General features: G+C 41.8%; 2 protein-coding genes across 2 annotated transcripts; both read right to left on the reverse strand.

Moving 5' to 3' along the window:
- Nucleotides 1-44063: 44063 nt before the first annotated feature.
- ANXA5 (annexin A5) lies at nt 44064-99669 on the reverse strand. The gene is made up of 13 exons (XM_027853748.1): nt 99571-99669; nt 98874-98913; nt 72698-72782; nt 71705-71799; nt 70380-70493; nt 64281-64371; nt 61330-61409; nt 59052-59108; nt 51174-51267; nt 49934-50029; nt 47597-47655; nt 45057-45179; nt 44064-44497 (listed from the first exon to the last, which is right to left on the reverse strand). The coding sequence occupies exons 2-13, from the start codon at nt 98874-98876 to the stop codon at nt 44435-44437; spliced, it is 960 nt and encodes a 319-aa protein (XP_027709549.1). The 5' UTR covers nt 98877-98913; nt 99571-99669; the 3' UTR covers nt 44064-44434.
- A 591-nt stretch (nt 99670-100260) lies between these two features.
- On the reverse strand, nt 100261-103717 carry LOC114036971 (choline kinase alpha-like). The gene is given in 6 exon segments (XM_027853769.1): nt 100261-100407; nt 101539-101572; nt 102453-102687; nt 102690-103082; nt 103085-103567; nt 103612-103717. Coding segments are annotated over 6 exon segments (1398 nt in total).
- Nucleotides 103718-122541: the final 18824 nt, after the last annotated feature.

Genomic DNA, 122541 nt, shown 5'->3' on the forward strand with positions numbered 1-122541 from the left:
AAGAATTTTATAGCAAATGTCTCTGATAAAGGTCATATTTCTCAAATATGTAGAGAATTGAGTCAGATTTATAAGAACATAGACTTCCCCAAATGACAAATGGCCAAAGGATATGGACAGGCAGTTTTCAGAAGAATAAATCAAAGCTATCTATAGTCACATGAAAAAAATGCTCTAAATCACTATTAATTAGAGAAATTCAAATTAAAACAACTCTGAGGTACTATCTCACACCTATCAAACTGGTTAACATGACAGAAAAGGAGAATGACAAATGTTGGAAAAGATGTGGAAAAAATGGGACAAAATGCACTGTTGGTAGGATTGTGAACTGATCCAACCATTCTGGTGAACAATTTAAAACTATGTCCAAAGGGCTATAAAACTGTGCATACCCTTTGACCCAGCAATACCACTTCCAGGTCTGTATCCCAAAGAGATCATACAAATGGGAAAAGGAGCCACATGTACAAAACTATTTATAGTAGCTCCTTTTGTGGTGGCAGAGAATTGGAAATTGAGGGAATGCCCATCAGTTGGGGAATGGCTGAACAAGTTGTTGTATATGATTATGATGAAATACTACTATGTTATAAGAAATAATGAGCTGAATTGTTTCAGAAAAACCTGGGAAGACTTACATGAACTGATGCAAAGTGAAATGAGCAGAACTGGGAGAACATTGTACATAGTAACAGCAATATTGTATAATGGTCAACTGTTAATGACTGCTATTCTCAGCAACACAATGATTCAAAACAATTCCAAAGGATTCATTACTTTAAAAAGTGTTATCCAACTCCAGAGAAAGAACTAATAGAAGTATACTTTATTTACTTTATTATTTTTCTGTTCTTTGGTCTGTTTTCTTTTGTAACATAACTAATATGGAAATATTTTGCATGACTAAACATGTATAATCTACATCAAATTGCTTGCCTTCTCAAGAAGGGGGAAGGAAAGGAGGGAGAGAACTTTGAAGTCAACATTTGAAAAAATGAATGCTAAAAATTTGTGTTTACCTGTAAGTAGAAAAAAATAAAAGAACAATTAAATAAAAAAAGAAAGGACCTTTGGGGTTATCTAATTTCATATTAAGGAATTAGATTTCCAGTTTCCTCTTCAAATTCTATAGTTATTATCTATACTAACCCTTAGTCTGAATCCTCCACCAAATTCTTACAAGGAGGCTACAGTAAGAACTCACCATGAATCAAATTGCCCTTCTTTTGATCCAGAGACCTGGCCTCAACATGTCACCCTACATGCAGGATTTGTGACCATAGCAGTAATATAGCCCATGTCTATTACCTTTCAAAACTAGCAAAGCATTGCACATGGGAGGTTAGGGATACATGAGTTATTGCCAGCATTTTGCTGAGGAGGAAGCTTGCATCATTACAAAGTGGTGCTATAGTTTAATCTCTGCATATGACTTGATGGATCTTCCAAAAGTCATAGAATGTCATCCCCTCCTATCTGAGCAGGCATGCAAAAGGCATTGTGGTGTGGTGGAAATAGCAATAGGTTGGGAGACAGAGGAGAGCAAGGTCTGCCACTTATTACCTGTGTGATCATGGGCAAGTCCCTTCTCTAAAGCTCAATTCTCTATGTAAAATAATGGGGTTGGGCTATATCGTCTCTAAGTACCCTTCAAGATCTAAATCCCATAATTTGATAGTAAATTCCATTTGGTAAACATTTGTTGAAGAGCCTCTGTGTAAATGAAACTGTGCTTGGTCCTGGGGATGCAAAAAAAAAAAATTAATGGCACAATGATTTCCCTGAGACAGCTGACTTCTTATGTAATGGATGCCTCCATTCATCTGAACTTATACGCTCTGGTCACCTCACCATTCACTCTGCTACTAAATCCAGATGTGAGAGCATATTGTGGAGGACTTAACATTTCAGCTCTGGAACTTCTCTGCAGTCCTGATTGGTGAGTAACTCACATGGCTATATATATAATCTGGTCCTATAATACCTGACATTACATTTAAAATGGAAGAATTACATGCTCCAAGAGAAAAGAGCACTGGATTTGGAACTAGGGGTCGTGATTTTGAATCTCAATCCTACCACTTACTTCTTGTGCAAACTAAGGCAACACTTTTGGACTAGATGATTATAATACAGATTGTGAGGCATCATGAATGTTAAAGGTCACCTAGATCAATTCCTTCTTTTTCCTGTTGAGCAAATTAAAACCTAAAGGAGTTAAATGATTAACTGAACATTACCCAAGTAGTGCATGGAATAGCCAAGATTCCATCCCATGTCTTCTGACTCCAAATCCAACTCTGTCTCTATGCTGCTAGGCTGTCAACACAATCTCCTCAGTCCCTTTACCTCTAAATCTTTGGATCCTATAAAAGATAATTCACAACTGAAGCTGTAACAAATAAAATAAAATTTGTTTTAAGATTCTACCAAAAAAATGAAGACTAGAAGTAATCTTGGGTTTGAGGTAATTGTTCATCATGGGTAAAAAAAAAAAACAACCAAAAAAAACCCTTTATGATCCATTTTAAAACAATTTCTCAACACATTTCCCAAAATTACTTGGATTTGAAATGGCTAGATAATGACTAGAAATCAGCTCCTGTGAAAAACTTATCTTCTCATCCCCAACAATCAATGCCTCTGTTACTGAAGGGAGGAAGACAGACACACAGAATGAAGAGGAAATGGATAGAAAAGTGAGGGAAATCTTCACTTATAACTAAGAATGTATTTTTACTTCAATAAACCCATGGTATGGCTACTCCCAGAAGAGACCTTGGACCATCCACATCTTCTTATTAAAGGTCTTCAAATGAAGGTAGGATATTAGATGTCATAGTCAGATATTGTTGTGGTGTGGATTGTTTGGAGGTGTATAAGTTGAACAATTAATCAATCAACATTTATTAACTACCTACTATCCCTGACAACTCTAAAATTTGTTGATTCTGTGATTTTCTAGGATTTATGTCCTTATTGTTTCATGAATCCTTCATGGAAAATCTATCCAACCAATGGGAAGCTTTCCTTTGCTTCTTTTCATATTTCTGGACTGACACTCAGAACAATGTCTAGTTTGCTCTCATGTTTGCTACACAGGCACCCCACTCTCTTTTCTGGTAGTAGGAGTCCTTCTTATCATGTTTGATACCACCTCCTGCATGTACTTTATACCCAAAAACATGCTGCTCTGACATCCATATCTTACTATTACCTTGGACCCAAAAAGAACCTTCCACTTCAATTCTTCTGAAGTCATAAGTTTCTATGATTCACACCCATCCAACAAAAAAGAGGAGGAGTAAGTGAAGGAGAAGGAAGAAGAGGAGGAGAAAAAGGAAAAAAGAATAGCAGCTTGCATTTATATAGCACTTCAAAGTTTGTAAAACACTTTACATATGACCAAACAAAAGACAGAGAACATTATGAAATGCAAAATGGATAATTTTGATTACATTAAATTGAAAAGGTTTTGCACAAACAAAGCCAATGTGACCAAGATTAGGAGGGAAGCAGAAAACTGGGAAAGAATTTTTACAATCAGTGTCTCTGATAAAGGCCTCATTTCTAAAATATATAAAGAACTGAGTCAAATTTCTAAGAATACAAGTCATTCCCAAGTTGATAAATGGTCAAAGGATATGAACAGGCAATTTTCAAATGAAGAAATTAAAGCTACCTATAGTCATATAAAAAATGTTCTAGATCACTATTAATGAGAGAAATGTAAATCAAAACAGCTCTGAGGTACCACATCACACATATCAGATTGGCTACCATGACAAAACAAGAAAATTAGAAATGCTGGAGAAGATGAGGGAAAATTGGAACACTAATGCATTGTTGGTGGAGTTGTGAACTGATCCAACAATTCTGGAGAGCAATTTGCAACTATGCCCAAAGAGCTATAAAACTGTGCATACTTTTTGACCCAGCAATACCACTTCCAGGTCTGTATCCCAAAGAGATCATACAAATGGGGAAAGGACCCACATGTACAAAAATATTTATAGTAGCTCTTTTTGTGGTGGCAAAGAATTGGAAACTGAGGTGATGTTCATCAGTTGAGGAATGGCTAAACAAGTTGTGGTAATGGAATACTATTGTTCTGTAAGAAATAATGAGCAGGAGGATTTCAAAAAAAAAAACCTGGAAAGACTTAAGTGAACCAATGCAGAGTGAAATTAGTAGAACCAGGAGAATACTGTACATGTAACAGCCACATTGTGCAATGACTAACTTTGATAGACTTATATCTTCTTAGTAGATTAATTACATAAGGCAACTCCAAAAGATTTATGATGGAAAATGCTATCCAGAGAAAGAACTGTGGAGTCTGAATGAAGATGTAAGCATCCAGAGAAAGAACTGTGAAATCTGAATGAAGATGGAAGCATACTATTTGCTCTCCTTTTCCTTTGTTATTTTGTTTTATTGCTTCATTCTCATGGTTCCTCCCATTAGTTCTAATTGTTCTTTACATCATGACTAATGGAAAAATATGCTTAATATGAATACGTAAGTAGAGCCTATATCAGATTGTACACCATGTGGGAGGGAGAAGGGAGGGGAAGAAAATTTAAAGCTCAAAATCTTATGGAAGAGAATGTTGAAAACTAAAAATAAATGAATTAATTATTTTTAAAAGAACTACAAAAAAAAAAGAAAGGAAGAAATGATGAGCAGGCAGACTTTAGAAAAACCTGAAAAGACTTATATGAACTGATGCTGAGTGAAGTGAGCAGAATCGGGAGAACATTGTACATAGTTACAGCCACATTGTGAGATGACTTACTTTGATAGACTTATATCTTCTTAGCAATGCAATTATGTAAGACAACTCCAGAAGACTCATGATGGAAACTGCTGTCCACATCCACAAAAGAACTGTAGAGTCTGAATGCAGATTGAAGCATATTGTTTGCTTGATCTCTCATTTTTTTTTGTTTCTTCTTTCTTATGGTTTCTTCCATTGGTTCTAATTCTCTACAACATGACTAACGTGAAAATAGGTTTAATATGAATGTATATGTTGAGACTATATCAATTTATATGCTATCTTGAGGTGGAGGAGGGCAGAGATAGGGAGAAAATTTGTAACTCAAAATCTTATGGAAGTGGGGCAGCTAGGTGATGCAGTGAATAGAGCACTGGCCCTGGAGTCAGGAAGATCTGAGTTCAAACTCAGCCTCAGACACTTGACACTAGCTATGTGACCCTGAACAAGTCACTTAACCCCATTGCCTAGCCCAAAAAAAATCTTATGGAAGTGAATGTTGAAAACTAAAAATAAATAAATTTTTTTTTAAAAAAACACCTTATAAATATCTCCTTTTATCCTCACAACACACCTGGGAGGTAGGCACTATTGTTATCCCCATTTAATAGTTTAGAAAATTGTGGCCACAAAAGGTTAAGCAACTTGTCCAGAATCACACAGCTATTAAGGGTATGAGACAGGATTTGAACTCAAGTTTTAATGAACTTCTAGTACCTCTATGAATCTATGATCTCATTGTTGTGGACATTGCCTACATCAAATCAGATCACTACCCATCCATGTCTTCTTGTCCTGCATGATTCTTCTCAATGCTCTCCAATATATTATCCAAAGAACATATAATGGAGACTTTCTCTAGCCTACTCTAGGTCCAGGAATCAGACTGCCCATCTGTCATTCATCCCTCCCACTACATGACTGGCCCCTTTCTTTTCTAATCATGTATTTTCTTGATGATAGGCTTTACACTACTAATCATCTCTGGAAATATTTTGCAGCCTACATGTAACCACCAGACTTTTCTATGTTGCCCCTAGCACACAGTGTACAGGAAGGAGCATTGGTTTTCAGATGAGAGGGTCTGAGTTGAAATTCCACCTTTGCCACTTCCTGTGTGTGACCTTGGGCAAATGAATCTCTTAACTTCTCTGGGCTTCAGCTCTCACTTTTGTACAATGAAGGTGTTGGACTAGATCTCTGAGGCCTTTTCTAACTCCAAATAGGCAGGAGAAACTAGAGCTAGAAGGGACCCAGAGGCCTTTGAATCCTTCATTTTACAGATGAGTCAACTGAGCTCCAAAGGAATTAAGTGACTTTCCCAAGGTTACATGGGGAATAAGTGGCAGGGCGAGATTTGAACCCAGAATCTCTGACACCAAAGCCAGTGTTCTTTCATTGCATAGCTATGACCTAACCCCCAATAGCATTTGTTCATTTATCTTCAATGCTAACGCGATCAGCTGTTAGTATATGTGTCTTCCTTGAAATGTGGAAATCTCACTTGTTGGGAGATCCTGACTCTTCTCCCCTACTGCCCCACTTCACTGAACTACACAGTGGCCCTATATCCTCTCCTCTTGGGCTCTTTGCTCCACTTAGTATCTAGTCAAATCCAATACCCTTTTTAAGGTTCTACTCATTCAAAAAAGTAGGATCATCATCCATTTGGGGACCATTTGTCTTCTCTGAGGTACGTTTCTGGACTGTCTCAAGAGAAATATACATACACCCAGTAAATGCATGTTATCTTGTATTATCTTTGTTCAATATACTCTACTGATAATTTTTCTTTCTCCATTCTCTCCCATAGACCTTAAAATTTTAAATTTTAACTACATCATAATACTAGAGTCTCCAATATGCCAAAGAGGTATATATGCTATTGTAACTGCACAAAATTTAGATGTAACCCATGGCCCAATATGCCCACACATTTTGGGTTTACATAGACTAAGTTCAGTCTTAGGGGCTAAGCAAAAATTTCACCTTTTTCTTTGGTTCATTATATCCCACTCAGAGTATACTCTGAATATAGCTTCTGTATGACTCTATACAGATATGGGTAAAAAGCTCCTCATCTCCTGTGCTCAAGATAACAAATTCATTTCTCATGTAGAGAGCAACATTTGTTTCACCCAACAGGAAATGTAAGGAAAAAGGACTCACCAGAAACCACAAAGAATACTAAAAAAAACACTTATACAACTCAGAACAGCCCATAAACAAGACATAATTCTTCTCTCATCTCTCTCCCCTCTCCACTCTCCTTCTGTCTCCTCTCTCCTCTCTCCTCTCTCTCCTCTTGTCTCTGTCTCTCTCTCTGTCTCTCTGTCTCTCTCTCTCTGTCTCTCTCTGTCTCTCTGTCTCTCTCTCTCTCTCTCTCTCTCTCTCTCCCCTTATTTTGCCAAAGGGTGTTTATAATAGATAGAGATAGAGATATCCCTATAGATGAGGTACCATCCCATGGTTTGGGCTCCCCTCAAAAGAGAACTGAGCTTGGGGCTGCTAGAGAAGCAATATCTAACATTTGGATGAATCCTACTTCAATCTTACAGAGAATTGTTTGGGATTTGGCATATACTGTAAGGGTTTAGACTCTTTCCAGGAAGGAAATCCACCTGGGACTGCTAGATAAATCCCTTCTCACCAAACCTACCATGTATAAGTAACTCATTATAATAGCAGACTGCAAAGTCCAGGTCCTTTGCTTCTCCATTTCATGTGTTTAGTTCCTTACTATTGCTCCTCTAAGTATGGGGGAAATATGTGCATGGTCCTCTTCTCTCTCTACTAGAGGCAAGAGAGACTCCCATTCTCTGGATAGAAGGCTGAAATCCTGATAAAATCCTGATTTACAAAAATCTCATGAGGCAATTGCTGAGCCTGATGCTGCCCAAAAAATTTCTCTTCTCTGGCTAGTAGACTATAATCCCGGAATTCCTAGGAAATCTCCCATTTCTGAATAGTTTTCTTATAGGGCATTATTCAGGAACTCTCCACTCAGGCCACGTATGCAATTGTATGTTGACCTCTCCATGTGTTTATGACAAAAATATTCAGTCATTAAAGACTCTTAGCTGGGAAGAAATCCCTCCTCCCCACCTCACCCCAAATACATACATATTGATCCCATGTTCTCAGGATGTCTCTAGAAGAAAAGTGGAAAAATGAATGGGAAAAGGATGAAAATGGTCTTTGAGCTCCTTTTTTGACCAGCTTAGGGGATGACTTCTCTCACCAAAGCCAATAAGTTCATCTTGGAGGCAGCCACCACCAGTCATTCTTTAGCAGAATCCAATGGGTGTTCAAGTCTGAGAAACCACCTTGGTCAACCCCCTCTATAAAGGTCTCTCTGGTAGTCTCTGTTCCCTCAAGACCAGCTCCAAGGATTCAGGTCACCCTCACATGCCTAAGCCTCTCCCAGAACCTCTGCTTCCAGCTCCAGAGACAATCCCAGTTCCCTCTGTCATCAAAATCCTTATGGGGCTTGGCAATGGTCATTGGCTTACCCAGCTTCTGCAGTAGACAATAAATAGGAGACATATGTAACGAGATGGTTTTTTTCCCATTAGTCCTAGCTCTCCTAACTTGACACATTCTAAATTACCTCATCTTTCTCCTTGCAGAGTAAGATAATGCATCATAAAATTAAAAGCCACAAGGGACCTTAGATACCTTCTAGCCCAAGACCTAATTTTCTAGAGAAGGGAGCTGAAATTGAGAAAATTAAGTGACTTGCCCAAGGTCACTGGTTAATAAGTAGCAGAGCCAGGATTTGTCTCCAGATTTTCCCACTCCAGTTCACATTCTCCCCCAATATTTGTGCTCTAAGTATATTAAGTCTTCTGTGGCCAGAGCTTTAAACATGGTGTGACATCTGTTTTCTGACCTCCTTTTTTATGTATAATTTATCCATGGAAACTGACAACTCTGTTCTCAGTTTTTATAATATTATCTGTAGCCCAAAAAAGTTTTTAAGATTTTATCTTCAGCGAAAATGTGGATACATGCAGACAACAGAACAGCAAGCCACAGATGGGAATAAAACAAAGAAAATATCCCTAATCACCTGCACCCTCCTTTCCTCACTACTGAAAATGTTTTCAAGGTTTGAATAAAGCATATTCCAATCCCTTCAAATGATAGTTTTCCAGCCATGATCACTGAATACTCTGATAAGGATAAGTAAGCATCCTTACTCAATGAGTACTTACTCATCCTTACTTCAGTGATTCACCATTTGTATTCTGAAAACAGGCTTACAACAGCCAACTTCTCTTCTAGATTCCTGCAGGACTAAAATTACATGGAAAGAAGGAATAGTTTTCAGATGCACATATTTCCTGAGTCCCTTCACAATAGAAGAAACCCAAATTTGAAAGCACTATTTCAAAAGATATATTATCCCTACTGAGTGTATTGTTTCTGCACTAAACAATCTAGGTAAGTACAGAAATCCTAAGTCAAAGTAAATATGGACTGATTAGATGGAGTGCCCCAATCCAGACTGGCTTCTATGCAAAACACAGCAATTTATGGTAAATAAGATGGCAGGTATAAGTCCCCAGGAGGACAGGAATTGGAAATGTTTTCTTTTAAAAGTGGTAGCTAACTGGTAACCATTAGGCTCTCCTTAGAGAGCTCCTTCTCTCTCCTGTTCCCTTGTCCCCTAGAATGAAGCTTCCCTGAGTGGGCTTAAAGGAGAAAACCCCAGTAATTTACTTGGGAAGTCAATAACAATTTGCTTCACATAGATGGAAGTATCTTTGTTACCTCAGCAAGTCTGTGGTCTCATTGACATCGGAGTTCCTTCTGATGATAGAGATACTTGCCTGTAATGTATGACTTCTCTCCTTGTCCTCCCCATAGATCTGCCAAAGAGGCTCACCCAGTGTGGCAGGGGTGGGAAGGTGCTTACTCTAATTCTCTTTACATCACTTAGATAACAGTTAAATACTAGGGTTGTTCCTTGGATTTCTATCACCTGGGCAAATCACTTAATCTCTCTCAGCCTCATTTTCCTCAAATGTAAAAAAGGGATAATAATAGCATCTACTCTCTCCCTCAAATTGCTGTGAGGATAAAGTGATATAATATCTGCAAAAATGCTTTGTAAACTTTAAGGTGTTATATAAACATTAGCTATATAATCGATCCATCTTTTTTACCTGATATCTATTTCTCTGATCACGTTCTTTACACAAATTTACCTGCACAATTTCTCATTTGTGGAAGAAAATTATGAATGAAAAATCTATCAGGATGAAGTGGTCAATTGTCTTTGTTAACCATTTGTAAATAGAGCAGATCTCTCACAAACAAATATCCAGCAACAAGAATAATGCCCAGCTTTGGGTAGTAGAAAGGGGACTGAGTTTAGAATCAGAAAGGCCTGGCCACAAACCTCAATTCTGCCACTAACTAGCTTTGGAACCTTTTATTTTCCTTTTCTGGGCCTCCATTTCATAGAATCTGAAAGCCGGAAAGTTCTTCATCTAGTTCAAACTACACATAAAAGAAATCCCCACCCCCGCAAACCCAAGAAGTGGCCATCCAGTCTAAGCTTGAAGAGCTCCAAAGAAGGGAAGCCCACTGCTTCTTGAGGCTGCCCTTCCACTTTTGTACAACTCTCATTGTTAGAAAGTTGTCCCTGACTTCAAGGTTAAAATTGCCTCTGTTATAATTCTCTGTGTTGTTTCTTGTTCTGCCTTCTGGAGGCTGAATGAAACAAAGCTGATCATTTCTCTACTTGACCATCCTTTATATTCTTGAAGATGTCCCCATCGTGGAAGGATGAGCTTGGACTAGAAAATCTCTAGGATTCTTTCCAACTCTTTTGGCCAACAATAGGTCCTGGCCCAAACCCCATTTACTCATTGTTTGGGTTTTGATTGCTCAGAGTGAGTGTAAATAGCAATTGTTTTCTGTTCTGGTCAGAAATTCTGAGGGTCTGCCCCTCCCAGATTGATTTTTTTGTGAAGACAAACTAGGACATCTTTTGCCTCAATTCTTACCTAGTCTTTAATCACTGAATGGGTGTTGCCTCAGACAAACTGAGACCTGGGAAAAGACCTTAGCTTAAAAAGGCCAAGGTCTTCCACTGCATCAGTGGCCATCAACAGCCATCCTGACCTGTGTCTTGCCATAGGACTCTGATGACGATGGCGGAGAGAGTGAGGCTGATAACTTGCACAGCCCTGCCACACTTAGATCTAATTCACTCAAGTCAAGACATTACCCTCCTAATACTATCGGTCCTCTCTGAGAACAAAGGACAAGCAACAGCAACAAGCAACAGATCTATGAACGTAATAGAAGGATGCTAGGAAAATTGGAGAACACCAGGAATGTAACCCACCCTACATGTGAATGAGAATCTCATTACACCATCCCTCGGTAGCCAATCAGTGTGAAGACCATGAATGAAGGGAATCCCATCAACTTCTGGAAGCAGCCTTGGGTGTCACTATGTGAGAATAGTGACTAGAAAGAATAGTGTCTAGGAAATTAGTATCCAAATCCTACCAATAATGCTTACTACCATGACCTTGGGCAAGTCTCAATCCTTCTGGGCTTCACTTTCCTCTTCTGTAAAACAAGGAAGTTGGACTAATTGGTTTCCAAAGTCCTTCTACCTCTAGATCGATGTTTCTACAGACCACAGGACTTGACCCGCTCTTGGCATGGGTATGCCTGGCTTTCTGAATCTTTCATCCCCTCTAAAGTCCAATCCACTCATGGACATAGATGATTGTTTAAAAAGTTTTTTCTTACATCAAGTCCAAGTCTTTCTACAGCTTCCACACTCATTATCCCTGGTTCTTTCCTCTAGGCTTTATAGAACAAATAAAATTCCTCCTCCACATGACACTCCTTCAAGAATTTGAACACAGTTAACGTGAGTCTTCTCTTCTCCAGGCTAAATACCACCAGCTCCTTCAACTAGTGAGTTGTTTTCCTTGAGAAACATTCCAGTTTGCCAGTGCCTCTTCTAAGATGGGGCCCCCACAAAAATATCAAATACCATGGATAGAGCACTGGCCCTGGAGTCAGGAGGACCTGAGTTCAAATCCAGCCTCAGACAACATAACACTCACTAGCTGTGTGACTCTGGGCAAGTCACTTAACCCCAATTGCCTCACCAAAAAAAAATATCAAATACCTAAATTAATAGAAGATGAAATAAAGTTTTTAAACAGCCCAATATCAGAAAATGAAATTGAACAAGGCAGAAATGGACTACCAAAAGAGGAAAAAATATAGTCTAGATGGATTTATAGGGAAGTTATAAAACAGTTAAAAACCAATTACTTCTTATGCTACAAAAGAATTATTCTCAAAAATTGAAAAAGAAAACACTGTCCCAAATTTCTTTTTTGAGGTAAGTATGCTCCTAATGCTAAAATCAGAGAGGGCTGAAGAAAATAAAAAGAATAAGAAACCAATACTATAAATGAATATGGATGGAAATTTCTAAATAAAATCCTAGCAATAAAAGATTATAGAAACACATCCAGAAATTATTCACTATGACCACTTTGGATTTGTACCAGATACGCAAAGATGGCTCAGCGTTAGAAAAACTATTAATATAATTAACCATGTTAAATAAAAACAACCAAAACCAGTTATGCTAGCAATAGCAGTAAGACAAGAGAACAAATTAAATGCATAAACACTGACAAAATGATGCTATTTGCATTTGGCATAGTAGCTTACTCTTAAAACCCCAGAGAAACTTAAGGAGACAATAGCTTTAAAAAAAATAAACAAAACGGTTGTTTAGTCGTTTCAGTCATGCCCGACTCTTCATGATCCCATTAGGGGATTTCTTGACAAAAATACTGGAGTGGTTTACTACTTTCTTCTCCAGCTCACTTCACAGATGAGGAAACTGAGACAAACAAGGTTAGTGATTTGCCCAGGGTCACACAGCTAATAAGTGTTTGAGACCAGATTTGAACTCAGGTCTTCCTAACTCCAGGCCCAGCACTCTATCCACTGTGCTATCTAGCTGTTCATATAAAATAAATGTAAACAAATCATCAGAATTTATATATAGCAATTGCAAAATCCAGGACAAATCATAGAAATGATAGGATTTCTACATATGTCCCAAAAGTTTTAGTGCAGCTTTAAGCTATATAAATCAAAGCACTTGTGACATCTTGGGTAGAAATGACAAAATTTGAGAGGAAATAATGCAGAGGAAAATCCCATTCAAAATAAAAATAAATGCATAAAGTTTCTAGTAATCAATCTACCAAGATACACTCAAAACATATGAATGAATGAATAAGTAAGTGAGTGAGTGAGTGAATGAATGAATGAAAAAGTATTTAAACATTTACAATGTGCCAGGCAGTGTGCTTTGGTGTAGGGATACAACTACAATAAAAAAAAAAAAACAGTTCTTGCCCTCAGAGATCTTATAGTCAAATGGTAGAAGAAAATATATAGAGAAGCTGAAAAGTAGGAAGGGTTAGAGAGAAGGATACTGGGGAGGAGAAAGAGATGACGTCCAGATGTTCAAGTCATGTGTAAAGTGGAACATGCCTGGGGCTCTTCCTGAAGTGATGGTGTGGGAAGGCAGTCACCAGACACTACTCAGAGCAGAAGGTTCTGCAGGTTAGTGATGTGATTGGAGAGGAGGATGAGGAAAGAAGGCACCTGGAAAGTTAAGTTGTGACTGAAGGGAAGCAGGGTCCCTCCCAAAACAGAGGCACGGTCATTTAGCCAATGAGGAGAGCAGGACTTCAAAGTGGTGGTTTCTCCAGGATGTCAAGAATGACAATTAATGGGGCAGCTAGGTGGGACAGTGGATAGAGCTCTAGCCTTGGAGTCAGGAAGACCTGAGTTCAAATCTAGCCTCAGATACTTGACACTTACTAGCTGGGTGACCCTGGGCAAGTCACTTAACCCTGATTGCCTCATCAAAAAGAAAAAAAAAGACAATTAATTCAAGAAATATTCATTGCTTATGGTTGTGCTTCATAAATAAAATAAAAATGATACTACTAACTAAATTAATTTATAGATTTAGTGCTAAGCCAGTGAAGCTAACAAGGGGATACTTTATAGAGCTAGACCCAATCATAATTCATTTGAAGGAATAAAAGACCTATAATCCCAAGAAGATAATGGGGAAAAAAAAGTAATCATGAAAGGGAAAAAATACTGCCAGGCTTCAAATTATACTATAAATCAATAATTAGAAAAACTATTGGAATAGGTTAAAGAAAAGAAATAAAATTAAAAGAAAAGGAATTCTTGGAACAGACTAGATAAGCAAGAATCAGAAAAAATCAAAATTAATAACCCAGTGTATAATAAACCTCAGCATACATACTATTTGAATATCTCCCTACTTGATAATGACTCAGAAAAAATGGAAAGGCAATTTAGAGGAAGAAAAAGTCTTAGAGTAGTATTTCACCATATACCATATAGGTCCCTTATAAATGATTAATATATAATGGTCACATCATTTTTTAAAAGTAGAGAAAAATGAATATATATCTTTCACAGCCATAGATATAAGGGGGGAATTTTTTTAAAAAATAGTATTTTATATTTTCCAATTATATATAAAGACAATTTTTACATTCATTTTTATAAAATTTTGGGTTCCAAATTTTTCTCCCTCTCTCTTCTCCTCTCTTCCTAAGACAGTAAGCAATTTGATATGTTATATATGTGCAATCGTGTGAAACTTATTTCCATATTAGTCATGTTGTGAAAGAAGAAAGACCAAAAGGAAAGAAATGCACAAAAAATAAAGTGAAAATAGTATGTTTTGATCTGCATTCAGAGTCCATCAGTTCTTTCTCTTGATGTGGATAGCATTTTCCATCATGAGTTCTTTGTAATTGTCTTGGATCATTATATTGCTGAACATCAATTCTTAAAAGTCCAGGTTTTTCTGAAACCTGCCTGCTCATCGTTTCTAATTTCACAATAGTATTCCATTACATTCCTATATCACAGTCTGTTCAGCCATTCCCCAATTGATGGACATCAATAAGGGGGGAAATTCTTAACTAAATGGGGGTGGGAGGAAGAACAAATCCAAAAAAATTGTGATTTTGATGAAATTCTGAATACAAGAAACTGAAAAAATTACAGAACAAAATTAGCTAGGATAAGAAAGGAAATGGTTAATGGGGGGATGAATCTTTGCATCAAATATCTCTGAAAAGTGTCCTACAGTTAAGATATATAAGAAATTAACACAAGAATGTATGAATAAGAGCCATCCCCCAATGAATGTGAATAGTCAATTCAATTCAATTTAATTCAAGTCAATTACATAAGCATTTATTATCAATGGTTTTCAAAATAATTGGAACCAATTAACAAATGTATGAAAGACAGTTTCAAATCACTAATAGTAAGAGAAATACTCATCTAAACAACTCTAAGAATTCACTATCCTTCAGGTTAATTGGAGAAGATGAGCAAAGATGGGAATAGCTCATGTTGAGCAGGTGGTGGAAAGAGAAGCACATTAGTATATTGTTAGTGGATCAACTTGACCCAACTAGTCTAGAAAGCAATTTGAAATCATATGAATAAAGTAATTAAAGTGGAACCAGAGGTGCCACAACTAGGCATATCTCCCCAAGGAGGTCAAAGACAAAAATAAAAGGTCCCATGTATACCAAAATGGTGGTAGCAGCACTTTTTGTGGTAGGAATGAACTGGAAAAAAGTAATGGGGGACTATCTAAACAAAATGTAGTATGTTAATGTAATTTTGAATATTACTGCATTATATGAAACAATGAATTCAGAGGTATGAAGGATGATTTGTATGAACCGATGCAAAGTGAAATAATCAGAATCAAAAAAGTATGTAAATACAAAGACCTATAAAAACAAAACTGAATGCTCTGAAATTATAACTAGCATTGGTCCTAGAAAAGAATGCAGAAAATATATCTCTTCTTCATTGTAGAGATGGGGAATAATGTGTGTGAAATCTCATATGTACTGTCAAGCATATGTGTTAGTTTTGTTGAGCTGTTTTTTTTTCTTTCTCCTTTTAAATCTTTGTTTAAAGGGAAAGCACACTAAGTTGGAGAGAAGAGTATGCTTTGAAATTAATATGCCCATATGTGTGTACGTGTATGTATATATACATACATACACATAGATATACATCTTTGCTTCAATCACATTCACCTTTCATGGAAGACTCAAAAGTGAAATTTTCATAAAATTGTCCTCCTAGACACTGAACTATAGCCATGATCCTTGTCCATCTTCCCTATCACCTTCTCTAGACAATCTAAGGATGAGTCAGAAAAAAAAATTAGTGCTCAAAGTGAAAGAAGGGGGAAATGACATCATTTCTTCTTACTTCATTTAGAAATTCAAGAAAGCAAGATGATTTATTCACAATTTGTACTCATCTACTAAGAAGAAATCAGGTATTTTCATGTCTTTATAAAAAGGTTGTTATTGTTATTGTTACTTTGTTCTCAAAGAGGACCATGACATCAATGAGATGACACCATGACATGTAAGTGAATTAGATTTAAGTGAGTGAGGGCTGTGCAAGGTCACCAACCTCTCTTTCTCCTCCTGAGTAATCTGGGTCCAATGGCCAGATATAACTCAGGATGACCAGAGATGGCCCCTCTCATAAAAATAAATGAGATAACTACCTACTTTATCATAGCTTCCTTGTAGCAATCTGAGCCATGAGAATCTATCTGTGATTCACCAGTCACGGGGTCAAACTTCCAAGCTGAAGGCCCAGACGTGGTCCCCCACTGCTTCAAACTCTCCCAGACTGAAGCCCCAAGCTACTTTATAGGAGAGCCCCGGAATATGAGTAAAGGTGTCTTCTCTGTGTTCATCCTTCTTGACTTCTCTTTGAGTGGATCACCCTCTTCTTCTAGTTACTCTGGCCTTGCTGGGTTCCTGTGACACTATTTGACTTGGTCCTCCTCCTTGTCTGGTTGCTTCTCAGGCTCCTTTGCTGGATCATAATCCATCTCACACCCCCTAACTCTAGGTGTGCCCCAAGCCCGTCTTCTTTATATACACTCTGTCACATATATGACCTCATCAGCTTCCATGGACCCATCTCCACATAGATGATTTCCAGATCTATCAGCCCTAGCCTCTCTCCAACCACCTATTGGACATTTAGAACTGAAAGTCCAATAGGCATCTTAAACTCAAAATGCATTATTTTCCCCAAAAAACCTCCCCCCCCTTCTGAACTTTATTATCTTTGTTGAGGGCACCACCATCCTTCCAATCACACCAGTTCACAACCCCAGTATTATCCTTACCTCCTCACTTTCCCTCACCCCATATATTCAGTCAGTTGCCAAATCATGTTGCTTCTATCTTGATATTTTTCACATTCATCCTTTTCTCTCTATTCACAGAACCAACGTAATGGTTTAGGCCCTTGTCTCCTCTCACCTGGACTATTTCAACAGGCTCCTAATTGTTCTCTTTGCCTCAAATGTCTCCTCTCTGGAGTCCATTCTCCTTTGAGCTGCCATAGTAATAGTTCTAAAATATAGATCTGACCATTTCACCCCCCCAGCTCAATAAATTCAAGTGAGTCCCTATTACCCCTAAGATCCTGTAGAAACTTTCATTTGGCATATAAAGCTCATCACAACCTGGCCCCAACCTGAATTTTCAGGCTTGCTATATTTCATGTCCCTGCACCCATTCTATGGTCTGGGAAAATTGACTCTCTTGCTTACAAAGTACCCTTCATCTTCTCTCTCCAAGTTTTGCATAGACCATTCCCCATACCTAGAATAAAATCCCTACTCACTCTACCAGGTAGAATCCCTAGTTTCTTTCATATCTTATCTATATTACCACCTTCTGTATGAGGCTTTCCCTGATCATCCTTCTCAGAAAGGTAGGGTCCCCCACACCCAAATTACTTGTATTCTTTTCATGTACATATATATGTATATTTATATACACATATCCTCATGTGTGGGCATGTTGTACATGTAGTCTTCCCTTTAAGTTCCTCAGGGGTAGGAATTGTTTCATTTTTGTCTTTGTAACCCCAAAGCCTGGCACACAGAAGGCATAGAATCAAGGTTTGTTGAAATGCAATAGGGCAGCTTAGTGTCACCAAAAGAGAACAGCATCTAGAGGCAAGAAATTGTATTCATATCCTGGTTCTAACACTTACTGGTTCACGAGCTAGTCGCTCAATCTCTTTCTTCAGTCTCCTTATGTGATAAGGAAATAATGAGAATAATGTTTGTATTTCCTACCTTACAGGATTGTTTTAAGTTTATTATTATTGAGTCACAAAATTCTGGAACATATTTATTTAGCAATCCTACTATCACCATTTGGCAGCTAGGTGGTACAGTGGATAGAGCACTGGGCCTGGAGTCAGGAAGACCTGGGTTCAAATCTGGCCTCAGACACTCACTGGCTATGTGATCCTGGACAAGTCATTTAACCCTGTTTGCTTCAGTTTCCTCATATGTAAAATGAGCTGGAGAAAGAAATGGCAGACCACTCTAGTATCTTTGTCAAGAAAACCCCAAACAAGGTCACGAAGTGTTGGACACAACTGAACTACAACCATCACCATTCACTCTTTTATGATCTCAAAAAAAACTCCAAGATTTCTCAAATTTACCAATTTCCAGAAAAACTTTTTCCATAAATAAAATTCTGGCAATAAAATGACAAATGATCACAGTAAAAAAAAAAAAAAAAAAAAAAACAGGAAAAGTAGCCACAGAAATAAATGCAATTGCAAGAATGTAAATGACAAAATCCGCTATGAGGAAGCTGTATCCTAAGGAAGAAAAAAAATAACAAAAACAAAAGGAAATCCTCTGATAAAGGTCTGATATCCAAGATCTATAAGGAACTGATGCCAATATATAAAAACAAGAGGTAGTTCCAAATAAATCAAAATCAGTTCCCACCTGGTCAAAGGCTATGAACAGGCAGTTCTCAAATGAAGAAAATTGACTATCAACAACCAGATGAAAAATTCTCCGTATCACCAATAGTAAAAGCAATACAAATTAAAACAACTCTGAGGTCAACAAGCACTCATTGAACAGTGACTATGTTCTATGCACTCTGCTAGAAAATATGATTTGTTACATGGGATGGCTGTCTGAGAGGAGGGGAGGGAAGAATACTTGGCATAACTATGATGATGTAAGAAGACATCAATACAAACATTTTTAAAGAGAAAAAAGGTAGGAAGGAGTCAGGTTGTGGAAGACTTTAAATTCTAAGCAGAAAACTTTATATTTTATCCTGGAAGTAATAAGGACATGGGGGAGAGGTTGACCAAGCTAGATCTGTGCTTTAGGAAAACCAGTTTGGTAGCTGAGTGGAGGATGGATGGGAGTGGGAAAATACTTGAGGCAAGGAACACAATTAGAAGGCTACTGGAAAACAATCCAGAACTCCACTGAAAAATTCACTAAACTGTGCATCACTTTAACCCAACAGAACTAATACTACTAGGCTTACATCCTAAAGAGGCAAAATATAGAGGGAAAGGACTCATATGTATAAGAATATTTATAAAAACACCTTTTTTTATTTGTAGCAAAAAACTAGAAACCAATGGGATAGTCAACCCTAGGAGAATGGCTGAACAAAAATAGTATGTGAATACAATGGAATATTATTGTACTGTATGTAAGAAATTATTGGGCTGTAAGAAAGGAATGGGGACAAAGAAAACTAGGGAGAATTGGATGAATTAATGCAAAGTGAAGTGAGCAGAGCCCAGAGAACAATTTATATAACAACTATAGCATTGTAGTAGAAAACCACTGTGAACGACAAGAACAATAATCAACGTGATGACTAATCAAAACTCCAGGAGAACTGATGATGAACCAAGCTTCCCACCTCTTGATGGAAACGTGATGGACCAGAAGTTCAGAATAAGATACGCATTTTCAGCCCAGCCAATAGTTGGATTTGTTTTCCTTGATTATACTTACTTGTTACAAGGAAAGTCCTTTTTGTTTTCTTTCTCTGGGGGAGAAAAGGTAATGAGTAGGGAAAATGGAGATCTAGTTGCAGTGACATTACATAAAAATTGTGAGAAGAAAAGATAACCGATGAATCATTAAAATACACAGAACAGAGCAGAAAAAAATTTATAAGGGGACACAGACATATAGGGCAATATTGGAACTGGCATGTTGAAGTTGAATTATACAAAAGAAAAGGAAAACAATAGTATGTGGTAATTTAACTTCTGGTTACCTCAGTTTCCTCATCTGTAAAATAAGAGCATTGGACACGAAGACTTCTAAGGTCTCGTCCAGCTCTAAATCTCTGATCCCAAAAGATGAGTTTTGAAGAAATTTGCTTTCTACCTTTGAGTTAATGGGGAAATGTTAACAGATTACAGAGAAAACACAGAATGACTAGGCTCAAATTTTACTTCCACCTTCTGTGTAAAAATGAATAAACTTCAAAGTGGGAAAGGCAGTTCAGTGTAGTCAATGGAATGGAAGTAGTAAAATGGAAGTCTGGGATACATGGGGAGATAATAAGAGAGCATTAAGATGCTTTTAAATGGGCTCAGGTCTACAGGTCAAGATAAAATTCATCCCCAAGTACCGAGAAATTTTACAAGACTACTGTCAGAAGTATTTGATAAATCGTTTTCATAGTAAATGTGTCCAGAAGGGGAAATATCTTGACTTTCCAAAGAGGAAAAAATATCACTTTAGCCTGAAGTCAATACCCAGGAAAACATTTGAGTGGGTGATTTGCAAGCATTTATGTAAGGTGCAAGTAACCATTAGGATGCTGGCCAACATAATCTCATCGAGAACAAGACATGCCAAGCTAAACCTCTTTCAGTTTTTGATGGTGTTATCAGAATAATCTGGTGCTGCTGTGTGTTTCATTAGTGATGAGGTGAGTTACCTCACAAAACAATTAAGTTTGAAATAAGCATTCTGGAGTTTAGTCGTCTGGGGATGTCTGAGTGGTCCAAAGAAGGAACTTGTTCTGCCCAAAGCAAATGGCCATAACTATCCCTTCAACTAGACAGCTAAGTCTGCAGAGTTCCTCTCCCTTGGCACACACTGTGAGTCAGTCAGTAAACAAGTATTATTATCATTATTATTATTATTATTATTATTATTATTATTGTTATTGTTATTTTTAATGACAATAATAGCTAGCATTTGTGTAATTTTTTTAAGATTTGCTAAGCACTTTATATGTGTTAACTCATTTGATCCTCACAACAATTCTGTGAGGTAAGTGCTATTATTATCCTCATTTTACAGATGAGGAAACTGAGGCACAGAAGAGTTAAGTGACTTGCCCAGGGTCACGTTGCTGGTAAGTGTCTGAGGCAGGATTCAAATTCAAGTCTACCTGATTCCAGGTCCTGTCCTTGATCCACTGTACTACCTAGATACTTAATATGAGTAAATATTAAACACTTCCTATATACTGGTCCCTATGCCTGGGGGAGCCATCATGCAAACAACTACATACTTTCAAGATATACACAATACAATAAAAATGGAAGGCAATCTCAGAGGGAAGGGACTAGCTTCTGGGGACCAGGGAAGGCCTCTTACAGAAGGTGGGATTTGAGCTGAACCTTGAAGGAAGCTAAGGAAGTCAGGAGGCAGAAGGAAGAAAGGAGACCATTCTAGGCTTGGTGAAAAGACAGTGGAAAAACTCAGGGTGGGGAGAAGCACTGTGGTGTTTGAGGAACAGAGAGTAAGCCAATGGAGCACATGGAGGGAATGAGGTTCATCCAATGGAAGAATACCAGAAAGGTAGGAAGGGGACAGGTTATTAAGGGCATCACAGAGGTGAAACAGAAGCTTACGTTTTGATCCAGGAAGCAAAAAGGAGCCAATGGAGCTTATTGAGTTTGTATAGAGGGGGATATGTGACATGATCAGAGCTTTCCCCTCTCTCTCCTCTTCTGTTGGATTCTCTAATAATTTTATCCATTCTGTAAAGCTCAACTCAGATGGCGCCTCCTCCAGCCAGCCTTCCCTGATCACCCCAGTTAACAACAACCCTCCTATTCAGACCTCCAACAGTGTTGGGTAACCTCAAACTCATCATGAAATATATTTGGTGTTGCCTTGTTCCCCTCACAGGCCGAAAGTCATCATCTATACTCTGGATCTCTCCCAGAGTCCAAAACAGTGCTCTGCTCACAAGTGGTGCTTAGTATGTTTATTATTGAATGAATCAGTATTTGGTAAACTAGGTTTTGAAAAAAAAAAAGAAAAAATAAAATGTACCATTACAAAGTATAAAAATAAAACTTTGGTTTTGAAGGTTTGAGTAAACTCTGCAAACCATTTTCTTTATGAGGGTTGTAGAACATTGCCTGCCCTGAGATCCACCTCCCACTTCCTCCCCAAAAAGAAAATAATGAAATCTCCATCCCTATAAACCTTCCATGTTGAACTGGTTTGAAAAGAGTAATTGAATCACAGAATGTCGGAGCTAAAAGATACATTAGGGATCTAACTCAATGCCCTCATTTAAACAGAGGAGAAAACTGAGGCCCAGAGAGAAAAACAGATTTTTCCAAGGTCAGAGACATAGTGGCAGAGTCTAGACTAGAATGTTCAATAAAACAGAGGCCTGGAGGAAGGTAGGGAAATAGGACAACTTCATCAACAAAGGTGTCCGGGTCAAACTCCAGTGACTGAGAAGACATTAGATTTCATGTGGGATCCTAAGCATTAGAAGTGGAAAAGATGTTAGAGGTAATCAAAGGAAAACAGCAAGAGAAAAAGTAAATATAATTTCCAGAGAACAAGAACATAGAGGATTAAGGACCTGAAGACAAAGATGTAAGAAGGAAAAGTAGGACAGTAGACAAGGCAAGGCCCAGCAGTAATCATACCACCTCCTACAATTTCTAAAAATGTGGGTTCTTTGAGGAGGCTGTGGTTTATGTATCTCTGGTTCTTAAGGTCAAAATAAGAAAAAGAAGCAATTTATTTGCAATGACTGTAATTGGTTTAAAAACTTGACTGCACCTCCATTTCTGAATGGCATTTTGTCCTTTAAATTATCCCAATTTTTTTTTTAAATCTTATTTTACAGATAAAGAAACTGGCCCAGAAAGATGAAGAGATTGGCCTAAGGTCACCTAAGTATAAGGAAAAGAATTGTATTTGGATACAAGTCTTCTATCTTTGAAATTTACACTATGCAGCATTAAGAATCGCTTTGGACTGCCTTGGTGCTATTTTCTCTGTTCTCTACACTGACTCTTTGCCTCTGCCATTCACATGATCCATAAAATACCCTGTTGATCCCCCATCTTCCCTCGAAGATGTATTTCCTCCATGATACTTTTCTTTTTTTCTTTTATTTTTAACTTATGGAATAAAGCAAGCATTTCTATAACATATTATAATTTTTCAAAAAGATTATTGCACATGAAACTGCAAACCTATTATGTACAACTCACTATTCCTTTTAAATATATAATAAAGTGATCATATAAATTTCTTTTTTTCTTCCTCCCCACCCTAGAGATGGCTATCATTAGACACAAATACACCTGTGTGTGTGTATGTGTGTGTATAAAATCATTCTACGTATATATATATATATATATTATCAGTTCTTTTGCTGGATGCATGATACATTTCCAGACTAGTTCCTTCTGGTTCCAGCTCCTTTGGTTTCTCCTGTAATCTCCATCTCCAACCTGTCATACCTAATTATTTACTAAATCTTATTAATTCTACCTCCCCAATATAATTCATATTTATACCATTCTCTCACTTACACAGCCGCTATCCTAGTTCAGACCTTCATGGTGTCTATCTTTGTGTAACCCTCAATGTCACAAACCTTGCTTCACACTGACACCTGCTGGTTAAATTTGGAATACTGTAATAGCTGCCAAATTCATCTTCCAGCTTACAGTCTCTCCCTATACCAATTCATTCTCCAAAAACTCCACCCCCAAAAAAAATATTTTCCTAAAGCATGTGTAGCCACGTCACTTCTTGGTTGAAGAATCTTCAGTGATTCTAGGGTAAAATGTAAACTTGTCATTTAAAATCTTGATTCTTGTTCCTGACTAATTTTCCAGATGTTTCTCACTACTCCCTGTCATGTATTCTTTGTTTTAGTCACAGTAGCTTCCATGCCTTTGCACATTCCCTCATACCTGGAATCTATTCCCTCCTCAGTTCTATCTCATAGAATCACTAGTATTCCTTCAAGGCTTTGTCTCATGTCCAAATCCTATGGGAAATCTTTTCCAATCCCCTTAATTGTTAGTGCTTATTCCCTTCCCCTCAAATTATTATGTGTGTGTATGTGTATATATATACATAAACATATAAATATAAATACATATCTTTTTATATATTGTTTCCCTTTGATAGAATGTTAAAAGTTTCTTTATTAACAACCATATGGAAGATTACTCTAAATCACTCACAATAAGAATAATGGCACTCAAAACACTCTAAGATTTCACTTAACACCCAGTAAATTGGTAAAGCAAAAAAAAATGAGAATCCTCAATTCTGTTGTTTTTTGTTTAGTCATTTTTCAGTCATGTCTGATTCTTTGTGACACAATTTGGAGTTTTCTTGGCAAAGATACTGGGGTAGTTTGCCATTTCCTTATTCAGCTCATTTTACAGATGAAGAACTGAGGCAATTAGGGCTAAGTGATTTGCCCAGGGTAACACAGCTAATAAATGTCTGAGGTTGGATTTGAACTCAAGTTGTTCTGACTCCAGGTCTGGTACTCTATCCACTATGCCACCTACTTGACCTCAATTCTGTAGAGGCTGCTAAAAGACAACTCATTAATATGCATAATGGTGGAACCCTGATTTGGTCCAGACATTCTGGAAAGCAATGTGAAATTATGCTCAGAAAGTTATTCAAATATTTATGACCTTTGACCCAGACATCCTACTGCTGGGCTTCTATCCTAAGAGGGCAAAGACAGAAAAGGTCCACTTGCACCAAAATCTTTATAGTGGCATTTTTTGGTCATAGCATAAAAGTGGAAATTAAATCAATTTCTATCAATTTGGGGATCATGGTAAATTAATATAATGTAATACTGTGCTACAAGAAATAATGGCCTTGGAGGACTGAGAGAAATATGGGAATATATGTATATGAACTGATAGAGAGTTAAATAAGGGGAGGAGAACCAAGAAAACGCAGACACAATGACTCCCAAAAATGGAAATGAAAGCATATATCATAAGGAACAGGCATATCTATAAAGAAAAGATAAAAAAATTCAACTCCCTTCTTTTCATAGATAGAGGATTATGAGTGTGGAATATTGAATATACTATCAGACTTTGCTGCTGTGTTGTTTAGTTTTTAACTTGTTTTTACCTTTTTTTTTATTTTTTGTTATAAAGGATGGTTTTTTTCCCCTGGGGAGAGAGGGGGAGAAGAAATGAAGGTAATATAAAAATAAAAGATATCCAACAAAAAATGTAAGTTTCTTGAAGCCAAGGACTCTTTTTTTTTTCATTTCTTCTTGTATCCCTAGCCCTAGTCCAGTGCTTTGCACCTAGTAGGTACATAACGGATATTTGTTGAATTTTGTTCTGATTGGCTTCATCCTTCCAACTTTTCTTATATAACTGGCATCTGGTTTAGTGAAATTTACTGGATTAATATAAGAAGTCCAATTCTCAGTTCTGTCCACACTAGCTATGGGATCTTAGACAAGTTGAAACTTCTCGAGGACTCAGGGTAAAAAATATTTAATCTATCTATCTTACTCAGTCGCTTTAAAGATCCAATAAAATAATGCATGTGAGTGATGCCTAACCCAATGGCATCCAGGAGCCAATTAGTGAGTTTATATAGACACAGATGAATTTCATCCACAGAGGAATTCTGTGCAAGTCCTTTCCAACCCTATGATCAAATGATTCAAACACACAACTTTAAGTCTAAGGAAACGGGTCATCCGATTTCGCTGAAGCATTTCTGTGGGTGTAACAAAGGCTGAATCGGTGTATATAAAAGTCAGCAAATGGGACATGAGGAAAGTTGTCCTTCATACCAATTGACTATGCAGGACTTGCTTCTGATAATGTGGTGACCCAATGATGAAAAGATTCAGCTTTTCAGTACAATGTAGTAAACCCTGAATAGTCCTTTGATCATCCTCCAGCCTAGGAAAAGCATCAGGAGGGTGTGATGCTATGTCAGTTAAAAGAAGAGAGTCTCAGGGTCAGTCACTTTGCTTGAACTCTCTCCAGGGTCAAGTAGAGCACCTCGTCTTTTGACTCTTTGTGAGGAAGTGAAGGGATGAGTTCTTCCCTTCCCACCCCTAACTGCCATTCTCAAGTGGAACACGGACTCAACCAGGGTAGCTTGTAGTACCTGGATCCAGTACCGACTCCTTTGTTTCCTGAGTAGATAATTAAACATGTCTAGTCTGGGAAGTTACCTTTAGAGTTACAGAAGAGTAGAAGTCCTGGATCCCACTGAGTCAGAGCCCAGCAATGGCCTTCAGAGGAGTCCCTGGCAAACTACACCAGCTCCACTTGGAGAAGACAATTCTCAACCAGAGAATGGGCTGAATTCAGCCACTTTACCCACAGTTGTCCTGGGATTTTTATGCACAGTGGGAGATAAGTTGAAATGCAAAGTGCTGAATTGGCAGCACTGCAAACTGCTTCATGTTCTAATGAGATTTAAGAGTCACCCTCCCAGTATATTATAACTGTAGTTATAAGCTATTGCTGAAATCTTATTTTAAATTTGTTCTTATCTAATAGCCATTTGTGAGTGTCCTGTGTTTAGTATTCCTGTTGTGTGTAGTGTACACTACATAGAGTATACTCCTTTTTACCTCTTTTTGGAGAACCCTTAGAGGTGAGCCATAATCTAATCTATAAATAAAATTATCCTCAGGTTGCCAGGGCATGGATTTAAGGAGCTGAAAAGTATGAGAAGAAACAACTTAACTCTTCTCATTAATATGCAGCCTGAACCCAGACTATACCACACTCCTGGGTACAGAAGAGAGTGTTACAGTACCCCAGGGCCTGGGAGGGTCTGACAGCAGTTCCTCAAGGTTTGACAATTACTTTTTAAAAGGGAAGGATGAAAATCTCTAGCCTTCTGACTCCTGAATGCATGTTGTCACTTAAGCTTGCATCACACTGTACTCAGACTGTGATAAGCTTATTAATGATTGGTGCTGCAAAGCCAAAGGTTTCTGGTCCAAATGAGTCCGTCCTTTCAATTCACCAGCAACAAACTGACAGAACTCCCACTCTGAGATTTAGGTGCTATAGCTAGCATAGTCTGTACACCCACAAAGAATACCTTAAGCTTTTGGTGGGAGTGCCAGTCTAGGGAGAAAGCATCAGACCACAAGGTTTGTATGAGATGAGGGGCAATGCTGTGGAACTCAGTAAAACAGCCACAGAGGGATGGCCTATGGGGGATTGAGGGTTTCAAAGAAAACATTAAAGTTAACCGACCACAAGAGGGGAAATAAAATATATCCAAGGCAGAGAGCACACATCAAAATAATTCAGTCCCAGGAGTAGCTAGGTGGTACAGTGGATAAAGCACCAGCCTTGGAGTCGGGAGGACCTGAGTTCAAATCTGACCTCAGACACTTGACACTTACTAGCTGTGTGACCCTGGGCAAGTCACTTAACCCCAGTTGCCTTGCTGAAAAAAAAGGACTCAATTCAAAATAATTCAGCCCTTCTGAAGTAGTCAACAGCTTAGAAGGTGTCCAATTTATATGTTACCATATCTGGTTTCAAGCTTTCCTATTTACTACTTGTATGACCTTGTAGAAATTACTTCACTTCCTTGAGTCTCAGTTTCTTCTGCTGTACAAATAATCATAGACTTAGAGCTAAACGGGACATTCAACAATATTCTGGTAAATGTTTAACAACAGGCTCTCCTCTCCTCCACAAAAAAAAAAAGTGTACACAGGACATACTTCTCAGTTAATCTGCATTCTTACATTTTCTCCCTCACTTTCTTAACTCTAGACAATCAACCAAAAAACAAACCAAGCTCTGCTTTGTAGCATTCGATTACTTCAAAGGTGTAAATGTAACACTGAAAATTTAACCACCAGGCTCTATTGAGCCAGTTAGAGTTGGCTCCAGCACACCTCTACATAATTTATTTCCACTAATCCCTTTATTTTGCTATTTCTGTCCTGACCCAGAACCCCATGCAGCTGTTCCCCAGCCATCTTCAAGTCATATTCCTTCAGACATACCATAAACTTTGATCCCATCCCCACTTCCCCCTTCTAGCTCTGGGAACAGTAATCATATGGATATTATCATTCCTGCAAAAGATATGTCAATTAGTTAAACTATGCTTCCAATCACCATTCCTGTGTCTCCTACAAACAAAAGATTATTTTGGTCTGGCCCTCTTCCATGTGTATATCTTCCCCTGTTAGAAGGTAGGATTTTTGAAGTCAGGGACTGACTCAATTTTTCTGTTTGTATCACCTCACCTAGCTTGGTTCATACACATAATAAGGGCTTCATAAGAATCTTTTGATTCATTCATGAGGCAACTAAGGCCCAAAGAAGCTAAGCAACTTTCTCCAGGTCACAAAGGTAAGTAGAACTCAAACTTTAACCCAGTTCTCTAAATCTGAATCCTGTGTTCTTTGGATTAGATTACCCTTAAAGTCACTTCCAGCTCTGTATCCTATAAAATATTACCACCATTTTACAGATGAGCAAACTGAGGCTCAGAAAAGTTAAGTGACTTGCCCAAGGTCACACAGCTTCTTCAGATCTCCCAGGTCTTCTATATCCAGGTCTGTCACCATTTCCATTTTTTTTTCTTAAATTAACAATCACCTCAGTTCTTTTCCAGCTAAATTAAGAGGAAATGTGTGGGCAGTGCATTCCTGAATAACATGAGATAAAAGAGAAAAATGTTTTTAATTTTAAAAAAAAATTAATCCCTATTGTTGTAGGGGATCAAAATTTAAGTTTACTTTGGGAAGGAAGAAGCAGGAGAAAGGAGTGGGGCTCATTGGATAGGGAGAGTAAGAGAAGAGGAAAAAGCGCTGGACTGGAGACCAAAAACCTGGACTTGAATTCCAGTCAATTGTGTTACCTTGGGTAATTCACAGACTCTCTGGGTCTCTTATTGCTAATGAATGTAAAGATGAAGGGGTTGAACTCGATAACCCCTAATGGCTCAAGTCCAAACCTATGATCCTATAACTAGATTAAAGCTAAAAAAAGATTCCGAAACATCTCACAGCTAGGTAAGAGTTAACTGTTGTTCTTAAACGTAGCCTTGAATAGTGTTCAAGACCCTTTAAGTCAAGAGCACCATCCTCTGGACACAAGAAAAACTACAGCCTAGGAGTTTCAGTCAAATTCTTCTTACCTAGGCTCTAGAAATTAAAAGCTCTGTAGAGATCACCCAGTTCAACTCTCATTTGACAAAGTAGGATGCTGAGGCCCAGAGTAGTGAAGTGAATTACCCCCAGATTAGTAAGCAGCACAAGAGCCACGAGAGTGGCAGTGTTGTCCAGACCACTGTTCCTGCTTCCAGCCTCACACCAGGAAGGTGGCTGCTGTGGAGAAGGGGCCAGTCATCTCCACCAACTGTCAACCAACTGCCATTTACAGGAAAAGCAAGCCAGTCTAATAGAAGCAGCATGGGGGGAGCGACAGGAGGCAACCTATGACAGGCAAGTCAAGACACCGCCACCACCACCTTGACCACTATCTCCCCTCCTACCCTAACGGAGACAGCCCAGGAGCCTGAACCCAACAACCTTGGGAATGGCTATGCTTCCAGCCCAGAGCCTTCAGCCATCCTCCTGGAAAGCAGCCCCTGTGGAGATGCAGCCTTGGCACTGCTCCTTCAGGGGCTACGGCCACAGCCACCGAAGACCCAGAAAGGAAAGTTCTTGCCACCGAAGTCCTTGGCCCTGTCACATGGTTGAACATCAGAAACTGATATGATTTTATCAGTGGAAATGACATGAAAGAAGAGGTATTACCATATGCTTTGTTGCTTCCCCCCAAGAACCAGGAGACTTTTCCATATGACCTGCAGCTGAAAATGTTGTCTCCACCATCAGAACATGAGCTCCAGGAGAACAGGTGATGTCTGACTTTTCTATCTTTACCACCAGGCTTAGCCCAGTGCTTTGTGTATAGTAAATGCCTAACAAATATGTTCATTCATTCTTTCCTGTTTCAGAAGTCCAGGTCCTGAATGGCAGCTAAAAAGGTATATTTGTGGTACTACCAACAAATGCCCATCTTGGCTGATGGTCATAAAAGTTAGAATGTAAGTACATTATCAAGAGATGTGCAAATTCTTTCATTTGTAAATATGATTTCCTTTTAAATTAAGAAAAAATAATATTCCTATGGTGCCATAAGTTTTACGAGCAGTGAGGTGGAGCCATAGTGGATAGAGCACCAGCACTAAAGTCAAGGAGACATCCTTCGGAGCTCAAAGCTGTCCTCAGACACTTACTAGCTGTGTGACCCTGGGCAAGTCACTATACCCTGTTTGTCTCAGTTCCCTCATCTGTAAAAATGAGCTAGAGAAGGAAATGGGAAACCACTCCCGTATCTTTGCCAAGAAAACTCCAAATGCGGTGATGAAGAGTCAGACATGACTGAAACCACTGAACAACAACTATAAATATAGACAAAGTATTTCTTAAATGCTTACTTACTGTATGCTAGATACTGTGCTAATAGTATTTCTTGTTTAAGAACAAGCTCCTTGGGGCAGCTAAGTGGCACAGTGAATAGAGTACTGGTCCTGGTATCAGGAGGAGCTGAGTTCAAATTTGGCTCAGATATTTGACACTTACCAGCTGCGTGACTTTGGGCAAGTCACTTAATCCCGATTGCCTCACCAAAAAAAAAAGATTTGTTTTAAAGAACAAGCTCCTTCAAATCTGAAATTCTGTGATTTCACCTGAAGCCTGGTTATATTTGTATAGCAACTTTTTAAGACTGGATTCTCGGTTTGTCTGTGACCACACTGCTTTCGTATGACCACCAGGGGAAGCTTGTGAGCACGTTTGGGACTCTCTTGGTAAACTTGTTATGTTGCTGTGGTGATGTCTCTTTGGTCATCACACATCCGCCGATGTTCTCACTGGCCCTCCCTTCTAGGAACTAAGCTTTTCCTTCAGGCCACAACCACACAGGAAGTGGCAAGGCTCTCCGGGGCTCCCCAGCCCTCAGCTGGCGGTCTCCCTCAGGAGTGTGGCTATTGCCCTTGGGTCTTCTGTAAGGGAATAGCACTGGCTCCCTCCTCCTCTCTGCAGCCCTCGTCTGTGGGGCTCCAGCTTTGACTCCACCCCAGCCCCACCCTGCGAAGCAAGAATGCTGCCTATTGAAAAAGTGAAACTCCTCCTTTCCTTCCTTATCTCTGTGCTTTCCACAAACCCATCAAACTGCTCAGGCCAGCTGGCCAGAGTTTTGTCGCTCTTTAAGAGGCTTAAAAATGAAAACTGTGCTTAGGAAAGAAAACAAAGTTACCAACCAGACATCACTTCAAGAGCCCAGAAAGGCCAATACAAGCAGCTTCCCTGCCCCTTCTCCCACAGATGCGTCTTCAGAAGATGGGGAAGGGAAGGAAAGTGCTGTCACTTGAGTTTCCAGCAGTCCGGAGGCTCTGAGCCCATCCCTTTCAGCTGCTTATGCTTTTGCTGAACTCTTCACAACTGATTTCTATCAACCCGTTACACTTCTTTGGTCCCAATCAATCAAGTATTTATTAAGCACCTGCTGTGTGCCAGAGACTATCAGTCCCTGGCACACAGTCCTAAAGTGTGATCCTACCCCATGCTCTTTCCAGGCCTGTATGGCCTGCCGCCCCCTACCCCAATTCCCCACACAGCAATTTTTTCTTCCTCCAAAAACCATTCCAGTTGAAGATCAAGAGTGGACCCTCAGAATTTAACAATAAAAATGAGACAGTTCACCTTCACTAGATGTTTTCTCAACTTCCCTGAGAACTAGATCCTGTATATTAGCATCATTTTACAAATAATAAAGACAATGAAAAGACATGAAAAGGAGTTTTCGGTACTAAATCACCGTCTATGGCATCAACAGCAAAGAAAAGCAGAAAAGGATGGTCATGAAGCAAGAGTGAGGATGAACAGACGTTACAAATGCTGTGCTGGTGTCCGTAGGATATCAAAAGACCTGGAGAAAGATTTCTAGCATGTTGGGTACGCTCTATGTGTACCATTTATGAAAAAGCCCGGGCAATTGGTGCATAGAATGAGAAGCTGTAGATGAATTGTAGGCTGTGTTGGTTGAAGAAGAAAGTGGATAGAGGGCTAGATTTGGAGTCTGGAAGACCTGAGTTCAGATCAGACTCTTATTAGTTGTGTGACCCTAGGCAAGTCACTCTATGTCCTTAACTGTCAAATGAAGATAATAGCACCCAAGGTTGTTGCAAAGAGCAAATGAGATAACATTTGTAAAGTGCTTTGCAAACCTTAAAGTGCTATAGAAATGCTAACTAGTGTTATTAGAAATTACTAGATAATGGAGCCAACAAATTAAGATATCTATAGGCGACCATCAATCACAGCCAAATCACATTGAGGGCAGGGAGGTTGCATCCTGAATTTTAAAAAACACAAAATAAAATAAGGTGAGCATTTCCATATCTCTGGAGGGCTGCTTCCCCACACTCATCATACAAATAAGGTCTTTCCAGATACATCCAGTGATGCTAAATAACATTTGAATTATAATTAAAATATTTACCACTTTCACATTGCTTAGAGAATTTCTTGAGATAACCATTCCAGCTTTCCCCCAGTTGTGGAATCTTAAACATCTCTTGGTTTCTTTCCTGTAACATTTTATCCATAACAATGTACATCTTTGGAGTGGATTCCTTTATTTCAGGGCTAGTTTCCCTATATGGACAGAGCCTTCTCCTCCAACCTCCATGGTATTTTCCCTTGCTCCAACTGAAAGATCACATTTTGTTGGGAAGATGGAAGCCCCAAGGAGCCAGAGTTCCTAGAACTCTCCAGCATCCTCGTTCAGCTCCTTCTGAGAAGGATCCAGGTGACTTCACTCACGTGGGTGAAATCCACAGTGAAAACATCATTGAATGGCACTGATTCCTGATGGGGCCTGGTTGTGAAGAACACAATGCCATTCTTTTATCCTCAACATTCCCCTTCTGTGGAATGGCAGAGCCCTCCAGAAGGCAGTTCTATCAGTCCTTCACTCTCATTAGAGCCTGAAGGCTGAGGTTAAGGTTACTCTCACAGGGGGCATCTCAGTCCAGAATCACAACCCAGTTATCCTTGGCATGAGCAATCCCAGGCCCCCTCCCTGCCCTGTGCCCCTGAGACTGTGCCTTGTTATCTTACACCCAACTATACCACAAAGACTCTTTAGTACAGGGCAGTGGGAAGGCATTCAAAAAGGATAATGCAGAATTAAAGATCGATCCAGGATTTGAGACTATGGCCTTGTCCAAACACATTCCAGTAGATTTGCTAAGGATAGCAAATATTAAAACTAGGGGGAGAGTGTAAGGGTGGAACTCCACCCCACTAAAAAGTAATTACCTGTGTTAAGTGAGAATGTTTCTTGATTGAATCAGTCAGTCAGAAATGAGTGTGACCAAGGTCTTTATACCTCTTGGAATGAATCCAAACTACTGAGACTCGGACATTCACTCAGTGGCTTAAATAGAAAGGATGAGCTGTCTCAGAACTAGATGGAGATCTTGTATGCCTGGTAGTGGAGAGCAAGGAGTAAAGTCATTCAGAGCCTGAACGACTGAGCTGAATGAGCTGAACCAAGCACCAAAGCAAGGGCAGCAGAGGAGAGAACGACACAGACTTTAGGGACCAAGATATTGTCTGTTGGATTGAAATGTGCTGATATTTATGACAGGGATTTACATAAATACAGAGCCCATAGGGAGCCATTGCAGTCTGTTGAGTTAGGTGAAAGGGTTTACAGATCAACAATTGAGTGACTTGTGGGGATACAATTTCAAATTGCTTTGCAGAAAGGCTGGGTTACTTCACAGCTCCAGCAGCAGTTTTTTATTATACCCATTTTCCCATAGCCCTTTCAACAACTTCTTTTTTTTTTGTCATTTTGCCAATTTGATGGATGTTGTGATGAATTTCAGAATTGCTTTGATTTGCTTTTCTCTATGTTTAGTCATTGGGAGCATCTTTTCACTTCTTATAACTTGGATTCCTTCTTTGAGAACCACTTCTTTATATCCTTTGACCATATCTTTTGGAGAATGGTTCACATGCTAATCTATTTGAATAAATTGTATGCTATTTATCTTGGCTAGGAGACTTTGTCAGAGAAAATTACTACAAAGATTTCTCCCCCAATTAATAGCTTTTCTTCTAATTTTAATTAAATTTGAATTTGAATTTCTTCTAATTCTAATTTTAACTGAGTTTGTTTATGCAGAGTCTTTTCAATTTACGTCATCAAGATTAGAGCTTTTATCTTCTGTGATCCTATCCATTGTTTGGTCATGACCATTTCTCTGTTCAGAGCTGTGGCATATATTAGGATGCAACTCTTTATATGGAAGTTACATGTTCACTTGGAATGTATCCATGTGTATGGTGTGAGATGTTGGTCTGCAACTAATTTCTGCCAGACTTCTTTCCATGTTTCCCAACAGTTTTTGTCAAAATCCATACCCATATATTTGAGGCAGCTAGGTAGTATAGTGAGTGAATAGAGCACTGAGCTTAGAGTCAAGAAGACTTGAGCTCAAATTCAGTCTCAGACACTTACTAGCTGTGTGACCATGGGCAAGTCACTTAATCTCTATGTGCCTTAGTTTCCTCAATTATAAAATGAGGATAGGAATACCAACTATCTCACAGAGATTTTGTGAGAATCAAATGAGATAATATGTGTAAAGTGCTTAGTACAGTGCCTGGCACATAGTAGGTGCACAATAAATGCTTGTTCCCTTCCCTATAGTGGGGGTCTTTGGGTTTACTGAACCCTAAGTTACTGTGTTTATGTATTTATATACCTAGTATTTTCTGCTGATTGAATTCTTTATTCTTCTATGTGTGCTGTCATTTGGATGATGTATTCCTTATAGTATAGTTTGAGATCTGGCACATCTTGGGCCCTTTTCATCTCCCACCCACCCCTATCTTTTGTTATTATTTCCCCCTAGGATCTTAATCTTTCATTCCTACACATAAATTGTGCCATCATTTTTCTACCTCTATAAAGTGTTCATATAGTAGGTTGATTGGTACGGCACTAAAATATAAATCATCTTGGGCAATAGTGTGTTATCATGGTCCAAATGTAACAATTGGCATCTCTCCAATTACTCACATCTGTTTTTATTTCAATAGCACTTTGTAGTTGTATACACACAGTTCTTGCATGTTTCTTCCTGGGTAGATTCCAAAATATTGCATTTGTTATTTAGTTATTTTGAATAGCATTTCAATTTCCATCTCTTCCTGGTAGACTTTGTTAGTACTATATGGAAAGGTTAATGATTTGTGTAGATTTGTTTCATATCTTGCTACTTTGCTGAAGTTATTGTTTTAATTAATTTTTGGTTGACAATCTAGGCTTCTCTAAGTAGGAGAGAAAAAAAGGATGAGGAAAAAAATGAAAGGGGCCCAAGCAGGGCTTCAGATCTCAAACTATATCACAAAGCAGTCATCATCAAAATAATTTAGTACTAGTAGAAGAGTAAGATCAAATCATTTGCAAACAACCACCTCACTTTGATGAAGCTTAGCACGTAGGACCAGAAGCCACCAAGAGTTTCCCCTAAAGATTGATGATGCAGCTTGAGGAGAGCTTTCTCCAAATAGTCCAGGAGGGTCAATTGAATCTATAAAGGAAATGCTTGGTGGCTTCTACAGCCTTTTACCCTAAGGAACTTTCCCTCTCAGATTTTCTCCACCTCAACAAACATTATTGACTCTCAGGAAAGGACTTAGTTTATAACTGCAGGCTAACGATATGCTTTAGACATCAAATCTGACAATAATACCTAAATTACTTTAAAGATTTAGTGCTATACTAATCAAGCTTCCAAGGGAATATTTTAAATTTTGTTGTTCAATCACATCCAATTCTTCATGACCCTGTGGACCATACTGTCCATGGAGTTTTGCTGGCAAAGATAATGGAGTGGTTTGCCATTTCTTCCTTCAGTATATGTTGATAGAGTGAGACAAAAAATAATTTTGAAAATTATTTGGGAGGAAACAATCTAGAATATCCTGGGGAATAATGAAAGAAAAATAGGAACAATGGAAGAATAGCACTTCCAGAATTTGAACTATAATATAAAGTAGAACTCTTTTGTACTGGTTAAAAAGTAGAAGAGCAGATCGATGCAACAGACTAGAAAGGAAGGATCAGAAATAATTGAACTCAAAAACTTAGAGTTCAATAAACCTGAAATCATAAATTGTCTAGGAAAGAACTCAAATTATCTAATTGACAAGAATTTCTGGGGGAAATGGGAAAGCAATCTGACAGAAAGTAGAGTTGGTTAAAAAAAAAAAAGCTTACATCATATATAATAATGAACTCAAAATTAATATGGGACCTAAATAGAAAAGATCAGGTCATTTGAAAATGAGAAGAGAATCAGATCAGGTACCTTTCCTCTTCTTTCTGCACAAAGCTTTTCCTGATCTTTCAATGCCAAGTGCCTTCTGTCTTACTTTTGACTTCTCTGTATATTGCTGTATTTATTTACATAGTATTTATGCTGGATACATTGTATATGTGCATGTGATCTTTCCCTGTTAGAATGCTAGATACATAAATACATAGATAAGTACATGACTAGATAGATAAATGGATACAAAGATACATAGGTACGTAGGTAGGTAGATAGATAGATAGATAGATAGATAGATAGATAGATAGATAGATGGATGGATGGATAGATGGATAGGTGGATGGATGGATAGATAAATCGATGGATAGATAGATGATAGATATATAGATACATAGAGAGATCAAGCATTTATTAAGCACTGTGTCCCAGGTCCTATGCTAAATTCTGAAAATAAAGACACAACAACAAAAATAATCCAATACCCTCAAGGAAAGTAAATTCTAATGCAAGCTAACATAAAAAGATAACACATAAAAGAGAGCTAGAAAGCTGAGAGAGACTGGGAAAGGTTGCCCACGTGGGTGGCAAGGCTGCTGGGGAGGAGAAAGAGAAATCTAAAGAGTGAAAAATAGATAAGGCAGTGTAGTGAACATCACCTGGGCACCTCATGAAATGATAAGCAGGGATTCATCAATGATAAGAGAGGGCAAGAGGGCAAAGTCATCTCCAGAGCAAAGAAGCTTCTGGGAATGGGTGGGAAAGACAAGACCTTGAAGAGTAGAAGTCACAGTCAGGTGAGCATGGTTTGGGCTCCTCATCAAATGGCAGCCCAGGACAGGGAAATAAGGAATGTTTAAGCAACTCAGTGTAGGACTCCAAGTTAATTGTTTAATTAATGAGATAGATGTTGCTACTTTATCTAATTTTGAAAATGAGAATACAACTCTTTGCCTTAGAAACCAGGTTCATTTCTAGTGCCTTCACCAAAGTCTCCATTGATTTCTCAATTGCTAAATCTGATGATTTTTTTATCAGTTCCTTCTCAATCTCCCGGTTGCAGTTGACACTGTTAACCATCCCCCTCCCCCCAGGACACCCTCTGCTCTCTAAGTTCCATGACACCAGTCTCTCCTGGTTCACCTCCTACCTATCTGATGGCTCCTTTTCAGTTTCCTTTTCTGGCCCATCAATCCACAGGATGCCCTCTAACTGTAGGTGTTCCCCATGGTTCTGTCCTCCATCCTGTTTTCACTTCATGCTTTCTCTCTCAGTAACCTAATCAGCTCCCCTGGGTTTAATTATCATCTTTTTGCAGATGACTCCCAGATCCATGTATCTAACTCCAATCTCTCCCCCAGACTTCAGTCTGACATCACCAATTACCTAGGGGACATTTCAGCCTGTCTAAAACTGAATTCACCATCTTTCCTCCTAAATTCTCCCTTTTCCCAAATGTCCCTATTTCTGTTGAAGGCATCAGCATCGTTCCAGTGTCCTGGGTTCATCATCCCAGTATTATCCCAGGCTCTTCCCTCCTCCTCATCCCACATATGTAAGCAGTTATCTCGTCTTGCCAATTCTACCTCACAATGTCTTGTCTCCAAGCCCTTCTAGCTCTTCACACATTACTTCTCACATAGATGATGACAACCACCTCCAAATTAACCTCTTTGCCTCAAGAGATGCTGTTATTGTTCAATCATTTCGGTCGTGTCCAATGCTTCGTGAACCCATCCACTGTGCCACATAGCTGCCCTCGTATCTGAGATGCAAATGCAAATGGATAGCTTGAGCCCCAATTTGAATAGGAGAGGAAGATAAGGCTGGATTGCCCTCAGGACAGTGCCAAGTTCCTTTAATGGCTCAAATCTTCCTGTAGAAATAAAAGCATTTGTGTTTAATACCAACATTCTACCATTGTTGCTATATGACAGTTGAGGCACAGAATACCATGGTCTCTGAAGAAATAAAAATAATTATCACACAGAAGCAAAAGGAGCATGGTGAGTGTGAGCAGGCTGTGACATGTAACCAGTAAAGCACTTCAGAAAATAACACATTAAAGAATGTCATCCTCTACAGCCAACATCCTCACTCCCCCACTGTGCCAAGTTGTCTCTGGCTTAGTAATTAGGTTCTAGGGAGCTGCTTGAGACACATACGGGTAAAATGACTTGCCCAGATTAACTAGTAAGTGTCAGAAGATTGGCATCTAGGCCTCCTAGACAAATCCAGCCCTCTTTCTAGTATGCCAATCAAATCACTGGAACCAGTGACTTACTTAATCAGGGCTTCTCAAACTTTTTCCAACCTTTTCCCTTCAGCCCTTCTTAAACTATGGGTCTCCACCCAAACTGAATAATGATTAAAATTCCCTTGATACTTCAAAAATTAAAAAATAAACAATGTCATCAAGGAATTGCATGATAGGAAGAGATGAGTTGGTCATGTGGCCAGGATAAGGCATGATCAGCATCCTCAAGTGGTATTCTCTGAATGTTATGAGCAAGTAAGGAAGGCCTCTAGTACATGGGGTAGGCTTCTTGTGGGGAACTTAATAGAAGAATGTGGCCAAGAATTGCACAAGTATGGGGAGACGTGAATGGGTTGCTCTCTGCATTGTTGGAAGGATCTTCCAAAACAATGAAATCCCAGATCTCTTTGGCTTTTGGGGTATTAAATTTCATATTGCTGGGAATGACACACTGAGATTTCTTTGTATCTTGATTCTGTTATCCAGTATATGAATTTGATATTATCTGAAAATCTGAATTCAGATAAATTATGTATATATATATATATATATGTGTGTATATATGTATATGTATATGTGTATGTGTGTGTGTGTGTATATATATATACAAATATATATGTATGTATATATAGCATTCCCCTGAGTGATACAATGGAAAGAGAAATATCTCCAAGTTAGAGGACCTGTGTTCAAATTTTACCTTTGATGCTGACTGTGTGGCCTTGGCAAGTCCTTCCTTTGCCTCAATTTCCTCATCTGTAAAATGAAGGAGACAGACTAGATAATCTCAGAGATTGCTTTCCAGCTCTAAATCTATAATCTTATCAGTCTAGTAACCCTATCAAAAAAGGAAATGAGTTCTTCCAGAATCCATGGTGGTCCCTAATGGTGACTGTTTTTTGGGGGGGTGAGGGGCATAAATCAAAGCCAAGCTCACTGACCTAGAATGTGTAGACTCTGCCCTCTACCCTCTGTCCAGTCTTGTGGCATTTTACTTGTGCAGTCTCACAAAGACAATCCATAGTGGTTCTCCATCCACTCTCCAACGTTGTGGCTCTTAGTTTCTCTACAGTCTCACAAAGATGATCAGTCATAGTTCCCCATTCATATCTACCCATTCTTTCGGTACCATAGGATGTAGTTCATCTGGTCTGGGTGATTTTATTCAAGAGGAGCTGAGTGCTATCTCCTTAAACACCTTGAGTCTCCATTCCACTTTATCTTATTCTCACCTCCTTAGTTGAAAATTATCTTCCTTAGCAAAAAAAAAAAAAACCCAAGATAATTTTTTAATTTTTCCACTTTTTCTTTCGACTTCTACCCTTAAGCAACAGTCCTTTGGGCTTCTTTCCTCTTCTCCAACATCACTTTGAAGAAAAAAAAGGTTTTTCTTTTTTTTTTGTCCTTAGCCTCTATCCCTTTCAGCTCTTTCAAAGCTTTAGGATTTCTCACGTTATTGTTAAAGAATGTATCAGGCTTTGGTATTCAGTCTTCACTCCCTGTCAAGAGAAGGGCTTACTCGGGATTCATTCATAGTGTCTGGTTTGTGTTTGCAATGACCCATCTTATGATGTGTAGAAAAGCCTATTTGCTTCTTGGGATTTTATAACCGCAAATGTCACCCTTCCTCTGGAGAATGTAAATGAATTAGGGTCATAGAGTCACAGCTATGGACATGGAAGGGAACTCAGAGCCATCTGGTCCAACTCCTTCATTTTGCAGATGAGGAAAATGAGGCTTAACAGACCTGCCCAGGATCACACAAGGTAGTATTAGAGGTGAGATTGCACCAGAGGGTCTCTGCCTCCTGTACCATGCTGTTGCTTATTAGAGAATATATACTGATATGGATATGCACACACACATATGTATATAGGGAGCGTATATATGATATTCACACATATTTATACACAAGAGTATTCATAAATGAAGTCTTTTCTCTCATGTTAGGATCATTCTGTATTAAAAGTTTATTCCCCGTCCCCTCCTCTATAGAACCAGAATCAGTATTCATACCTAGAATTGCAAGAGGAAGAAACAAAACTATCCTCCTGGCAATGACCAGGCAACTGAGATGCAGAACTCAACTCCCCAAAAGACTCATGCTCCCATTAATCAGCTACTATCCTGTATACCTATGGGCAGCTAGGTGGTACAGTGCATGGTGCTGCGCCTGGAGTCAGGACTCATCTTCCTGAGTTCAAATCTGGACTCAGACACTTAGTACTTTAAGAGTTGAAACAAGTTGAGAGAATCTGATCAAGTCACCTCATTTCAAAACTTTTCATGATCACCCAGAAGCCTCGTTGGCAATGCTGCAGTGAATGGCCCTGATTTATTGACTTGGCTTTCATTTGTTTTGAAAAATCTAAGTTGTCAGAGTACCTTGTGCATCTATCTGCTCAGTTGTCTTGAGACAGTTTCTCTTCTCCCTAGGCTTTTCATAGCCAAGCACTGAACAGCATTATTTACTGGGTTTCCCTTTCTACCATTAACAATAACCTTTTATTATTGCTAGAAAGCTGGGTGGAACAGTGGATAGAGTGTTAAGTCTGAAGTAAAAAAAGAACTGAGTTCAAATCCAGCTTCAGACATTTATAGCTTTGGGACCCAAGGGAAGTCACTTAACCTCTATCTGCCTCAGTTTCCCCAACTATAAAATTGAGATAATTTGAGATAGCATTTACCTTCCAGGATTGTTGTGAGGATCAAATGAGATAATATTCATAAAGTATCTAGCACAATACCTAGAACATGAAAGATGCTTCATAAATACTTCTTTCCTTTTGTCTCATTTTCCTGTATAACTTGATAACCTGTGCTAGAAAAATCTATATTAGAAAGACGGTTGTTAAATTATGGAAGAAAATGAGGCAAGATGTCAATTTTAAGGGGACACTGAAATTTGAATGAGGTAGAACAAGGAGGGCAGCCCACTATGTTGTAATTTCTACACATCCTTGGGGATATGGGGAAAATGAGATATCAATGCACTGTTGGTGGAGTGGTGAACTGATTCAACCATTCTGGAGAGCAATTTGGAACTATGCCCAAAGGGCTATAAAACCAGGCATCCCCTTTAACCCAGCAAGACCACCACTAAGTCTGTATCCCAAAAGAGATGAAAAACAAAAAGGAAAATGACCAATATGTACAAAAATATTTGTAGCAACTCTTTTCTGGGGATAAAGAAGTGGAAATTGAGGGGAAGCCCATGAATTGGGGAATGGCTGAACAAACTGTGGCACATGATTATGATGGAATACCGTTGTACTATAAAAAATGATGAGCAGATACAAAGTGAAATGTACTGCGTACAAAGTAACAGCAATAGGGTTAAGATGATCAGTTGTGAATGACTTAGCTATTCTTAGCAATACGATGATCTCAGATGACTGAAGAACTTACGATGAAAAATGCTATCTGTCCCCAAAGAAACTGATAGTGTCTGAATACAGACTGAAGCATACTTTTTCTAACTTACTTTATTTTTCTTGAGGTTTTTTTTGTGTTTTCTTTCACAACATGACTATTACGGGTGTGTTTGGCATGAAAACAAAATTTCTATGCATCTATACATCCTTTCACTATCTCCTTAGGATTATATAGAGGTAGAAGCAAAAGGGGGGAGGCGGTAGAGAGGAAGAGAGGAAGAAATACCAGCAAGTAAAAGGGGAAGCCTGAAAGACAGACAACAGGAAGTTAGCAAGTCGGGAAAGAGCCATAAAGGATAAAGTCTTGGACTTAGGAATGGGGAAGGCCTAAGTGAGAATCCCACTCGAGACATTTTAGCACGTGGCCACTGGAAAATTACGGCACCTTATTGAGTTTCTGTTGCTTTTTCTATAAAATGAGGATAATGTTCTCAGTACTTACCTCATAGGGTCATTGGAAGGCTCAATACAGAAACATATAAAGTGCTTTGCAAACCATCAGGTGTGACCTTGGGGAAGTCACTTCAATTCCCTCAGGCTCAGTTTCCTGATCTGTTAAAATGAGGGAGTTGGACTCAACGGCCTCCAAGGTCCCTTTTCACCTCCCTCAGCCTCAGTTTCCTCATCTGTTAAAATGAGAGGGTTGGACTGGATGGCCTGCAAGGCCTCTTCCAGGTCTAGAACTATAACCCTGTGCAGTGTTGTATCAAAGGCTATCACCATTATTGTTACTATTATCATGATTATTTACAGCACTTTGCGGTTTGTAAGAGTGCTTTACATATATCATATCATGTGCACCTCAAAACAATCTGATGAGCTAGGCACTGAGGGATCATTACCCCTGTTTTAAAGAGAAGGAAACTGGATCTCAAAGAAGCAAAGTGACTTGTCCAAAGTCACACATCTAGTATGCATCAGTGGTGGGATTTGAACCCAAGTCTTGCCTGGCTCCAAGTCCCAAGTTCTTTCCATTGTTCCAGGCTGCTTCTCCAACAACAAAGACCCTACTCCTCTACTGAGAGGATCTCCTGCCCTTTTCTCTCAAAGACAAATAGAAATAGGTGCAGGGAGGGGAAGAATAAGTGGAGAGTTGGAAATGAATAAGAATAGAAGAGAACAGAGGTAAGGAGCCACTGATTTCAGTCTAAGAGGACCCAGGTTCTAATCCAGACAGTTACTTAGCTACCTCTGTGACCCTGGGCAAGGCCCTTCCTGTCCCTGGGTCTCCCTTCTGGGTTCAATTAGGCATTTGAACTAAACTCAGGGCTTATTAAATTTTTTCCACTTTCAGCTCACTAGATGACCTCTGAGGGTCCTCCCAACTCAAGAGTGATGACATTAATCCACGTTTGCTCTTAAAGATGGAACAACTTTTTCATTGGACCACTAGCAGCATGAGAGGATGACTTCCATAGCCAAATAACCAGTTACAAAGAAGTGAAAATCCTCCTCCATTCAGTGCCTTGACCCTTACTATGAAAAAGAATTATTCAGGAGGTCAAAGAGTTTAAGATCTTTTTTTTTCTTTTTTTTACAGATGAGGAAATTGAAGCATAGGGTCTAAGTGACTTGCCTAGGGTCACACAACTCATTAAGTGTCTGAGGTGGGATTCGAATCCACTCTTTCCTACATCACTGCAGTCTCAGCTCCCCACCCAGAGAACCCAACCCATTTCTCCCATCACACCACCATTAACTTGACTTATTTAAGATACTATTGGAGTGGTGAAAAACAAAAAGCGAAAACAAAGGCCTATTCTGCCAGGCAGCGATGGGCTTTGAAAGAGGAAATGTTTGTTTTCCTTTGGACTGCTGAATGTGTCCTCCATCATGCTGCAGATTCCATTCAGAAGCAAAACAACCTGATTATTCACCTGTCTAGGAGTTTCGAATATTAAGGTGAAGTTTCCCTTAAGGTAGCATGATTATTGATAGAATATAAATGAAATTTTTTTCATTTAATAAAGTGAAAGTCAACACAATTTATTTTAACACAAATTTCCTTTTTAATCATACCATTATGTGATGATAGTATCCTGGAGCTAGGCTCTAAACTCAGTCCCTAAGGAGGAGTTCAAGGTGTTTTTTGCCCCTGAAGAGTGTTCTTTAATCCTACAGCCCATGAAGTTGGGAAACCTCAATGTGGCAATCAGAAGGAAGCCCAGCATTCACTTCTACACCATGTTTCCACTTAGGGGTCAATCATTAGCATGCTAGTATGAATAAGGCAATACAGAAAGCATTAACATACTAAAATGAGGCTAAATGGGAAGCTAGCTGGAAGGCACTGGGAGGCAAGCACAGAGGAAGACACTTTCTTCCGGGAGGCCAGATCAGTCATCTTCTCCACCACAGAGGAGTAACAGGGCTCTCTTATAGTCTCCAGACGTGTCATCCTGCAACCCAAAATCACATTGTGAGGTGTAGGAGTCACAGGAAGAAAGGAACCACTAAAAAGGGAGGGAGGAGAGAAAGGACAGTCATCTGATTTTCCCCCCAGGCAATCCGTGTGTGTGACTCTCAAGTCAGGAATGCTAAACAGGGTGTTTCCTCACTGAATGAGTTATTTCTGACTTCACCCCTATATGACTAAGGCAGGATTCAAACACAGACCTCCTGATCCCAGGTCTAGGGCTTTATCCCAATGTGACACAGTGTCTTAGTTTCTTAATCAAATGGTTAAATACCCTGCAATTCTAAACTTTACACGGGGCTTGAGGCTGAGGGCAAAAGAATGCCTTCTTCAACTAACCCTATTCACATAACTTTGGGGGCTTGTAATGAATTTACTATTGTTTTGAAAACAGAATCTGAGGGAAGAGATCATAGGAATGTCACATGTGAGCCTAATAGGACCTTAAAGGTCATCTACTCCAATCCATTCACTTTAATAGATCAGGAAACTGAGGCCCAGAGGGGAGAAGGGACTTGTCCAAGGTCACAAGATTCTATCACCTTAATCATAGAATAAAGAGAAGTTGCAAAGTTCTTTCTAAATTCTTTTCTGATGTTGAATAGGTCTTTTTCACTCCTGGAAACAATGACTCTTATGAGAGTGTGGTCATCAGTGCCGGTTCCCTTAAAAAAAAAAGAGAGACAAATTACACACAGATGAAAAGACAGACACGTTTTCTGTTTTAGTGATATAGAAGGGAAGGAAAGAAAACATTGGAAACACTCCTTAAGGTCCGAGTATTCATAATTCAAAGATACGATACAAATCACAAAGAAAAAATATGTAGCTGAAAGTAGTTCTTTATTTCTTGGTTTCTAGGTATTATTTTAATGTAATGGGAAAAGATGCACTAAATTCAATCACAAAACATTCTGTGTCTAGAGAGAGCAGGTTGTGATTTGTTATCAGGGAAAGTGGGATAAAGGTCTCCTGTTCTTTCAGTCTTCTCCACCCAGCCCATGCCTGGTGATGAATAGATCAGATCAGAGGAACAGGATCTGACAGCTGTTTCCTCACCATAGCCTCAGCCAGACCATTTAGGAAGAAAAGTACTAAGAATACTGGCCACAGCCAGGGCAAACGTGATAAGAACTAAGAATTAAAGTGGGTTTATGACCATAAGTGAGCTGAGAGTTAGAATGTGTATATCATAGGATAAAATAGTTCAAACATTGTGTGACCCTCGGCAAGTCACTTAACTCCAATTGCCTAAAAAAAATAGTTCAAAGAACAAGTGTGATTTTAGTGTAGTCATCTGCCACCTTTGGGTGCAGCCTGGCTGAGGGGATATGCAATTCATAACTGCTGGGTAACAGAGTCATAGCACTGCCCTGCAGGGGAGAGGCTTACTAACCACAGCATACTCCAGGGAATACTGGACTGAAGATAACATAAAGAAGCAGTGCCAGGTGGACAGCAACAAAAAAGTGATGTCCAATGGGAAAAAGGTCCAACAGAGAGCAGTGTGAATATATCAGCAGTTCTGGAGCAACAGAGATAAGAGTTGTCTCTCCATAGATACGCTCAGGCTACACACGTTCCTTGGATGTTTATTTCTCAATAAAGATGACTTGACCATATATGTTGCCTACATGAGTGTGGTCCACAAGTGATCCCTATGCATTTTCATTCTTCCCCCTGGGGATGTTCTTATGGGAGCCTGAGCTCCAGGTTCTAGTTGGGGGGGAAGAGAGATGTGAGATGTTTCTTATTATGCTATTTCATTAAATATTTTTGCTTTGAATTGTGTGTCCTCTGAGGGCTAATTTTAGAGGTCATCAAATCCAATACTCTCACTTTACAAATGAGGAAACTAAAGTAGAGTAAAGTTCAACCTGACTTGCCTATACTCACTCTGCTAGTACACATCTGTAGCAAGATTTGAATTCAGTACCTTACCCCCTACCCCATGCTGGTAAGAGTTCATAAACTGTGATTCAAAGGAAACGTTTACCCATTATGCACTAGGAAGCTGGGGTTGCATTCTGGGAATCCACAAGTGAAGTGGAGGGGTGGAAGGAAGAGTAGGTGCTACACAGAATTCAACTGGCAGAATCTTCTTAGAATAGGTAGTGGCATTTTTTAAAAACTACCTCCAAAATTAATCCTCCACCTCTAATCATGACTACTCATTGAAAACATTGGTATATACAGCTTTGAGATCTACTTTGCTGCTAAATTGTTATTCTACTTCACTTTGAGATAAAAATCTCAAAGAAAATGGAGTCAAGGGAATCCCCAGTGCAGGCATCATATGCAAGAAAAAATTGCGGGATTCAGGTCAGAAGACCTGGGTTTTATATGCAAACCCTCCTACTTAGAAGGTTTATCACCTTAAGCAAGACACTGCCCATCCTTAGCCATTGGTTTCCTCATTTGCAAAAAATCAGGGTTGGACTATGACTTCTAAGTTTCCTAGTGCTAAAATTCTATGATTCTGCAAATATTATTGTCACCTTATTAACTAAGCAGTTAAGAATCATTTTTTTTAGAATCTTAGGAAATAACTTATTTCACTTCATAAAGCCAAGCAATGGAGAAATTGAGATTAGCATTCAAGCACATTTTTTGGCAACAAATTTAAATCCAAACACATCAAAAATAAAGTTAGTAATTTAAAGAACAACAATTTAACTATGTATTTGAAATATGGAGAAGTCTTCAAATCACAGAATTTAAAATTGGAAAGCCCACATAGAGATCACCTAGCCCAGTGTCCTCATTTCACTGAAGAGGAAACTGAGGCAGAGAGAGGTCATTGGAGCACAAGTTCAAGGCTGGAAAGACCTTACAAAGTTCTTGAGTCCAACTCACTCATTTTACAGAAGAAGAAACTGAGGCCCTTCCTCAAAATAACAGAGACAGTAAGTGACTGAGTCAGGATTCCAAATCAAATCCCATATTCGTTCCACTACATCACATTGCCCTGGAACTGCATCTATATAAGCTTACTCTAACGAGACAACTTTTAGCTAATGAGTTGAAATAGAAATGAAGAAAGATATTATGAAGAAAAATAAATCTTAGAGAATTCACATACCTTCATGGCATAGTAGAGCGTCTCGGCAAGGTAGGCAGGAATGCTTCGGACAGATTTTACTGAAAAAATGAGCAAGATGAAACAGGTGCTATTGAGATGAATTTTATTCATTCACGTCCCTAAGTTGTTACAAAACAACGGTCTGCGTCTAGCGCCTCCCTATTACCTCCAGGATCAAACAGAAAACTCTTTATTCGGCATTTTGAGCCCTTCAGAAACTCATCCCTTCCTCCTTTTCCAGTCATCTTCCATATTACTCCCTTCCACAAATCCCAACCAGCTGGTTATTCCCTGAATACGACTCCATCTGCCAACACCATGCCTGCTCATGGCCTGTCCCACAGGCCTAAAAGGCTCTCCCTCCTCAACTCAATTCTTAAATTGTTTTTTCAGTCATGTACAGCTCTCCATGACCCCATTTGGGGTTTTCTTGGCAAAGACACTGGTACGGTTTGCCATTTCCTTCTCCAGTTCATTTGACAGATGAGGAAACTGAGGCAAACAGGGTTAAATGACTTGCCCAGGGTCACACAGCTAGTAAGTGTCTGAGGCCAGCTTTGAACTCAGGAAGATGAGTCCTCCTGACGCCAGGTCTAGCACTATCCACTGCACCACCCAGCTACCCCTCCTCACCTCTGCCACCTCTTAAGAGTCCCTGGCTTCCTTCAGTATTCAGCTCAAGCACCGTATCATTTTCAGGAGGCCCTTCTTGGTCACCCCAGCTGCTGAAGCCTCCCCCCTTTAAGGCTACCTTGCACCTGCTCTTCCTAAATATTGCACATACCTAGACATTTACATGTTGTCTCACCCTCTCAAGGGCCGGGAGTGTTCTGGCCCTTTCTCTGTATCCTCAGTGCTTATCGGCCCTCCTAAAGTCAGCTGAAACTTTGAGTCTTGGCAGTGAACTTGCAAAATTCCCAGGAACCCTCCCTTAGAAGTCTTGGCTTGGTCTCAGTTCACGACTAAGTGATACCAGGAGCCTTCATTGGTACCTCCCTATGAATTCTGGGACCTAACCGAGAGCTCGAAGAGTAGGAAAGCCAGAGAGAGCCTTCAGTCTTCCTTGGTGTTTCCTTTGTGCCGTTCTTCCATGGGGAAGGCAACCTGGAGATTCTGTGATTGTGCATAGTAGAATGAGCACTGGCTTGAGAGGGAGGAGGCTAGTACTAAAAGCCGAAGGTAATCAGGAAAGGCTTCTTACAGGAGGGAGTGACTGAACAGAGCTTGAAGGATGATCAGAGCCCACATGACTGCTCACCTATTTGGAACTGAGGCATTAGAGGTCACTGAGTCCAGCCCTCTCATTTCACAGCTGAGGACCCTGAGGCTCAGAAGAGGGTGATTTGCCCATTAATAAATGCCCAAGATGGAATTCCAAGCAACATCTTCCTGACTCTAAGTCCAGAGCTCCATCCACTGTGTCCCACTGAAGAGGTGGAGGTGAAGGTGGGACCCATTCCAGGAATTTTTGCACTAATGGAGGGTTATGAGGCAGGGATATACTGGAGCTGTTAAGAGCCAATTGTTAAATGTTTCATTATGAGCATTTATACCTCAGAAATCAGCGAATGCTACAAATGAGGACTTGATATGTTGTTTGTCTAGATCAGTGCTTCTTAAGAAGTCCTAAAAGGTCGATAGTGGAAAAAGTTTAAGAAGCCCTGGTCAAGACTTAAGAAAGTGACATGGAACAGGTTAATAATGCAAATTAAACTTAAAAGTGTGCTGGGGTTTTTTTTCCCCCAAAGAGCCAGTTATTAAAATTTACCAGCACACTCCTGGGCACCTAGAGTGCAGTAGATGGAGCACTAGGTTTGGAATCAGGAAGACTCATGTCCATGAGTTCAAATCCAGCCTCAGACACTAGCTGTGAGCCCTGCGCAAGTCACTTAACCAGTTTGCCTGGGTTTCCTCATCTATAAAATGAGCTGGAGAAGAAAACCAGACTCCACTCCGGTATCTTTGCCAAGAAAACCCCAAATGGAGTCACAAAGGGTCAGACACGACTGAAATGACTGAATAACTACGCACCCCTGCTTACGAAGCAAACGAAAAGTCACTAAATGAGGGAAGAAGGAAGAAAATTTCCAGTTGGCCGAAAAAGAGACCAACACGGTGAAATGGTCTCTTAACAACATCTTGAATGGAAGCTCGTGTTGACTAAATTCCCGAACATGTTACTCGCGGCTCTTCATTTCTCTGACTAAAATACCTAGTGATTGTCTCTCATGATACCCTTGCTGTCAGTGCCTGGCACATAGTAGGTGCTTAATAAAAACTTGCTGATTGATAAAAATATTGCCTAGCAACCACCAGAAGTATTGTAAGATTATCTACCAGTAGCAAGGAGCAGCTGTTCCAGGTGACCCGATGTTTCCCGGTCAATGGTTTCTTCAATTTGGAATCCCGATATCGTCATGTATTTATCAAACACTGAAAAACAACAGAAGCTCTTGCTTTACTCAGGTAAATATCAGAGGCTGACATTTATATAGTGCTCTAAGGTTTGCAAAGTGATTTAATAAGTTCTCTCAAAAGAATAGGATGGAAAATTGTCAAGACTGGCTGCAGGAGGCTTTGGTTCCAGGCAGCTCCTGGATTCCCCCTCTTTTTCCAATGGTATTTTCCCTAAAAGACTGTTAGGGGCACAATGTGATCCGTGCCAGCTGAAAAGCCTTTTAATGACCCTCTTAGCAACAGCTTCAAAAGGAATCTTGACAAGAGGAACTCTTGACAACACCTCTACAGTTAAGAAGTTAAATTTCGACTCATTAACCTAACCATAACACCCTCCAAAAAGCATTTTCTCTTTATACAAAAACAGATACAGATAGATAGATAGATATAGATAAATGACAGATTGATAGATGATAGAGATAGATATAGATAAATAAGATGAATGATAGAATGATAGATGACAGAATGACAAATGCTAGATAGATACAAAGATTTTTAAGTCCATTTTATAGATGAAGCAACTGATACTAAAAGAGAGGTTAAATGATTTTCCCTCCATCACGGTGCTGATAAATGTCAGGCCTGGCAACTGAACCTAGAGAGGATGAGCGATGTCATTTAAAAAAAAAAATAAGGATAAATTTGGGATCAGAGGTGCTGGGTTCAAATTCCAGCTGTGCTACTTACAAACAGGGTGGCCTGGTGAAAGTTGCTTCCTGTCCATATGACTCAGTTTCCTCATCTACAGAATGAGGGGGATTGGACAAGAGGGCTCTCAAGTCATTTCCTAAATGGCTCTAAATCTCGGACCCTGAGGTCCAACAAATCTTTGTGGACATGTGACCTTCAGATTCCAAGTCCAGGATCCTGTCCATTGCTCATCCCCACCCCACCCCACCCCATCTCCATTCTCCCCACTCTGTTCATTTCTGTCATGTAAGAGGCACAATGAAAAGGAATGATTTGAAAATCTAAAAAGAAATGTCTATTTTAGACCACTTTAGCAAACCCAGAAATACAATGATATTGAGTCAATTCTTTAAAATATTTCACCTCTACATTGGGTCAAATCCTTTGAAAACTGTAAAAAGTCTTAAGCCCTCATCCTTTCTTGACTTACCCCGTCTTAGGTGAGACACATTGCGTGTTCCCAGAATGGTGATGAACTTTTCTTCATCTGTCCCCCATTTCAGTTCCCCAGCTTGGAACAGGTCCTGTGACAATTTCAACAAACAAACAAATGTTATTTCAGTCTTCATATATTTGGGGTTCTTTTAGAACATGGTCATTTTAAAGACTTACAAATCATATTTATATCAATTCATCTTTATTGCATTATGCCATAAGAAATGACAAAAAGGACTATTTCAGAGAAACCTATGGAAGACCCAAATGAACTGATGCAGAGTGAAGTGAGAAGAACCAGGAGCACAATCTATACAATTACAACGACATCCTAAAGACAAAAACCTTTGAAAGACTTAAAAATTCTACTCAATGCAATGACCAACCATTAATGATGAAACAGGCTACCTATCTCCTGACAGGGAGGTGATGGACTTAAGACAAAGACATAATATTTTTGGACATTGCCAATCTGGGGTTTAGTTTTGCTTACTATGCATATTTATGAGGCAGCTAGGTGTCACAGTGAATAGAATGCCAGGCCTGGAGGCAGTAAGACCTAAGTTCAAATCTGGCCTCAGCCACTTACCATGTGACCCTAGGCAAGTCACTTCACCTGTGGTTGCCTCCATTTCCTCATCTGCAAAATGGGGATAATAATAGCACCTACCTCCCAAGGGTTGCTGTGAGGATCAAATGAAACAATTATTATAAAGAGCTTAGCACAGTAGCACATAGTAGGCACTATATAAATGTTAGTTATGATTTATTACAAGGATGTGGCTTTTGGGAGGGCAAAGAGTAGATGGAGGAGGTTTCAAAAGAAAAGAGGTTTGAAATAGTCCCAGTGGAGAATGGGATAATAAACTGATTCAAGAAGAAAAGAAAGATTGCCTTGCTGCAGTGAGGACCTGGTGGAGATTGCATAACATAAATGTGCAGGAGACCTAGTCAGAATAATTGCAGGACTTCCTTCAGTCCCGTTCAGCTACTGGACCGTTAGAGGCAGATGGTGGGAGTGGTCCAGCGTTGAGGTGTGACAACGGAGCAGCAGTGATGGGGGTAAAAGAGGGATAAAAAGTAGTAAGAGATTTGGGAGCAGGCAACCAAGAAGAGATTGGGGAGAAGGAAAGTCAAACCAGAGCAGAAGCAGCAAGCCACTAAACACTTATTAAGCACCTACTGTGCTAAGTGATGGGAATACAAAGGCAAATGACAACTCTCGTTCTCCAGGAGCTCACGGACTAATGAGGGAGACGACATGCAAGTAACTATGTAGAACAAACTAGAGATGGGATAAATCTGAGATGCTCAGCAGGGAGAAGACGTGAGAATTGGGGAAGGCCTCCCACTCTGGGGTTTTAGCAGGGACTCCACGGAAGCCAGGAGGGAGAGAAAGCACGTATGGGGGACAGTCAGAGGAAAACGTCTGGAGGTGGGAAATGCAGCGTCTCATACAAGGAGGGCAGCATCACTGGAAGACAGAGGGGATGGATGGAAAAAGTACTGAGGGTTGGAGGGACTACAGTTACTGAGGATGATTTGGTTTAAAAGGTGCGAGGGACAGGGAGAGAAAGAATGATGAGAAGATTGTGATCAGATAAGAGAATTTCAGAGGTGGTTGTATTGCCTTGTTTTAAACATGGAAGTGGTTTCTATTGAATCCTAGGTGTAACAGGAGATCAATGAAGCTTTTTGGAGCAGGACAGTGAGTGACATGATTGGACTGATATTTCAGGAAATCATTTTGGCAGCTGTGCAGAAGATGGGTGGGAGAAGGGAAAGATTTGAGGTAGAGAGACCGAGAAGGAGGCTTTTGCAGTCATTCATGTGAAAGGTGATTAGGTTCTGAGGGTAGAAGGGGACATATGGGAGGGAACACTAGGAGGTAAAATCAGAAGCAGCTACATGGTGCAGCGGATAGAGCACCTGGCTTGGAGTCAAGAGAACCTGAATTCAAATCCTGCTTCAGACACTTTCTAGCTGAGTGATCCTAGGTAAGTCACTTCAATTCTGTTTGCCTCAGTTTCCTCATCTGTAAAATGAGTGGTATGGACTTGATGGTCTCTGAGATACCTTCTAGGGGCAGCTAGGCAGTGCAGTGGATAGAATGCCTGGTTTAGAGGCAGGAGGGTCTGAGTTCAAATCCAGCCTCAGACACTTATTGGCTGTGTGACCCTGGGCAAGTCACTTCATTCCTACTGCCTCAAAAAAAAAAAAAAACAAATCTATGATGCTCTAGCCAAACTAAGCTAAGAATATGAGGACACGTCTCTGTTTAGCCTCTAAGGCTGAGACCCAGGCAGGAAAAAGCCCCTGAGGTCCAGGCCCCTGTCACTTGCAAAGGGCTGGTCTTCTGAAATCCCAGGCTCTGCTTTTCTCATTCTCAGTTCCCTTGGGGCCCTTGAAGGAGAGTGAAGTCATTTCCTGAAGTTCCAGGTAAAGAACAGCTCCAGTGCCAACTACGACATCTTGATTTCCCCCTGCCTCCCCTCAGCCATCGGCAGCCTTAAAGATACTTTGTACATAACATGTTTCCTTACTTGTGTCCGTGCCCCAACCACCCCCAGCAGCCCAAGTAGAATGGAAGCTTCCTGAGGGCAGGGGCTATTATGCGGTTTGTCTTTGTATCTTTGTATCCTAGGACAGGTCTCCTGTGTAGCGAGTGCTTAAGAAATATTTGTTGAGTAGAATTAAAATGAATTCCCGGTGAAAGCTGACCAGCCTCTTACTTTTCTAAGCTCAGGACTGTGGTTCCACTACGGCTCAGGGAGGCAGCTCATTCCTTTGGTATAGCAGCGAGAGTCTCCACCCTGCTCAGCCAAGTGCTCTTAAAAAGTCAGGACTTTATAACAAGACCACAAAATTTTTTTCAAGTTGCTAGAGTGCCAGGTCTGGAGTTAGGAAGACCTGAGCTCAAATCTAGCCTCAGACATTTACTAGCTGTGTGACCCTGGGCAAGTCACTTAATCTTCTTTGCCCCAGTTTCCCCATCTGTAAAATGAGCTGGAGAAGGAAATGGCAAACCATTCTAGTATCTCTGCCAAGAAAACTCCAAATGAGGTCACAAAGAGTCAGTCATGACTGAAACAACTAAACAGCAATATTCAAATCTCTTTCCTCTGTCCTTCTCTGCACAAAAACAGTCAAACATTCACATGGATTCAGATCCAAGACAAGTCCTGGCAGATAAACAGCCCTCGTTATCTCCTGCTCAGCCGATAACAGCTTTGCACAGTGCCAAATATGAGCTATTATTATTATTATTAAGTGACTTCTCCAAGTCACTCAGGATGAAGTGGCAGGGGTGGGGTCTGAGCCCTACAGGACCCCTCTCCATTCACTTCATCGTGCTCCCTCAGTTCACAGGTAGTCAGGTGGCATAAAGGACAGAGGGCTAGGCTTAGAGTCAAGAAGAACCGAGTTCAAATCCAGTCTTAGACACCTACTAGTTGGATAATCCTGGACAAATCCCTTAACCTCTGTTTGCCTCAGTCTCCTCCACTATAAAATGGGGATCATCATAGCACCTGCCTCCCAGGATTGTCATGAAGATCAAATAATAGTCACGAAGCACTTAGCACAATGCCTGGCACAAGTAGGCGCTTAATAAATTCGTGTTTCCTTTCTTCCTTCCTCCATTCAGTCTCACTCTATGAATGGCCAGAATCCTGGTAAATGCGGTAGGAGAACTTAAAGGCAGGGGGTAGTAAGTCTTTCAGCAATTGATTCTCATTCCCACTCTCCCAAGGGCAGCTAGGGGGCACCATAGTGTACCGAGCACCATGCCTGGAATCAGAAAAACTCATCTTCTTGAGTTCAAATCTGGCCTCAGACACTTACTACCTGCATGACCCTGGGCAAGTCACTGAACCCTGCTTGCCTCCGTTTCCTTATCTGTAAAATGAGCTGGAGAAAGAAATGGCAAACCAGCCCAGTATCTCTGCCAAGAAATGACTGAACAACAACAACCCCTCAAGGCCAGATAATAGAAATATGTAAATGGGATGTTTGACTAACTGCAAAAATGTCTCTGTGCCCTGTGTCCCCCTAAAGCTATCCAGAAACAGAATGGGATGCATCATGAGAGAGAATGAGTTCCCTGTCACTGAAGGTCTTCAAGCAGGATAGTACAAGTTAGACCGGTAGGGATTGTGCTAGGTATCTGAGGTCCTTCCAAATCGAAGTCGGACTATTGGTTTCACTTTAAAAATAAACTTTCTGAACATTCTTATTGCTCGGTCATTTTCAGTCACATCTGAATCCCTCATTTTACAGGTGAGGAAACCGAGGCCTAGTAAGGAAAAGTGCTTTGCCCTTAATCACATCATTATTGTCAGAGGCCAGATTTGAACTCGGGTCCTTTGATTCCAAAACCAATGCTCTTTTCCTCATATGGTACTGTTCCCTTAGTGAACACATAACTGGAAGAAAGTAGGAGACTGCTGAGGTAATGAATGTGAATGAAAGTACACGGGGCAGCAGAAAGCCCTCATCAGCTGTCATGTGATAATAATGTGTATCCTGTGGCCAGCAGGCCAGGCCTAGGCTTACACAGACCAGATTCCCCAAATCCCTCTCTTTGGCTCCTGCCCCAGCCCCAGATTCTCCCGGGGAGCCTTGCCTGGAAGACAAGCTTCAGATTTGCTACACACACATACACACACACACACGCACACACATACACACACACACACACACACGCACACGCACACACACATACACACAATCTCAATCTTTCTCTCTCTCTCTTTCGTTCCTCCTTGGCCTCAGCTCCTGCAGGGTCCAGGAATTCCAGGAACGCCTCTTCCCTTCAGGAGGCGGGACTTCAGGAATTCCTCTGCTGGGTGGTTCAGGCTGCAGGCATGCTTTCCTCTTCCCCTCACCCTGCCCCAGCCATTGCCTCTTGAGGTGGCTATTTTTGGGGCCAAGAGGCTGCCTAGAGGGCTGGGGAGATAGGCAAGGCCCTCTTCTTCCTGTGCCCCAGGCCAGGTACCTAAGCCCTCTCTGGCTAGAGCCTGCTCACAGCTGCCAGCTCTGATCTGTAACATGTCTGCCTGTCTGCAATCGTCCTGGCCAGCCGTCCATGGCCAGCCCAGCTGGATCAGAGCACTATTGTTCAGCAACAACAACCAAACCTGGGGGGGGGGGGGGGCGGTTAAAACCATGCCAACCCACAGCATGAACCGACCTAGTGCAGCCTGAGCCCTCCCTAGCAGCAGCAAATCTAGGACCATAACCTATGTCTGATCCTGACTGCCTGTGTGGCCTCCCCCATGAACTAATGGAGTCCACTCCCGAACCCGGCCCCTGACCTTACCCAGGCTCTCACTGATGGACAGATTGCGTAGAACCAATGGCACCTCTTTGGATGCCTTCAATGGGTCATTCTAGCTCCTGGAATTTCCCGCTTCCTTCAAAGCACGGCTCAAGTGTGCCACCTCCTCCATGAGGCCTTCTCAGATAGCTCCTCCCTATCCCCATTGAGACTTTCTTCTTCTTTTGAACACCTTACTTTGTATTATACTTTAGTTTCATCTTAGTTTGTAGATACTTTATGCTTATTTATCTATTAACGTGTTGTATTCTCCCAGTAGAATGTAAGCTCAGTGAGGGCAGACCCTCTTCTGATTCTGTCTTTGTATCTTGAGTACCTAGAAGGCTGTAGACACATCATAAATGTGAGTTGAGTTACACTGGATCTAAGCTCCCTTCTGGCTCCCATCCTCAGAGGCTATGGATCTTTTTGACCTCTTTAGGAGAAAAAAACTGTACAAATCCCTAAATCAGGGGTCCTTCACTTGCAGGCGAATTTTTAAAATTTAAAATTTTAATTTTTTTAAATTTAAATTTTTTTATAATTGTATTTCAATCTAATCATTTTCCTTTACAATCTTAATTTATTTTATGAATTCTGTGCAAAGGGTCCAAGGTACAAAAACTCGGGTCTCTGAGGATTTGATTGTCGAGCCCTCAAAGCTGTTGGGTTAGCTAGGAGCTTCTTGGCTCACCTCCTCCCTGGCTAGGGCACCTCACTACCCTCACCCTCCCAAGCTTAGCTGGAGAAGCTCTGGCAAGATCTCAAAAGTAACTGCCAAAGGAGGCGGTTGTGGGCATGTCCTTGGAAGATGACCAAGGCACACACAGACCCCAGTGGGGCCCACATTAGAAAAGGCAGGCTGGATTTTCCAGTGTCATTCGAGATGAAAATGGCCTACTTCTGCAACGTGAGACTCCTGGGTATGGAGTTTTCATGGCACTATTAGTCTGTTTTCTTTGCTTCGACTCTATGTGAGGATCTGATAAGTTTCACTTAGAGCAATGAACATTCCGAGCCCTGAAACCTCCCTAACCTGGTCCCTGACCTTACCCAGGCTCTCACTGATGGCCAGATTGTGTAGAACCAATGGCACCTCTTTGGATGTCTTCAATGGGTCATTCAGACACACTCTCGGGGAACTCCATCCAATGAAGTGTTTGCTTTGAGAGCCAAAGGGGTTGGTGGCTTAAAACAGGAATGCATTTCTTTAGGTGGTGCCAACAAGGCAGCTGGAATGTTCTCACTGAGAGGAGTCCCAGGACTCTTTCAGTAAACATAAACTTCAGAGGCATAAAAGGTTCTTTCATGAGTTTGAAAGAAAAAAACAAAGCTATCCTCCTGCTGAGAAGAGGAGTAACATTTTACCAGTCTGGCAATTTGACAGACTTGATAGGATCAGAGCTTTGGAGTTGGGCAGCAGGGTCAGGGGGAGGCCTGAGCCATCTGGTTCTACCTCCTCATTTTATGGATGAGGAAACTGAGGCCCAGAGAGAAGTGATTCAGCACTGCAAGGTCTGGAGCTGAAGTGACCACAGAGGTCATCTGCTTTATCCCTCTAACTTTTTTTGAAGACTTGGCAAGAAGACCTTGGACACTTACTGGCTGGGTGACCTGGGCAAGTCACTTAAACTCTATTTGTCTCAGTTTCCTCATCTGTAAAATGGGGATCTATATAGTAGCCCTACCTCCCAGGGTGGTTGTAAAAATCAAATGATGAAATAATTGAAAAGTATTTAGCACTGCATGGCACATAGTAAACACTATATAAATATTAGTTGCCATTAAAGCTTTAGCACAGTACCTTGCACGTAATTAGCACTTAGTAAGTCCTTCTTTTCTTCCCTCCTTGCTCTTTTCTTTCCTTCCTCCCTCTCTCCTTCTCGATGTTCCTTCCTTCCTTCCTTCCTTCCTCCCTATCTCCTCTCCATTCCTTCCTTCCTCCCTGCCTTTCGTCCTTCCTTCAAAGACTCAGTTTCCTTATCTGTAAAATGAGCATTGGACCCAATGAGCTCTAAGGTCCCAAGCAGCCCTAACTCTCTGATAGTACGAAGCCTAAATCGATGAGCCAACCATCCATTGGCTGATCTGCTTCTTTCTCAACAGACAAGCTGTACGTGCTGACAGAGCCTCAAACCTTCCCTCCATGCCGCTCCTGTCTCACTTAATTTCCCCTATGGAGTAAATTAGATGTTTTGTTGCCCCAGGTCTCTGCTCTAACTTCTAAGTGGCCTGTTATTAAGACTATTTTTGTAGCCTGATATTTCCCACACTGTGTTCCTCATCATTAACTTTCTGCTTCACTTTACCTGCCAGTAAACAAGTGGCCAGCCAAGTGGTGCAGCTGATAGAGCATCGGGTCTGGACTCAGGAAGATATGAGTTCAAATCCAGTCTCAGACCCTTACTAACTCTGTTATCCTGGGCAAGTCATCTGTTTGCCTCAGTTCTTCATCTGTAAAATGGGGACAGGCTGGATGGCAAACCATTCCATGATCTTTGCAAAGAAAGGAGTCGGATACAATGAACAGCAGCAGCGTGGCCAGTCGTCACCTACCTTGGCATCCTGTTCTACCAGGTCTTCATTGAGTCCACTATCAGAGTCTCGATTAGCCTAGAACAGAGCCAGGAAATCACAATGTTAAATCATAGTCCCAGCGAGAATACTGACTGCTCTCCAAAACTGAGACCCCGCTGAAAGGAAAACAAGATACAGATACACGTTGGGGAAAGAAGAAAAAGATAATGCCTGATCAGTTAGCGCAGCACACAGATTCTATCTAAGCCCAATTCAGGAAAAAAAGAAGTGTGGCTTTTTAAAGATGACTATCTTTAAAGGCAGGCTCATGTGAATCACAATGGCCACAATAATACAAGTGAAAAGAACTTGAGACAGAGCCCAACAGACTAACGGCAACAGCCAGGCTCGGTTCCAAAGAACAGATGAAACATGCCTCCCTCCTTTTGGCAAAGAAATACAAAAACCAGTCAGGAAGACCTGAGTTCAAATTCAGTCTTAGACACTTACTAGCTAGGTAGCCTATTTAATCTCTGTCTGCCTCAGTTTACTCAACTCTAATAGAATCTACCTCCCAGGGTTGTTGTGAGGACCAAGTGAAATAATAATTGTAAAGTGCTGGCAGATAGTAAGTAATCTATTAATGTTAGCTATTGTTATTAGCTACCATTATAAAATTAACAGATTGGACCCGATGCCCTCTAAGGCCCCATATGGTCCTGTGAGATGAGGAACTGAGAGGTCACTTTCATGGGGGGGGGGGACCTTTTCTAGGGGGGGGGGGGGTGGTGAGAGAAATTGAGGGAAAGGTTCGTGGAGGAGGGTGGCATCTGAGTTGTGCCTTGATGGGAGAGAAGCCCTCCAAGAGGAGAAAACGTGTTCCAGGCACAGGAGATCAGATGGCATAAGCAAAGAAACATCTCAAAAGCATTTCCCATCCCTACCTCCAACCTTCCTTAAACTCCTTCCAGCAACTTGTCCTGCATCGTGTTCTATTCTGTCATCTAACAAAACATGGCGGATGGCTCATTGCCGCTACTAAATTAGAATGCAAGCTCCCTGAGGACAGAGGCTGGTTCTCACACAGTACATCCCAAAAGTCTAGTTAGTGCAGTTTAAGCTTATTCAAGTTTTAAAAGCTTTATTTGAATAATAAGCAGTATAGTTCAGAGGCCACTACCAACCCAGTTCTCTGTCACTCTTACATTAACTAAGTAACATTGATTTACTTGTGTGCATTTCATATCCCCCAAGAGAATGTAAGCTCCTTGAGGGCAGGGGTTGTTTTCATTTTGTCTTTGGATCTCCAGCACATAGCACTGTGCCCTAAAAACAGCAGGTGCTTAATAAACATCAGATTACCAGGTTGAATTAGATATCACTATATCCCCAAAGGGCTCTGCACATAGTGCTGAGTAATAATTTTTCATTGAATGCATTACTCATGATCCACAATTTGGGGGGGGGGAGTTATCATTCTCAGATCTCCTCTCCCCCTTCCCACACACTCACACGACATCACACTGCCTGTATAAAATCAGCCTGACAAGAGAGCTACCAGGAAATAGTGAGCCTGGCTTCACGGGCCCTGAATTTGAATGCCAGCTCTGCTCCCTGCTAACAGTATGACCTTGGGCTGGTCTCTGAACTTCTCTGGGAATTGGTTTGTTCACATGTAAAATGAGGAATTTGACTAGATGGGCTGTGAGGTCTTTTTCAGCTCTAAGTCTACAACACTTTATGTATTATAGACAAAGAGCCTTGGGAATTTCCCAGTAAGCATTTGTGGGTTGGCCACTTGTACGTTGTCAGAGATCCCAGGTACAAACACATGCCACCTGTAGTTCTGTTGAAGGTTGTCTATGATTGTGTTGATTTCCTCCTCAGAATCACATCACAGCCCCTCTCTATCCTTTAGTATATGTCTTCATGAGGTGCCATGGCCAAAAACATCCCTAACTATTGATTCGCTGTTGGATAATGAGGCTCTGTCTGGTCCCCAAAAGAGAAAGACACAGTGCGTCCCCAGACCTATCAGACCCTTTCTACCATGGTAGAACCTTCCAAACATTGGCCTTCCATGACATGGCTTTCAAACACTTAAGTACTCCTTCATGCCATAATAAGGCATCAGTGGAAGGCATTCAGTACAAAAGATGGCCACAGTCACTGGTTAAACTGAGATAATCCCAAACACAGAAAATGAGGCAAGACTTCAGAGACACATTTTAGAAATGATCTACTTAATAGATTCAAATAAGTATTGCTAATTGTACACAGCTCCTCACTAACCCTTTCACCCTTGCCAAAACATTACCTGCAGAAGAACCACCAGCATCCTCTGGTAGTATCCAGAAGTATCCCCAATGATATCATCCTCCAGACTGGAGCCATACTCTGCAAGAAACCAAGTCCACATGGCCTATCAATGTCATAGCGCTGGAGCACCTCCACTCTAGAGGAGACCAAGATGGTAAGGGGACCACGGAACAAGCCATAGAAGGCCTGAGTGAAGAGTCTGGGGGGCATTGGGACTGGGGAAGAGAAAACTCAGGGAAGATGGAACTGTCTTCAAATATTTACAGAGCTGTCATATGGAGGAGGGATTAGACTTAGGCTCACAGTTACAGAGAAAGAAAAGACCATGGTGATCATCAAGTCACACCCCTCATTTTCCAGTGCCAGAGACTGAAGCTCAGAGAAATTAAGAAATTCGCCCAGGCTCACGCGGCTAGTAAGTGGCTGAGAGAAGATCTGAATCCAGACCTTTCTGACTCCAATTCCTATACTACAGTCACTAGTACTTGGACCCCAGAGGGTGGAACTTAGATCGATGGATAGAAACTGGAGAGAGAGAGTAATGAATGAAGGCCGGCTCTGAGGCTGTGAACTGAAATACCAAAATGATAGTGGTGTCCTGGACAGAAAAAGGGAAAATTTGGAAGAGGGGAGGATTTAGGGGAAGAGAAAATGAGATCTGTTTGAGGCATGTTGAGTGTGAGAAGCCTAAGGGATACCCAGCTCAAGATGTGCAATAGGCAGTTAGAGTTATAGAACTGGTGCTCAGGAGAAGAACTAGGACTAGATAGATAGACATAGAGGCGGTGCCATAGTGCACAGAGCACTGGTCTTGGAATCAGGAAGACTCACCTACCTTCATGAGATCAAATCTAGCCTCAGACCCTTACTAGCTGGGTGACCCTGGGCAAATCATTTAACCTGGTTTGCCTCAGTTTCCTCATCTGTAAAATAAGTCAGAGAAGGAAATAGCAAACCACTCTAGTATCTCTGCCAAGAAAATCCCAAGTGGGGTTAGAAAACATCAGACACAACTGAAACAAATGAATAGCATACAGATATATAGATACAGATATGTACACACATACATGCATATATGTACACATATGTAGGGATGTATCAACATGTGTGCATATGTATATGTATATATACATACGTGTGCATATATATACACATGTGAGACTAGAAATCTCTGTGTGTGTATGTGTATATATATATATATATATATATATATACATACACACACACACATTTGGGGGACACCTGCATAGAGGGGATCATTGAACCCAAGGTATGCATAAGTTTATGAAGAAAGAGAGTGTAGAAAGGGGAGGGCCCAGGGCAGAGCTTTGAGAGACACCCACAGTGAAGGGGCTTGAAGTGGATGAGAATCCAGGAAAACAGACTGAGGGGCAGTCAGACAAGTGGAAGCAGAACCAAGCAAGAGAGAAAAACGTCATGAAAACCCAGAGAGGAGAGTCACCAGAAGAGAGGGGGATCGACGGTGTCAGCAGCAGAGACATTTGAGAAAAGGCCTTTGGATCTGATAATAATCAAGAGATCATTGTAACAACTTTGAAAGATTTAAGAGCTCTGATCAACACAACGACCCATCACAGTTCCAGGAGGAAGATGAAGAATGCCACTCATCTCCTGATAAAGTGATGATGCACTAAAGGTGCAGAAAAAGACACAAATTTCTGGACATGGTCAAATGAAGAATTCATTTACTTGGCGAGGCATATTTGTTCTAAGGGGTTTGCTTTTCTTTCTTTTCCAGTAGAGAGGAAGGGTGTGGTGGGAGGGAGATAAAATAAATGTTTGTTAATTTTTATAAAATTGTCTTAAATATCATTGGTTACTTTGGAGAGAGCGATTTCACCTAAGTGATGAAGTCTGCAAAGGGTTGAGGAACAAATGAGAGTCGAAGGGGAGGCCAGAAGTACACACAGCCCAAAGGCGAGCTCTGCCCTCCGGGGCCAGAGAGTCAGGCCAATGCCTCTTCCCTAAGATTGCCCTTCTAATGCTTGAAGTCAGCTGTCCCATCTTCCCCACTCTTCTCCACTCTGAACACCCCCAGTTCCTTCAACCAGTCCTGAAACAGCATGACCTGGAAGAGCCTGACCATCAGAGTTAACCTTCTTTACCCCTAGACCTTCTCTGGTCACTCCCTAGCTAATCACTGTCCTCCCTGATATGGGGAACCCAGAACGGAGCACAACGTGGTCTGATCGGCACTATCACCACCCTAGGCCTTGATTTGATGGTTCCTAATCACCTTAAGCTTTTTTTAGCTGTCACATCATACAGCTAGGAGTCCGAAATTGGACCTGGAGTCAGGAAAACCTGAGTTCAAATCCAGCCTCAGATACTTATCTGTGTAACCCTGGGTGAATCATTTATTATCTGCCTCAGTTTCCTTAACAGGAAAATGTAGACAATACCAGCACCTCTATCCTCAGGGTTGTTGTAAAGATCGTGATAATGTTTAGAAACAGCTTAGAGAAGTGCCTGGAACACTCAATAGGCACTCAATACTTACTCCCTTTCCCCTTTTCTTACTAACCTATCATTTCCTGTACTACAAATCCCAGAACTTTTTCAGACAAAAGGCCACTTTTCTTTCATGTTGTATTTAGGAATAATAAAACTCAAGTTGATATTTTTGAACCTAAGCCTAAGACTTTACATTTACCCCTACTGAATTTCTTCTTATTAGATGATGCCCAAAGCTTTAGATTGTCAAGGAACTTTGGGATACTGACTTTGTCATCTGATGTATTAGCTACTGTCCCAGATGTAACCTTGGTGAGCGTGCCAATCTGCACCTTTATCTACGTCATTTCACTACTGAAGACAGAAGGAAAATGAAATCCCTAGACTTGGTATAGCCAGGGGCCTGTTCTGCTTTATCTACAGAGAATGGATGGACAGTAATCACCACCAGGAGAAACTGATTTTGACAATTACCTTCTTCATAAGCTTGTTTTATGCCGACTAATTCTGCAGGGGTTCTGGATGCCAGAATTTCAGTCAACACTTTTTCATTTGTCCCAGCTCCCTATGGAGAAAAAAATGGAAGATAAAGAGCAAACACACTCAAATCAACAAAAGAAAATTACAGAGATTAGGCACATCTTAGAACAGACCAAGCCAAATGCTTCCTAGCTATGTTATGGATTCTGGGATGAAGGACAGTTTAATCAGGGAAAGACAGAGAAGAGAACAAGCTTTTATTAAGCACCTACTGTATGTCAATCCCTGTGATAAATACTTTATAATATTACTCATTTAATCCTCAAAACACCTCTGGGAGGTAGGAGCTAGTATGATCCCTATTTTTTATTTTTAGGCAGTTGGGGTTAAGTGACTTGCCCAGGGTCACACAGCTAGTAAGTGTCAAGTGTTTGGTCTGAGGCTGGATTTGAATTCAGGTCCTCCTGACTTCAGGGCTGGTGCTCTATCTACTGTGCCACCAAGCTGCCCCCATGATGCCATTTTTAAAGCTCACTGAGGCAAACAGATGCAAAGTGACTTTTTCAGGGTCCCATACCTAGTGTGTGAGACAACAGTTGAACTCAGGTCTTCCTAGCCCTGGTCGACTAGGTGGTGTAGTAAACAGAATGCTGGGTGGGGAATCAGGAAGACCTGAATTCAAATCCAGCCTCAGACATTTACTAGCTGTGTGACCCTGGGCAAGTCATTAACCGTGTTTGCCTCAGTTTCCTCATCTGTCAAATGAGCTGGGGAAGGAAATGGCAAACCACTCCAGTATCTTTGCAAAGAAAACCCCAAATGGAAACATGACTGAAAAGCCTAAACAACGTCCTAACCCCAGCATTCTATCCAGTGTTCCACCCAACTGTCTACTTACAGAAACAAGACTGGACAGGACATTGTTTCAACCCCTTCATTTTACAGATAAGAAACTGAGGCTCAGAGAAGGGAAGGGCCTGGACCAAAGTCACACTTTCAATCTGAAGCAGAACCAGCATTAGATCCCAAGTCTTCTGAATCCCAGGCTAGTGTTCTCTCCTTCATAGCTACAATGCCTCCTTTTCTTTAACACAAATGGCTCCAACCAGATCTCCTGATTTTGTAGTCATTTGTCTCCCACTTGGAGATTAAGCTCTAATCAGACAGTCAGCTCTAAGACTCCAACACACCCATAGATTGTACACAGCCATGACCGTGTCTCCCATTTTGATTCTGCTTAATCAACAAGCATTAATTTTGTGCAAAGCGTCATGCTTGGTACCAACCAAGGACTTCCCTTCTGCTAAGGGGAGAGAGTGGGGACGTGGAATCAGCAGGACCTGAGTTCAAATTTGAGGCAAGTCACTTAACTTCTCTCTGCCTCAGCTCCCTCATCTGCAAAATAGGAATGATAATAGTACCTACCTCCCAGGGTTGTTGTGAGGGTAAAATGAGATAGTCATGGTAATGTGCTTTGCAAATCTGAAACTATTATGTAAATGCTCATTGTTGTTGTTGTTTTTGATGTTATTATTATTATTACTGGTCATAATTTATCACACAGATAGCAAACATTTTGCATCAATAACTGATATTCACAAATTAATAAGGTAAGCCAATTGGATGATTTTTTAAAAAATTAACCTAACATTAAACTTTAATACAACCAATCAAACTTTCTTGGCAATAATTTCATGGATTCAGAGCTGGAAGACACTTTAGAGATCCCTGAGTCCAACCTTTTCATTTTATTGTTGAGAATCAAAGGCTAAAAGGGGGGAGGGGAGCTGTATATATAACAAAATATTCATCACAGCACCTTTTGGGGATAGCCACAAACTGGAAATAAAACAAGTGCTCATTGACTGGGAAATGGCTGGCCACATTTAACATGTGAATATGATGAAATAGTTAGCGTGCCATGAGGAATTACAAAAATTAAGGATTCAAAAAAACTTGAGAAGATTTGTAGGAACTGATACAGAGTAAAGAAAGCAAAGCCTGAGGAATAACATACACAGTTGTCACAGTCACGTAAATGAAAACAAAACTGAGAGATACCAGGCTGTAGATTCGAAGATCAAATGGGATAAGATTTGCAAAATGTTTAACATAGTGCCTGCCCAAAACAGGTAAGTCATAAATGCTTACTCCCTTCCTCCTTCAAAGTAATGGCCAACCGTGACTACTATTTTGAAACATGCTTCTCTCCTCAGGATAGAGATGTGATTGACTAGGGCTACAGAATACTCTATGTGCTATAGAGTGCTATAAACTTCCTTGTTTTGCCCATTGGTTTTTACTTAACTGTTTTTCATGGAAATAAAAAACAAAGAGGGGGAGCATTAGAATTTTAAAAATTTGTCATCAATAAATATATCTGTTTTGGGGCAGCTGGGTGGCACAGTAGATAGAACACTGGCCCTTGAGGCAGCAGGATCTGAATTCAAATCTAGCCTCATACATTTAATAGCTGTGAGACTCTGGGCAAATCACTTAATCCCAATTGCCTCCTAAAAATAAAATAAAATAAATAAACGGTTTTCATTCCACAGAGTTTGCTGCAAAGGGAACTGAATTCTATGTCAAGCTATGAAATGTTAGGCCAGCAGGTTATACCTGTTCTTATAGAAATATCCTCTGAGATTCATGGGATCACAGAATCAAAGCTGGTAGGGACCTTGGAGGCCATCCAGGGTGCAGCCAGGTAACACAGTGCATAGTATTGGACCTGGAGTTAGGAAGACCTGGGTTTGATTTGGCTTCAGACACTTACTAGCTGTGTGACCCTGTGTAGGTCACTTAACCTCTGTCTGCCTCAGTTTCCTCATTTGTAAAACAGGGATGATAATAGCACCTCCTTTCCAGGGCTATTGTAAATATCAAAATAGATACTATTTGTGAAGTGCTTAAAGACCTGTATAAAGGCTAGTGATGATAATGATGATGATAGTGAACCCCTTCATTTTATAGAAAGAAATACTGGGTCAAATCCAACCTCAGACACTTGACAGTTACTAGTTGTGTGACCTGGGCAAGTCACTTAACCCCAATTGCCTCACCAAAAAAAAAAAAAAAAAAAGCAAAGAAAGAAAGAAAGGGATACTAGGGTAGAAAGATTAAATGACTTGCCCAAGGTTACACAGACAGACTCAGGATTTAAACCCAGACCTTCTAATTCCTAATTCCCACACTAGTTTAGGAATAAAAGAAATAAACCTCAGCTCCAGAAAGACCTAGAACCTGGAGAAAAAAATCCCAAAGCCTGAAATGTCTGACCATCTGTTCAAAAGTCTGCATCTCTCTCCTGCAGAAAAGACAGAACGGACACAAGTGGAGGGAAAATGGAAAGTTATGAAGACCTGTCTTCTGGGCTGGTGGGGGCAGGGGACTATGGAAAGGGCTGGAAGGGGTGCATCATGGTGCTGGGGTGGGGGGGGGGGTGTCATTAAAGGGCTTGCCAGAACTTTCTTCAAATGAAAAAAGGTATCACACAACCTGCTTCCTTCAATTAAAGCTTCTCAGGCAGTAGATTAAAAGGTACCAGTCCCTCTGTGAGATAGGGTCAGGAGAGGCCACAGCCAGGCTGTGGACTAGTTGACTAAGGTGAATGCAGGAAAGAGGAAGGACAGCTGTTTGGAGAAACTGATCATCTCCTAGATTAGGGAAGATTCTGGAGAGCCCCAGGGAGACACTGAAATCCCTGTTGGAAAAATCCTTTAGAAAATATTTAATCAGCAGAGGGATAATTCCTTGGGAGGGATAAATGTTTCCCATGAGGACAACAGATACTGAGAGTTTGCCTCAAAACAGTTAAATGTCAATTAGATCCTTGCCCCTGGAAAAGAAGATCCGGTCCCTGGGAACAAAAACAGACGGTCTGGACAAACACCGAAACAGAGGGAGGAGGAAAGAAGGTGTGCTTTGAGGATTTGTCAACACACCCGGGAAGGAGAGACAGGCGAGAAGACAAAAGGAAAAGTTCAACAGGTTGCAGAGCAGCGAACAGGCCTTAAAGTGACTGCCCAGACAAAGGCCAAAGGCTAAAGAATGAATACAAAGGGACTGAGAAGTCCTTCAAAAACCATGGGCAGAGATTGCCCCAGAGCAGGGACCACCGAGGGAATGTCAGGGTTCACCTTCAGCAGGTGAACAAGCCCTTCACTAGCATGAGCAACTCCTGGATGGCTCCAGATCTGGGCTGTCCTGACCCAGGACTCTTCACTTAGGCTCCAAGAATTTTGTTTCAATAGTTTGGCTATAGTATTTCAATATTTTTGGTTTCCTCTGTTAATCTTATGTACTTTATTTTATGCATCTAAAAATATTATTCTGAGAAGGGGTCCAGGACACGCACAAGGTTAAGAACTCTTGGTCTAAAACTTGGCTGCTCTTAGAACAAAAAACAACACGCCCAGGACAGACCCCTGAAAGCATGCAGGGAGAATGGTTCATCAGTCCTTAAGGCCCAGTCTGGCAGGGGAGCTCCTGGGGAATATTCTCTGATGGCTCCTGACGGTGGCGCATGAGGAGAGAGCTGCATAGGGACTGGGTGTGTCAAAGCTGGCTTAAGTAAACAAGTGAAGGTCTTGAGATGCTGCTAGGGTTTGAGAAACCCTGTGGAAAACTCCCAAATATCATTTGGTGAGCTGTCCATTTAGAAATGTAGGTGCCCCATTCACAAGGAGGGAGAAAGCTGTGTCTCTAGCCCAAATTCACATGGTACTCAGGAGGCAAGCTAGGTTTGTTAAAAATCTAGGCAAACATGGATTGGGTAGCTCCTAAGAGACAGAGATAGTCCATAAAAATGACTGGAAACTGGCTGTGCCCAGAGGGTAAGGTTTAAAATTTGGTCAGCCATCAGAAGGGGTCCAGATGTAGCTATCTGGGAAAGGACTCATTCTGCAAGGTAGTGAGCCTCCCAGAAGGGAAAGGGGACATTTACACAGTACTTTAATGTTGGCTGGTAAAGGGCTTTACGTGCCTTTTCTCATTTGATCCACAGGATAGCACAGTAAGGCAGGCAATATGATCATTCCCATTCCCATTTTACAGATGAGGTTGTGACTTGCCCTGGGTCATTCAGGTACTAAATAGCAGAGGCACAATTTGAACCCAGGTCTTCTGACTCCAATGACGTCCAGCCCTCTAGCCACTATGATACGCTGCCATTCATTGTGCTGATGGTTATCTGGTTGTTTTGGCTAGAATCATCACCAGTCACCAGCTTCTACATTGTGAAATACAGTATGATATCTTGTACTCAGAAAGAGCCAGAGCAACAGAGAAAAATTCTTGGGCAAAACCTCCCATCATGACAATTCTCTCTCATTTCCCTTCTTGAACTAACAATGGGAAGTGTTTCCTCCCAGCACCTCTCCCAGAGCCTTGAATATAACAGTTGCTTAATAAATGTTTATTGAACTAAATTATGCTATGCTTTACTCATTAATAACCACAAAGATAAGCTAGGGATGGGATTTGTGAGTTTGTTGGTAGAGGAAACTCCCAGATAAGGGAATTCCTGCAATGAAGGAGCTTCCAATTAATACAGACTGGCACATTCATGCCACTTCATAGTATTTGAGAGTGGCCTGGAGAGTGAGCAGTGAGGGAAGTGACTGGTCCAGGGTCCCACAGCCAATACAGCTCAGATGTGTCTCCTTGGTTCTCAAACCACTGAACTATACTTTATATTCTCTTATAACGATATATATTATCTTATATATATTCTCTTATAACGATAACTTCTCAAACTAACATCCAAATGTGGCAGATGATTAGTTCTGATATCATGAAAGATTCAAGAAGAGTCTGAAGGATATTATTATTAAATTAGGCAGAAATTAAGACTGAAATGTTTTGCCTACAAATGGCAGGTTGATTTCCTTCCTTCTCTTCCCTCCAGCTCACTATGAGCTTCCAAGCAGCCTCCCCAAAACAACTTGGGCGCCATTTGCAAATGCTGAACCAAAGAACATGGTTAGGCATTTGTCACCTTTCCTGCTGAACCAACCAATGGCTCTTTAAGAAGATGTACTCATGATTGCCTTTAAGAGTGGACTCTTTCTCTTCTTGTTCTTCCTCCCTTACCTTCAGAGCATGCTTCAGTTCATAGGCATCATAGAGCTTGGCAGGCTTCATCAGAGCCACGATGAGTTTCTCAAATTTCCCCGTCAGTTCTGACTTCAAGTCATCCAGAAGATCCTGCCAAAAGGAAGACACAGATGGACTGACCTGGAAGGAGTGGTGAATGAGTCCCCTCTCACATACACAAGCTATCTCATCCCAAATGATAGATGGTCATAGAATCACAGATTTAGAGTTGGAAGGGTACTTTGAAGATCATTGCATCCAACTCCCTCATCTTACAGATTTGGAAACTGAGGAATTGAGGTTTGGTGACTTGCCCAGGGTCACACAGCTAATAAATGTCAGAGGCATGATTTGAACTTGGGTTTCAGTACAGGACTTTCAACCACTATACCATTCACTTCTAAATTAAAAGTTAGGTAAATATAGTTAAGGAAAGATCTAAAGAAAAATTTTGTGTGGTAATCAATTTTCAACCTTCAGCATTTACTAAATGCTGACTATATGCTACATTGGCACTAAGCATTTAAAGGAACAATGAAAGCAATCCCTGCCCTCAAGGAGTTTATATTCTAAAGGAGGAGATAGCATATACTTAAATCAGTACATACAAGACACAGATAGATAAAATGTAACTTTAGATAGAAAGGCTCTAGCAACAGGGACAGGAAGTCAAGGAATTCTCAGAGGCAGAGGTAAGGCAGGAGGGCATCCCAGGCATCAGGGATGGTCAGTGCAATGATGCAGAGATTGGAGATGGGGTATGGGGTGTGTGTGTGTGTGTGTGTGCATTCACACAAGAGCACACTCAGTGACCATTATGACAGGATCACAGAATGGGTCGAGGGGAATAATATGTAATGACTGAAATTTGAAGAGTAGGTGGGGTCCAAGAGTGAAGCGCAAAGGCTGAAAAAGTTTATATTTAACCCTGGAGATAATGATAAGCAGCACAATGGGAGTTAATGGAACAGAGGAGTGGCATCGTCAGATCTGGGCTATAAGAATAATATATTTATATATTACTTATATAATGCATATTTATAGAGCATTTTAAGGTTTGCAAAATAATCCTGGGAGGCAGGTGCTATTATGATCTCCATTTTATAAATGAGGAAACTGAGGCAAATAGCATTAAGCAACTTGCCCAGGGTCACACAGCCAGTAAGTATCTGAGGCCATATTTGAATCCAGGAGGATGAATGTTCCCAACTTCAGGGCCGGCGCTCCATCCACTGCAGCGCCACCTAGGTGCCTATTCAAACATGCCTCATGTATCCTGGTCCTATCATCTTCTATTCTGTGATTTCCCAACGGACACTTACCCTGCCAAATAAAGTTTTAAACGCCACTGCGATTTCTTGGCGCTGGGCATTGCTTCGGGCTGTGAGAAGAGTCAGGATGCTTTCTTCATCAGTACCTGCGATGAATTCATAAACCATCTCAGTTGTCTTCCAGAATAGCCCTACTTCCTTAGGCCCCACTGTGGCCCATTTCCCTAAAAACACCATGACACTCTGCAAGGTTACCTTTTCTCTCATTTTCCTACTCTCCATTCTCTCCTGTTAACAGATACAGCTTCTAGTTCTTATGACAATTCTTGGTGGGTACAAAAAGATCATTGGCATTTTTCAAACAATAATTATTTCGAGGACTCGGGTCCCATCATGGAGTATAACATGTAGCTCTGGGTTCTGAATCAGTGACTGGTAAGCTCTGGCAGGTTTGACCAAGTTGGGCAGCCTTCAAGTATGGGCTGAGTAATAGCCTATGTTCCTGTCAGTAGAAGGGACTTGAGAGGCTAACTAATCCAACTCCTTCATTTCATAGACGAGGAAAGGGAGACCCAGGGATATTAATTAACTTTCTAAAGGTGACACAGGCCTAAGTGACAGACCTAGGTTTAGCACCTGGGTCCTTTGACATTCGAGTTGGTGATTTTTCCCCCCGTACCACAGTACTTCAGGCAGCCTTAGAGAGAAGGCAATAGAAAAGTTTTGTGTTTTTTTAGTTTCAAATCAATTTCTTTTTATTTATTTATTTAATGGCCAGGCAATTGGGGTTAAGTGACTTGTCCAGGGTCACACAGTTCATAAGTATCAAGTGGCTGAGGCCAGATTTGAGCTCAGGTTCTCCTGACTCCACAGCAGGTACTCTATTCACTGCACCACCTAGCTGCCCTCGGTTTTGTGTTTTTTAAACTAACCTCTCTGTGAAGCAAAGATGTTTCAGTGACAAAAACCATTTTTGCTAAGACATTGTTGCCAAGAAGGCTGATGTATAAAGAAAACCATACAAAATGCTGAAGATCTTCTTACCAAGTCCCTTCATTGCTTTCCGAAGGGTTTCAGCATCAGCCCGGTCATCAAAGCCAGCGAAGGCAGTCACTGTGCCTCTGGTTGCCTAAGGAGACAAAAGATAGATCATCTGTCTAAATTCATGCTGTGATTTGCACAACCAGTAACATGGAACATATCAATACTTCATACAGCAAGTATTTATTAATCACCTACTATGCACCAGACGTGACATAGTGGATAGACATTCACATTACGACTCTGAAACAGATAGACTTTATTGTCTCTCCTCAGTCTTTCTCCTGATCAGTAAAAGAGACTCAGAAAGAAAATAGTGAGTAAAAATAAGAGGAAAATTCACAAATGGTAATTATAACTTTGAATGTGAATGGGATGTTTATAGCAGTCTCTTTGTGGTGGCAAAAAAGTGGAAATTGCAGGGATGCCCATCAATTGGGGAATGCCTGAACAAGTTGTGATGTATGGTTGTGATGGAATCCTGCTGTGCTATAAGAAATGGTGAGCTCAGTGATTTCAGAAAGACATAGAAAGACTTGCATGAAATAGCAAAGAATGAAATGAGCAAAACCAAGAGAACGCTGTATACAGTAACAGCAATATTGTCTTAAGAATGACATTGAGCCACTAAGTCATTTTGCCTATTATAAATACACAAATTAAAAATAAAGGACATATGAAGGGAAACTATCTGCATCCAGAGAAAGAACTGATAAATAGAAGTGTGTATAGAATAATTTTACATATATAGACTTATTTATGTCTAATGATAGCCGGTTTTGTGGGAGAAGGAAAAAAAGAAATCTACATGATAACTTTGTTGTATATTTGGAGGGAATAGTAAGTTGTACATGGTAGATTTGTAATTTCACATACAATCGTCTTTTTTATTGTACTGTGTTACGGAAATTGTTGTTTTGTTCTGTGAATTAGAAATAAAATAAATTTTTTTAAAAAAATAAAGTAAACCTAGAACATGGAGATCTAGGCAAATCTCTAAGGCTATGAGTTGTGGGGAACATGGCCACCTGCGCTGGAGTTTCCTTGTGTGGGTGTTCCCCATCCCAATGAAATCACATCTCCTGTCCCTATCCCTCATTCTACCCCAGGGATGTGCTAAAACTTCTAAGAGCCAATTGTTAAATTTTTAATATGAGCATTTATAGCTCAGAAATAAAGCTACAAATCAGGAATAAAAAAATCCCTACTCGAAATGAACCTACGTTGTAATAGAACAGACAAGTCACATATCAGCATCTGTAGAATATAAAGTAAATAGATAAAAGGAATTGGAGTGGCAGCACTAGCAGGTGAGGGGAATGATGAAGAACTTCATGAAAAAGGTAGTGTCTGAGCTGAAAAGTCCTAATTGGGTGAGAGGAACAAAAAGTCCAGTTTGGCTAAATCACAGAGTGAATGTGGGGAAGTACATAAGCTGGAAAGATGGGTTAGGGCCATACCATAAAGGGCTTTAAAAGCTAAACAGAGGAGTCTACATCTGTACCATATTTTATGGCTTATAGAAGCAATTCCAGTGGGCTGTGTGATATAACATTGCGGTCCCCACTAGGAGGTGAAAGGGATGCCTGTCTCTCATGACTTGAAGCCAGGTTACTCAGGCTGGGGAGGTGGGGAGGTCAACATGCCTGAATGCACTGAGCTCACGAAGGCATGACCATTTCTGGGTCGTTCCAGTACTCCAGGTTGATGCTTTCATTCTTGGCCCTCCTATGACCTAGCAGAGCTCAGTCTGTGGGTTGGGAGAAAGGGATGTCTTCTTTGCCCTAGTTAAACACACATAAGATGAATTCTCCTTGGGGCCAGTGTCCTAAATCTGTCTTTTCTTCCACCCACTGAATCTCTCCCTGCTTAGATTTGGTCAGTGTACTAGACCTGAGGGAAAAGAAAACCAGAGACAAAGAATCATTGCTTTCATTTCTAAACAAGCCTCCACCACGACCCCACCGTTCTGAAAATGGACATACTCATGTTTTCCTCTTTAAAATAAATTTCCTATTTCCTTTGCTGCTTGGCTAGCAATGCTCAGATGACCCAATAAAATCTAAAACAACATACATCAAGTCTTATTTCAACAACGACTTATATTTACATAGTGCCTTAGGGTTTCCGATGCCCCATTAAATGGATGTTGCTACTAAAGAGATGTTGTTGTTCAGTTGTGTCCCGCTCTTTGTGACCCCGTTTGACATTTCCTTGGCAAAGATACTGGAGTGGTTTGCCATTTCTTTCCCCAGCTCATTTACCGATAAGGAAACTGAGGCAAATAGGGTCAAGTGACTTGCCCAGGGTCACACAGCTAGTAAGTGCCTGAGCCCAGATTTGAACTCAGGAAGATGAGTCTTCCTGTTTCCAAGCCCAGCGCTCCACTGGGTCACCTAGTTGCCTACAGAGATGGTCAATACCAAACTACCACAGGGGTAACTCCGAGTGTCTTCCTGTTTGTCTACGTTGATCCTGTTTCACATTCAGTTATTCAGTGCACTCTGTGCTGAACACATCCAGCATCTCTCAGTGCTCTTGCTGAATAAAGCATTCATGATTTTTCGGTGTGAGGTTTCTGTGTAGGCTGACCGCTTTTGACTGCTTTTATTTCTTGATCCTAAGCCATATTTTCCACATTCCTCCTGCCATCTTCCCCTGTGCCCAGATGTGCACTGAAGTCAGAGCATTCCAGCCTGTGTTCCTTTAATTTGGATGATCTCATGGATTTTTCTACTTCCTCACTGAGACCGAATGAGATAAGAGGAAGGACTTAATAAGGGCTTGTTCCCCTCCCTCCTCACCCTTTGCACGAGACGGTAGTGTACAGGCTGGAATGACCTTCATGGCAGCCTCTTTGAAAATGCTGATCACGAGCTCTTTGTTACAAAGTGGCCCAGTAGCCCATGTCACCATGTGTCTTGGTATTCTTAGAGAGACAATGAAATCACCTTGGCCACCTCTCCAAGAAGACCCTGTGAGTCATCCTTTCATTTTGCAGCAACGGTCTTTGGTCATGTGATTTCATTTAGAATAAGTGTATCAATAATAATGTGGTTCTGTTCCTCAAGGTGATGGGGTTGGGATCTGGGCCCCAGAAAGGAAAAACCTGGACTTTCCCACAAGGCCAGATCTCTGGTATTCACTTGAGGCTGTAATCCCATCAACTGGCCTTTCACTGTGGCTACACCCAATCTCCCCTCCATTGTTTTACCTCCCAATGTATGGCCCCTGGCCATTTCCCACCCTTAATCCTACCTAGGCTCCATTCTCCCTTGGCCAATGGTCCAGGTCCCTGGAATTCTATTACCTCGTAGACCACTTGGCCACTCCTAGATCCCTCCCATAGTCTTTCGGTATATAAGGTGCATCTTGTCTCCATTAAGATGCTTAGATTCTTATAATCTAGCCACAGTTTACTAATGTTCAGACTCCTTAAGAGTCTGCCCTATATGGTGAATGTTCTAATAAAGCTTGTCTTTGGCTGAAAGAAGGCTTGGGTCAAATTCTTTCGGGCAGGACCCTCATGTTGTGATTCTGGGGGCCCAGCATCCCTGAACCCCTAAACTGCATCAAAGGGGTGAGTCATAGGATTGTAGGTCATCACTTTAGCAAAGGAGTGGGGAAGCTGTGGCCCTGAGGCCACATGTGGCCTTCTAGGTCCTTGGGTGTGGCCTTTAGACTGCACCAAAGTTTTACAGAACAAATCCTTTTATTAAGGGGATTTGTTCTGCTAAGTTTGGATTCAGTCAAAGAGCAGTATTTGAGGACCTAGAGTGGCCTCGAGGCTTCAGGTTCCCCACCCCTGCTTTAGGGCTAGAAGGAACCTTGGGTCTCCTAGTCTACTCAACTCAATTTAGAAATGAAAGAACTGGGGTATGGAGAGGTTAAGTGAGTAAAAGATCCTAAAATCCCAGCTCTTTGGACTTTGCCACACACTTTCACATGCCAAGCCATTATGCTTACCTTCCTCCCCAAATAGTGTCCTTCCCCTCCTCCTACTTTCTAGGTCCCCTTTCTGTTTTATATGGTTTCCCCCACTAGAATGTAAGTTTTTTGAGGATAGGCAGTGTCTTGTTTGATTGGATCTCCAGCTGGGTACACAGTAAGTGCTCAATAGGTGCTATAGCTATCAAAATGTACTCTACAGAAAAATGACTTTGAAAAGACCTTAGAACTCTGATACAACACAATGAGAAATCATGAGTCCAAAAGAATGAAGATGAAATATGTAATTCATCTCTCAACAGAGAAGTAATGACCTTCAAATGCAGAAAGAGGCATACACTTTTAAACACAGCTAATGGGGAAAAGTGTTTTGTCCTATTATCTGGACACATATTGAGAGATTTATTTGGAAGGTTTGTTTTTTGGTTTTGATCAACTAGGGGGTAGAGGGTAATGGGAGGGACAGATTGATTTAAAAAAAATACTTGATACTTAAAAAATTAATAGTAAAAAAACTTAGAAAAATGTACTCTAAAGCAAGAATGACTAAAAGGTATATGGTCCTAGAAAAAGGACAGAGAAAGTAAGCAAGGGAAGTGGAGGGAACCCAGAAATAGAACCCAATGTGTCTGAGACTATTCTTTGATAAACTCATATTTGAGTCATCATCAAATTAAAGACTATCAAATAGATAAGTACGGATAGATAATTTATTAATATATTAATTTATTAAGTTTTTACAATGAGCCAGAACTGCGCTAGGAAACAGACAAAAATGCTTAAGAAACTGTTAAGTAGAGGGGCAGCTAGGTGCAGTGAATAGAGCACCAGCCCTGAAGTCAGGAGGACTTGAGTTCAAATCCACCCTCAGACCAAACACTTGACACCTGGGCAAGTCACTTAACCCCAATTGCCTAAAGAAAAGAAAAGAAGGGGGGGGGGGGGGGGGGGGTAAGAGGGGATTCCTTCAAAGGGACAGTGATAATGAATCACCTGTTCTACTACCAAGTTTTCTCTGCCCAGTGAGATCATCTCTATCAGTTCTGAAGACACCATGGAAACCAAACTTCCTGAAACAAACCCAAAATCACCAAGACAGTGAGTCACCACCACGTTACCCTCAACATGGACTCTCCACTCAAGCTGAACCAGTGTGGGGTGTGCTCTAAACATCCCACAGCCAAAGAGAAACAAGAAAATTATTATTGGAATGCTTACTTTCCAGAGCTGAAGAAATATTTTCCTTCCAAGCTATGTTAGCAGAATCACACTCAAAATCAACCCAAAGCCATGGTAACATCTGGAGACCAGATGGGACTCACAAATATGAGTCACAGGGTGGAAGAATTCTATAGGGGTGATTCCCTCCAAACCCTTTCCCTTCCCAACAAAGAACAGTTCTCTCATCTTCTCGGGAAATTCAGTGTCTCAACTCAACAGTCAAACTCTCAACAGCTTCTTCAGAGATTTAAATTTTATTTCATTTATGTTCATTCCATTCCACCTGAACAACTCTGCTCTTTACCCTCCCCCCACTCAAATCTTCAGTGACTCCCTATGGTGTCTAGGACAACCCAAAAGCTGGGCACTTAAGGTCCTTCACAAGCTGGCTCCTCCCTACCTTTGTAATCTTATTTCATCCTATTGCCCCTCGCTTACCCTTTGTTCTAATTAAAGTGGCTTCTTAGATGTTTTCTATGTACAACTGTCATCTCTGGTCTCCAAGCCTTTGCACAAGTGGTCCCCTCTATCTGAAATGCACACCTTTCTCACCCGACCTTTACACAGCTCCTACAAGAGGTATTTCTCCATCCCTGGTTATTAGCACCCTCTCCCTCCAGAAATAACTTTACATATTCGATAGGATATAATTTCCTTGAAGGTAAAGATCTTTCAATGTTTATCTTTTATAGCCAGTGCCTACCACAAAGATGATTCCTAGCTCCTAGTGTTGAATTTAATGCATCCATGCTCAATAACTCCCTTTTCCCTTCAGCATTAACATTTTCCAAAGAGTTCTCATTTGCCCCCTTGGAAAAAAGTTTTGCAGAGATACACAATTCATCCTTTAATTATCACCTTGAAAAAAAAGTCTACCCCAGCCCTCTGATTTTCTGGAAGGGAAGAAAGCTATTCTCTAAAAGTACACAGTAGAAATCAGAATTTTTAAAACCACAAATGCACAGTGGAAAAAGAAAGCACACATCCTGAGTACCTACCCTGGTGAAATCATACCTCAGCTAATGGGGCAGTGCTAGGCAGGCTGGTCAATTCCACTCAGATGAAAGTGATCCCAGCAGGCAACCATTCCAGGAGAGTACTTCCCCCTCAAACCCCTAGGGGCTTTGATTATTTTCATAATCAATGACCTTTCTAAAAGAAGTAGAGAGCCATTTGTCTAGGATAAATGGATAGCTTCAGGTCAGCTTTCTCCAGTCTGTTCACTCAAAGTACAAAGTAACAGGTGTGTTAGGGACACAGCACACAGAAGGCAAGAAGGGGGATATCGAGAAACTGGCAGAAGAGAAAAACAAAAGGATAGCATCATCTCCATTTTGCAAATCAGGAAATTAGAGCTCAGAGGAATACTGGATTGCACAGGATATATAATATTATCTAATAAATGTTTATTGTATAGATTTGTCCATAAACATCTGAAAAATTTATTGTAAAGCACCACATTTCCAATTCAATTCAACGAACATTTGTTAAGCCTTCATTCTACTATGGGCTGCCAGCTAGTGTCCTAGTGGATAGAGCACTGGGTTTGGAATCAGAAAGTGTCCTCTTCCTGAGTTCAAATCCAGTCTCAGATACTTACTAGATGTGTGACCCTGGGCAAGTCACTTCACCCTGTTTGCCTCAGTTTCCTCATCTGTCAAAGAAGCTGGAGAAGGAAACAGCAAACCATTCCAGTATCTTTGCCAAGAAAACCCCAAATGAGATCATGAAGAGTTGGGGGCAACTAGAAAATGACCAAACAACAAAGCTGTCTCATACGAAGATGAAAGAGTCCCTGCCCTGGAGGGTCTTCCATTCTTCTGAGGGAAGATATCATTTGTACACAGATAAGTAAATGCAATGAAATGCAAAGTAGAGTAGGGAATAAAGCACTGGGCCTGGAGTCAGAAAGATTTCAAGTTCTAATCTTGTGTGATACTTCCTAGTTGTGTGACCCTGGACAAGTCACTCAACCTATCTGCCTTAGTTTCTTCATCTGCAAAATGGGGATCACAGCATCTACCTCCTAGTTATTGTGAGGATAAAATGAGATAAGATTTATAAAGCACTCTGCAAACCTCAAAGTGCTATATAAATGCTAGTTATTATTATGTAATACTTTATAATAGTTATTGTTATAAATATATTTTATAAGTATTTTATACCATACAATGATTATAATTATATTTTATTATTATAAATATGCTACATAATAATTCTAATTGTAAATGTATTTTATAAAAATAAAGCAATCTCAAGAGGAAGGAACATTCCCTGAGAGGATCGGCTTGAGAGGAGGCAGGACATAAGCTGGACTCTGGATAGTAGCCAGGGATTCTTTGAGATAGAAATAAGAGTCAGAATATTCTAGACATGAGAAGTCTATGAAAAAACCCAGAGGCAGGAGAAGGTCAAGAGCAGGACAGCTTAACTAGAACAGAGACAGTGGGAAGGGGCACAATATCAAACAAGATTGAAAAGCTTGGGGGAGTCAGATTGGAGACATCTTTAAAGGCCAGACTGATGATTTCTTATTTTAGCTTAGAGACAATAGGGAGCCACGGACGATTCTGAGAAAGGGAGTAACTTGGTCAGATATGCGCTTTGTGAGTATCAATCTAGCAGCTATGAAGAGAACAGATTTGTAAAGGGAGGTGCTGAAAGCAAGGTGACAAATTAAGAGGTCACTGCTGTTGCCATTCAGTCATTTCAGTCATGCCAGACTCTTCATGACCCCATTTGGGGTTTTCTTTTTCTCATGGGCCTGAATAAGGGCAGAGACGTAGGAGCAGAGAGAAGGGCAGATGTTACAAATTTGGTGTTTATTGTGCATTCCATGAAGTCAGGAGACATACACTGCTGGGTGGTTAATAAATGTCTACTCAAGGAATCCCCTAACATCTGCTGTCAGTTCTGGGAGGGTTACTTCTGCTTTGCATGTGAACTGGCATGTACCTTGTGTAGTCAAAGCCAAGTGTCTTTTGCCTTTATATAGATAGATAGATAGATAGATATTGATATAGATATATAGATATCTCAGCAACTGTGCCTAACACACAGTAAGAGCTTAATAAATGCTTGTTGACTATCTGAGTAGTTATATCCAATCCTCCTCTTGTTAAGGGAAAGCACTTCTGGACGTGGGCTTTAAATAGGAGTTCCTTTGGCTAAAGAATTAACCATCTTGAGACCAAACTAAGAATGAACCCCTCTGGACTTAGTGAAGCTAATCCTTCAGGACCACAAAACCTTTACAATTTAGTCAAGTCAAAAAGCATTTATTAAGCACCTATTACATGCCCAGCACAGTGCTAAGCAATTGGATACAAAAAAAGGAAAAGACAGTCCCTACCCTCAAGGAGTTTACAATCTAATCTAAGCAGAACTTTTATCCTTCAAGAGGCAATATGGCATAGTGGATAGAGGACACTGGGGTTTGGAGTTAGGAAGACCTGGGTTCCAATTCTGCCTCAGTTTACTTACTAATCATATGACCCTGGGCACACTAAACCTCTGTGTGCCTCAGATTCAGATAAAGGCTCTAAAAACACCCACACACACCCAGAACAATTTAAATGAAAGCTTTCTAAAAGCAGAGAGCTGGATTTGATGGCCTTTGGAAATCTGTCAGCCCTGTAGTCACACATTGTTGGGATGCTGGTGACGGGATTTCAGCTACAGGTTGAATGAGAAGGCTTCTAAGGTCCCTTTTATATTCTAGGGTTCTGTGGTAGTTGCATAATAGCATACTACATAGAGGACTACACTTGAATTCTAGAAGACCTGAGTTCAAGTCCAGCCTCAGACACTTACTAGCTCTGTGACCCCAAGCAAGTCATTTAACCTTTGTTTGCTTCATTTTCCTCATCTGTAAAATGGGTATAATAATAGCACCTACCTCCCAAGGTTGTCATGAGGCTCAAATGAGATAATATTTGCAAAGAGCTTTGTAAGCCTTAAAGTTCCATGTAAGTACTAACTGTTATTAGATGTTATTATGAGAGACACAGCATGGGATTGCAGAGAGAATACTGTACTTCAGAGTCAGGTGAGACCTGGCTTCAAATCCCATTTCTGATACCAGCTGTGTGACCTTGGGCAATTCTGAGCCTCAGTTTTCTCATCTGTAAAATAGCACAGATCTCATAGTTTGTGAGTGTTATACAAGTGTGATCTGCCACCACCACCACCACCACCACCATCATCGTCATCATTGTCCCAGTGAAAGTGATAGAGTGCCACCTTCAGAGAAGGGAAGACTGAGGTTCAAGGTTCAATCTATATTCTATAACCCTGAGCAAGTAACTTTATCTCTCAATGTTCTAGGCAACCATCAAGGGCTAGCAGGTGCAGGAAGGTGTCACCTGCCCTAGTGGAAGGAGTGGCCTCATGTGGGAATTCCCTATAACGATGAAATCCCAGTCCAGTCCTTATCTCCAGCACTGACTTCCTAATCCACCATGAAGCAGAAAGAATGGATTTGTCATCAGAGCCCCCAAAGGGAATCCTCTGCCCTGGGACATAGCAGGGAAAGGTCCTTTGGCTGGGCAATCTTGATGGTGGCTTTTTTTCTTTTTAGAAGAAAGCAGCTAGGAACAGGTGAGCCCTCAACACCCAAGTCAGCACATGACTCAGTTTTGTTTTGTAGGTCTCTAATGCCCTTAGCACGTAGCACAGAGTTTACTGCCATCCCTGTGGATGTCTTGTCCCCATGAGGTGCAGTAATGTCTGGGTGGGCAGAGACTATTTCTTATCTAAACTTCGTATCTCCCCCAGCCTTGAGGTCAATGTGTAGCACACAGTAGGGCCTCTAACTCCACCCCACAACTATCTAAGGAGGGAGGGCCAGGTGAAGACTGAAGGCCTAGCTTCTCTGCCTCAGATCACCCTCTACCCCTTTCACAAAGTCACAGAACTGGGCTTCAGTAGCCACCCCAGTCCCAGAAGGACTCCCCACCATCACATACCAACAAGTTGTGGTTGGTGAGTCATTTCAGTCATGCCCAATTCTCTGTGACCCCTTTTGGGGTTTTCTTGGCAAAGATACTGGAATGATTTGCCATTTTCTTCTCCAAGCTCATTTTACAGATGAGGAAACTCAGGCAAACAGAGTTAAATGACTTGCCTAGGGTCACACAGCTAGGAAGTGTCTGAGGCCGGATTTGAACTCAGGTCCTCCTGACTCTTCTCATTTTGCTTTCTTCTTTCTGTTGTCTATCTTTGGCTCCCAACATCCTTGGCCTCCTTCAGTTTTATAATAACAATAACAATAATACCTAGCATTTATACACCACTTAAAGGTTTGCAAAGAACCTTAGATATATCTCATTTTATCTTCACAACAATGCTGGTAGGTAGGTGTTATTATTATTCCCATTTTACAGATGAGGAAATTGAGGCAGAGGTTAGGTACTTAAGTACTTGTTGAGCCAGTAAGTACCTGAGACAGGATTTGAAATCAGGTCTTCTTGACTCTAGGTCCACCATTTGATCTCCCCAGTTCCATAGTCCCAAGACGGGAAAGAAACACATTAGAAACTCACAATTCTCTCTAAAAGTGGCTAACAGCGACTCAGTATGAAATACTTTAAACTATCATTGATGTTCAAGAGATCCCAGTGAAGATCCCCAGAAGTTGCACCTAGCTGCCAGCAAGAATGAGATATACCAGGCAGATACAGAAAAAGCCGAAAATAAAGCTGGACTTGCTTTTAGTAATTTTATCAGCATTTTACATGAAGCCCAGGGAGAGAATCAACCCCTGCAAGGACACATTCCTTGGGCCCCTTCACTCCCTCACCAATTGCTAAATTGGGCCAAGGATGAATGTCCATGGCTCATTAGGTCCTGATGAGGCAGCATGGTACTATGAAGAGCACTTAGTCTCTGGAGTCAGGACCTGGGTTCAAACTGCTTACCTATGTGAGTGTCCTCCAGCAAGTCACTTGACCTCATTGGGCCTCAGTTTCCCTATCTGTAAAACAAAGGAGCTCGACCAGATGGCCTCTGAGGTCTCTTTCAGCTCTAAGTCAGTGAGCCGGAGGTGCCGGACCAAGGTTGTTCTAAATCAGTAACATCAGGCCATCCACACCAGGGTGTCAACAAACTCCCAAATGAATTGATTTCCTCTGTCAGCAGTGAACAGGTATCAAGCAGAGTCATGTTTTCTTTTGTATCTAAATATGTATTTGTGATGTCAAAATTGGAATTCTTCTAAGACATCAGACAAATAGGGGGCAGCTAGGTGGCGCACTAAATAGAGCACGGGCTCTGGAGTCAGGAGGACCTGAGTTCAAATCCGGCCTCAGACACATAAAAACTCACTAGCTGTGTGACTCTGGGCAAGTCTCTTAACCCCAATTGCCTCACTAAAAAAAAGAAAAGAAAAGAAATCAGACAAATAGGGATGGCCTGGGGTCAAGAGCCCTCTCTGTCTCTGCTTTTGGTTTTCAAACAGCCCTGGTTGCTCCAGACCCATTCTTTGTTGTTCAGCCTTAGCCTGGACCATCTCCCTTGCTCAGAAGCCTTCCTTCCCTCCTCTTCTCTGCCCCATCCAAATAGACTTTCTTGTATCTCCCTCTTTCCAGGCTCTGCTCTAAAACAGTGATTAACCAAATAACATGGTGCCATGGCTAGAGTGAAGAGTTTGGAATCAGGGAAACCCGGGTTCAAAGCCTGCCTCAGACACTAGCTGTATGACCATGGACAAGTCATTTCCTCATCTGCAAAATGGAAATAACACCCAAGGGGTTGCCGTGAGGCTCCAAAGAAAACATACTCATCGACTTTGCAAACCTTAACCCTAGAAGGACCAGGAGCACCAATTTATGCAAAAACATTACAATTTTACTTTAAAATAAAAAACTTCCTCCTATTAATTCTATTTTCCTTGCCTAATGGATAAAAAAAATGTATTATGTCAACTGGCAGAGCTTGACCTTCCAGGTATTCTTTAAGGTCACATAATAGCAGAAGTTATTACAGTACTTAGAACAATCACCTTCATTCATTCGGGTAGCACTTAAAAGTCTCTCACATGCAGGAATGAGAAGAGCTAACATTTATATGAAGCTTTGACATTTACAAGCCTTTCAAATATGACTTCATGTGATCCCCATAACAATCCAGTGAGGACTGGGAGTATTCTTATTCCCATTTTACAGATGAGAAAACTGAGGCAGAGGAAGGTTAGGGGACTTGTCCACAAATGATCTCAATGCCACTGGTAAAGAACTGTTCAGAGCCTGTACCTCCCTGGTTTATGCCTCCCTTGAAGTTGGCAACTTGGAGAATTCTTAAGCAAACCTTTTTCTATTAGTTCTGACATGGAATCTTGGGTGACCTTAGCATACTCATGGGAGGCACCTCTCTGGAAGAAAGTTTTTAAGAGTGAATATTCTACTGGGCCAAATGGCTCTTCTGTAATCCACCAAGAACAGCCCTTGAAGGGTCTTATTACCTCATTCACTATAGCTCTCAGCTGTTCGATGGAGGAGCTGAGACCTGCTATAGAAAAATGCCTGAGAAAGCCTGACTGTTTCCTTCTCAAATTTAATTAAGCAGGCTTTCAGAACAGGCAGACAAGGACCATTTTCATAAAGTGTTGGGATAGAGACTGCATCTGTGACTTCACTGGCAACAGAAGAGCAAGGGGAAGGAGAAGGGAAGAGGAGAAGATGGAAGGGAAAGGGATCAGAGAAAGGAAATGGAGGGAAAGGAAAGGAGAAAGGGAGGGGGAGGGAAGAGGGAGGGAGAAGGGAGGGAAGGAGGGGAGAGGAGAAACCATCTATCCACTATGCCACAGTGACTCAAAGATTTTATAAAGAATAATAAGTGGGCATATGGGTTTATAATTGTTATCTTTTCTTCTGTCTTTCTGTCTAATAACAGTAATTTCTATGATTTTTTTTCACTTGACATATCTTGAAAATCAGTCTTTCCCTAAGTGTTTTCAAAATCACCTTATCTATAATGGTCACTTTCATTTTATGGTTAGGAAATAAAATGGTTTTTGAGTTTCGGTGTCCCCTTTAACACGAGGCTTCATTGCCATCCCATAATGAGCAGCAAATCAGAATTGCACAACTTTTGTTTGTACAGCACCTGGAGACTGAGTCGTTTCCACAGAAACTAGTCCCTTTTTTGATTTGATTGCACAGTTTACTGAATAAGTGGAATCCCCCATAGCCCATCAGCATCACAAAATCAGCATGTACAAATAAGGTACCAAATCTGCCCTTCAGCGCTTCTCTCTCACACTTCCACTTTTGTTAAAAGCAGCCCCAACCCCCCAGTCATCCAGCTGGGAAAGTCCAGAGTCTGAGCTGACTCTTCCATAGCTCCCTGTACTCAGTCAATCGCCAGGTTTCCTCAAGTCCCGTGTCCACAATCTCTCCCATCTGCTCCTCTCCCTACTCATGCTACCATCATGCCAGCTCTTGCCCTTATCACCTTTCACCTGGATTACTAATGGATCTCTATGTTGCCAATCTCTCCCTCTCCATTCCCTGATTCCATCCCATTTCATACAGCTTTACAAATAATCTTCCTAGGTGAGGCATAGATCAACCATTCCACTCTGCTGATTAAATAACCTTCTTTGGCTCTATATCCCCACTAAGGATTAAAAAATCCACACCTTATCATCCTCTATAGTCTGGGTCCAGTCTACCTTTCCAACCTTATTTTACTTCCGCCTCCTTCAAACTCTCTGTGTTCCAGCCAGAACAACCCTCAGGAGAAATTCACCTGTGGCAATTTCTCCCCTTCCACTGCTCTCTCTCCCAGCCAGATTAAAGGACTCTTAGCTCTGAAATGGGCCATGCCTCTAAAGAAAAGTCATGACCCTTGCCTGGCTGAGGTAGGCTTGGGAAAAACTGGTACCATTCACATTCTGCAAGTAGGGGCCAGCTGAATGAGGCCAGAGGTGATGAGCCAGTCAGTGATAATGACCACCTGTTACACAAGTATGCGAAACATTTCACAAGTACCCCCAATAGATGAGATGTCAGATAACAACCTGCCCCCACACCACACCCCAAGTCCCTTTTAGATACATTAAGGAAGCACTTTAAAAAGTATCCTAACCTGAAAGGACTAATCTGAAAGAGAAATCTTTATCAGTCACTTGTTCTGAAACAGTCTCAATCAAAATCAGCCCAGAAAGGACTTCTCTGAAGTAACCAGATAGCGACCAGGAAAAGAAAAAGGCCTGGGGTCCTGGATGGATCTGCCAGGACCAAATTAGGGTAATGATCCTCCTAAAAAAAGGAAGTCCTTTCAGTTGCTTCAGTCTCTTTCGGTCATGTTTGGCCAGGTGCATTCCTTGAAGCAGGTGGTCAACAAAGGATCGATACAATTTTAATAAAATGATTCTCCAAGGGTGGGCTGTAAGTAACTAGTATTCTGTTTGATTAAACTAAATGGTTAACTGAACTGTCACATAAACTGAGGCCCTCTGATTATAAAACACTCCACTCAAGAACTTTGTCAATTGAGACTTCAAAGTGACTTGTATGATTTTTGAATGTGTCCAATGTGAGAATTTGTTTTGTGTGACCATGCGGAGTTGGCACAGGGGTTTTCTTTTTCTTTGTCCACTGGGAGAGGGAAGTGGAGGGGAAAAGAGAAAAATGAATTGAATTGAAAAAAAAAAGGAAATTTAATTTTTTTTTCAAAGTAAGAAGTCACTTGCATGGACAGATGTCTGAAAGTATGAGAATGTCAGTTTGGACATTTCTTCCTCAAGCACAATGCTTGAATTTAGAATGATAAATTAAGGAAAAATTATTTCTGGCAGGTGTGTGCCTACAACACAGAGTACAATTTTTTTTTCCTTTGAAACTACTGATACCCCGAAAGCAAAGGAAGTAACAGCAAAACCAGAGAAATTAAACATTAAAAATTCATTCATTCTTTCATTCAACAAACATTTCTCAGTCACTTACTATGGTTCAGGTGTTGTACTCAAACTTCTTGTGGGGCACAGAGCTGTATAAACAGCAATCTTTGTTCTCAGGGAGTTTATAATAAAGTAGTGAAAGATTAACAGACATTGCCTAGACTTGTAGGTATTAGAGTCTGTTACTTTATTTTAAAAACACATAGAGGCAGCTAGGTGGCACAGTGGATAGAGCTCTGGCCTGGGAGTCAGGAGGACCTGAGTTCAAATCTGGCCTCAGACATTTAACACTTACTAGCTGTGTGACCCTGGGCAAGTCACTTAACCCCCATTGCCTCACAAAACACACACACACACATAACACAGAGAGGAAGGTGCAAGTGGAGACATCACCTGACTTGGAGTCAAGAGACAAAGGTTCAAAACTGACCTCGTGCTTATTAGCTATTTACCCTCTCTGTACCTCAGGTTTCTCATCGGTATAACGGGACTTCTTTGCTCTGCTTACCTCAAAGGATCACATCATGTAAGCCTTAAAGCACGGCTTCTTACACTTTCTTGTGTTATGGACCTGTTGGGCAGTCTCTGATTGTTGAGACTGGAAGAGGCCAAAATCACTTCCAATTGAGATTTCACATGATTTAAGGAAGAATCTTGGAAGTCATCCAATTACTTCATTTTACAAGTGAAAAAAAAGAAAATCCTAAATCCAAGGGATGGGAGCTAACTTGCTCAAGGTCCCCTAGAAAGTAAAGAGCACAAAGTGGGATCTATAATCAGGTCCTACTGCTCCCAATACAGCCCTGTCTCTTCCAGTCTCAATAATCAGGAAAGGAAGATCGTAGGATCAGAGACTGAGAGAAGGACACCATAGAAGCCATCTACTCCAAAGCCTTTCAGTAAGCAGATAAGGAATCTGAAGGAATCTGAATGTCCCACAGGACATCTAATGGCTTCCTCAAGGTCACAAAGCAGAAGGAGCAAAGTTGGGAATTGAACTCATTCTTCTTAGTCAAGTCAGCAAGCTTTCCTCAGCACGGCATGAGAGGCAAGCACTCTAGCCTAAGGACTGTTTGGATTTCCATGGACAAAGGGTGACAGTGAAGAAGGCACCCCAGCTAGAAACTGCTGAATTCCCAGCAAGAGGTCTGGATCTGCTAGGGCTCAGGCTTTGGGTGGGGCAGTGATGAGTTAGTGGAAAAGGCTGATTGGGAGCAGACTGTGGACAATCTGGATGGGATCATTTAGTGTAAACATAAACAGCCCCACATACCTCAAGGCAGGCTCCTCTCTGGAAGCAAGAAGCAAGAATTCAAAAAATAAAAGTTGAAAAAGTATGCCTGATTTCTTAAAAGTTATTTCTGTTTTAGTTATATCAAAAGGTCCAAAAGTCATCTCCCAGGATCCACTACCCAACCCAGTCATCCCAATATCCATTCAGGATGGCTGGGTTTTTTAAGGAAAATCTGCTGTCACCAGGGGCATACACCACCCCCTTGCTGTTCAGTGGCTCACAGCTTGGATGAGATGGGAAGGAATAAACAATGCTATTCCTTCCTGTCACAGGGAAGACCACTAAGCCTCCTAAGGTCCTCTGGGACTGACCATCTGCCCTGCCTCCATCCCCTGAAAGCCCTCATCACAGTCATCAGACCTTCTTTTACAATCCAAGCACCCCAGGGCATCCTAAGGTCAGCTGCAGGGAGCTTTCTCATCTGTCCAGTGGATAAACTTTATTGGAATGTTCTCTCCCCCAATTAAGAGTAGGAGCTCTTTGAGAGCAGGGACAATCTCAATTTTCTGTGTGCATCCTCATTGCTTAGCACAGTAGGTGGCATAAAATAAGGACTTATTCAAAATAAAGACAAATTTATATTCATTCAACAGGTAGTTGTTTTCAAAAATCCTCTAGTCAAAGAAGGCTATCTCTAGTCATTAACCTTAAAGATACAGAAGAATCTTTATCTTGAGTCCCTAGGTACAGAAGTCATAATTGCTATATAAGGAATATTTATTAAGCACCTATCGTGTTTAGGGCAGGATAGTGTGGTAGAGAGAGAATCAGCCTAAATTCAGAAGAACATGGGTTCAAATCTCACCTCTGACACTTGCTAGCTGTGTGGCCCTGGGCAAAGTCACTTAACCTGGAATTGCTTTAGGAACTCTAGGACTGAAAGTTGCAAAGAAAGTACTTGTATACATTGAGAGAGAAAGCTTCTCTTCAGGGAGTTTCCAATTGCCAATGAAAACTCAAGTCTAACCCCTATCCTCAAGGCCCAAGGTTTAAATCATAGAGATGGTCACTTATTGGGAATACAAAAATAAAAAAATTAAAACAAGGCCCTGTCCTCAAGGAGCTTACATTCTGCAGAGAAAATTTTTCTCATCATGGCACCAAGTGACTATGGATTTTCAAACGCTTTCGAGGAAGACCACAAACTTTGCCATACTCATCCTACCAAGTTCGAAAGGATTTAAGTACATGCCCAGGGACGTGAGGAGAATGAATGAAAGAGAATGAGTCAGGGCAATAACCCAAGCAATGAAATCACTGGCTCCCCAAAGAGCTGGCATAATTGATACCGGTAACTGCGATAGTAAGTCATTAAGAAAAAGGTTGTTGCATTCATATACTCTGCTTAGGAAGGCAGGAAATGTGTATCACTTCATAGAAGTCCTTACATCAAAAGTGGTTAACATTAAAACAAGAATGAGGTCTTGAAGGGCCCCCATGTTCAACAACCTATAAATATCATCAACATTTCTCCAAGAAGCCAGCTGCACTCCACTCCCATATAAAGTATGGCACCTACTTACAATTTCTTTCCCGAGACAGAGGATGAGATTAAAGGCTAAGCTTTAAAGATGTGTGAGAAAGTTGGGTGAAAGGCTTCTTTTGGTGCATCCACCATGGAGAGCTTAGACTTCATTGAGCCCAACTCAACTCCCTCATTTTGCACATGAGGAAACTGAGGCCCAAAGAGGCTAAATGACTTGCCCAGGGTCACAGAGTTCGGTGTGAGGCTAGATTTGAATCCAGGTCCTCCTTCCTCCCAGTCCAGCACTCTGTCCACGTCAGCCCATTGCCTCTCAGAATCATAGAATGTTAAAGCTGCCACTTGGTCAGCCTCCCTGCCCTTGGCAGGTGAAGAAATTGAGGCTCAGGATAAGTCAAGTTGACAAGGACCATAGCATTAGTTAATAACTTAGCCAGGCCAGAATCGAGAGTGTCCATGGATTCCCAGTTCAGTTCACTCTACAATGTTTCTTTAGGTTTTTTGGTTTGTTTGTTTTATAGGTTCTGGTAGTGTTTGAATGGGATACTGGGACTTCATCCAGGCCCTAAAGGATAGGTTCAATTTTTGGTGGGCAGAGGGGAGGATAAAGGCAGAAAAAATGAATGAGCAAAAGCAAGGTTTGTGTGGGAAGCAGAATTGGGGGAATGGTACAGTCATAAGCCAGCCTGACTCAACTGAGGGACAATGGAGGAGTAGAGAGAAAGATTGGCTAGAGTGGACCTATGTCACAAAGGGCCTTTGATGTTGGCCAGGAGTTTGACCTTGATGTGGTAGTCCACACATTAGGTTACCAAGCTAAACAGTGAGGTGAAAACAGTGAGGCTGGAGTGAATAGAAGGAATCCAAGAGGGGAGAAGTGAAGGAAATGAGACAGCTCAGCATCACAGATGGGCATACATCTAGAGTTGGAAAGGACCTCAGAGGTAATCACATCCAACCTCCCCACTTTACAGAGCATGAAACTGAGGCCTAGGGAGATTAAGTGACTTGCTCAGAGTCACTTCGTAAGTTATTATGATGATACAAATATGAGATGATGAGACAGCCTCAGTGATACGGGAGAGGCAGAGATGAATCCAAGAAGAAATGATAGGCAGCCATGATTCCAAAGGATCAATGAGGAAGGAAGCTGTCCTCTCCTATGAGGGAAGAGATCAACTAAAAATGCCAAGTGAGACCCAAATCTGGGGTATTGCCAATGGGGAAATTTATTTTGCTCAACTACGTATATTTGTTACAAGAGCTCTGTCTTCCTTTTCCCCCAGTGGGGATGAAAGCAGGAGGGAAAGCAAATAAATGCTTGATAGCTGAAATATAGAGGGGTGTGTGTGTGTGTGTGTGTGTGTGTGTGTGTGTGTGTTTAAATGAAGAAATGGTAGGACTTGATGACATGCCACAAGGATGAGATGACAGAGCAGGCACATAGAACATGATTCCAGTATTTTAACCTTGGAGGGACATCTCTCAACTGGACCATACATCCCCGATTCTTAAACAAGGGCTAGCTACTCTGCTGATATGTGTGAGCCCATGAAACTGGAAGCGAGCTGAGCAAAGGAGCTGGTTTGGGAGATGGAGCAGGCAGAAAATGAAATCAGCTTTGGATGGGAATGGTTTGAGGTGAACGTGAGGCAACCAAGTAGAAACATCCTGTGGACCATTGGAAATGCAGGGAGGGGGGGAGCGGGCGGGGAGGAGTGGGGGGAGCATACAAAGCAAAACTGGTGATAGAAATTCAAGTTTAGTCCAGGAATAGGGAACCTGTAGCCTCGAAGCCACATGTGGTCTTCTACGTCCTTAGGTGAGGCCCTTTGACTGGGTCCAAGTTTTACAAAACAAATCCCTTTATTAAGGGGATTTGTTCTGCAAAGTTTGGATTCAGTCAAAGGGCTGCCTCTGAGGACCTAAAGGATCACATGTGGTCTCGAGGTTGCAGGTTCCCCACCCCTGGACTAGTCAAGGGTCCAAGTATTCTAGAAATCAATTTGGAATTATGCTGAGAAAGTGATTAAAATGTCCACAGCCTTTACCCAGAGATCCTACTGCTAGGCATATGCCCAAGGAGGTCAAAGACAGTTAAAAAAAAAAAAAGGTCCCATAGGCAATAAAATATTTATGTGGTAGCAAAGAACTAGAAATACTGTAGATAGCTATCAGATGGAGAATGGCTAGGAAGGTGTGGTACATGAATGTAACAGAACGATACTGAGCTGTAACAGCTGACAGAAATTATGCAAAATGAAACAAAAACCAGGAAAACAGTATTTACATTTACTAATGTAACATAAACAACAAAATCAGAACTGAATGCATCGTTATAATGACCCAGAGCCTGACTCCAAAGAAGAGATCTGAAATTTTATCTCCCTCCTTTTTTTTTTTCTTTTGCAGAGGTATGAAACACTGTATATTTTATCAGATGTAGCTAATAGATTGGGGAGTTCTGCCAATTTTTTTTTCTTTTTTCTTTTTTTTCTTTTTTTCTTCATTATAAAGGATGGCTATGTTGAGAATAGGTAAGGATATGAAAGGAAATGAAAGAAATCTGAAAACAAAAGATATTTAAAAACATAAGAATTCAAATCACAGTATCTTACAGTAGAAAGGTGCTTTGAGACCATCCAATATTAATTTTCTCTATGTTTTAGAATTACAGAGCAAAACGGTAAACAGTAAATTGATTTTTAAGGGAATCGGTACTGAAACATTGAAAGTGAACCCTCCTTCAAAATGGATACACAAAAATGTAAACACACATATGTATATACAAGTGCAGTGTGAAATGTTAAAAGTCTTTTAAAAAAAACTTTTAACCTTTTTTTTTTCAGGCAATCCTCATTTTTCAATCAAATTTCTATTTACCACTTGAATGAATGTATTATCTTATCAATGTGGGTACTCCCTCCTGAAATGTATATTGCAGCCCATACACTCCTTCATCACGCTGTGCAGCTCCTAGCCATGTCTTGCCTCTAAAGTCTGTCTCCGTCACACTGCACTTAAATTCTGAGGAAAAGGCTATAGTCAGAACTTCTATCAATACAAGGATCAGTCTTAACTCGGGAGGAGTGACAGTGAGATTCTTCCCTACTCTTTGTGGGGAATGAACTCCAGGGACCAAGTGAGGCCCACACTGTGTGACTTCTTTTTGCTTAATTCTACTTCTTTCTTATACTTCCAAGGGAAGATTCCATGGCGAAAGAGGTGTTATTCAGAACCAACAGTGATTTTTAAAAGCAGCAATAAAACTGGGAGGGGGGGAAGTCATTTTTTTTTTTAATTTATGCCCAACGCTTGCACATGAGACATTTGATTCATGAATTTTTATAGGCCATGAGCCCAAGGATGATCTGAACAAAATCATTTCATAAACATAAAGTTATTTACCAGTTAAAGCAATACAAGTTTAATTATTAGTTTAACCATTTTTGGACATGTTAGAATTCTAGAATTTCTGGACCAGAAGGACATATCTCAACTGGCCCACACATTTCCCCCGATTCTTAAACAGAGGCTACTCTGTTGATTAACTCCAATTTGTTTTGGATACACAAGTTGTTCAGATGTTACCTCCCCCCATTAGACTGGGAGCTCTTTGAGAATACAGGCTAGTTTGGGGTTTAGGTTTTTTGTCTGGTTTTGGTTTTTAGGTTATTTTGCCTTTCTTTGTATCCCAGTACTTACCACAGTACACGGCATACGATAGGTGCAGAGTCAATGCTTCTTCACTTGATTTGATTATTTCCTAAACATTAGTAGGGGATGTTCTCATTTTAGATTCTTAATAGTGGCAGACCGATTGGAATCTTTAAATCTAAACACAAGTCCCCTAACCATAGATAAGCGATGATATCATAGATTTTCTAAAATACCAACCTTAAAAGTCATTTGGTCTATATCTCTCATTTTATAGATAAGAAAACAAACCTATATAGATACACATTACATGTGTCCACATATATGCATATTTAGTGTACATATATATGTATAATTATGTATGCATACATATATACTTATATATGCATACTTAAATATACTTAAGTATATATATTGACTATAAGTGTGTATGGAATACATATTGAATGTATGTATATTTGAGTGCTTTATATGTATACTGTTTCTATATAGTGCACATATCTAATATGTGTAAATGTATATTATATATGCATAGTGTTGTTAAAAGAGGATTTTTAAGATCTAAAAATAGTTAACAATTGACATAACTATCTCCATTTTGTTCCATATTTGGCATTTGTTGGATTGTTTTTGCAGAAAACTCTACAAGAGGGACTGTTTAAAGCAAAATATTTCAATATTTCCCTTCTTCCTCATCATTAAATGAAAGGAAACTCAAGAAGACTTAATAGCTCAAGGCAGTGGTCAGTCTCCTTCTCTTTATCTTAGCTGATGAAGCACTTAGTAGGAACTTAACACATGCTTTGGTTGCTAACATTTATTGGTAGTAATGAGCAAGGACTCTGAAAATTCTCAAAACTGTGTATTGTGTAAGTGCGTGTGTATGTGTGTGTGGTGTATATATTCAGTGTATGCATATATGTAGTGTGTATATAATGCATGTACATGCAGATATCTTGTGTGAATAAACATACATAGCATGTATATATTAAATGTATATATTAAGTTTTGTGTATATATTGTTGGTATAGCTCATATATGGCAAGTGTAGTGTGAGAATATCTATAGAATATACATGTCAAATGTGTTATGTTGTATAGATATATAATGTGTTTATATAACTCATATATAGTGTGTATAGTGTGAGAATACACACACACACACACACACACACAAAGTACATGTACATGTACATGGAGACACCTAGGTGCTACAGTGGATAGAGCACTGAGCCTGGAGTCAGGAAGACCTGAGTTCAAATCTGACCTCAGATAGCTGTGTTACCCTGGGCATGTCACTTAATGCTGTTTGCCTCAGTTTCCTCACCTGTAAAGATGAGTAGAAGGAAATGGCAAACTACTCCAGTATCTCTTCTAAGAAAACCCAAAATGGGGTCATGAAGAGTTGGACATAACTGAACAGCAAAAGCAAGCTTGCATGAGTATAGTGTATAATATATTATGTACATGTATCTAGTGTGTATATGTTGTGGGAATATATCTAGTATGTGTGTACACACTGTGTGTATATAGCACGTATGAATGTATGTGTGTATTATCTGTGTATCTGTGAGTAAAGAGGTAGAACCCAGGATCAGGTTACATCAACAAAGAGGCTGCCATAGAAACCACCAGGCTGCCGCAACACTGTTGCTCTCATTGGCCTAGAGCCTGAGAGCTCCCTGAGGGATTCAGAGACATTATTACCATGTGAGCTGGCTACAGAAACTAACGTGAAGATGGAAAGACCCAAAGAAAACATTGTTAATGAAATGTATCCCTTCGACAGAGTCTAAAGGTGAATAAGAAAAACCCAAGCCAACTGCCCTCTGTCCTACAGGGCTCCACTTTCCTTGGCCTGGAGCAGCGGCCCCGTCAGACTGACCATGTTCCCAGGTTCAGTCAGTCCAGGGCTATTTCTAACTCTCTCCTCGGGCAAAAGTCCGAGGAGCACGAGGAGTTTTCTGACAATCCCTAAGGGCCCTTCCAAATCTAACAGCCTCATTTTGCAGATGAGAAAACTGAGACCAAAGGGGCAGTGACTTGAAGCCTAGAGGTTATTACAGTACTATTACCATCCTCCTCCAGAGATAGACAAGCTTCCGGTAAACAGGAATTGTTTCATCTCACCTTTGTTCTGCCAGCACCTAGCCATGCCCTACCCTATCATCAGCATCAATTAATGCTTATGTCAAGAAATACATGACTGATAACCTTAAGATACTCAGAGCTATTCCCCATGAAACTGGCCAAAATGTCCATTTTTAAAGCTATATGGGATCAGTTGTCAGGTTGGGAATAGAGAACCTCTAAAATTAAAGGCAACTGATTGAAAATCTTTGGACCATCCACCGAAAAATAAGAAACTTGAAAGGCAGTTTTACATAGCGGGGAATTATTCTTCATGCCCAGTCAATCATCATGCATGTTACCACCCCAGCAGATATCTCCAGAAAAAAAAGCTTATCTCTCTCAGGGAGGACTGCCAAGGTAATTTCACAGAGATCCTTCATTAAAAAAGCAAAAGAAAACTCAAAGTTTCCACTCACGGTAACAGGAGAACTGATTTGCCTTTGTGTGGCCGCTGAAGTAGGGATACAGGAACAATAATGAAAGCATTATGAATACTCTACTGGGACACTTTCACCTGGATCTCTAGCTGGCCGTACAACATTGAGGAATGTACCATGAAACTGAGGTTCACTTGGCCTTTTTCCCCCCTTGGTGACCTAAAATGAATTCTGTTTTAACAGTACGACATATCAAGATTAACTTTCATGAGATGGGATATGGTTGGAACCATTCCAAGCCCTGTTTTACAAATAAAAAAAAAATCTTCTTTGCTGCACTGGACAACATGAGTTAGTTTGTTTTTTAATGGGGAATGTGCTACATTGGGAAAAGTATTAACTCCAGAGTCAGAGATAGAAGATGGACTTAGGATTTCAATGGTGTAGTGAACTCCCAGATAAAAAGACTCCCTCTACCAATGCAGGTCAGCATTTCTCAATAATTTATAGTCTTAGAAAGGCACTTAGAATACTGAAAGGTTATGGGATTAGCCCAGCCAGCACGTGTCAGAGGGAGAACTTGAACCCAAATCTTTTTGGTTCAAGGCTGGCTCTCTATCCATTACTCTCTACCATAACACTGCCATGTCCAAGTCAAAGGATCTGGGTTCAAATCTTAGTTTAGCCATTTAGTATGCATGTAACTTGAAGCAAGTGACTATTCCTCTCTAGCCCCCAATTTTCTCATCCATAAAATAAGGAGGCCAGATATGTGTGTGTGTGTGTGTGTGTAGACAGACGGGATGGGTGACAGATAGTTAGATAGACAGGATAGATGATAGATGATGTATATAATAATACATACATATGTAAAGTTAGTATTGGGGTGAGATTTTTAAACAGTAATTCAATATAAGGCAAGTTCTACAATTCTGATGTCAATCTTGGCTGCCACCCTCAGGTGTTAAAGAAAAAGTCAGAACCAGTCTCACCAGTTTCTACTAAGTGAAACAACCCCAAAATACATAAAATACACAATTTGGAAGCAAACTGAGAAATTTTCTTCCCCTCCAGTGGGGCTGAGACAGAAGCCCTGACACCACTGGAAAAAGTCAGTCCCCACCCACTGTATTGAAATAGAAGAAACTTGCCTAAAAATTAAAGGAAGTTGGAAGGAAAATATCAGCTCACATGACCACAATGAGCTGTCCTGACTCTGGTCCCAAAGCCAGATGCTTGTGGGAGGGCTCACTTTTACACACAGAGAAGGAAAAGGAAGGGAGTGTTGGGGGAGCAGGGGAACCACCCAAATCACTGCCTCCAGGCCCTAACTGTATTTCCACTCAACCAAAGCAGATTAGTGAAGAAAGAAAAAGAAAGGAGGTGGGGGTAGTGAGAGGTCACCATGACAAAGGAATCCAAAAAAGGCAGGGATAATCCTAAACTTGTTTAAGTTTTCATTCCCCCTCTTTTTAAACAATTCACTGCCAGATGGTGGAAAGAGTCCTAAGTTGAGAGTCAGAAGATGGTTTAAATTCCAGCTCTGTGGGAGCCCACGGAGGGCAATTAATGTCTCCAGCTTCCAGTAACCTTCTCTTTAAAATGAAGGAGTGGGACAAGTTTATTATTTTTTTCTTTTTTTTTTTTAAGGCAATTGGAGTTAAGTGACTTGCCCAAGGTCACACAACTAGTAAGTGTCAAGTGTTTGGTCTGAGGCCGAATTTGAACTCAGGTCCTCCTGACTTCAGGGCCGGTGCTCTATCCACAGTGCCACCTAACTGCCCCGGGACAAGTTTATTATTAAGACCCCTTATTTCTTTAAATCTATGATCATTAAAGGGACAGGGGCAGAACTTGGGGTTTAATTAATACTGGAAACTCCCTGATGAGGAAACTCACTCTATCAATGAAAGTTGGCACCTTCTCTGCAACTGAGAGTCTCAGAAAGAACTGCCCAGAGCACTGGGAGGTTGTGACCTGCCCTAGGTCACACAAGCCAGTTGGTGTTTCTGGCTCTAAAACCAGCTCTCTAACCACTAAGCCATACTGCCTGTTCTTAAAATGATAATAAATATTAGCTGCATGGTCACTAAAACAATAAAAATCATTTGCTCAATTTTAATAATATTAAATAGGAGATTGGGAAAGGAAAGGAAAGGACGTTACCATGTTGGTTTCTGAGACGTAGGGAAAAGATGAACAGGACCTGCAAAGAAGAGAGTAATGTGACAGGTTAGTGTATCTTTCTTAAGGACCTAGGCATCCAACTCTCCCAATCTCCAGGAGAGGTGACCCTGTAGAGCTCAAAAGGACTGCGATCAATGCACATCCAAAGAAATAAGGCAGAGCTACCTTCATCCCTACATCTCCCCCACGGGACAGGCGGGGAGGAGACCAGGGGAGTGGCATCTGTAACTAAAGACTCGATCGAGGCACCGGCGTGGGGCCTCCGTGCGGAGGGAAGACAATGTGCTGCCCCGCCCTTGCTCCCCGCCCGAAGGGTATAAGCATTGGGAGAAATGTGGGGGTCACCTAGTCTTAGGATTTAGAGCTGGAAGCTCTAAAGGCCACCTAGGCCACCTGGGCCACCCCCGCCCCCGACTTTACAAAGAGGAAACTGAAGTCCGCAGAGCATTGATTTGCCCAGTTACACCGGCAGTGGCAAAGGTTGGATTTGAACCCGGGTTCACTCTTCTTCCCACTGGGTCATTACAACGTCCTTCTTTTGTAGAGGCGGAAGGAGCTCGCTCAAAGTCATACAGTTAGCAGATGGGTCCCCAGCTAGCGCTCTCTGCATGTCTCAATACCCCAGGGAGAACGTGGCCAGCCTCTGGACTCACTCTCTGTCTCCGAGATGACTTACCCTTGGTGTCTGGTTCTCAGACGTGCCCGGGGCTGGCGGGGCTGGCGGGGCTGGCGGGGCTGGCGGGGCTGGCGGGGCTGGCCGGGCTGCGCTGGGCTGCGCTGGGCTGCGCTGGGCTGGGCTGGAGGGGCGGCGGGGCCGGGATTCAGCAGCAGGAGCAGCGGCGGCAGCGGCAGGAGGAACGCGAGACGAGAGACGTGGCGCAGCAGAGGAGGACCCAGACTTCGCTCTGCCGGCCCAGCTACGGGATCGGTCCCACCCAGGACGTCGGCCCCGCCCCCGATCTCGGCTCCGGCCCCCGGCCCGGCCCCAGCCCCAGCCCCAGACCCACCTCCACGGGCGGGCCCGTCCCAATCTGCCCCGGCGCCTGCGCTTCGTCTGGGGCCCGGCTGGGCTGGGGCTACCGTGGAGCGGGGCGGGGACCTCCGCGATTCCGCTGAGGTGGCCGGGCCCCCGGCGGCAGGGATGGGGACTGCGAGGAGAGAAGTCCGAGGCCTCCCTCCCCCACACTGTACCCTCCCCTCTGTCTAGACACCCCTCCCCCCGCCGCCGCCGAAAATCCGAATTCTGGCCACCAACCCAGCTCCAAGGTCATGGAGGGTGGACAGGGACGCCCTTGACCGCCAGGGGTGTGGGGAGGGAGAAGCTTCCCAGAAGCCTCTTGTTACAAAAAGTTATTGAAAAGATTTCTCACTGGACCCTCGAGTTATACGGAGTTTGCAAAAATGCTCCCAGGGGACGCGGTGTACCGTCCTGGGAAGAACACGAAAATCCGTTGTGGCCTAGCTGGGGCATATAGGACAAGTCGCTCTTCTGTGCCTCAGTTTGCTCAGTTCTCTGCAACGAGAGGGACGGCTGGGTGAGATGATGTCTGGAGTCCTTTGCAGCTCCCAAGCTGAGATTCTACCTCTAAACTTGGAGGCTAAAGTCTTTTAATACTATCTTTTAATGTGTCCATCCACCCAATCATTTATAACCCTAGTGTTAAGGCTACAGGGCCAAATTAATAGCCTATAACCCTACGGTTAAAGCCAGAGGGCCAAACTAAACTCGGGAAGGGGTGGAGGAGGGAGGAGATGCAATGCTGTAAACCTCCCAAGGCTAGGGGCTGTCCAAAAGTGGGGTGCGCTGGCTTAGACCGTAGTGGGGTTCCTTCTCCCTAAAGGTTTCCAAGCAGAGACTGGGTAATCACTTTTAGAGTACATGGGAAAGAGAATTCTTGTTAAGGTGAGGTTTGGTCTAGGGGCCTGTGAAGACTTCACAATCTGAGGGTCGGTGTTTCTGTGACTCTCCTAGAGTGAGCTCAGTATGTCTATCTGGTCCAATCTTTTAATTTTACAGATGAGGAAACTAAGGCCCAGGGATGTGAAATTACTTGCCCAAGGTCATACTCAATCAAAAACCACTTATTAAGTGCTTACCCTAGCCAGGTGTTAGACTATTCAAATAGGTACCAAATGGCAGAGACTTTCCCTAATTAGCCCAGAAAACTTTTTTGTCACTTGTCACCACAGGAACATTCAAAGTTCTAATCAAGTGCTTAAGTCCCTAAGGAATTTCTATTTCATTCATGCTATGGTGTGAATGACAGAATGTTAACCCTACAAATCATTGTTTCCATTTTTTTCTGATTTTAAAACTTTTATGTTTAGTATAGTACAGTCTATGTGGTGGCAGACATGTTTGCACAAAGAGCTCAAATCAAAATTCAGAGTAAAAAAGAGCTCAAGGTTTACCCCCAAAGGGTCATTTAATACCTATGGCCATTTCATAGCAATTCTTCTCCTCCCCCGTTTCTCAGCACAGTGCACTGATTACCCTAATCATGGTACTAGTGGGGTGCCATAAGGGAAAAGTGGGGACTGTGGAAGCAGCTGGGGCTTTTCAACCTTTACAAGGGTTCCCTTCCCACCCCACAAATGGTGGGAGGAGGAGGAAGACCAAGCCCTTATTAAATCATTCCCTTACCCACCACACAGGAGGGTCTAGGCTAAGGGAAGGCCTAGGGCAGAGGCATTGCAGGAGAGCTTTACCACACTCCATCAGCTGGTGGAAGCATGTGGTGGCACTGTATGAACTGTCCCTCCCTACTGCCCCAAGCCCACCACCTACCCCAGGCACTCTGGCCCCTTTCACCAAAGTCCAGCAATTAGGGGAAGGGTTCTTTCTAGTCACCGTAGGATACCTCTGGATAATAAAGTGTGTACACCAGTCACAAGGAAGCTACAGTGTGAGCTCTATGTCCACGTGCTTTCTTGAGCATTGTCAACTTGGATTCAAAGGTTAGGATAGTAGTGTCCTGGACTTGTAGAGGCACACACCATGCTCTCTATGCAGTGACACCATGGGCAGCTCCTGTTTCCTTCTGCAAGCTAGTAGTGTCTACAATGCATGGCCATTGCCAAACATCCTGCCACAACCTTATCAGCAAATTTTAAAAAATACATACCAATGAAACGATAAGAACCAGCCACCACCACCCCCCAACACACACACACACACACACAATGCTGCTTGCTCTTGGTATGTAGGGGAGTATAAGCTCCCCACCTGCCCCGAGGAGGAGCAAAGGATGATGAGATACTCAACTCCCACAACCTGGTTTGTTTCCTAACCTCATGTTAAAGACTCCTAGTGAAATCGCCAGTGAGATAGAAAATAAAGGTCACTCTATTTTATTATAATCTCTGTAGTCTCCCATTTATCGATGTTCCCAAGGGAGATGAGCCAAGCCTCTCTGGCTTCAGGTGCAGGAGTCCCGCCCAGAGGAGAAATCCCGCCCAGCTGCGCTTATCACACAAACAGTTCAGGGAGCCCCTGCTTTAAGTGGCTCCAAGGTTCACAGGCCTAGTTTCCTCTTCTGGTCGAACTAGGCATCAAACCTGGCTAGTTCGTAGTCCATGTACCCAAACTCTAGAGAGGAAATTTCGGCTTGTATGACTGCCCAAAGTCCCCCTAAGAAATGGGACGCCAAGGCAAACCTGTTGATCTCTACCAACATTTCTCCCTCCATTCTGCACTTCCCTCCCTTGCTGGGATTTTCGAATCCCTTTTGGAAGGCAGCCGAGTAGCTGGAAATGAAATGGAGCTGTTGTTCCTTGGAAGGTACTTCAGTATGTGGGCTCTGAAAAACGGGTACTTTTCGTAAGTGTAGCCATAGGTCCATTCACAGAAGTGTTTGCCGATGTCACAGCCTCTGTAATTGTAACTGCTGGATTCACAGTCGATGAGCATCAGCTGTGGCTTTTCCCAGCTCTCCCTGCGTTCCAGCAAGACAATGTTCCCTTCTTGACAGCCATTATGGCAAAACACCACTGGAGAGACAGTTGATTCCAGCAAAGACCTTAGACTTCCCATTTCCAAAGGCAGGTTATAACTGAGGACTTGGTTGAGTTTTTTAACTCGACATTCTCTGGTGAATTTAATTGTCAGAACTTGATCTAAATATTTCTCCATGGTTCCAAAAAGCCATTCGGGTTCTTTACTGAAGGGCATCTTCATGCCATGCACCCGGCCATTTTCTCCGCTATTTCCACAGAGATGTGAGGCAAACTTAACTCCTGGGAGTCTAAGCGGCGGCTGCGGATGACCTGCTCCAGGCCGCCTTGTGGGAAGATCCCGTAGACCTTTGGGCCCAGGGACCTCTCGGCCAGGACGGCCGACTTGACACTTTCCCGCTCCGCCACTTCAGCCCCTGGTCCGGCCTGCTCGCTCCGGGCCTGCCCGGCTACCTCTGGATCCCAGGCCCTCGTCTGCAGCTCGGCTCCATACAGGCGCAGAAGCACGTGGCGGGGCTCGTCCGAGACGCCCTGGACACTGTCCGGCAAGGAGCAGAGGAAGAGCAGGTTGCTGAGGCCGCCGTGCACGCGGAGCTCAGCCCCGGACAGAGCCTTCCAGGCTCCGGGCAGGAACTCCCGGCACCAGCCATAGGCCTGGCTGCGGGGGCGGCGGGCGGCAGCGGAGGCTGGAGCGCGGTCTTCCGGGGTGAGGCACGAGTCTGAGAGAACGTGACCTGAACAAGGTCACACAAGAGTAAGTAACAGAGCTCGGATTCCCAAGGACAGTCAAAGGACTCTCGAGTGGGTGGCAAACGTCGGGGTGGGGGTGATGTTTTGAGCCACTGATTTTCCCGGTGTCCTTCACCCATAAGCAGACCACAGATCAACAGCTCAGCACCCTACTTTGGAAAAATGGCCATTTCCTCTACCACGTTGGTGCTGAGGATAGAAATAAAGCGAATGGGAGAATTTAAGCAAGACAGAACACAGACTGGGTCAGGTCTAAACCCGCAACCTCAAATTGAATAAATGAATAGTATTTGATAGGCCTTCATTATGTTGAAGAAAAACAAGCACTCTGCTTGTTTATCATTAACTTACTTGTCAGAAAGGTTTATTGATTATCTAAATCCAAGGATCTCTCCTTAAAAATCCAAAGGAACAGTTATTGTCTCGATTTTTAAAATCTCTCTGACCCAAGCATTTCCACATACAATGTTATAGTAATAATAAAACAGACAAAATACTCCAGAGAAAGATTAAAGTTTAATAGAGACTTTTCACTAAATGCCACTACAGAAATATTACTGTGCAGAGATGCTTTCTTCCTAGAAAACCAAGGTCTAGTCCAGGGCATATGGTTCTCCTAGTTTAATTAAAGAACAGTATTTCCACTTCTTTTGCCTTCGTTCCTTTTTGTGTGTGTGTGAGACAATTGGGGTTAAGTGACTGGCCCAAAGTCACACAGCTGGAGCTGAACTCAGGTCCTCCTGACTCCAGGGCTGGTGCTCTCTCCACTGCACCACCTACGTGCAGACATTTCCACTTCTAGTTCAGTTACCATAAACAGTTTTTCATTATACCAACTGATTAGGTCTTTGAAAAGAATTTAACTTCCAAGACAATTCCAAAGAACTCATGATGAAAAATGCTATCCACATCCAAAGAAAGAACTGATAGACTCTGAATGCAGATCAAAACATACTGTTTTCACTTTTTTTGTGTTTTTTTTTCCCTTTTGGTCTGTTTCTTCTTTCACAACATGACTAATATGGAAATAAGTTTCACATGATTGCACACATATAACCTATATCGAATTGCCTACTGTTTTAGGAAGAGGGGGGTGAAGTGAGGGAAAATTTTTGGAACTCAAAATCCTGCAAAAATGAATGCTAAAGATTGTCTTTACATATAATTTGAAAAAATACAATAGTATTAAAAAGAAAACAGAAAACGAAAAATGAAAAAAGAAAAGACTATAACTAAAATTTTTAGACCAGGACATTGTCCCTTTGGAATGTGATTAAGTACAGATAACATTTGAGACCAAGGATGTCAGGCATTGTAGTATTTTCCAAGGATGAGAAGAGTGGGGACTTGGTATTCTTCTACCACTATGTTCCCAAACACTTAGCTGAACTAAGGGGATACAAAAGGAAAAGGGGAGCAGCCCAGCCCACTCTGAGCATATAAGAGCTTATATGCTTTTTATCTATTTTAGATATTTTTAATAAATCTTATTGAGATCTTTTGTTTTTACATCACCTACATTTCCCAGTATTACCCTCTGAATTTTCTGAAAAGGAAGATAAAAAATGTTCAGAAAAATTAAACATCAAAAAAGCCTGACATTATAGGCAGTGTTTCATTCTCTTTGTGTCCTGTCTCGGCAAAAAAGCAGAGAGAAGTGTCTTCTCACACATCTCCTTTTAGGCCAACCTTGCTATAATTCAATTTCCATGGTTGTGCCATTGCTGTGCCCATGTACATCATTGTAATGCTTCTCTAGATGCATATTTTCCTGGTTCTACTTATTTCACTTTCTCTCATTTTATATATTCATCGTATTCATCTTTTCTCACAACATGACATTCATGCACCACAACTTGTTTACCCATTCCCCAACTGATGGACATTTCACTTATTTCCAGTTCTTTGCTACCACAAAAATAAGTGTTGCTCTAATAGTTTGATGTCTATGGGGACTTTCTTTCCATCTTTGACCTCCTTAGAGGTTTTGCCCAGCAGTGAGATATCTGGGCCAAAGAATATGGATATCTTAGTCACTTTCTAGGCATTATTCCAAATCTCATTCCAGAATAGAAATGAGATTTAAAAAAAAAAAAGACCAGAGGAAAAATTCCAATATTATGATGTAATTTGAAAGGCAAATCAGATTTCATATGTAAACATTGGGCTGATTGAAGATTTTTCAAGTCAAAAAGCATTTAATAAACATATATTATGCCAGCAACTGTGCTAACCACACAAAAATATGACCATACCATAAATTAATTTAAACCTATTGATCTAAAACACATGAAAAAGGGAAGGGAAATATCTAGCTAATGAGAAAACCTTACTTCTTATTCTTTTTTTTTTCTTATTCTTAGTAAAAAAAAATTATCTAAAATTAAAATTTAGTAAAACAAAAAATAGGATATGTTCCAACTGCTAGCCTGCTAGGAAGTTAGGAGTTTCCTCCACTGCAGAGGAAGTCAATTCCATGTTCTTTTCTTAGTGAGTGGAACTTTAAAAAGAGGTCCAGTCCTTGCCAGTCCTGCCAGAGCCAAGGATGCCTCTTGGAATCAGTCCAGCTCCTTCAGAGTTCAGATGGTTTTACAATAGCTGACTCGTAAAGAGTAGCATGGGGCAAATAAAGAACCAAGTCCTGAATTCAGAGTTATCCCACGAAGGAACATAGCCCTGCATTTGCCCCAGTTTTATTTCAGGGTAAATTAGCTAATTTCTGGCATCAAGCAGCAAAATACTACATAAATTTCAAGAACCAAATTCTGTAAATGCCTTGCTCGCTGTTTGTGTTGAAGTACTTTTGAACTTCTAAGATGAAAGGTCCCATCAGCACCCTCCATTGATGGGGACTCTCAGAATCTCAGAGCTGAAAGCGACCTCAGAGGCCAATGAGACCCAGTGATACCTGAATAGGCATCTGCTCTCCAACAAGTTGTCCTCCAACCTCCACTTGGAAACTTCTACTGAGGGGAAATTTAGGACCTTCTGACTCAGCCCATTTTACTTTCTTTTTCCTAACATAAGATCTAAACCTGTTTCTCTGCAACTGCTGCCTATCTCTCCTATTTTTACCTTCTGGGGCCAAACAAAATAAGATTTCCTGTTACATGAAACAGACCTTTAGATCCTTGGAGATGACTAACATATCAATCAATCCACAAGTTATTATTAAGGGCCAGCCGTTGTATAGTCCCTTCTAAGGCTTCTTTTCTCCAAGTGGAATGTTCTTAGTTCCATCAGCCAATCCTTTAGTGTGACATGAGCTGGAGGCATGTCACCAGCCTCCTCACCCTCTTCCTGATATTTGTCCAGTTTGTCAATATTCCTGATAAACTGTGGCCCCCAGAACTGACTGGGGAAGTGATCTGAACAGAGAAAAATAGATAAGTAGATTATGGTTGTTACTTCCCTCACCCTAACACTTTGCTTCTCTTAAGGCAGTCATATATAATATATGCATTATATATTATATATAATAAGAGAATGTTCTCTCTCTCTCTCTCTGTCTCTCTCTCTCTCTCTGTCTCTCTCTCTCTCTCTCTCTCTGCTCTGCCAGGATAATGATTGACTCACATTGATGTTACATTCCACAAAACCTCAGGTTGTTTTTTTACCTATTATCTACTTTTACCTTTCTCAGAGTCTCTGAGTCTGACGAAATAGGAAAGAGGGTCATAGTATCATGGGATCATAGATCTAGAACTGCAAGGAACTTTAGAGACCATCACGTCCAATCCCCAAATTTTCAAGGAAGGAAACTGAGGCACAGAGAGACTAGGTGATATACCCAGGTGCTTGTAGCCTTTCTGATTGTCTGCAAAGAGGATAAATGCATTGTTTATTGTGGGGAATGTTTCCCCACAGCTTTGCCTAAGAGCTGGGAAAACATTTGGAATATTTCTTAAAATTCTCTTGAGTTCATTGGGGGGCAGAGCCTTTGGGAATCATTTTTTGGGTCCAGACCTATGATTTTAGTGGTATAAAGAACTCTCCTGGAAAGAACTGGTGGAGCCTAAATGCAGACTGAAGCTACTTTTTCTTTATATCTATCTCAGGTTTTGGGGTTTTTTTTTTTGCCTGTGTTTTCTTTTACAACATGACTTACATGGAAATGTGTTTTGCATGATGACACATGTATAAGCTATGTCAAATTGCTTGTCTTCTCAATGGAGGGGGAGATGGAGGGAGAGAATTTGGACCTCAAAATTTGAAAAAAAGAATGTTAAAATTGCTTTTTATATGTAATTGGGGAAAAAAATTTTAAAAGAACTCTCCTAGGTGGGGAAATTCCTTGTGCTAATACAGATTGACAGCTCTTCTTTAGCTTCTAGTCTTAGAGAAATGTCTTGTCCTGGAGCTAATAAATTCATCAGACTATAGGATCACAAAGAAACAGACACATACTGGAGGAGGTGACCCTGGGCCAGCCACCTAACCTCTTAGTGCTCTAGGCAGGCTCTAAGACTCTAAGCTGCAAAGAAGTTGCACCTTGAATTGATAGAGTAAATTCCCAGAACTCTCTTCACCACTGACATCTCAGGTCCAATCCTTATCCTACAGGCCATAGCTTTAGATAGAAAGGACCTTTGAAGCCTTCTCATCCATTCCCCTCATTTTACAGGTGGTTCAAAGGCAGGCCTAGAACCCTGGTCTTCCTGACTCCAAGGCCTGCCCTCTAGCCACACTCTGTTTTGCATGATTGTTATTGTTGTTTGTCCTTCAGTTTTGGAGATGACCAATGACATCTAGGGTTAAGTCTTGACTTGCTCATGAATTGGATTTAAGTGAGGCAAAGTTGCACAAAGTCATCAGCCTCACTCTTCCTGAGTCATTGACATCCAGTGGTAGGACAGAAATCAAGAAGGGGTGATGGCTTGGGATACAGAAGATAACCTTGGCATCTTCATACCTGACCAAGCTCCAAGTGTTCCACAGTGCCTACTCCAGGTGCCTTCATGGTCATTGGAACAAATTGTTCTCATCCACCCATTCTGTCAGGGGAAGACTTCACATGCTTGAGATAGACATCCCCCTAACTCATCGACAGATTTGAGGCCTGTCAGTTACCCCCAACCTGGTTTAGCCCATCTGCCAAGACAGTTTGTGGGGTGTGGCCACTATGATACTACAGCTTCTTGGAGCCAGAGGTGAGAGTTGGGTGAATGGGGTGGCCACCAAAGGTGGCTGAGCAGCTCTGAAAACACTGTTTTTCATGATAAATGTGGGTTGACCATAATATTAAAGTTGAATGATGTTTCCTTTTGCAACTTATCATCTAAAGATTTCAGTTGTTTTCATTCCTCCAGTCACCCAAATTTCTAACCAGTCAATCAACCAACAGTATTTCTTAAACGCTGGTTATGTCCAGTCTCTGTGCTAGGAGCTGATCAGACACAAGCAAAAGGGCCACAGTGGCTGACCTCAAGAAGCTTCCTGTCGGAACTGAGCCAACGGAACCAGCTCCAACAATCCACAAAGGAAACAAAGTAGGACGAGTGTAGGCACTGAGCCTGTGATTCACTGGCAGTTTTCCCTGGTGAGGAAATCCCTTTACCAGTGCAGGCTGGCACTTCTACAACTGGTAGCCTTGATTGACTGGACTATCGCTGACAGCAGAAGGGACTTGCCCAGGACCACACAGTGAGCACATGTCAGAAACAGGATTTGAACCAGGTCTTCCAGTCTTCAAAGCCAGCTCTCTATCTGCTACAATCTGGAAACAAAATAAAACATTCCAGATATTTTTTTAAATTACCTCATTGACCAAACTTGATTATATCCAAAAGCCATTCTCCTGCTATCTCCCCACCCCTTTCTCTGCCCTCTAGCTTAAAGTAAAGCTAGAAGGGGAAGCCAAGGGACATTTAGCTGGCTCTCTTCCCACTGAAACCTGGCCCATTTAACCATCTCCCACAGAGATGAATCAATAAGGCTGGCCTGAGGCGGTGCCCCTCCGGAGCCAAATCCACTGGGATTTAGTGTGGTGACTCCTAGCCCAGAAATCCCAAAAGGAGAGAATTTTTTTTTTGTATTCACTATAAAGAAGGGTAAAGGGTAGAAACCTCCCAGATATAAGTGTGAGCTTACAGGCCACTCCCAGCCGTGTGAGAGTGAAGGGGCTGCGTTGCTTCAGGGATGATAATGCAGTTTACCTCTATATTTACCTAACGAAGACCCTGGAAGGTCAGGGTGAAGTTCTCACGTTGGATGAAAAGATGGAGGAAAATGAGCCACTGATGACAGCTTGCCCTGGTCTGGGGCCATAGCCGGGAGAGAAGCCTGAGTCAGACCATCCCGTGGAGGAGGTGGACAGGGAGCAGGACAGAGTCAGAAGGGATTTCTGCATTTAGGTAGCACAAAACACAGTCAGTCAGCCAACAAACATTTATTAATCACCTACTCCGCAGCAGGCACACCCTGAATCAATGCTGACCCATGTGGGTGACTTGGAGTCAGGAGGAAGTAGGCTGCAATCCCACCTGTGTGCTGACTGGCAAATCACTCAACCTCTCTGACCCTCGGCTTCTCTAAGTGTAAAAATGAGGGGTTGCACTAATCTGATCCTAATTCTTGCTAACTAGAGGATAAACTCTGTTGCATCTATGTTATTGATGGGCTGAAAGAACTTCTATCACCCTCTAAATGTTGGCCGTCTAAGACGAGCCCCACTTATTCCTCCTGGTATGGTTCAGATGCAGGTTATTTAGGTTAATGCAATCTCTACTGTGGTGTCAGAGAATCTCTGAGGTCACCTCACCCAGCCTCTAACTCAAAGCTTCTTAACCTGGGGCCTGTGAACTTGGTTTTTTAAAAATATTTTGGGAACTGTATTTTAATTTAAAAAAAAAAAGACACATAACCATTACAATATCACTATGGTTCCTATCAAAATTTTCTTCTGAATAAATAGGCAATAATAATGATACATGCATGATAGGTAACATGAACTTAAATTCCATATAATATATATATGTATGTACATACATACAATGAATACATATATGATACAGAAAAACAATGAATAAAGGTAAAACTTTCAATAACCCTGTAAAAGGAAAACTTACTAATCAGGTTAAAAGAGATCAAAATAATTATGTCCTGCTAAAATAGAGGGGGAGGTGGTGAGGGAAAGAGAGAGATAATCCTTCATTTCTATTCTATCTCACAATGGTAACATGCTAAATGTATATATCTCAGTTCCACCTGACTGAATCCTCTACTAGTAGTTTTCCATAAGATTGCCCTACCTCTTTATCATTTCAATTTTGGATAATACAGTCATTCCCAGAACCCCCACAATCACTGTGTAACTACAAATGCCAAATCCTGTCTAGGTCAGATGCTAGAAAGCTATTTCATATTTTTCGATTTTACCAGTTGTGGCTGATTCAAGAGCTGGATATCTGTTTTCAAAATCAATCAATCATTAAACATTTATTAAGTGCCTACTATGTGCCAGGCACAATGTGTAGCACAGTGATGTCGTTGAGGAAAGCAGTAAGGTTCTTTCAGTGGATAGTTATAAGATTTGGTCAATGTTTCTCTTCTAAACCTAGAATAGTCAGATTATTTGGAGCCTTGGTGGTCTCTGGCACTCTGACCTTCACGGATCTGTTTAGGATAGCATTGTAATTTTTGCTGTTCAGTCATTTTCAGTTGTGTCCAATTCTCCATTACCCCCATTTGGGGTTTTCCTGGCAGATACTGGAGTGGTTTGCCATTTTCTTCTCCAGCTCATTTTACAGATGAAGAAACTGAGGCAAAAAGGGTGAAGTGACTTGCCCAGGGTCACACGGCTAGTAAGTGTCTGAGGCCAGATTTGAACTCAGGGAAGATGAGTCTTCTGGACTCCAGCACTCTATCCACTAGACCAGCATTATGATAGCCCTAATGTTGATTGCTGTGTCTAAGGACATGGGCTATCACTTCTTTCAGTGTCCTACACATTGCCAAACTCCCCCTTCATAGAACTATTCAAACAAGTGGTGAGGTCTTCTGGCTGGGGGTCGTGCTTAATGCTATTCTTCACCAAATCACTAAGGAAATGTTGAGAAAACCAACCCAGGTCCATTGGAGTCAGCCCATGAACCACCCATCAAATATCCATCATTACAATCAGTAGCAACTAACTCATTCCCTCCCCACTCCCCCATTTTGTAGGGAAAATACAGGAAGTTGATTTTGATTCTCTTGGAGAGATATAGGTACCTCTTGCTTCTCTCTTTAGTTGTCCTATCCCAGAGGGTGAGGGCACTTTTAGAGACTACACCATTCTTAAAATGAAAAGAGGCATAGGGTAGGATAAAAGTGTTCACTGTGACTAATTTCTCCCAGGGTGCCAGATTTGACTTGTCTATTAGGTGCAGAACACATGTCATGCTTGGCATAGCATCATTGGCCAAATCTTGGTTTGGAACCTTAAAGGGATTCTGAGATAAAGGCATGTGCTCTCCTCTGACATTATGGAAATCTTTTGGTTTTGAACCTGGAATTGAGTGAGCATTACCCTCTCTTATTGGCCATCAGCAAACAGGGACAAACATGTTCTCTCATTAAAATGCAGTCCTGCCCACATGGCAATCTCAAGCACATTGTCCAGGACAGCATGACAAAGAAGAGCCTGAGGTGTCGGTCACCCTGGCTTAATCAACTGCGTTTGCTCGGACATTCATTCTCCTGTGATACAGTTCATACCTCAAACCTGCCCTCATCACAGCACGGACCACCAGTTCCAGTGTTCAACTCAAAACCTATTGGACTGAAAAAGCAACCTTGCTTCACCCCTGTATTGAGATGAATGTTCAAGGAAAAGTCATCTTTAGAACAGTCTTATTGCCCCTATAGGATCTCTGTGTGACATTAGTGTCTTTAATCATACAAAGCAGCCAATTTTAGTGCTAACCAGATGCGGCCCTGAGCCAAAGGTGTTTGTCAGATCCAGCAGACCACCTCACACTTACAATGTCTCAGTGTTTGTCTTCAATAACAAACTGCCACCAAAACTTGTGCCCACAGCAACCATTAATTGGTGAAGCTCTTTGGCCCCTGCTGCTACATCCGTTCCGAGTACTCCAGTCCCCCGATCATTGAGCTAAAACTGAGGCATAGACCTTAGTCACGGGGTTAGGAGTGTGGGTTTCCAGGTGGAGAGCAGATTCTTCTCACCTTTGCTATGGATTAAAGTGGCGTGAAGGAAGAGGGGAAGGAACAAACACTTATTAATCAATTACTACATGCTAAGTAGTACCAAGTGCTTCACAGATACTATCACATTTGATCTTCCCAAGAACCCTGGGGGGCAGGTGCTATTTTTAGCCCTATTTTCCAGCTCAGAAAACAGCAAAATGAAAACAACAATACCATCTTTTGTCTCTCCTCTGTCTCTTAAAGGACGAGGAAGCAATGTGGGGTCGCTATCAAATTTCCCAGCAGCTTCCACTCGACCTCTGGAAGACTGCCTTCTAAGGATGCTGCCCTGATGAAGTTACAAAGTCTTCAGATATTCAAGTCTGACCTCCCAGACAGGCTTTACTTGAGAGCACACAAGATTCCATGAGAAGAAATGTCTTCTAAGTATAAATCATCCTGTAATTAGATTATATTAATTATAATAAATGATAATTAGCAGCCCACCAGGGTCCCAGAAGCAGAGGGGAGGGAAGTAAACATTTAGATCAAAACTTCAGTCTGTCAACAAGCCTTTACTGAATACTTACAGTGTGCCAGGCACTTTGCTACGTGCTACTGCGTATACAAAGAAAGGCAAAAACTTGGTCCTTGCCTTTAGGAGCTCACAGACCAAGGGGGAGATGATGTGCAAATAACTGTGCATGTACAAAATATATTGGTTGTTGTCCTTCATGCTTGAAGAGGACCAAAATGACGTCTCTATGTGCGGGTCAAGGTCAAGGCTGTGGCTGAGCAGACCACGCTCAGAAGGCTCTCCCACAGATCATGCACAGTCCATGTGAACATTCAGGGTAAAGATGGCTCGATATTTGTGCATCTCTCATTTCTTCTGAGCAACTGCGATTCTGCTTTGCCCCTAGAGCACAGTGCCTTCTTTGATGCAGGCAGGCCACGCTGGACGGTCCTCTGCCAGTGTCTCTCATGTCTCACAATCGATTCCAAAGTTCTTCAGAGAGACTTTGAGTGTCTTACAAAACATATACGGTGTCAGCAGACAGTAATCTCTGAAGGAAGACACTAGGGTGGAGTAGGGGGAGCGGGAGAAGAGGAACCCAGAAAGGCATCTTGCAGAAGATAAGATTTGAGCTGGGTTTTGAAGGAAGCCAGAGAAATTGGGAGGCAGAAGCACGGAGGGAGAGCAGGCAGTGGAAAAACAAAGTGGGAAGATAGCCTATCCTCTTCTAGAAACAGTGAGAAGGACATGGAGCAGGAGGGAAGAAGACTAGAAAGATAGAAAGGGCTCAGGTCGTGAAAGGCTTTAAATGCCAAGCGAAGAATTTTCTCTTCGATACTAGATATAATAGAGAGCCACTTGACCTAACAGAGGAGGGTGAGAGGGGGTTTTGTGGTCAGATCTGTGCTTTGGGAATATCCCTGGCAGCTGAGTGGAAGAGGGAATTGGAGTGGACAGAGATTTGAGGAAGGAAGTCAGTGGCATGAGCCTTGGCTTGAGGTGTTGAGACCCTGAACCAGAGTCACAGCAGTTGTGTGAATGGGAAGAAGGGTGCTTAGAGATCAGATATTGTGGGGATAGGAACAACCAGATTTGACGATGGATTTTGTGGGTATGTGGGGTGAGCGAGGAATCAAGGATGACCCTGAGGTTGGGAGCCTAGGTAAATTGGGTAAAGGTAGGTGCCCTCACCATAACAGAGAAGCTTAGAAGAGGGAAGGGGTTTGAGGGGAAAGATGGCTTCTGGTTTGGCTATATTACATTTGAGATGTCTACTGGCCATCTAATTCAAAGTGTCCAAAAGGCAGTTGGTGATGTGTGACTGGAGTTCAAGACTAAGATTAGGGCTGGATATAAAATCTGGAAATCATCTGCTTAGAGATGATCACTGAACCCATGGGAACTGAGGAGATCACCAAGTGAGATAGTACAGAAGGAGAAGAGAAGGGGGCCCAGGACAGAGGCTTAGGAGGCATCCACTATTAGTGAGGGCCACTGGATGAAGATCCAGCAAAGGATACTTAGAAAGAATGGTCAGACTAGGAGGAGAAGAACCAGGCAGCAGCAATGTCCTGAAAAGGAGTGTCTAGAGAGGAAACACCATCCAGAAGAGGGTGATCCACAGTATTGAAGGTTGCAAAGAGGTCAAAAAGAATGAAGTTCAAGCCATTGTTCAAGGCAAGTTCAAGTCAGTGTCCAACTCTTTGTGATCCCATTTGGGGTTTTCTTGACAAAAATGCTGGAGTGTTTTGCCATTTCCTGCTCCAGCTCATTTGACAGAAGAGGAAACGGAAGCAAACAGGGTTAAGTGACTTGCCCAGGGTCACCCAGCTAGTAAGTGTCTGAGGCCAGATTTGATCTCAGGAAAATGAGTCTTCCTGACTTCAGGCCCTGCCCTCTATCCATCTCCAGTTAAACCATTAGATCTGGCAATGAAGAGACCATTGGTAACTTTGAAGGGAGCAGTTTCAGTGGAGTGCTAAGGATTGCAGATGGTTTAGAAGCAAGGGACAGGAGAGGAGGTAGAGGCACCAGATGTAAATGTGTCTTCTCAGGGAGTTTGTTTAACCATAAGGGGAGAAGAGATATAGGATGATCTCGAGGGTCAACGGTAGAATCAGGGGTACATTGGTTTTTGACTAGGTGAAACATGGCTGGTTTTATAGACATCAGAGAAAGAGCCAGTCTAAGAGGAGAGTTGAATGTGGAAACAGGTTTAATATAATTGTACATGAACAGCTTGTATCAGATTGCATACCATCTTGGGGAGGGGGAGGGGGGGATTTAGAACTCAAAAATCTTATAAAAGTGAAAGTTGCAAACTAAAAATTAATTAATTACAAGATAAGAAAAGGAAAGCTGGAAAGTTAGAGAGAGAATAGGGAGGAGAAAGGAAGCAATGTGCTAGAGAAGACTGGAGGAGCTGGATGAAGATGCCCCAGGAATGTTGTGCAGGGGATTTCTATTCAGAAGCAGTCAGACGATCTCTGAAGTCCTTTCCAGCAGGAGATGCTGTTGTTCTGGGGCTCTCAGTAACACACACATCAATGTGAGTGCTCAGGCTTACACATTTTGGAGCTGGAATAAACCTTAGAGATCTCACCCAAACTGCCTTTTTTACAGATTAGAAAACTGAGGACCTACGAAAGCTCAAACAGGTATTGAGCAGCCAAGCTAGTGTGCTAAACCAAGACTTCTGAGTTCCTACTATGATGTATGTTTGATTCCAGGCCAGTGAAGCCATCCCTTACTAAAGTCTTGCTCCAACACCTCCCTGAGGCATGGAGGTGGCCCTAGGCCCTCAAAGTTGAAGTAGTTCCAGGTCCTATAAAGCCAAAAAAGGAATTGGTGAGCCTGATGATTGGCTCTGTGTGTGGTGAGTGAGGAAGGGCCCAGTCAAACTCAGAGAGACCCATGATCAGAGGGGCAAAAGGAGAACAAGGAGACTTTCAGTCAGCCACTCTCTCTCTTAAAATTTAATTTATGGAATAAAATAAGCATTTCCATAATGTAGTATAATTTAAAAAAAAAAGATGATTGCACATGAAACTGCAAAGCTATTATGTACAACTTGCTATTCCTTTTAAACACATGATAAAGTTGTCGTGTAAATTTCTCTTTTTTTTTTCTTCCCTCTGCCCCACCCCTCGAACTAGAGATGGAAACCATTGGACACAGTCACCTCTCAAAGACTGCCTGAGAAAGATGGAATAAGACGAGGAGATGCGTAATCCACACTGCTAAAGCTACAGAGCCCTAGACCATACAGGCAAGCCTCCTAAACTGAAATTACTCAAAGTATATGAGTAAATGAGAAGGAATGCTTCCTGAATGTAAGCATCAAGGAAAATGGATCAAATGAAAACAAGAGCACTGAGCCTTCGCCCAACAGCCCTGAATATCCATCCTTCATGACTGCTTGATTGTACAGGCCGCGCGCCGACCTTCTGCCAGCCGCACGCCGGTAACCTCTCCTCCTATAAGGAGCACACTACCAGAGTCATACTCACTCCCGAGTCTTCGGTCCTCAGCCGGATAAACACACAGAGACGAGCCATCGGGAGGCGCCAACACCAGAGCTTTATTCAGAGGCCATCACAGCAAGCCCAAGCAGCAAGGCCAGAGCAACAGGGCAGGAGCCAGGAGAGAGCGCGCGCGTGATCTGACCACGCTTGTTCCTAAATCCCTACCTAGCCCCTCCTCCCCAGCCCACTTACTAGCCAATGATTGTAGGGTCAGATACCGGAAGGGGCTGTCTGAGTTTAGCACACCAAGGGGGAGGGAGTGACGTAGGAGGCTAGGACCAGATACAGGGAGGAGGCATCTGGGATTAGCGCATAGACAGAGTACGTGACCTAGGAAGTCAGACTCAGACACTGGGAGGAGAGGCTAGGGTCAGTGCTGCACAAAGGGACCCAGGAAGTCAGGAAGGTCACAAGAGGCATCTGGGGATGACGTTGCATATAGGGAGGGGACTAAGCAAAGGGAACTCAGTCCTCTGCCGTCCCACTCCCACGTGGCACCGCCCCTTGCCTCAGGAGCTCAAGCTCCGGCTACTTCCTTGCACCCAGCTTATCTCACATAGCACTGCCCACTGCCTCAGGGCTTCTCCGCATCCAGCCCATCCCAGTTCACCACGACTCTGCCTACCACAGCCCCTGCCTCGACTTCCAAAATACCCAGATCTTACCCTACTCTTGCCACAGCGCCCAACCTGGTAGCTGCCAACATCAGACAGTCCCTCACAATTCCCCCTTTTTGTTTAATAGAGGGGTGGAGACGGGGTCTCCATACTAAGCCTTTGGTTCTGAGTGCCTCTATAAAACCTCTAAGAATCCTAAGAAAACCTCCTAATATAGTGGGTAGTAACAATAACAGTATAAATGCAAAAAGAGTTATAAATGCCCAGTGGGTTACAAAGGAGGGAATGGGGAGAGACGTATGCTTAATCCAATCGCTAAGGTGATGAACAATATCATCAGTCTCGTGTTGGTGCCAAGTGTCAGATATGTTCTGCGCCAGTCTAATTAACATCCACAAAGCCTGGAGTACAGAGGAAAGATTTGTAGCCTAGATCTGGGAAAAGGCACGGGTATCATCACATCAAATAGAAAAGAAAAGAGTGTCATTTATGCTTTGTGAAACGGTGTCACAAGTGGCGTCATGGTTTAAGGGTGTTACACAAATGGATCAATATCAGCCATCACATGGCAACTGCCGTCTCAATTCCAGCCACATAAGTTCATTCCCAATGTCCTGAGTAGCCAATGCTACTTTTTTGAATCTGCTTCTCCAGTTGCTGACCAATATCAGCCTGCACTTGGAGGGCTTGGGCAAATTTATTGGCCGTTCCTCTATTTTTGAGGCAAGCAGTTGCTGTCCACTATATAAGTCCTGTATCTGGAACTCCTCGAAGATGGATGCTGCCAACGCCAAGTGCCCCAGCCATTCTCTCTTGTTTCCCAGGGCACTGGAGCTGACGCAATCTGTGGCAAAGTCCTGATCGCGCAAAAGTGAAAACAGTTTTACTCAGTTTAGACATCCTAACTGTCTTTTCTTTCTGCTCTCTCTGAATTTTCTGTTGACTGTGTTTCTTCTCCCATCCTTGTTGTCTCTCCCGGGGCTTCTTCAACTCGTTTTGTTCTTCTTTCTGGTACCCAGCGGCTCTGGCCATCAGAATCTGTAAGACATAAATACCCCGGCCCTCTCCACAACACTACAGATGGGCCTTGCCAGTTTCCCTCATCGTCCTTCCAGAGGACTTTCTGGTTAAGGGATGGTGCGTGTAGTGCTGTTTTTAAGGGGCCGGATGAATTACAAGTGGGTGGTGTTATTAGCTGTAGCATGCTAGGGGATAGGCCTGTGTCTCTATCTAGACAAAGAAAATTATATGTACATAAAGCTTTATCCACATCTGCTTGGGTAGGCCATCGCCCTGTGCCCCGACCTCCTACTCCTCCTTTTTGTTTACTGAGGGTAGCTTTCAAGGTATGATGGGCTCGCTCAACAATAGCCTGACCTGTGGGGTTATAGGGGATCCCTGTAACATGCTTAATGCCAAAGGATGTAAAAAAGGCAGTCATTTGTGTAGATAAATAGGCAGGCCCGTTGTCAGTTTTAATGACATGAGGGATCCCCACAGAGGCAAAACAATGGTACAGATGCTTAATAACTGATGGGGTGTTCTCCTTACTGGATACAGTGGCCATTATAAATTTGGAAAAGGTATCAATGCAGACATGGATAGTGACACGGCCAAGATGAGTAACATCCATTTGCCACAAGTCATTGGGAAAAAGACCTCATGGGTTAATCCCCTTACTGGGTGGAGGGGGGAGAAAAGGAACACAGCGCACACATCGCCTCACAATTTGTCGAGCCTGTTCACGAGTTAAACCATACAGGCGTCTCAGGGAGCTCGCTGGTAGGTGTAAAAAATCATGGGCTTGTTCAGGAGGGGTGAGGACTGGCAGTAGGGAGCACTGTAAAGCACGATCCGCTACATCATTGCCTTCAAAAATGCCTCCTGAGGTGGACTGATGAGAATAAACATGGAGAATGTAGAGGGGGTTGTTTCGCTGCAACAAAATTTGCTGTAATTCCCTCAGGAGAGAGGATATGGTGGACTTATGAGGTTGGAGGACAGCGTCCTCTATGCATTTAAGAACCTTTACTGCATATAGACTATCAGAGATTATGTTTATAGGCTCAGGATATTTACGGCAAGCCTGGAGGATGGCAAAGAGCTCATTTTTCTGGGTAGAGTCATAGGGGGTTTCTAATACTGTTATTTCCTTGGAGGCCTCATGATAAATAGAGGCCTTATAGTTTTTTGTAGCATCAGTGAAAACATTTGAGCCTTGAACAGGTTCTCCCATAACCTTTTGTTGGGGTGGTACTAAGGTTATTTGCTCTAGCATAGGGAGAAGCAGACAGGAGGAATGAGGACTTATCTCGGCCCATTGGGAGCAATGTGCCCAAGACCAATAGGTTTGCATAATGGCTTCTCGCTGTCCAGGTTCAAAATTCGAGTAAAGTAAAGGTCGCTGTCCAGACAAGTGGACAGCCCTTTGTACTGCAGCTAAGGCTAGTTCCCCTAACATCTCATAATAATTTGGCAGTACCTTGTGAGCCTTCTTTGCATATACAAATTCTAATAATTTGGGACCTTGGTGTATAACACAAAAAGGGCTCTGTTGATTGACCAAGGAGACCTCTATTCTACCTTTGGGGTCCCATCTGGCGGTCTGGGCCTGGGCAGCAAGTCAGAATATTTGGGACACTGCTGCCTTAGCAGCAGGAGTCCATGCCCGAGGGGAGTTCAAATCTGAATTTCCTTTTAATATATCATATAAAGGCTGCATTACAGCAGGAGGAATGGGTGTGTGGGCCCTGAGCCATCGGATCTGTCCCACTAACTTTTGGAAGTGATTCAAGGTGGTTATCTTATCAAGCACTAGTTCAGGAATTTGATTGCTAATAGAGACAGCCTCCATACGAAGGCCTAGGTATGTGAGTGGGTAATTTTGTTGGACTTTGTCAGGGGCCACCACCAAACCATAATGAGCAAGTGTAGAGACGGTTTCTTTTACTAATCTTGCTAATGTCTCATCACTGCTAGTGGCTAATAAAATATCATCCATATAGTGAAGTATTGTGGCTTTAGGCCATTTGTCCCTGATAGGGTCCAGCACTCTTCCCACATGAGCCTGACATAAGGTGGGACTGCAGCACATTCCTTGGGGCAGGACCTTCCACTGATATCTTAAATCTGGTCCTGCATTATTGGTAATGGGTATGGTAAAGGCAAATCTCTTTCTATCTTCTGGGGATAATGGGATAGAGAAAAAACAATCTTGGATGTCTATGACTGTCACAGGCCATCCAGATGGCACTAAATTAGGAGAGGGAAGGCCAGGCTGTAGGGTTCCCATGGGCTCTAGGGTGGTGTTAACTGCCCTGAGATCTATTAACATTCGAAATTTCCCTGATTTCTTTTTTATTACAAACACTGGGCTGTTCCAGGGGCTGGATGTGGGCTCAACGTGCCCCACCTGTAACTGGTGCTGCACTATATCACGTAAAGCCTGGGCTTTCTCTGCAGGGAGGGGCCATTGGGGTACCCAGACTGGGTTATTAGATCTCCATGTTAGAGGAGTGGGTCTGGTACAAAAAAATTTTTGCTGTTGCCCAACGGCCCCAATTAAAAATCCTGCGGGGGTGGTATATAAACAGATGCACCACAAGCCTTCAAAATATCCCTTCCCCATAAATTGTATCTCAAACCTGTAACTACTAGGGGTTGGATGGTTCCTTGCTTATCTGCGAATTGCCAGGGCAGCTCCTCTGCTGATACCCATGCTTGTTGTGCCCCTCCGACCCCATTGATCATTGTGGCATCAGGTTGGACTCTCCAAGAGGGGGGCCAAAATAGTTGTGAGATGACAGAACGATCAGCTCCTGTATCTAATAATCCCTTGAAGAATCGCCCCTTAATTTGGATAGTTGCCCATGGCTTACTGTATTCTATTTGTTGTACCCAATTAATATCATTATTGTGGCTATCCAGTAGGGGGAGGGCTTGAGCCAGCACCTCCCCTTCGTCTATGTAAGCTGCCGAATCATGTGGGTTAGTTACTATAATCTGTTGCTGGGGCTGGTGAGCTATAACCGTGGTGTGGACAATAACTGGGGTGTATGATGAAAAGCCCACCACGAGGGCTGTTTGGAAGGTAGAGTCAAGCCCAGTCACTGGCACTATGGTTGTGGTCGATTTGGAAGTTCCTTTTGCTAAGAAGGGGAAATCCAAACCACTGGGTAGAAGTCGGAGGTTCTCCCGATGCAGCCCCGAGGGCGCATTCTGAGGGGGTGGAGCTTCCATCTGGTAAGCTTGCTGAGGGGCCCTCCTTGCCCCGCCTCCCGACTGGTTTGCAGCATTCTTTAGCATAATGGCCAGATTTGTTACAATTGTAACAAATTGCCTTGGGGCGGGCTCCACCAGGTTTCTGGCTGCATTGTGCCTTGAACTGACCGGCTTTTCCATATAGATAGTACAATTTAGTCTCTTTTGTTTTCAGCACTTCTGAGAGTCCTCTCCAAACGGCTGCCTGTAGTTGGCCACGAAATCCGGGAAGGGTTTATCAGGACCTTTTTTAATCTTGGTCAGGGAGGGCTTTTGTTTCCCCAAAGCCTGAATCTTACTAAAAGCCCGTAGGGCACATTGGGAAACAGCTGTGTTTAGTGCCTCTTTTAACTCCTTAAATTTCTTCCATTCTAAAGGGGGCCCAGGTCCTCCCTCCGTTGGTTAGGTGTGGGGGAGGGGGCCGTCCCTCCGCGTGGCTTTCCTTGCTACGGTTTCCTGCTGTCTCCCAGCTCCTGCCCTCCCGCTCCCGCCCCCCTGCCCGGCCTTCCTTTCTTTTCTCTTGCTTATTTTCCCATTCGCTGTTTCCAGTGTCCTCTGTCTCACTCCCTGAGTCTGTCTCACTCCTAGACTCTTCCTCACTACTGATTTCTGCTTCTTTCACTCTTTTATACACTTCTTTCCCTTGCACCTCCCGATCCGGGACCTTACCAAACAATTGTCCCATCCTCCTTCCTTCGCCCTATCGGCTAAGGGTCTCATCTCTCTTCCCGCGACCAGACCAGCTGGTCCACGGGGCCTCTGGCCTATTTCCTCCGCCCCACGTTGGGCACCACTTGTACAGGCCCCTCACCGACCTTCTGCCAGCCACACACCGGTACCCTCTCCTCCTATAAGGAGCACACTACCAGAGTCATACTCACTCCCGAGTCTTCGGT

The sequence above is a fragment of the Vombatus ursinus genome, unplaced genomic scaffold (genome assembly GCF_900497805.2).
Source record: "Vombatus ursinus unplaced genomic scaffold, bare-nosed wombat genome assembly UNPS02010193.1, whole genome shotgun sequence".
NCBI lineage: Eukaryota > Metazoa > Chordata > Mammalia > Diprotodontia > Vombatidae > Vombatus > Vombatus ursinus.

Coding starts and splice junctions, on each gene's coding strand:
- ANXA5 (XM_027853748.1), bottom strand. Junction 59,109..61,329: donor TGCTGGTGGTTCTTCTGCAG/GTAATGTTTTGG, acceptor GCTCTGTTCTAG/GCTAATCGAGACTCTGATAG. Junction 45,180..47,596: donor CGCTCTACTATGCCATGAAG/GTATGTGAATTC, acceptor TTTTTTTTTAAG/GGAACCGGCACTGATGACCA.